This window comes from Dendropsophus ebraccatus, chromosome 2 (assembly GCF_027789765.1).
Source record: "Dendropsophus ebraccatus isolate aDenEbr1 chromosome 2, aDenEbr1.pat, whole genome shotgun sequence".
NCBI classification, from domain to species: Eukaryota; Metazoa; Chordata; class Amphibia; order Anura; family Hylidae; genus Dendropsophus; species Dendropsophus ebraccatus.
Window position 1 is genome coordinate 157,621,897 of NC_091455.1, and position 142,032 is coordinate 157,763,928.

A 142,032-nucleotide genomic window follows, 5' to 3' on the forward strand; every position below is an offset into this window, starting at 1 on the left:
GACTCCCTTTCACCAGGCTGGGCTGCCCTGCTCTGTTTTGTTTCTGTCCATAAAATGTCTGACATGGAGGAGCATGTGACCATGCCCCGCCCCCCTGTGTCCTCCATAGACATATACAGGCTAGGTGGTGGACACTGGGGGGCGGAGGATGGTCACATGCTCCTCCATGTCAGCAATCTTATGGACCAAAACACCACAGAGCAGGGCAGCTCAGCCTGGAGGAGGAGAGTCTTATTTAAGCTTTATAAGGTACACTGGGAGCTGCTGTCAGTATATACAGTGAGTACAGTTACTAATACTGTACACTGAAATATTTTACTATAAAGTGGCCAACCCCTTTAACAATAACCCTCTCATATCTATCCTTCAGCCAACCACATATCCACTGAACTATCCAGGGATTAAGTTAAATTTTGTATTGTATTGTAGTAGTCCTAAGAAGGGCTTTTGAGGTCTTGCCTTCCTACAATCAGTCAAAATCTTCACTGTTCCTACTTCAAGATCTTTCCCTCACTAGGTTCAAGATGGCATCTGATAATGAACAGCAGGAGCTGAGTTCTTATAGTTGGACGTCACATGAGTAAGCTAGCCATTGCGTGTAGACGCTGTTCTCGCAATGCCTGCATGCTCCTAGGGCTTGTCACACCCTCCCTGCATAGTTACTGGCTAGAAAAAAGCTCCAAGCATGGTGGGAGGAGAAACAAATTTTTACTGTATTTTCGCTTGGATACTCAATTGAAAATGAATATTTTGAATAGTGTAATATTCTATTAAATAGCTACTCGATAAAGTACTACTCTCTCATCTTTATTTATAATCTGCTTTGCCTCTTTCTGTCTAATTCTATATGTCTCTGTGTCAGCTACATTTCCAGTCTCTTTATAGGCTTCTTTTTTCCGTTACAATAGCTATAACATCTCTAGTAAATCATAGTGATTTCTTCATATGGAGACACAGAGGGGCCTAACTAATATATGAGAGCACAGAGATTTAACTACTAAATGGGGGCACAGAGAGGTCTAACCACTGTATAGGGACAAAGAGAGGCCAAACAAATATATCGGGAGACAGAGGGGCCTAACTGCTCTATGGGGGCATAAAGAGGCTTAAATACTATAGAGGAGCCCGGGGGGGGGGGAGGGGGGGGTCTAAAAACTATATGGGGGGCATAGAGGGGCCCTAATCAGTATGTGAAGGTACAGAGGGGCCTTGGGGGGGGGCAGAGGTGATTGACTAATATATGTGGTGCTCCAGAGGGGCCTTTATACTATATGGCATCACAGAGGGGACCTAACTACTATATGTGGGCACAGGGTTTTATTTTATTTGGTAACCCATAGGACTATATCAAGGCACAGAGAGGATGTACTTTTTATATGTTCTGGAGCAAGGAACCTAAAATGTTTCAGATTCTGAAGAGAAAAGTTGTAGCCTGCAGCAGAAAGAAAAGAAAAAGAGAAGATGCCAATGTCCCCTTGTCTTTTGAGGGGGTTTTACCTGGAACATCTTTCCCCCATATTTTTTGTAGGGGCTATTTATATATTTAAATAAATTAGTTATATCTCCCCTAAAACATCTCTTCTTGAGACTAAACAAATTTAATTCTTTTAATCTATCCTCATAACTAAGATGCTTCATGCCCCTTATTAGTTCAGTTGCCCAGATGAGGCCGCACCAAAGCTTTATAAAGCTGTCATATTATATCCCTGTCCCGTGAGTCCATGCCTGTTTTAAAGACAATATCCTGCTGGCCTTTGAAGCCGCTGACTCACATTGTGTACTGTTCTGCAGTCTATTATCTACGAGTACACCCAGATCCTTCTCTACCAGCGAACCTGCCAGTGTAGCTCCCCCTAGGATGTGCAGGTTACTAGTATCTAGGTGCATAACTTTACATTTATCCACATTAAACCTCATTTGCCTGAGTCAGCCTGTAACATCTGCACATCTTCCATAGACTGTACTGTACTACAGAACTTGGTGTCATCTGCAAAGATAGAAACATTGCTGTTAGTTCCATCCTCAATGTCATTAATAAACAAGTTAAACAAACCTCAGAGTAGGATTCATTGATCACCACTCTCTGGGTACGATTGTTAAGCCAGTTTTCAATGCAGTTACAGACTGAACCTTCTAAACCCATAGACCTCAATTTACTGTACTACAACTCCCAGCATATCCTGAGGGCTGCAGACTATCAGTAAATGCTGGGAGTTGTAGTGCCTGCAGCTGTTTTAGTTGGGTCCTAGGTGCATTATACACTGGATGCTTTGTGGCATATAAGAATACATAGATCTGTGGGGCTCAGTGTAGGGAAGTCACCATACTGTCACACTGTTACCATTTTATCACCATACAGTCACACAGTTATCACATTATCACCATACTGTCACACAGTTGCCACATTATCAGCATACTGTCACACTTTTCTGTGGACTGGACCAGGTAGCTCCCAGCATTAGGATTAATTGTGATTCCACTAATGTACTGTAGTGACCGGGGGGCTGTGTCAGTACATTAGAGCAAACCATACACTGACCCATTTAGACACCAATGGTACACAGGCTCTGCACACTATATAAGTGATTACAGTGCAGTTACTAATGACCAAGTGATGCTATATCTATATAAAAAGACAGATATTACCAATAATACCAGTATATAGGAAGGAAATATTATCACCATACATATTTCTGACCAAATCCTGTATACTAAAATCAATAAAACACATTACCAGATAACAAGTAACAAATAATACCACCACATACTGACTAACACCACCGCTGCTACTGACTAGCACCACCACATACTGACTAACACCACCACAGATACTGAATAAAAGCCTCTGTACAAAGATCACTATCACCTCATCCAGTCATATAGAGGTAGACCCAGCTCAACACAGGTTCTGTACACCATATATATTACAGTGCAGTTATATCAAGTGACTCACAGGGGATGTCTTCTCTGATCAGAGTTCTTCCCTTTTCATTTTCTTCTCCATCTTCCCTGGGCCATTATGAGAACTTCTCAGAGCCATAAATCCACAGAATCAGGCTCCTCACTCTGGCACCATCCTCATCTCTCTACGAACTGCACATCTGTAATGGCACCTTTACACTCTCATTTAGTGGGTAGGCTAATTCTACAGTATGTGATCCCCCTTATAGTATATGCCCCCCTCTGTGTAGCTTCCTTTTAGTTGGCCCCTCTGTGTATTCCCTCTTATAGATGGCTCCCCATGTTATTCCCCTTATAGATAGCCCCTCTGTGTATTCTCCCTTATAGATGGAACCTTATGTTGTCCCCCTTATAGATGCCCCTTGTTGTCCCCCTATTGATGCCCCTATTAGCCCCCTATAAATGCCCCCTGTTAGCCCCCTTATAGATGCCCCCCTGTTATCACCCTTATAGATGCCCCCCCGTTATCCCCCAATAGATGCCCCCCGTTATCCCCCCTATAGATGGCCCCCCTGTTATCACCCTTATAGTTGCCCCCCCCTGCTATCCACCTATAGATGCCCCTAGAGATGACCCCCTGTTGTCCCCCTATAGATGGTCCCCCTGTTATCACCCTATAGATGGCCCCTGTTAGCCCTCCAGTAATTGTTTTTAGATGCATGAACTGTAGCATGAACTATAACAGTGGGGGAATAGATATTTTTCTTCCCTACATTATGCTGAGTAGTTATGTTTATATAACTTTATTTTATACTTAGATTTCCACCACCCTGTGGAAACTTTTGTAGCTGGCCTATGTTGCTGGAACTAGGTCACTTGCACCTACAGGTATTTATATTATTTACACAGCCATATCTCCACTTATATGCTTTGTTCATGTCTGTCATACGTACTGTATACTTTCAGTCACTTGACCTGATTTTTAACTAATGTGGGCATCGTTACCTTACAAATATAATACACATGATATTTGACGATCAACTAATGTTGGGTTTTCTTTAAGCCACATATCCTCTATCATTGCATTATTCATTACACCCATCTGATATTATCCATAGGCTTAATTACTATTATAGATGTCAATAGTATATAGACAAAATTTATATTTGTACGTTCCCTATGACTCTTTCATGTATTTATGTTTGTATACTCACCTCTTTGTGTAGACATGCATATACTACCAGTAGTCCATATGTATATGTTTTTATTCTCACCATGTTTCATGTTGACACTAACTTTGTACTATGTAAATAACACACGATTTATGTTTATCTGTCATTTAGAGCCATGATTAAGGACAAGTTCGTCCTAAACATGTCGGCCTTTTTAAATGAATCAACCTATAACGAATTGTTGATTTTATGAGAGCCGGAGACTTTCCTCTCTCTGCAATACATATGTATACTGCCCCAAGGTCCAGGGTAACCTTTTAGTCTATCGTGCTCCACCCAGGCAATTAGCTGAAGGAGATTCTTACACATATATTTAACAAGGTGTGCTGACCCATTACTGACTTTCTTCTATCACCCTTATAGATGGCCCCCTGTTATCACCCTTATAGATGCCCCCCCTGTTATGCCCCTATAGATGGCCCCCTGTTATCCCCCTATAGATTGCCCCCCTGTTATCCCCCTACAGATGGCCCCCCTGTTATCCCCCTATGGATGACACCCTGTTATCCCCCTATAGAGGCCTCCCTGTTATCACCCTTATAGATGCCCCCCCTGTTATCCCCCTATAGATGCCCCCTGTTATCCCCCTATAGATGCCTCCCCTGTTTTCCCCCTATAGATGGCCCCCTGTTGTCCCCCTATAGATGGCCCCCCTGTTGTCCCCCTATAGATGCCCCCCCTGTTGTCCTCTATATATGGCCCCCTGTTGTCCCCATATAGATGGCCCCCTGTTGTCCCCCTATAGATGGCCCCCCTAAAGATGCCCCCTCTTATCCCCCTATAGATGCCCCCCTGCTTTCCCCCTATAGATGGCCCCCTGTTGTCCCCCTATAGATGGCCCCCCTGTTGTCCCCCTATTAATGGCCCCCCTGTTGTCCCCCTATAAATGGCCCCTCTGCTGTCCCCCTATAAATGGCCCCTGTTATCCCCCTATAGATGCCCCCCTGCTTTCCCCCTATAGATGGCCTCTGTTATGCCCCTATAGATGCCCCCCCCTGTTATCCCCCTATAGATGCCCCCCCTGTTATGCCCCTATAGATGGCCCTCCTGTTGTCCCCCTATAGATGCCCCCCCCCTGTTGTCCCCCTATAGATGGCCCCCCTGTTATCACCCTTATAGATGCCCCCCCTGTTATCCCCCTATAGATGGCCCCCCTGTTATCCCCCTATAGATGCCCCCCTGTTATCCCCCTATAGATGCCCCCTGTTATGCCCCTAGAGATGCCCCCCCCTGTTATCCCCCTATAGATGGCCCCCCCTGTTATCCCCCTATAGATGGCCCCCCTGTTATCCCCCTATAGATGGCCTTCCTGTTGTCCCCCTATAGATGGCAACCCTGTTATCACCCTATAGATGCCCCCCTGCTTTCCCCCTATAGATGGCCCCTGTTATGCCCCTATAGATGCCCCCCCAGTTATCCCCCTATAGATGCCCCCCCTGTTATCCTCCTATAGATGCCCCCCCTGTTGTCCCCCTATAGATGGCCCCCCTGTTTTCACCCTTATAGATGCCCCCCCTGTTATCCCCCTATAGATGGCCCCCCTTTTATCACCCTTATAGATGCCCCCCCTGTTATCCCCCTATAGATGCCCCCTGTTATGCCCCTAGAGATGGCCCCCCTGTTATCCCCCTATAGATGGCCCCCCTGTTATCCCCCTATAGATGGCCCCCCTGTTATCCCCCTATAGATGGCCCCCCTGTTATCCCCCTATAGATGGCCTTCCTGTTGTCCCCCTATAGATGGCAACCCTGTTATCACCCTATAGAGGGCCCCCCTGTTATCACCCTATAGATGTCCACTGTTAGCCCTCTTATAGATGGCCCCTGTGCACAGCAGATAAAAAGGAAAAAAAAACAACTCACCTACCAACTCGCTCCCCCGTCGGCTGTCTTTTGCTCTTCTTTTCCGACTGCTGCACTGCTCCCTTGGGCACTCCCGGGCAGCACACACATCATGGAGCTCACTGTGCTCCGGGGCTGGTACTTCCGGGAAAGGGAGCGTCTCTAACACGTGCTCCCTTTGGAAGTCCCAGCCGACGCATACTGAGCTGCATGATGTGTGCGCCGCCTGGACACCCCCAAAGGAGTGGAGCACAGCGCTTGCGGGGGCCGGGGGCCAGGGGAGGGGAGCAGTGCGGCAAGGGCGGGCCCGAGGCAGCACAATATAACTGTCAGGGGCCCTACCAGTGTGCCGCATCAGCATGGGGGGCTGAGGCCTACCGGAGGATCCTCCGGTCCTCCGGTGACCCAGTCCGAAGCTGGTCCTACATGCTCTGACCTTGTTTTTTTTTTTTTTTTTTTATTAATATATTTGAAGAATGTTTTGGGGGTTCTTTTGCTATCCATGGCCACCTGCCTTTCATTGTGAATTTTTGCTGCTTTTATTAAATTTTTACAGGTATTATTGACCTCTTTGTAATGTTTAAAGGGAACCAATGTCCCTTTTCTCACCTCTATGTTCTGTCCCCTCTCTAACTTATCAGCCACTATATTACATACTACATTGTTTGATTTGTCCTCCCTCCTCATCCCTAGTTTAAAAACCCTTCCATGGGGGGGCGTGGCCTAGCGATGGCGGAGTGAGGACGCAGAGCAGCAGTGCTCCCGCCGCGAGGCTCCGTTAAACCGCTCCATCCCTCCTGCAATCCGTTCTTCTGGTGGCCACATGAGTAGGAACAGGCGGCAGACACAGTCAGGCACCCGGTGTCTCCGACAGAGCAGTCTGGACGCATATATCCAGGCTGGAGCGCGGCCGCGGGATCCCCCGCCGGAAGTGAGGGGCAGTCGGGCAGATAAACCGGAGGCTCCCCGGGGCAAGCACAAGGGCCCAAAGTCACCTGGAAGTGGTGAGGAGACAGTGGCGACCTCCAGGACTGAATCGGTGGGGGTGAGTGGTGGGGAGACGCTTTCAGCAGCATCCCTGGCGGTGGAGACAGCAGCAGCACCCTATCTGTGGAGGCGGCGCCATTTTCTCCAGAGCACATGGCGTCCCCCTCACACTCACCTCAGGGCAGCCACACAGCACTAGGGACTGCACAAGCCCACACTCAGTCCCCCTCTCAGGCATCCTCACCCTGGGACTGGCAGGAGCACATGAAATTGTTGCCCACGAGGCAGGAGATGGAGCATTTTGTGCAGCGTCTTGAAAACTCCTATAAACAAGAGCTTACATCCATCAGAGCATCTATTCAAACAACAGACACTAAGGTGGAGGATTTAGCTGCAGACCATGCTGCTGTTTCAGTGTAACTAGAGGAAACTGTGACCCGTGTGGATGCGCATGATTATCATATTGCTCAGCTGTACCGCCTGCACGATGACAACGAAAATAGAAGCAGACGTAACAATATACGGGTGCGAGGCCTGCCGGAGGCAACTGAAACAGTGGACTTAATCCCTACCCTGGGGTGTTTAGCTCTATCCTGAAACGTCCTGTATCCAGGGAATTGGAAATCGACAGAGCCCATAGAGCTTTGGGTACGGTTAGCTCTGATCCTAACAGACCGCGTGATGTCATATGTCGGTTACATTATTATTCAATAAAAGAGGAGATCATGCGGAAAGCTAGGGGGGAAGGATCCATTGACTTTGATGGTGCTTCACTAACTTTGCTACAGGATCTTTTAAGGCATACCCTGTCTCAGCGCCGCGCGCTGCGCCCCGTGCTGGAGTTGCTGCGCGACCGCGAGATTCCCTACATGTGGGGGTTCCTCTTCCAGTTGGTGGTCAGACATGGGGGCAGGCGCCACACACTCAAGGATCCTGTGGGTGTGCCTCATTTCCTCCAGGCCCTCGGACTACCTGAAGTGAACTTACCAGGGTGGTCACTGGTCCCGGCTGTACCGGATGCAGGATATGCAAACCTGCCGCCATCCGACAACATGGGAGCCGAAGGCTGAGAAAGACATGCCTCAAATGGTTTTTCTCACTGTCGAGTTATATGCTTACAGCTGCTGAGTTTGTTCCACTCTCTTGTTTTAGCTGTATCTCATACGCGACATCTACTTTCTCTTTTGTGTCCTCTGGCTGCAAGCTATTAGTACTGGGTGCTTGGCGTTTAGCCTCTCTATAGCCAGTGTCTTCTATTTTATGTGGTTTTTACATGTAATCGTTTTCTTTATCTCTGGTGGGATGGATATGGTGTTCAGTTTACTCATCAATGTTTACCTCGCGGCGGGAGCCGCTTCTGTTAGAGCTAGTCAGGTTCCACCTATAGGTTAGTGCATTGTGAGCTGGTTGGAAATTATCTCTCTATTTTTGTAGAGCCTAGGTCTCTACAGTTACAGGGCCTCTTCTTTGAGCCCTTGTTTCTATGGTGTTTTGTTCGTATTTGTTTTTTGGTGTCCTTGTCTGTCTGTGTGTCCCCCTCTTTTCCCCTGTGTTCCCATTTTCCCCTTTGGTTTTTGGATTTAATATTGGCATGGCTCCGGTGTCACTCAAGGTGGCTTCGTTTAATGTACGCGGCTTTAACGAGCCTGTGAAACGGTCTCACATAACGTATGCTATGCATAAACAACGTGTTCAAATTCTCCTTTTACAGGAGACTCATTTCCGTGCGGACCATGTACCTCGGCTGCAAAATCGGCACTTCACCTACTGGCTACACAGCACCAATCCTGAGGCGAAGTCTAAGGGGGTATCCATAGCCATCCACAGATCACTTCAGCATGACCTTCTGGATACATTCGTGGACAATAATGGTCGGTATGCTTTTGCTAAAATTCGAATAGCCTCTACTTTATACACGTTGGGCTCCATTTATCTCCCTAATGCAAACCAGGGCAGGGTTCTCAGCGATATTCTTTTAGAGGCAGACACATTCTTGGAGGGCACATTGATCCTGGGGGGCGATTGTAACCTGACTCTAGACCCACTTTTGGATACCTCGGCGGGGAGGTCGGTCGTCCCTAAATCGGTTGTAACCTCGGTGAAAAACACCCTCTGTACCTATAGATTAGTAGATGTGTGGAGGATTCTGCATCCGACAGACAGAGACTACTCTTATTACTCCCCTGCCCATGATTCTCACAGCCGGATGGACATGCTGTTTCTTTCTCATAATGCACTGGTTCACTCGCCAAGTGCCTCCATAGGCACAGCACTCTGGTCGGATCACTGTCCCGTCTTTCTTTCTATAGCTATACCGGGCGGAGTTCCTACTGAATGGACGTGGCGACTCAATGAATCACTATTGAAGGATTTGGTCTGTAGGTCAAAGATAGAGAAAGCTATATCAGAGTTTTTAAGTGTTCATGAGCATGACTCTACTCCCCTTCCTCTGCAGTGGTGTAACGCCTGGAGTAGTGGATCCACTGGACCGTCACTAGCGATGGCACTAACCTCACCGGGGAGCGGAGTCTAAGGGGCCGCTGGTTTTCACCAGAGCCCGCCGCAAGGCGGGATGGACTTGCTGCTGCAGGCGACCCCCAGGTCGCTACCCCTGGCTTGGTTGCTAGTGACGGCAGGCGAGGCGTGGCAGGAGCAGTAGGCAGGAGATGGTGCTGGCAGAGGTCTGTAGGCATAACCGCAGGTGACAGGCTGAACACAGGAGCAATAGTGTAACAGAGGACCAGGAACCAGGAACGAGGACTAGGGACCAGGTAGCGGACAGGAATCAGGAACAAGGACTAGGGACCAGGTAGCGGACAGGAATCAGGAACAAGGACTAGGGACCAGGTAGCGGACAGGAATCAGGAACAACAGGGAGCTGGGCCAAACGCTATGGGAAGCATGTAGAGGCTCTAACACCTGAAAGGGGGCAGGGCTGGAACTTATAGGGGAGTGATTGACATACAGGCCAATTAGGAGCGCACTGCCCCTTTAAATCTGAGACAGCCGGCGCGCGCGCGCCCTAGGAAGCGGGGACGCGCGCGCCGGCCGGCACAGTGGCGGACAGGAGCGCGGCGAGGTGAGGCGCCCCCCGGGGCCGAAGCAACAGCAGCGCCGGGTCCCTGCCTATAGACACCGGCTGCTGCAGATGCGGGAGAGAGGGTGCGGTGGCGGTCCGGAGCACGGGACGCCTCCATGGCCCTAACAGTACACCCCCCTTTGGCCTCCCCCTCTTTCTGGTCAGCAAGAATTCCTTGATGAGATCCCGATCCAGGATATTAGATTCGGGTTCCCAGGATCTCTCCTCAGGACCAAAACCTCTCCAGTCCACTAGGAAGAAACGTCTTCCTCTGACAGTTTTCATCGCTAGGATGTCTTCAACAATGTATACGTCATCAGAGACGGCTTGATGGCTCCTGCGCCCACAGAAGATGCATCGACTTCAAGAGAAAACGGCTTGGAGACATCTGGACGGACTAGAGCAGGAGCAGAGGCAAAGGCAGACTTTAGGCTATTGAAGGCTTGTTCGGCCTCTGGAGGCCAACGTCTGGGATCCGCCTTCTTCTTGGTGAGAGCCACTATGGGTGCGACCAGGGTAGAGAAGTGAGGGAGGAACTGCCGATAGTAGTTGGCAAATCCAAGGAAACGTTGGATAGCTCTAAGTCCCACAGGACGTGGCCACTGGAGTACAGCTGAGAGCTTGGCTTGGTCCATCTGTAGGCCCTGGTCGGAGACAATGTATCCAAGAAACGGCAGGCTGCGCTGATGGAAAACGCACTTCTCCAGCTTGGCATACAAATGGTTGGCCCGTAGTCTTCGTAGAACCTGCTGTATATAGGACACGTGGGTCTGCTGGTCGTGGGAGAAGACCAGGATGTCGTCAAGATAGACAATGATGCAGACATAGAGGAGATCACGGAATATATCATTCACAAATTCCTGGAAGACCGCTGGGGCGTTGCATAGGCCGAATGGCATGACCAGATATTCGTAGTGCCCATCTCTAGTGTTGAAAGCGGTCTTCCATTCGTCTCCTTCACGAATACGGATCAAGTTATACGCTCCCCTGAGATCCTAGCTCCACAGAGACGGTCGAATAGTTCGGGGATTAGAGGAAGAGGATAGCGGTTCTTAACAGTCACCTTATTCAAGCCCCGGTAGTCTATGCATGGGCAGAGGGAACCGTCCTTCTGCACAAAGAAAAATCCAGCGCCAGCGGGATACGTGGATTTACGGATGAAGCCCTTCTGTAAGTTCTCCCGGATGTAGGAGGACATGGCTTCAGTCTCGGGCACAGATAGAGGGTATACTCGACCACGTGGAGGAGAAGTTCCTGGAAGAAGGTCTATAGGGCAATCATAGGGCCGATGAGGTGGTAGAGAGTCCGCCTCCTTGGCCGAGAAGACATCAACAAAGTCTTGGTATTCCTCCGGTAATCCAGATAGAGGCTTGGAGTAAGCAGGTGACCTCGTAGAGCACTTGGGTTGAGGAGACCTCAGACATCGATTTGGACAGTCCTGACCCCAGCTGAGAACCTCCCCAGTTCTTCAGTCCAGCTTAGGGGTATGTAATTGCAGCCAAGGAAGACCCAGCAGGATGTTGGAAGAGGAATGGCGCAAGACGTAGAAGGAGATCCTCTCTTGATGTAAGGCGCCCACCTGGAGGACTAGGGGTGCAGTCTGGCAGTGCACAGCTTCGGTAAGAATCTCGCCCGTGACCAAAGAGATAGACCGGGGTTGGGCTAGCTGGATCAGGGTGGGTGTCTGGAGGGTGTCTGGATGGAGACTGGCATAGTCAACCTTGGAGAGGTGGCATTCACACCTAGGGAGGCCTCTTCCACCGGACCTAGGTGCGAGCGTTTCCCGGACGCTGAGGACGTTGGGGGCATCTCTGCTGATAGTGATCAGCGCCACCGCAATAGAGGCAGAGATTCAGCTCCAGTCGACGGGCCCTCTCATCAGTCGTCAGGCGAGCTCGTTCCACCTGCATAGGAACTTCTGGAGACGACTGGGGCATAGGAGCAACGGGATTCTGGAACACCGGTGCCAGCCGTGGATGGCGACGGGGCAGACTCAGACGCCGTTCTTGCCGGACCTCCTCCTCTCTCTCGGAAAACCTGGTGTAGACTCTGGTAGCCAGTAGAATGAGTTCGTTCAAGGAGGTAGGAAGGTCTCGGGCAGCGAGCACATCTTTCACTCGACTGGACAGGCCTTTTTAAAGGTGACAATTAGGGCGGCCTCATTCCAGTCCAGTTCTGCGGCCAGAGTGCAGAACTGGATGGCGTAATCACCAACGGAGGATGTTCCTTGAGATAGATTGAGGAGAGCACTCTCCGCCGAAGACGCACGAGCAGGTTCCTCAAAGACAGAGCGGAACTCAGCCAGGAAGATTCAGAGATTAGCAGCAACAGGGTCATCACGGTCCCACAGCGGTGTGGCCCAAGCCAGAGCTCTACCTTCCAATAGGCTGATGATGAAAGCCACTTTAGAGCGCTCGGTGGCAAACTGACTGCTTAGAAGTTCAATATGCATAGTGCATTGGGTCAGGAATCCTCTGCACAACTTGGGGTCACCTCCATATTTACTTGGGAGAGCCAGTCGTAGTTTAGAAGAGGCTGCAGGAGGTGATGACTGCTGAGCTGTGGTATGCTGCTGTACGGCTGCAGTCAGTTGTTGGATCAGCTGTGACTGTTGCTGGATCTGTTGAGCCTGTAGGGTGACCACTCGGGCTACTTCACGGATATCAGGCACCTCGCCGGGATCCATGGTTGGAGCCTACTGTAACGCCTGGAGTAGTGGATCCACTGGACCGTCACTAGCGATGGCACTAACCTCACCGGGGAGCGGAGTCTAAGGGGCCGCTGGTTTTCACCAGAGCCCGCCACAAGGCGGGATGGACTTGCTGCTGCAGGCGACCCCCAGGTCGCTACCCCTGGCTTGGTTGCTAGTGACGGCAGGCGAGGCGTGGCAGGAGCAGTAGGCAGGAGATGGTGCTGGCAGAGGTCTGTAGGCATAACCGCAGGTGACAGGCTGAACACAGGAGCAATAGTGTAACAGAGGACCAGGAACCAGGAACGAGGACTAGGGACCAGGTAGCGGACAGGAATCAGGAACAAGGACTAGGGACCAGGTAGCGGACAGGAATCAGGAACAAGGACTAGGGACCAGGTAGCGGACAGGAATCAGGAACAACAGGGAGCTGGGCCAAACGCTATGGGAAGCATGTAAAGGCTCCAACACCTGGAAGGGGGCAGGGCTGGAACTTATAGGGGAGTGATTGACATACAGGCCAATTAGGAGGGCACTGCCCCTTTAAATCTGAGACAGCCGGAGCGCGCGCGCCGTAGGAGGCGGGGACGCGCGCCGGCCGGCACAGCGATGGACAGAAGCGCGGTGAGGTGAGGCGCCCCCCGGGGCCGAAGCAACAGCATCGCCGGGTCCCTGCCTATGGACACCGGCTGCTGCAGATGCGGGAGAGAGGGTGCGGCGGCGGTCCGGAGCACGGGGCGCCGCTGTGGCCCTAACAAGTGGGAGGCCCTGAAATGCGTAGTGAGGGGCATCTGTATCCAACAGGGCTCCCGGCTGAAAAAGGAGCGTGCGGCTAAAGTTAGGGTGCTGCTCCGTGACCTTGACAACTTGTCTAAACAACACAAACGAACGTCAGATCCCCTACTGCTGCCACAACTGACAGACATTAGGACACAACTTAAAGCATGCATCACCACTATTGATAACTCTCAGAGGAGTAGGTTTAAAGGCTATCTTTATGCAAACGCTAACAAATGTGGTAGAGCCCTGGCCCGATATCTCCACCCACGTACGGCCACGACGTATATCCCTTTCCTTAGAGATCACGCGGGTGCGCAAGTTCACGATCCCCGGCTGATTGCCGCTGAATTTAGAACCTACTACAGCTCCCTGTATGCCCTGGTTGGGCGCTACTCTGATCTCCCTGCTCATACTTTGGAGGGGAAAATACAGGACTACGTCGAGGCCACGGCTCTGCCGGTAGTGGATCAAGAGGCTAAGGACGACTTAGTTATGCCTTTTAGTGAGGGGGAGTTGGGGGCGGCTATAACGGCATTGAAAAATGGGAAGAGCCCGGGCCCGGACGGGTATACGGCGGTGTTTTTTAAAGTGTTTAAGGAGCGGTTGCTCCCCTTCGTGACTAAGGTATTTAATTCCATCTCAGCGACTAAGGGGTTCCCAAAGCAGGCCCTGGAGGCCCATATTGTGGTCTTACCAAAGCCGGGGAAGGATCCATCTCGGTGTAGTAGCTACAGACCTATTTCTCTTATCAACTGTGACATCAAGTTATACTCAAAGGTCCTAGCTACTAGGCTGAACATGATTATCCCCCAGGTCATCAATTACGACCAAGTGGGTTTTGTTCGGGGGAGGGAGGGGCGGGATAACACCCTGCGTACTATTACGTTGCTAGCCCATGCGACTACTACCTCCATCAGGTCTTGCCTCTTATCTGTCGATGCGGAGAAGGCCTTCAACAGGGTCCGTTGGCAGTTTTTGATCGCATCCCTGACTCAGCTTGGTCTCGGATCTGACTTTATCACAAGAGTTATGGGCCTGTACTCTTCTCCTTCGGCTAGGGTCAGGACAAACGGATCCCTGTTGGAGGCCTTCCCGATAAAAAACGGTACGAGGCAGGGGTGCCCCTTGTCGCCCTTGCTCTACATCATCACGATGGAACACCTTGCCATTGCGCTACGCAATAATCCTGACGTGACAGGCATAGAGTTTAGGGGAGAACATCATAAACTGGCGCTCTACGCAGACGATTTGCTCCTATATGTTACACGCCCGCACACAACTCTCCCCACAGTACTGAAAGAGTTTGAGCAATTTGGCGGTCTCAGCAACTTTAAAGTGAACCTTTCCAAAACGGAGGGCCTTAACATTTTACTGACTCCTCATGAACTCTCTCTGCTGCAGGAGAATTTTTCTTTTAAGTGGCAGAAAGAGAGTATTACTTACTTGGGAATCCAGATCCCTTCAAGCTTGGAGTTGCTGTTTCCGCTGAACTATCTCCCACTGCAGAGGAAGACTTTGAGCATGCTCCAATCCTACCACCGTACCTTTCTCTCTTGGTTTGGTCGGATGAACGTCCTTAAAATGGATGTGTTGCCGCGCTTTCTTTATGTCTTTCAGACAGTACCGATCCATGTTCCGGCTACCTACTTTAAACAGCTTCAACGTGCCTTTGTCAGATATGTATGGGGTAATGCTAGGGCTAGGCTGAGCGTCAAACTTCTCACTAAGCATAAATCTCAGGGTGGGACGGGGCTGCCGGACCTTCGCCTGTATCATGCTGCGGCTGTCATGTCCAGAATAGTAGATTGGTCCCATCACTTAGCCACAAAACGATGGGTGACTCTCGAGGAGGCTTTAGCGCCCCTGACTTTGGCCACTGCGCCCTGGCTCCTAAAGGTGGATCGGGACTCTGTTCAGAGCTGGCCGTATTTGGCCAAGCATACCTTTTGTGTGTGTAACCTTTGGGTGACCAGGCATGAACTCTCCCATCGCCCGGGATTGATGACTCCTTTGTTCGTTAACCCGGCTTTTGGGCCAGGTATGGCACATTCTTCATTTCTGGTTTGGCGGGCGAGCGACTCTCCTAGGTTACACCATGTCTTGATATCCTCGAAGATTCCAACTTTGCCTGAACTGCAGGCGCAGTGTCCTGATAGAACCCTGTCCTGGTTTGCTGACAATCAGCTTTGCTCCTTTCTCCAAGCCTCCGCTGTGGGTGTTCCTACGAGCCCGGAACTCACGGAGCTAGATAACTGGATTCTTTCCTCGGGAGATGAGTCGGGCACATTGTCCAGATTGTATGCTCTACTTCTTACCCTGAGCAATACTGACATACCGTCCTTTTTCTCCGCGTGGGAAGGGGACCTTCGCGTCACCTTTACTCCGGAAGATGAATTGAAAATGTGTTCCTTTTCACACGGTCTGTCCCTCGACTCACACTCCAAGGAAAAGAATAATAAAATTCTATCTCGTTGGTATCGGTGTCCGACCTTGTTGCATCGTATGTATCCAGAAGTGTCTGATAGGTGCTGGAGATGTCACACTGGAGAGGGTTCCCTCCTCCACATTTGGTGGGAGTGTCCCCTGCTTCAACGCTTTTGGTAAGGTGTCTTTGCCATCTATGAGAAATATGCAGGTAAAATGATTCCGCACACCCCGCAGATTGCTCTCCTCTCCCTATTACCTGGCACTCTAGCCTCCCAAAAAAAGAGCATGCTCCGACACATATTGGCTGCAGCCAAGACTGTCATTCCACGCCACTGGAAAATGGTGGTGGTTCCTACCCTGTCTGAGTGGCAAAAAGAGCTGTGGGCCATACAGAGAGCGGAGGAACTGGTAGCCGAGGTGCAGGACCGCGTGGAACAAATGTCTAAAATCTGGACCCCGTGGATTCTCTTTGAGAGCTCACCTGATTTCCTCTCCTTCCTGTCTTAGGGGCACTGTTATATTCCATGCGTCTTGTGACAACATAGGTCTCTTATCTTTGCCGTGCTTTTCCTTCTATATGAACATTGTTTAGCCATGACTGTTTGCCTTTGTGCTATTCCCTGTGTCTTTTGTTTGCGTTAGTCTTGCTTGTTCACCCTTTCTTTGCAAATAAGTTGTCATATATTTGCTGTGTAACATCTATTGGTTTCCTGCTATGAGTATGCGTATCTGTGTTCTCATTGTAGTTCGAGTGTCTCATCTGGGGCTGTTGAGCTATGCATTCGTGGCGGGAGGGTCTTTATCCAGCTATTGGTTTTTGGCACGGATTTTTTGAACTTGCGCTGGACTTGGTGCTCGTGTTATTCTACAAGGCTCTCCGTGGGACTTTTGGGCCCTTAATGTCATTGTACACCTTAAGCACTATGATAATGTTTCTGTTGATATGTCTGTAACCCCTATTTCAAAAATTCTTTAATAAAATAAGAGTTAAAATAAAAACCCTTCCACCCTTTCTAGGATTCTCTCCCCCAGCACAGGACCCCCTTCCAATTAGGTGCAATTTATATGTGGGAAAACAGATTGTACATATACACACACACGGGAGGGGTTGAGTGGTAGTTGCTTTTCTATAGTTCCCCTTAGGGTGCGTTTACACAGAAAGATTTATCTGACAGATTTTGGAAGCCAAAACCAGGAATAGATTTAAAAAGATGATAGATCCCAGTCTTTTCTTTATGAACTGATCCCTGTTTATAGTCTGCTCCTGGTTTTGGCTTCAAAGATCTGTCAGATAAATCTGTCTGTGTAAACGCACCATTAGGCTCCAGAATGGCAGGGAATAAGTTAGTGACTTCTGAAGCATTTTTCCAGCATAAACCATTAACAGTAAAAGTGGGTAGATAAGAAGGTATATCCCCTAAAATAGATCGGTAGCTTGTCAACTATGTGGGTATTTTCCTCATGTTCCCCAGCAGGCAGGTACTCCCCCCATTATGTAGGTATGTTCCCCAGTTACTGTAAATGTACCTACCACATCTGCTGGAAGTCCACTCAAAGCATCCACTACTCATTCAGTAAAATAGTATATTCTCATGTTGCTACTGATCTTTGCCTCAACTAACCTCAGGTTGTGTCCCCTTGTTCTTATGTTCAGTTTTTTATTTTTTAAAAATTTCCCTCCTAAACCTCATTTAGTCCCTTAAAGTGACTGTACCACCAGGCTCAGGCAGAAGCACTGGAGGCGGGCCGACCCACCCTTAGTGGGTAGAAACCCCAGCCCCCCCCCCCCCAAGACGTGACTCCATTAGAATAAATGGAACTGTCAGGATGGTATCTTTGAGGAGCGTTATGCGCCCCTCGGCTCATGCTGTGCTGCCGAAAAGGCGCTGAAATTCTTGTATTCTGTTTGTGTTTTTGTTTGCAGTGTGTGAACACTGGTTTATTTGCTCACTTTTGTTGGGAGACACACCCAAATTCACCTGCTGAGTTCTGTCTGGCCATGTCAGGGTTAACCTGTGTTATGGTTCTGCTGTGACTGACAGATCATCCTGCCAGTGGATCTGTTTTGTTCTCAGGTGTCTGTGCTTGGAGATCAGGGGGATGGTCCAATTATGTTCTGGATCAGAACCCTGGCCTCCTATATAACTACCTCAGTCTGGGATATCATTGCTGGTTATTGGCTTAGTCTCTGCCTGCTTGTGGATTCTGTTTCTTTGCATCTCCTGACTACTGCATTGTATCTCTGACCTCCCTTGCTTGCTGCCTGTCCCTGATCATATTGCCTGTTTAATGATTACGCCTTTGGATCCTGATTTTGTACTTTTGCTGCCCGACTGTTGTGACCCGGATTGTGGACTATTCTTCATTGTGTTTGTCTGTCTGTTTTGTATTTGTGTTCCACCTAGCCAGTGCAGGGACTGCCGCCAGTTGCTCGCCGCCATCTTAGGGCGGATTGTGGCAAATAGATAGAGGACAGTGGGCGGGGCTAAGCTTAGGGCTCACTGTCTTGTATTGTCCTGCTGTCCGGTTCCTAACAGGAACCCTATCATAGAGGGGCGAGGGTTTCCTCCCACTAAGGGTGGGTCGGTGGGTTAGTATAGTGTAAATACTACATGTCCTGTGTTCCTCTTTACCTGGGCTAGTTTTCCATAGAATTTTGGTCTCAACATACAATAGTTTCAACATACAATGGTTGCCCTGGAACCAAGTAATATTGTATGTTGAGGGACCACTGTATTTAAAGTAACTACTACTTTGTTGTAGCGGCCTTTGTGCTGCCTGGTTGCAGAACCTCCTTCACTAATACAATAGAATAGGGTTGCGTTGTCACCCACAATCTGCTGGGACCATGACCCTGCAAGATGCATGGATTTTTTTTGCACCTGTCTGTGTGTCACAACATGACCCCATTAGAATGTCCACCATTTTTGCAGCTCATCTTTGGACCCGCTCTAGTTCATTGATATCTTTTTGTAGGTGATATGTCTAGAACTGGACGCACATGATGTGGTCTCGTTAGAGCTCTATACACTTCTTCTTTTTCCTACCAGTGCAGTGCGTCACCCCATTTGTTCTCCTGATCAATGGGGGTGTCAGCACTTAAACCTTTATCAAAACTTTTTACATCAGGTATTAAAAAAAAGTCCAGCACAGCATCCATAGGTTTGTGCAAAAAGTGTTAAGCTTTTATTGCATCACCAGGCAACATTTAGATTATAAATGGTCTTTATCAAACATTTATGGTGAAAACTTGCTGCTCATTAAAATCTTGACACTTTTTGCACAAACCTATGGATACTGTTGGACTTCTTTGTATCTGATGTTTACAACCAGTACCTGGGATTACTAGTCAACTGTCGTGCATCCCTCCTCACTTCCTGGTACCATGACTTCCCACTTTTAGAACCTATATCTTACCTATATGTACTCTGTTATGTCCCTAAGACACGTCAAAAGTTTTTTTTTCTATTATGACAGGTATGCTTTAAAGCGGCTCTGTACCCACAATCTGACCAACTCAAACCGCTTGTACCTTCAGATAGTTGCTTTTTATCCAGGATCGGTCCTGTAGTCGGTTTGGCAGGTGATGCAGTTAATGTCCTAAAAAAACTACTTTTAAACTGGCAGCCCCGTGCCCTATGGGAGTGGCCTAGATTGTGTATGCATTAGGCTGGCACGACCTCTCTGTCCCTCCTCCCCGCCCTCCTCATCATTAGGAATGCTCCAGGCAGATTGCCTCCTATTCCCCACCTGTTTAGCCCGGCACATGGGTTGGATCGTTAAGCACCTGTGCAAATGTTCAGCATGGAGAAAATGTTCCATGGGCATTCCTAATGATAAAGAGGGTGGGGAGGAGGGACGGAGGGGTGGTGCAAAGTTAGGGCACAGATATTCTAAGCCCCGCCCGTAGGGTATGGGGCTGTAAGTTTAAAAGTTGTTTTTTAGCACAATAACTGCATCACCTGCCGAACTGACCGCAGGACAGATCTTGGATTAAAAGCAGCTATCCGAAGGTACAAGTGGTTTGGGGGGGTCAGATTGTTGGTCGCTTTAAAGAGGATGTACCATCAGGTACATCCTCTTTAATATAATCCACGGTGCTGCGGTCCGTTCCTGTGTATGGCGCCATTCTATCCACGGGTACTGGCCAGAGCTGAAGCACAGGAGGCAGGCCGGCCCGCCTCCAATGGGAGGAATCCCCCGCCCCTCTATGACGCCGCTCCATTAGAATCAATGGAGCCGCGTCATAGAGGGGAGGGAATTCCCTCCCACTGGGGGCGGGCCAGCCTGCCTCCTGTGCTTCTGCTTCGGCCTGGTACCCGTGGATAGAACAGCGCTGTACACAGGAAAAGGGCCGTGGTTCAAAAAACGCACCGCAGCACCGGCTTCCTCGTGTTGGCGCTGTTCGATCTGTGGGTCATATTAAAGAGGATGTACCTGATGGTACATCCTCTTTAAGAAATAAGATTTTCAACAGTTAAACACTGTCAGATCAAGAAGAGTTTAATACCAGTGCAAATTGATATAGAGAGAAGGGCATGAAGGAATTATAAAGCGAGGATAGTTCAGGTAAGAGAGAAATGAATTTACCTTGCATCAATTATAATATGTATTTGTAAACAAAATATCAAATCTGCTTTTCTAACATGCATACGTCATTAAAAGAAAAACATACCAGGATAAGGAGGCAAGTTTTCTAAATGAATGTATTTGCAAAAATGTTTAACTTGGCATGCCCTACAAGTTTTGGTATATTAATTGAGATAGGAATACCCCTTTAATATTTATTTTTGCATGTCAATGCATGTGTAACCCATAACCATTGCAGTGTCTTGAATCTCCAGGAGACTTCTTTGAGTGGCTGCAGACTTGACTTTTAAAGGGGTGGTCCCATCTTGAGAAGGATAGGAAATAACTAGCTGATCACAGCGGTTTGACTTTTGGAACCTTCTGGAGATCTTGCTGCTCTATATTAATGGGAGATTGGGGTCACTGTTCTCAATATTATTATATTATAATATATAAAAAAAATTGTTATGTATAATTTAAAGAATGACCATGCAAAATCATATAATAGCAATCTATACAAAACATATTACGCAATATTAAATTTACATTACAATACATGTATACAAATGAGAGCATTGCTAATTATATGGCTAAAAAAACAGTTATATATCAGCAGAAAAAAGAATTATCATAATGTGAAACAATAAAATTTCTCACCTGCTAGTTTAGAATGATTATGTTTCTGCTTTGCAGGACCTAACATCAACAGATGCACATCTCCCATTTAAATCTCTTTTAAAATGTGCTCTGATGTCAACACGCTAAGCTGGATTCAGAATCTTCTCAGAAATGATGATCGGATTAAGGAGCTGGATGTCTCCAAATGTCTTTTTCTCCATTCAAGGCAGATGCTAAGGACCTGTTACATGTTATTTTTACATTTACCCTATAAAAAGTATTTACATTAAAATTTTTACCTAAAAGAAATGTGGACCTAACTGAAGTTATTTTTTGGAAACTTACATACTTTAATACAACGCTGCCATATTTTGCATCATAGTTCCTTCCTGAATGTGAGTATGATTATTTTGTCCTTGACTTTTAATTTTTAGTTTGCTTTAATTTGTCATTTTCTTTTAATAATCACTGTATGTCCAACAGGCTTTTTTCATGGCAAGTAAGATATATATATATTTTTTTTTATCTAATTTGTCTGTTATTTCTAACGCCGTTTTACAAAGTTTGCAAATGCCTTTGTGACGTACTTTGAACTTCTGTATGTTTTGTATGTTTCTTAGAGTTTGTGACACTAGTATTTTTATTGTATGGATCTTATTGAGGTAATAAAAGATGAATGAGCACCAGTTCACATCACATTTTCAGATCCTTTTAGAAGTGTTCTTTTTTTGTTGGGGGGACAAACTTACCAACAAAAAAGCATAAGCATACATCACGACACAAAAAAAAAATAAATCATGTGGGTTCTTTATTTCTGTCCTGTTTGAGAACAGGAGCTAGATGGATTTTTGTATAATATAAGTCAATGGCAACAGGAAGCAATTGAATAGGATAGGTACTTTTTTTTTTTTTACTGGACATTTCCACAAGTTGCAAAAACATGATGTGCATAAAATGGCTCAGAACATAACTATTTAATGTTAAAAAGGATTAAAATATTTTTGATTAACTGATAGTGATTTTTTATCTTATTAAGATAAATGGTTCTTATATCTGGGACACAGAATATAGAGGGGGAAGCAAAGACAGGAAAACGAAAGTCCGAAGTGCCTACAATTGAAGAAGAGAATAATTCCATTGACCTAGTAAAGGAAAAGAGTGACCTGGAGAACGAAAATGGTAATGAAGAACAAGATGCTCTTACATGGCAGGGTAAAGGTTACCCCTTACCACAACTTCTTGCAGTTGTTCCCACGTTGGATCATAGTGGTTCCTCATTCTATTCTAAATCAAATGCAGATGAAGAATATGAAGAATATGATGAATTTGCTGATGTTCGCAGTATTGCTTCAGATGACTCCTTCTATCCACCAGATATTGAGACTCATGGCTATTGGCAACGCGGTGAAGTAGATGAAGATGGAGATCTGTTTGAACATGAAGATAGTGATAGCGATAGTTATAATAGTTTGGAAAGCCTGGCAAGCCCTGAACCACTTACTCTATTTAAAGCATGCAGTAGCAATAATGTTATTATTTTAAAAGCTCTTATGCGCCAAGGCTTGACAAAGGAAGAAGTTGGGGAGACAGACAGAAACAACAGGGTGAGTCCAATCCCATATATTTCTATATGAATATGTACTCTATTTTTGATGTGAAACACAGATGACACACAGGATGATTGTTAAGCTTATACCATATTGGGCACATATTTTAAAAGGTAAAAAGATCCTGCGCAGCTGTTGTTCTAATGGCGTCTGGGTCCTTACTAGATGCAGTGCCTGGTGACAAGTTGCAATGCCTGTTCAGCCAGGGAAAATTCATGGTAATTCACCACGGCAAAATCGACACTTGTTATATGTGATTTTTTTTTTCTTTAGATTTTGCTATGTATTTACTGTGGATTTCATCTGTATAAAGAGAAGAGGTGAAACCTGTGGTTAAAATATATCTTTTATATATCTTATATATTTTTTATCTGCCATTGCTCTTACTCTCCCCATCTTATACTGTCTATATCATAGCTTTCTTTTATTGAGAGAAAAAAAGGAAATTGTTGAGCAACTACAAACTGGATTCTGCAGAATCGACATTAAGGCTATGTTCACACTATGTACAAACAGCGGCCATATTTCATAACAGCAAACAACGGCCATTATTTTTTAAACAACGGCCATTGTTATGAAATATGGCAGTTGTTTTTACATAGTGTCAACATAGCCTAAGAGTTAAAGGTAGTTACTGGTGTTTTTTTTGTTTTTTTTTCATTTAAGACAATAGCAAATCTACAAGATAATTTTTTATTAACTTGAAAATCAGAATTATGTCTGGGAGAGAAAATGAACTGGGATTTGTCGGTATTTCAGACAAAAATCAGACGCATGTCTGTCTTAGACAGATTGATAAATGTAGGCCAGTGTGGCCCTGAGCCGACCTCTAGCTTTTCCAGGGGCATTATAAGGTTCTTAAAAGATCAAAGGCACAAGTATAAAGCCCTAACCTCACTCTTAAAAGATGTATACACATATATTACTATAGAATAAGGCCACTATGCAAAACTAGATATAAGCTCCCCATTATTTTTTAAATGTGCTATAGAAAAACACATATTACCATTGCTATCACTGTACAAGATAATAATACTGCCACACATTAACCACTACCATTACCGCTATGATGATAATCAGTCAATACAATTAATACAGTCAGTTAAATGCAATAAATCCCAATCAAGAGATAGCAGCCCCAAACTCAGAACTGGATAAACAGCTGGGTCCTGAGCATCTAGAGGACATGCCACAAGTCTAGAGAACATGACTTTTAAGCCCTTTATTAATATACGGTCCATGATTGTGGGTGGCGCACTGTGTCATTTGTGAGCTTGGGGTGTCGGCAGAGATGGCGGAAAGAAGCTGTGGTGTAGAGGGCCGCCGCCGGCCTGGAGAAGGGTGCTGGGAGCAGTTCCAGGACGGGTGGAGGAGTTGGATCCACTGGGGGAAGAGGGAGCCAGCGACTGCAAGGTGAGTGGTGCGGGGGCGGCGGTGCAGGACATTCTCGTCATTATGATGGGAATCCCCGCTCTGTGTTCCCGGCAGCCGTGGGCTCCTGCTTCTCTCAGATGTGGGGAACACCCAATTAAGATGCGAAAATTCCCCACGGATGTTCCTTACACACGTTTAGAGCAAACCCTGCTCTTTTACGGTAAATACTGGTGCAAGATACATCTCTACATACTGATAGTCTTTACACTCTGTGTGGCGTGTGCTCTGCATCTGACCTGCATCTGTAAATACCAATGAAAGAAATTGACATTGTTCACTATTTTCATACAGCTTGGTTCTCGAACTGCTCAGTTCTGGAACAGCCTTCCAGCTGCAGCAGATCAGGACAGGTAAATATACTGTGTCCCCTGCAGCAGCATTCATTTGTACTTTATGGTGGTATACAACCCTGAGGGTATACAGGGCAACCAGTGCGTGATATGATGACAGTGTACCGGGCACACAGCATGTGATATGGCAGTATACCAGGCACACAGCAGGTAATATTATGGCAGTATACAGTGTACCAGACATACGGCCGAAGATTTTATGGCAGTATATAGTATACAAAAGTTTGGCAGGTTCACGTAATCGAAACAAACTGCACTAATATAGCCAAACAATTGCAGCTACAATGGTGGGACATAGGGTCTCGTTAACAATGAAAATGGGGGGAAGGTATGGTGGAGATCGTAGCAGAGGTTGCCAAACGGTAAATGCATCAACCAACCACACAGTTTTAATGTCCCATTTATTTCAATGGGAGAAGCAGCAAAATATAACTTTTAAAACCGCACTTAAAATGAAGTGACATGCATGTTTCTGCTTGTTCCAGACATGAAAAAATGCTTTTGCAGCAAAAACACACCAAAAAGTGTGGTTTTTAATACCCATGTGAACAAACCCTGCAGGAAGCAGTAAGTAGTGGTAACAGTCGTTTAGTGACCTCAAAGGGCCAAAGACAGACAGGCGTAAGGTGTAGACCCTACTTGTAACAGGTTTCACCCCACAGGGTCAAGGGCAGAAAGTCGAAGGTGGTGGCCCAGTAGGACTTTGAACAGTCAGTCGATGGTGGAAGAATTAGCAGAAGCAGCACTCTCTTCGACCCAGTAGTGCCTAGAACTAGAGATGAGTGAATCACTCATCTAAACAAAGCAAAGGGCTTTGTTTGATTAGCGCTCCGCTCATCAAGCCAACTGCTTTTCAGCGCTGCTCCGATCCCTTCCACTTCTCCCAGGATCCCAGGAAAAGCTGGATCCAATTCTGGAAAACTTCACCCAGTTTCCCAGGATTGGATCCAGCTTTTTCCCAGCACCTGGGGTGGAGCGGCGCTGAAAGGAAGTTGTCTTTATGAGCGGAGCGCTGAAAAAGCGAAGCGATTAGCTTCGTTTAAATAAGCGATTTGCTCATCTCTACCGAGAACAGTGGTTGAAGCAGTAGCACCAGTAGCACTTAACTGGAACCAGTAGGGCCTAGAATATCCATTAGATGGTAGAAGCAGCAGCACTCTCTTTGATCCAGTAGGGTCTAAAACATGCTGCTGACAGTGGAAACAGTAGAAGCACTTAATTCAAACCTCTGCACCATCCAAACAAAGAAAGAAAGCTATAAAGAAAAATATGCACACACATAAAAACCTGGTTTTAAATATGAAGTAATGGCAGTGTTTCAGCTGAACAGGACATTAAACTCCCAAATAACAGCTAGTCAAGTAGGGTATGGTTAAATAGACAGGTAAACCCACCCATCCACCTGTTTAGTTCTCTGGCAGAGTTAACTTTGTCTTTGCCTTGGTCATGAGATGACAGATAGGTCTCCTACCAGTCATCTTAAATGGTTTTTACGTTACTGTGACTGGAGATTAGGGGTCTGGGCCAATACAGTTCTGATCCAGACCCTTGGTCTCCCATAAAGCATCTTCAGTGTCTGCACTTGATGCTGGGTAATTTCATTTCTCTGATCCGTGCTAAGTGTTCCTTATCTCTTTCTTTGCCTTGTATTTCTGACCCTCTGCTTTGTATTTTGACCATACTTTTTATCTGCCTGCACTGACCTAGCTGCCTGACTTCTGACTACTCTTTTGCCCACTGATTTTGTACCTTTGTTGCCCGGCTGTTGTGATTACTGTCTGTGTCCTATCTGTGTGTGCTGAACGACTGGTCCCTGACATCAGGTGACTGACTTGGCCTTTCAAGAATATTCCACTTCTTTACGTTAATCAATTCCTGTGTGCTCAAATCCAGTCAAACTGATTGGTCAGCATTTCATAATACAGATGGACAAAGACCCAAAACAAAGTCCATTTATGTTTTGGGTCTTTGTCCATCTGTATTATGAAACACCAACCAATCAATCAGTTTGACTAGATTTGTGCACACACAGTATTTCTCTGAATAGCTCAGAATTCATCCGGCTTCTTCTGTCCATATCATCAGTAAACACTGGTGACCCAGTGCCCAAGCCATCACACTACCTCTTCCATGTTTTACAGATAATGTGGTATGCTGTGGATAATGAGCTGTACCACACCTTCACCATACTATTTTCATTCCATCATTCTGGTAGAGGTTGATTTTGATTTCATTTCTTTAAGGAAAGTTCTTCCAGAACCGTGCTGGCTTTTTAGATTTTTTTTTTTTGCAAAGTCCAATTTGTCCAATTTTCTTTTTTATTTATGAGGCTTATGAGTGGCATGCTGTGAACCCTCTGTATTTACTTTCATGCAGTCTTCTATTTATGGTAGATTTGGATATTGATACGCCTATACTCAGAACTGTTGTTTTTCGTGGGCGTCCTGGTCTTTATGGATTGATGAGTTCACCAGTGCTTTCTTTCTTTCTTTCTCAGGATGTACCAAACTGTAGATTTTGCCACTCCTAATTTTGTAGTAATTCCTTGGATGGGTTTTTTCTGTTTTCACAGCTTAAGGATGGCTTATTTCACCTGCATGGACAGCTCATTTGACCACGTTTTCTTCACAGCAAAATCTTCCAAATGCAGCACCACACCTCAAATCAACTCCCTGCCTTTTATCTGCTTAATTGACATAGCAAAGGAATTGCCCATAACTAAAATAAGACTGGACGCATATTTTTCCTTGGAAATTTTACTTAGACAGTTTCACATGCGTGATTGGTGACTTGTGATTTACTTGTTAACATCAGGCATGAGGGCCTTAAAATGGTCAGCGACCACCTTATCTCTGTCAATAAATGTATTGTCCCTATTACTCATTTTAGCACTGCTGCTGTTAGCACTGGATGATGGAAAGGGCAGTAAGACAAATACACACAGACAGTGAGCCCTGGCTGTTCCTGGCAACTGTCCCTGCCTACTTGCCACGGACAGCCCTAGGTGGCTGTGGAAATCCACATAGGCGGTCCCTGTTCTGTAACAAGTAAAAACACAAAACAAGGACAGACAAACAAACAATAATTCGAGGTCAACAGTCGAGGTCAGCAATGGCGGGCAGCAAAGGTACAAAATCGTCAAGCAAAGGAAGGGTAAAAAAAATCAAGGCAGACAGCAGATAGGGAAGTCAAAGAACGTGCAAAAGGGTGAAGAGAACTAGAAGTCACAGCAAGAATACGCTTTAGCCTAGCAGGAACACTAATAGCCAGCACTGTCTGCTGGGCTTACACACTATTTATGGAGGATAAGGAACTCAGTCGAGCAGCTGATTGGAACAGCTCCTGATCCTCCACACAGCACATGCACAGCAGCAGGTTAACCCTAAAGCTTCCGAGGCATAATAGGAAAGATGTCTGGGGCTGAACAAACCAAAAAAAGACCTGTGTTCAGACAGGGTTCTGGAACTGCACAAAAACACCAACTCAGCGTCTTCTCGGGTGCACAGCCCGAACCGGGGAGCGCCAGTGCACAGTCCTGACAGCTGCAGTTATTCTTCTTTTTCTTCCTGTCTGAATAAAACCTTCTTCAGATATATAAATGACAGGAAGAAGAAGAAGAAATGCAGCATTACATAAACAAGTAATAGGAACAATACTGGACTTTAACAAAGCCTTTAATACAGTTCCCTATAAAGAGCTGATGAAGAAGTTAGAAAAAAAATTGATAGTTCAGTGGATATAGATATGATAGGACGCTCCTAGCTTGAGAATGAGCTATGAAGCCTGAAACAGTCTGTCGCTTTTGGAGACAATCCCTCAACCTGTACTCCTCTCCCTGCTATTTTTTATGACTCGGAATAAAAGCAATGAGCTTCTATAGAATTTGTGGGTGCCGGAACTTGTTTCTTTGTTGTACATGTATATTCCTGGATTTTCTGTATTCCTAACTCCTCACATTGCCATGCTGTAGTCTCAATGACTGTCTGACACCATTACCATCACACCTTTTGCAGGAGAGTGCTAACCAGCTCTATCTCACTTCACCTATAGATAGAGGGTTGTTGTTAATGGAGTATATTCTGAGCAGAAACTGGTTACAAGTGGTGTGCCACCAAGGTCTGTTCTGGGTCCTATTCTATTCAATATATTTGTAAGAGACATAGGAAAAGGTTTGATGGTAAGGTTTGTCTGTTTGCTGATTACACAAAAGTGTGCAATAGGGTCAATATTCCTGTAGGTGTCAGTAGTATGGAAAATGATTTAGCTTTACTAGATATGTGGTACAAGAATGGAAACTGCAGTTCAATGTGTCCAAATGTAAAATAATGCACTTGGGGAAGAGGAATCCTCTATCATATTGGTTCTGTGTTGGCAAAGACTTCAAAAGAGAAGGATTTAGGGGTAATGATTTCTGACAGCCTTAAAATGAGTCACCGGTGCAACCAGGCAGTGGGGAAAGCAAATTGTATGCTGGGCTGGGAAAATGTCTGTGGGCAGGAGCATGGGGCAGAGCTAAGGCTCGCACCATCCGCTGACCTCGGAGCATGACCTGACCTGGTAGAGATCCTGCTGCTGGCTGTTGCGGAATCCCATGCAAGGGAACCGGCGAGGAGAAGCTGTGGAGGCGAAAGGAAGCCGGAGTGGTGTGTAGAACAGTAAGGCGACTTCTGAGGAACAGTGCCAGGTCGGAGTGAGGATACGGACAATAGAGTGACACGACCTGGGAGAGCAGGTAAAGCGACTCAGTGTGACCAGTGAGAGGGGCACCTGAGGACGCAATAGCTATTGGTAAACGGCAGGCAGATTTTGAAGTGAAAGAGCCCAGTTGCTGGTGAGAGGGGCATTGGGCTCGGCAGAGACGTGAAGCATTACTGCCAGGTGGCTATTAATATGGTGCTGGCTCCCATGCTAGGTCTTTCACTGCGTTAAGTTGAACTTTGTGGTTTTCTTTGTACTGGCACTCCTGATCCTCCAGGCATTTGCTACGAGAAACACACTGAGTAATTACCAGCAACAGACTTTGTGCAAGATTAACACTAACTGCGCTTATTTATAATCATTTGACTATACTAACATCGAATGTGGATGACTGGGAGCAGGGCCGCCATTAGGGCAGTACTGGCAGTACTGGTGTATGGGGCCCGGCCTATGGAGGGGCCCGTGCTGCCTCCCACACACTTAAGTTTGTGAAAAGCCTGGTTTACACAGAGTTCAGGGGGAGGGGACAGCTCCCGCTGATGCAAGGGGCCCCCTCTACTTAACTCAAACCATGGGGCCCCCCTCCTCCCTGCACTCTGTGGACCGGGCTGCAGAACTCCCCCACGGACCGGGCTCCGTCCTCAGCAGCTCCCTGGCTCTGACACAGTGACTTCCGGCCTGTGTGCTCTCCCAGGAGACAGGAAGATTCAGGGGGGCCCCTCTCCTCTCTCCTGCCTCCCTCTCCCTCTCAGCTGTGACGTCTTTTCCCTGGTGTATACAGCTCTGCAGTCGGGTGCAGAGGGGGAGGGGCTGCAGACTGGGCTGGGAGCAGAGACTTCACTAGTGACCCCCCTGGAGCGTCTTGCATAGTAAGTGTGTGTGTGTGTGTGTGTGTGTGTGTGACCATATATCTGTGTAATCTGCATGTGTGTGCTTCTGTATCCATGTGTGTCTGTGTGCTAGTAGAGGTATATATGTAATCTGCATGTGTGCATCTGCCACTATGTGTGCTGTCTGTGTATATGCATCTATATGTGTCTGTGTAGAGGTATATATGGAATCTGCATGTGTGTGTCTGTATCTATGCTGTGTGTCTGTGTAGAGGTATATATGGGATCTGCATGTGTGTGTGTCTGCATCTATATGTGTCTGTGTAGAGGTGTATATATATATATATATATATATATATATATATATATGCAATCTGCATGTGTGTATCTGCATCTATGCTATGTGTCTGTGTAGAGGTATATATGGAATCTGCATGTCTGTGTATATGCATCTATATGTGTCTGTGTAGAGGTATATATGGGATCTGCATGTGTGTGTCTGTGTGTGTTTGTGTCCGTGTAGTTTCTCTATGTTGGCATATTTGTGTATCCTGTAATCTGCCTATCTGTGTGTGTATACATGTATTGGGGATCTATATATGTAATCTTCCTGGGTTTGTATCTATGTGATGTGTTTGTGCATACTTGTGTATAGGGCTGGGCGATTAATTCGCTCAGAATGTTAGAATCGTTTTGATTTTTTGTGAAAATCATAAATTCGATTTTCACAAAAAATCATTGAGGGCGGGACAGCGAGCGGCCGAGCAGCGAGAGAAGAGGGGCGGGTGGCCGAGCAGTCCAGAGATGGGCAGTGTGGGGCTGGCGGGCGCTGCCGTGAATGGGGTGGAGGCCATGGCAGGTGGATAAGGTCAGGAGATCCAAAGAGGAGAGAGACTGAGAGCAGGGCGCCCTCTGCCGCCTGACACCCCGCTGTCCCCGCACACTGACTGACTTCCCGCGCTTTTATTATAGCGGGGACAGGATTACTCATCTCTTCCTGCTATGATAGAGGAGAATGGCCGCCAGAAGTGCTGGGGAAGTGTCACCACACCAGCTCACACATGACTGGCCAGCTACTGCCAAACTACAGCTCCCAGCATGCCCTGACAGCCTGTGTATAACTACTCCCAACATGCCCTGACAGCCTATGTATAACTAATACACAGGCTGTCAGGGCATGCTGGGGGTAGTAGTTATACATAGGCTGTCAGGGCATGCTGGGGGTAGAACTATTACTGCCAGCATGCCCTGAAAGCCTGTGTATAACTACTCCCAACATGCCTTGACAGCCTGTGTATAACTACTACCCCCAACATGCCCTGACAGCCTGTGCATAACTACTCCCAACATGCCCTGACAGCCTGTGTATAACTACTACCCCCAGCATGCCCTGACAGCCTGTGCATAACTACTCCCAACATGCCCTGACAGCCTGTGTATAACTACTACCCCCAGCATGCCCTGACAGCCTGTGTATACTACCCCCAGCATGCCCTGACAGCCTGTGTATACTACCGCCAGCATGCCCTGACAGCCTGTGTATAATACCCCCTGCATGCCCTGACAGCCTGTGTATAATACCCCCAGCATGCCCTGACAGCCTGTGTATACCACCCCCAGCATGCCCTGACAGCCTGTGTATAACTACTACCCCCAGCATGCCCTGACAGCCTGTGTATACTACCCCCAGCATGCCCTGACAGCCTGTGTATACTACCCCCAGCATGCCCTGACAGCCTGTGTATAATACCCCCAGCATGCCCTGACAGCCTGTGTATACTACCCCCAGCATGCCCTGACAGCCTGTGTATAACTACTACCCCCAGCATGCCCTGACAGCCTGTGTATACTACCCCCAGCATGCCCTGACAGCCTGTGTATACTACCCCAGGCATGCCCTGACAGCCTGTGTATAATACCCCCAGCATGCCCTGACAGCCTGTGTAACTATTACTCCCAGCATGCCCTGACAGCCTGTGTATACTACCCCCAGCCAGGGGCGCCGCAATCATGAGGCGACCTGAGTCGTCTGCCTCAGGCGGCGCCACCAGCTGTCTTCATGGGGGCGGCATTCAGTGGCAGATTATAATATGAGCGGTTCGGGCGGCCGCCCACATTATAATCCGCCACTGATCGTACCATGTACCGGAGTCCCCCCGCGCCCGGACAGCATCTGTAATGAGATGCTGTGAGCAGGGGAGACTTTATTCATAAGCGCCGCGCTGTAATGAATCAGCCGCGCGGTGCTGTTACTACAGCGCGGGGCTTATGAATACAGTCTCCCCCGCTCCCAGCATCTCATTACAGATGCTGTCCGGGCGCGGGGGGACTCCGGTAAATGCATTCCACGTCCGTGATCCGTCAGGATCACAGAACGTGGGAATGCAGCCTTAGTCCCCCGGCTGATGTGCGGCTGCCGGAGGTGTCCCATCCTGTCTCCGGCAGCGCGCGCATCAGAGAGATCCCCGTGCGCCGGAAGTCACAGCCACAGGCACACGGGGAGCTCTCTGATGCGCGCGCTGCCGGGGACGGGACACCCCGGGCAGCCGCACATCAGCCGGGACCAGACCAGAGAGGCTCGACGGGGGAACGGAGGGCAGGTGAGTTGTGTGCTGTTTTTTGTTTTTGTTTTATCTGCTGTGCAGGGGGGGGGAGAGGGGGACCATCTATAAGGGAGGGGGGAAAGAGGGGGACGTTCTATAAGGTAGGGGGGGAGGACCATCTATAAGGTAGGGGGAGAGGGAAGAGGGGGACCATCTATAGGGGGGGGAAAGAGGGGGACCATCTATAAGGGGGGGACCATCTATAAGGGAGGGGGGAAAGAGGGGGACCATCTATAAGGGAGGGGCGGGAGGGGGACTGTCTATAAGGGGGGGGGAGAGGGGGACCATCTATAAGGGGGGGGAAGAGGGGGACCATCTATAAGGGAGGGGGAAAGAGGGGGACCATCTATAAGGGGGCATCTATAAGGGGGGGGGAAGAGGGGGACCATCTATAAGGGGGGGGGGGAGAGGGGGACCATCTATAAGGGGGGGGAGAGGGGGACCATCTATAAGGGGGGGGAGAGAGGGAAGAGGGGGACCATCTATAAGGGGGGGAGAGGGGGACCATCTATAAGGGGGGGGGAAGAGGGGGACCATCTATAAGGGGGGGGGAGAGGGGGACCATCTATAAGGGGGGGGGGAAGAGGGGGACCATCTATAAGGGGGGGGGAGAGGGGGACCATCTATAAGGGGGGGGGAGAGGGGGACCATCTATAAGGGGGGGAGAGAGGGAAGAGGAGGACCATCTATAAGGGGGGGGAGAGGGGGACCATCTATAAGGGGGGGAGAGAGGGAAGAGGGGGACCATCTATAAGGGGGGGGGAAGAGGGGGACCATCTATAAGGGAGGGGAAAGAGGGGGACCATCTATAAGGGAGGGGGGAGAGGGGGACCATCTATAAGGTAGGGGGGGAAGAGGGGGACCATCTATAAGGGAGGGGAAAGAGGGGGACCATCTATAAGGGAGGGGGGAGAGGGGGACCATCTATAAGGTAGGGGGGGAAGAGGGGGACCATCTATAAGGGGGGACCATCTATAAGGGAGGGGGAGAGGGAAGAGGGGGACCATCTATAGGGGGGGGAAGGGGACCATCTATAAGGGAGGGGGGAAAGAGGGGGACCATCTATAAGGGGGGGCCATCTATAAGGGAGGGGGGAAAGAGGGCGACCATCTATAAGGGGGGGACCAACTATAAGGGAGGGGCGGGAGGGGGACTGTCTATAAGGGGGGGGGAAGAGGGGGACCATCTATAAGGGGGGGGAAGAGGGGGACCATCTATAAGGGAGGGGGAAAGAGGGGGACCATCTATAAGGGGGCATCTATAAGGGAGGGGGAAAGAGGGGGACCATCTATAAGGGGGCATCTATAAGGGAGGGGGGAGAGGGGGACCATCTATAAGGGAGAGGGGACCATCTATAAGGGGGGGGGAAGAGGGGGACCATCTATAAGGGGGGGGGAGAGGGGGGACCATCTATAAGGGGGGGAGAGAGGGAAGAGGGGGACCATCTATAAGGGGGGGGAGAGGGGGACCATCTATAAGGGGGGGGGGAGAGAGGGAAGAGGGGGACCATCTATAAGGGGGGGGAGAGAGGGAAGAGGGGGACCATCTATAAGGGGGGGGGGGAAGAGGGGGACCATCTATAAGGGAGGGGAAAGAGGGGGACCATCTATAAGGGAGGGGGGAGAGGGGGACCATCTATAAGGGGGGGAAGAGGGGGACCATCTATAAGGGGGGAAGAGGGGGACCATCTCCTAAAAGATCAGCACCCTCCTCTCCTGACATCCTCTGTGCTGCTGTGACCTCTCCTAAAAGATCAGCACCCTCCTCTCCTGACATCCTCTGTGCTGCTGGGACTTCTCCTATAGGATTAGCACCCTCCTCTCCTGACATCCTCTGTGCTGCTGGGACCTCTCCTATAGGATTAGCACCCTCATCTCCTGACATCCTCTGTGCTGCTGGGACCTCTCCTATAGGATTAGCCCCCTCCTCTCCTGACATCCTCTGTGCTGCTGGGACCTCTCCTATAGGATTAGCCCCCTCCTCTCCTGACATCCTCTGTGCAGAAAGGGACCAAACATTATGTTTATTGGGGACAGCAGTGGGGGGGGGGGCAGTAGTGGATTATAATGTGGGCGGATTGACGGGGGGGGGGGGGGGGCGTCATTCTATAGTTCGCCTTGGGCAGCAGAGAGGCTAGAATCACCCCTGCCCCCAGCATGCCCTGACAGCCTGTGTATAATACCCCCAGCATGCCCTGACAGCCTGTGTATACTACCCCCAGCATGCCCTGACAGCCTGTGTATACTACCCCCAGCATGCCCTGACAGCCTGTGTATACTACCCCCAGCATGCCCTGACAGCCTGTGTATACTACCCCCAGCATGCCCTGACAGCCTGTGTATAATACCCCCAGCATGCCCTGACAGCCTGTGTATACTACCCCCAGCATGCCCTGACAGCCTGTGTATACTACCCCCAGCATGCCCTGACAGCCTGTCAGTCACCCCCAGTTCCCCTAGGTCACCCCCAGTCTTCCCCAGTCACAGGGGGATCGAGAATTTATTTTGAGATTTTATTTTTTGGCCATATCGCCCCGCCCTTCTTGTGTATATCTGCCTATTTGTACAGTATGGGTTTGCACATCTATTATATATTTATGTCGTGTGTATTTCTGTGTGGTAGTACAATATATGTCCTGTGTGTAGTGTGTGGATATGTAGCACATGTATATACATTGATGGATTATACTGTAATATGGGTGGTATAGGCGGCAATCCAGGACTCTCAGGGGGCCCATAGCTGCTCACACTCAGGGGCGGTCTTGGCATTTCTGGGGCCCCAAGCGAAGTTATGTCTGGGGCCCCCCCCCCTTGACACGCATTCCAAAACAATAGACCGCTGTGTGTTGCCCCCAGTAGTATATAGACCTCTCTGTGAAGCCCCTGTAGTCTATAACCTTGTGTGTTCCCCCTGTTATATAGCCCCCCTGTGTGCTCCCCCCATTTATATAGACCCCCGATGTGCGCTCCCCCAGTTAAACAGACCCCTGTATGCTCCCCCTCCCATATAGTATATAACACAATAAAACAAACACTTATACTCACCTGGGTCCGGGCGTCTCCTCTTCTCTTCACTCTTGTGGCCGCAGGAAGGGTTTTCCCTGCGGTCACAAAAGGCCGCACTCCCCTTGTCCTGGCGCCGATGCTCCAGTGATGTCACTGGAGCGCCGGCACCACAAGGACAAAGCTGCCACTTCCTGCAGCCACAAGAGTGAAGAGAAGAGGAGACGCCCGGACCCAGGTGAGTATAAGTGTTTGTTTTATTGTGTTATATACTATATGGGAGGGGGAGCACACAGGGGTCTGTTGAACTGGGGAAGCGCACAAGAGTGACTGACAGGAAGGGAGCCAATGTCTCCGCCCTGTCAGTGCTGCTGCATGTAACTATGAGCGCTCATTACGAGTGCTCATAGTTACAGTTCAGATGGCAGCAGCGAGCGGGGCAGCGGCCCTGTCCAGCGGTCTTGAGCACAAGAGCGGGGCGTGGGGGCCCCCCTGGATGTTGGGGGCCCCAAGCGATCGCTTGGTGTGCTTGGTGCCAAAGACCGCCACTGCTCACACTCTCCATATTGTGTTGCAGCCCCCACTCTGCATGCCCCAGATTCCCAGACAGTCGCTGTGTTCCAGTGGCAGGTGACTTCACACGTACAGTATTTCAGCAGATTTCATGCTGCAACTTCCGCAGCAAAATCCGCTGCAATACTGTCATTTCCTATGAATCTACATTCTTGCAGCAGATTTTTCATTCCCTGTGACAATGTAGCCCCTGCCACTTAATCCACCAGCTGCCGGGCTAATATGTCACCTGGCTGCGCTCCCATCTGCTTCTCTGGGTCCTTGGCATCCTGCTCAGCCACTGTGCGATGTCCCGCCGCAGCCACTGATTGGACGTCAGGGAGCCAGGAGCCAGAGAAGCAGGCAGGAGTGCGGCAGTGGTGGGTTAAGTGAGCAGGGGCTACATTTCCGCAGCGAATTATCTAAAGCCATAGGAATAACACTACAGAGCATCACAGCTGTGGAACTCACAGTGTGAAATCCCCTGTGATACTGTATATATGAAGTTTGTATAAGTGTATAATGCTGGAAAAGTGCAAAGCCCAAGATTTTTGTCTGGCAGATTCTGCGGAGACGAGGCCGATAAAAAGAGAGAAGGAAAGTGAACGACTCCAAACGAAGAAGACGTCACCTGTGAGTCACTGGATGTAGCTACACTGTAGTGACTATATGGGAATAATGTTGGTCTTTATATTGTGTTTTGTATAATAAGCAGTATGATAGTGCTATCCAGTCATTTGGGTGTGGGAATTTGTGGTCATGGTGTTGCTGTAGGATTTTCTGGTCATTTTATTCAGTATTGATATATGGCAGCATTATTCAGTCAATTGGGGTGATCGTATATGAATATATGATGTGTCAGTATTATTTGTGGAAAAATGACATTTTCAGCCATTCTTGCATAAACCAATAGTTATTTTTAAGGCTGAAAACATGGCCTAACTGACTTGTAATTTAGCACATATTATGGTCTTTAAATAGCCAAACGTATGTCCTGAGTTTACGTTTTTTTGGATTATTGCATTTGGTAATGTGGGGGCCCAGACAAGTTGGCAGTATGGGGCCCTGGAATTCCTGATGGCGGCCCTGACTGGGAGATATTAATGAGACATTAAGCGTCGCAGGAAGTGTAATTTTGATGGTAACTCCGGGACTTCAACAGAAATGATAGTACTGTTGGTGACGCTTCTCTCCTAAATAATATAGAGATTTAAAATCTTGTAGGAAGTGGGAATTTTGTTACTAACTACTAACAACACTGCGGGGGAAGCTCTAGTTCACACTTACATAGACATTTAACAACTGTATGTGAAAAGCATTACTGTGACCTTGTGCTTTCTCCTGTTGTGCCTTTTCCCTTTTTTAGGGGGAAGTGCTAGGGATCGTTCTAATAAAAAGCATTATTCTCCCCAAGTTGCTATATTTATTCAGTGCTGCCCCAATCTGGATTGAAAATAACTATTTTAAAAGATTAAGGGGGGCATTGAATGCGATAATTTGGGGTAGGAAACATGTGAGAATGAAACTGGAAGGGTTATGTGAATTAAAGGAGTACCTTATCTGTATAAATATTTTGTAGCTGCACAAGGTATTTGTTTTTTAACCCCTTAGGGACCAAGCCTATTTGGGCCTTAATGACCAGACTCATTTTTCAAAATGTGACCTGTCTCACTTTATGCGCTTTTAGCTCAGTGATGCATTAACGTATGCTAGCGATTCTGAGAATGTTTTTTTTGTCACATATGGCACTTTATGTTAGTGGCAAAATTTGGTCACTATCTTGTGTTTTTGTGAAAAACATAAAAATATCATGAAAAATTTGCACTTTACAAACTTTGAAATTCTCTGCTTGTAAAAAAAGAAAGTCGTATGACATAAAAAAGTTACTAGGTCACATAACCAATATGTCCTCTTTATTCTGGCTTCTTTTTGTAAACATATTTTACTTTTCTTGGGTGTTACGGGGCTTAGAAATGTATCAGCAAATTATCAAGTTTTTATGAAATTTCCAAGATTTTAAGATGATTTAGGAGTGACCCCATTTTGGAAACTAGACACCTTAAAGAATTAATCTAGGGGTATAATGAACATTTTAACCCTACAGGGGATGGAGGAAAGTATTCACAATTAGGCCGGAAAAAAATGGAAAATAGAAATTTTCAAATAATATGTTTGTTCAGATTAAAGTATCTCATTTTCACAAGCAACAGGTGAGAAAAAGCACCCCAAAATTTGTAACGCAGGTTCTCCTGAGTACAATGGTACCCATATGTGGGCGTAAATTACTGTATGGGCACACAGCGGGGCTCAGAAGGGAAGGAGCGCCAATTAGCATTTTCAGTGCAGATTTTGCTGTACAAGTTTTCAGGCGCCAGGTGCGTTTGCAGTGTCCCTGTAGTGCCAGTGAAGTGAAACCCCCCAAAATTCACCCCATTTTGGAAAGTACACCCCTCAAAGAATACATCTTGGTGAGCGGTGAGCATTTTGACCCCACAGGTATTAGAGGAAAGTATTCAAAATTAGACAGTAAAAATGAAAAACTTTAATTTTTCCAATAATATGTTTGTTTAGTTTGAAACTTCTCAATTTCACAAGGAACAGGAGAGAAAAGGCACCGCAAAATCTGTGACGCAGGTTCTCCCGAGTACAATGGTACCCCATATGTGGGCATAAACCACTGTATGGGCACACAGCAGGGCTCAGAAGGAAAGGAGCGTCATTTTGCTGGAGCAAAACCGCAGCTAGTATCGGTTATTAGAATAGCGCAGTTGCTAAATTTTTTTTATTTTAAATGAGATTACAGGTAATCTGGGGTAGTGACGGGCAATTTAGGAGTGTTTACTTGCTATCTGGGGTGGTGACGGGCAATCTGGGGGTGTTTATGGGCAATCTGGGGGGGTTTATGGGCTATCTAGGAGTGTTTACTGGCTATCTAGGGGTGTTTACTGGCTATCTGGGGGGGTAATGGACGATCTGGGGGTGTTTACTGGCTATCTAGGGGTGTTTACTGGCTGTCTGGGGTGGTAACGGACAATCTGGGGGTGTTTACTGGCTATCTGGGGAGGGTCACAGGCAAACTGGGGTGGTGATGGGCAATCTTGGGGAGAAATGACAGGCAATCTGGGGTGGTTATGAGCAATCTGGGGTGGTTACGGGCAATCTGGGGTGCTTACGGGCAACCTGGGGCAATCTGTAGTGGTTATGGGCAGCCTGTGGCAATCTGGGGTGGTTACGGGTAATCTGAGCGGTTAAAGGTAAACTGGAGTGGTTATGAATAATTTGGGGTGGTTACAGGTAATCTGGGGTGGTTAAAGGTAGTCCGAGGTGGTTACAGGTAATCCGGGGTGGTTACAGGTAATCTGGGGTGGTTACAGGTAATCTGGGGTGGTTACAGGTAATGCGGGGTGGTTACAGGTAATCCGGGGCACTTGACTTTTTATCCCATCACCAATGATTTACGGGGACAGGGGATAAAAATTGCCGGCAGCATTTGGAACAAGGGATCAGTGGTATATAGTATATACCGCTGATCACTTGTACCAGGAACACATCAGCTAGTCCCCGATCATTGCCCCATGCTCTCCGCCACCTCTGGTGGTGGAGAGAATGAGAGTTTGATCTTTTTTTAAGGCTACAAACACACTTGCTGTATCCACAGCGAGACTCGTGCCTTGTGTACTCAATGGCAGACAAACTCGCAGCACGGATGTACATCTCTGCTGCGAGTTTGTCTGCTGCCCGCCCCGTTAACCCCCTGGCCACCGGAGACTGTACGTCACCTGATCCTGGCTTCCTTCAGCTTGCTTCGGGGCTCCCGACGTCATCACGGCCCGCTCAACCAATCAGTGCGCTGCGGCGGGGCAGCACACTGATTGGCCGAGCGGGACGGGAATCAGCGAAGGAAGTCCAAGTCGGGATCAGGTGACGTATAGTCTCCGGCGGCCGGGGGTTAACGGGGCGGGCTGCGGATATGCTCGCTGCGGATACGGCAAGTGTGTTTGTACCCTAACAAATTAATCACTGTGAACACTAAGGTTATTCCGGGGGGGGGGGGCACATGTATTCATCTTCTCTCACTGAGAGGAGATGAAAGCATGCAGTGCCCGTTACCAGTGCCCGCCATTATACTGGTAATAACGGCGATCATCGGTGCGGGGACTGGCCGGGACTGACCCCACACTCTGCCCCAACCCCTTAGCGACCTCCGATAGCTGAGAGGAGGGGGCTGCGGGCATTACCGGCGCCGCTGCACTATTCTGCACCATTGCCATAAAGAGCTGATGGCAGCAGAATAGAGCCCATTAGCAATCGCCGTAAAAATCCGTATCGGCAGTCACTAATAGCATAATTCATGTATTCTCTGGGTCACTACAGTTACGGCGATACCACGTTTGTATAGGTTTTTTTAACTATTACCACTTTGGCGCAATAGAAACTATTTTCCTAGCAAAAACCCACAAAAACTGTCGCCACATTGCAAGATCCATAGAGTTCTTATCTTTTGTGCGACAGAGCTGGTTTTGGGCTTATTTTTTTGCGGGAAGATCTGTTGTTTCTATTGATACCAAGTTTTATATGTATATGACTTTTGATCTCTTTTATGACGTATTTTCTAAAGTGGATTCATAAAATACAGCTATTCTGGTACTTTTTAAAAAAAAAATGTTAACAGCATGTGTCATGCGCTATAATTATTGATATTGTTTTATAGATTGGGTCGTTACGGACGTAACGATACCAAATATGTATAGGATTTGTGTTTTTGATCAGTTTTATGTAATGTTTTATAGTGTATGGGGAATGTATTGCTTTTTTATTATGGGGAGGGGGGCTGGGGGGGATTGTGATTGGTGCACTTTTTTTTACTTTTACACTAATGTACATTACTATACACTAGTGTAACACTTGAATCACTTATACAATACACTGTACTGCTTCTGCAGTACAGTGTATTGTATCATGTGACCATCCTGCTGACAGGCAATAGCCACAGCCACCCCTGTCAGCAGGATAGCATATCAATGGTAAGCCCGGGGGCCTTCATTAGGCCCCCGGAGTTACCATGGAGACATTAGGGGACCGGACGGCACCGCGGGACGTCGCGATCACGTGAGTATGACCGCGACGCCGACCGGGACCCACCGGAACCCGTTAGATGGCGCTGTCATGCTTTGACAGCGGCATTTAACGGGTTAAACGGCCCGGAGCGGAGAATTAGTGGAGGAAAAATTAGAAGTTGGGAAGAACTAAGAGGAGACTTTCATTTACATAAGGGAGATTGGTTTGACTATATTAGATTGAAAAGTGCACTTGGTATGACAATAAAAAAAATGAAGGAATTTTCTCAGCTCCAAATAAATTTATTGAAAGAATCAGAACACAGACTATTGATAAAAAAGGGTTAACAATAATGTATTATAATTTAAGGCAAGATCAGGAATATGGTAAGAAAAGTAAAAGAAAATGGGAGGAAGATATAGGATGGATTGAGGAAAATCAATGGGATAATATACTGAAGAATATGAAGATGGTATCAGTGTCAATGGACTTTCAAATAATACAATTCCAAATCCTTCATCGTCTATACTATACTCCAAGTTTCCTGTATAGGATAAAGAAAAGGGACACTGATGAGTGTCCCAAATGTGGTCAAAAGGGAGCTGGATTTATGCATATGTTGTGGGGGATGTGCAGAGTTAAGAAAACTTTGGCTCCAGGTCCATGATAATATTTTATGAAAAACAAGAGTGGTAGTGGAACTGGAGCCAAAGATAAGTATAATGGGAGATACCTCGGAAGTTAAAGCAAATAGAATAACACGACAAAAAATAATTAGGATGCTGTTTTATGCTAGATTACTTATTGTAAGAGGATGGATGGCTCCTGGTGTTCCAAATATTAGAGAATGGGAAAGATGTGTGGAAAAATACGAGAAATATTATAGGAGATAGTTTGGGTGTGAATCACTCCCTTGGCAGGAAGGTGGGAGGGGGGGGGGGGGGGGTGGAGGGAAATGTAATTTGTTGGGTATTGGAATTGGATGATGTAATGGGGAAAGGATTTTGTATTGATGTTTTTGTTTTTGTTATTGTTAAAATAATTATAATTAAAAAAAATTGTATGCTGGGCTGTATAGCTAGAGGTATAACCAGTAGGAAGAGGGAGATTGTGATCCCGCTGTATAGAACTCTAGTAAGACCACATGTGAAATACTGTGTCTAGTTCTGGAGACCTCAACCAAAAAAAAAAAAAATAGTGATTAAATAGAATGGGTCCAAAGACAGGCTACAAAAATGGCAGAGCGTATCAGACATAAAACATAACAGGAAAGACTGAAGGATTTGAAGCTGTATAGTGTGGAGGAAAAAAGGGAAAGGGGAGACAAACCTTTTAAATATGTTAAAGAGTTAAATAAGGTTCAAGAGGGAAGTGGGGACACAGTCAAAGATTAGTTGGGGAAAAGATCAGAAGCAACATGAGAAAATATTACTTTACTGAAAGAGTAGTAGATGCTCGTAACAAAATTCCAGCAGATATGGTTGATAAATCTACAACAGAATATAAACATGCTTGAAATAATATATATATATTTATTTATATAAATATCATAAGATAATTAGAAAGTAAATACTAAAAGGGCAGACTAGATGGACAAAGTGTTTTTTTTCTGCAGACAGTCTTCTATGTTTCCTGAGAATGGCTGAAATTCAACTTTCGGTGTGCAGGCACGTTATAACGTGCACCAGGGTCAGTGAGTGCCTCTCCTCCCCACTGTCCTTGGTATACTGCCAGGGTGAGCTGGGGTCCTACTTATCAAACCACCTCTTTCTCCATTTCTTCCTGCTACTCACAGTCAGAGAAGCCACCCGGTTGTGTCTAAAAAAGGCTGGGTGTGTGAATCCACCTGCACCACTAATTCAGCCATCAGATTGACATTGAGAGATTCACTGAGACAGCATAGGAGCTGTGTCAAATCCAGTTATGGAGAGAAACAACTGCCATCTTTGTTACAGGACTTTGGCAAGAGGGACCCCCTCGTTCAGTAACTGCTATCAGCCAGCCATTTAAAGGAGACCTGGGTCAGTAAGCGTGCATGCCTAACATTTTGGGACAGATATTGGGCCTGTAGATAGTGTAGTTGGGGTCTGGGCAGGGCCGTATTTGCCACTAGGCACCCGTGGTTCGGTGCCTAGGGCGGCGCAGGGAACAAAATATTTTAGTGTTTGGGGCGCCGGGGTTCAGCTTCGGGTCCGGGGCCTTCGGCTTCGGGACCCCTGCAGCCCCGCGGTGCCCGAACTTCTTTATTGCTCGGCACGATGACGTCACGTGCGCTGCAGCAGGAGAGTTCAGGACCGCGGGGCTGCAAGGGTGAGCTTCCGGCCTGTGATAGAGGCTGTCTGTGCCGGAAGAAGCTCCCCCCCGGACCCAAAGCTGCATGGGGGGGACCTGCCCAGCCTGCCTCTGCCCCCCAGCTGCTCCCTCTTCACCCCCCCAGCCTCTCTCCCTGTCCCCCAGCTTCACCCCTTGCCCCCATCTACTTCCCCTGCCTGTCCCCTCAGCTGTTCCCCTGCTCCCCCTGCCCCCCCAGCTGCTCCCCTGCACCCCCCTGCTCCCCTTTCCCCCAAGCTTTTCCCCTTCCCTCCAAGCTTCTCCCCCTCCCCCCAGCTGCTCCCCTGCCCCCAAGCTTCTTCCCTTTCCACAAAACTTCTCCCCTTCCCCCAAGCTTCTCCCTGCCCCCAGCTGCTCCCCTGCCCTCCAGCTGCTTTCCTGCCCCCCAGCTGCTCACCTGCCCCCCAGCTGCTCCCCCTGCCCCCCAGCTTCTCCCCTATCCTCCCAGCTTCTCCCCTACCCTCCAGCTGCCCCCATCTTCTCCCTGCCACCCTAGCTGCCCCCCAACTATTCCCCCTGCCCCTTTCACCCCAGCTGCTCCTCCTGCCCCCAGCTGCTCCCCCTGCCCCCAGCTGCTCCCCCTGCCCCTTTCACCCTAGCTGCTCCTCCTGCCCCCATCTACTCCCCCTGCCACCCCAGCTGCTCCCCCTGCCCCCCAGCTGTTACCCCTCCCCAACAGCTGCTCCCCCTTCCCCTGCCACCCCCAGCTGCTCCCCCTCCCCGTCACCCCAGCTGCTCCCCTGCCACCCCTAGCTGTTCCCCCCGTCACCCCAGCTTCTCCCACTGCCACCCCCAGCTGCCCTTTTGCCCCAGTCACCCCCAGCTGCCCGCCTGCAAACAAGTTGTGATCAGAGAAGTCTTCATGATGGCTGCGCCAGATGGAGAAGAAATCGAAAAGTGAGCAACGGCAATCGGAGAAGACGTCACCTGTGAGTCATTAGTAACTGCACTGTAATCACTTTTATAGTGTTCAGAGCCTGTGTACCATTGGGGTCTAAATGGGTCAGTGTATTGTATGTGGTAGTGTACTGACACGACCCCGCAGTCACTACCGTACACTAGTGCAAACTTTTAAACTAGGACCCAACTACAAGAGCTGCAGGCACTACAACTCCCAGCATATCCTGAGGGCTGCAGACTGTCAGTAAATACTGGGAGTTGTAGTGCCTGTAGCTGTTGAAGTTGGGTCCTAGGTGCATTCTACACTGGATGCTTTGTGGCATAAGAATACATAGATCTGCGGGGGCTCAGTGCAGGGAAGTGACCCCAGAACATCACTAATAGGGGATAGAACAAAAACATCTACCCCTATCCCCATTAGTGATGTTCTGGGGTCACTTACCTGCACTGAGCCCCCACAGATCTATGTATTCTGATCTCCCACAAAGCATCCAGTGTATGAGACCCAACTACAAGAGCTGCAGGCACTACAACTCCCAGAACAGTCTGCAGCCCTCAGGATATGCTGGGAGTTGTAGTGCCTGTAGCTCTTGTAGTTGGGTCCTTGGTGCATTATACACTGCATGCTTTGTGGAATATAAGAATACAGAGATCTGTGGGGGCTCAGTGTAGGGAAGTGACCCCAGAACAGCACTAATAGGGGATAGAGTGATGTTCTGGGGTCACTTCCGTACACTGAGCCCCCACAGATCTCTGTATTCTTATATGCCACAAAGCATCCAATGCATAGGACCAAACTACAACAGCTGCAGGCACTACAACTCCCAGCATGTACTGACAGTCTGCAGCCCTCATGATATGCTGGGAGTTGTAGTACAGTAGTACAATCCTCTGATAACTGCTGCTGTAGACAGATGTATTGCTGGACCTTCAGGGCTGATGGTTGTCACCCACAGATTGCAGCCACAGGGGCCTCTGCACACAGTGATTTATTACAGGGTTGTCCTCTACGAAACTACAACTCCCAGCATACCCTGAGAGCTTTATAAATGTAGGGATTTGTCACAGATACAGATGAATCCAGGAAAGGAGCGGGTCAGCATGTCGTGTCTCACTGGTTCTATATTGGTGGGCCCCAGGTGCCCCAGTCCCACACTGGACAGAAGCAGTCCCCAAACTAAGACGCCCCCGGCCTCACGTCTGTTTGATGATAACAGTGGGCATGAAGAAGAGTGGCAACCAAGTGCCAGGGGTGGGGGGCGCCTCAGCATGCAAAGTGCCTAGGGCAGCTTGACCTCTAAATACAGGCCTGGGTCCAGGGATATTGTCTGTCATAGGCCACATTGTAAGGAACATCACAGAATAATCGGGCATGTGTTTTGTTATATTGTTGTTTGTGGTTCAGGTACAGTGTCCCAGAACGCAAGGACTACTACTCCTATCGTGCTCATTTCTATCATTTAGTCCATGCTGGTTCTGGTAACTGTGCACACTGCAACTGCTGCTAGTTTTCCCCCTGATATTCCCTGGTTATGTGTATTCTCATGTATATCTTGGTATATATATATACTCCTGTGTATTATTATTACCTTGTACAGTGGTATGCAAGGCTGTGGATCACGTGCCAGTGCCCTGTAACCACGGTTCCTCCAATGGCCGACTAGCTCTGGCCAGGAGCAACCATGTGACTTCCCACTTCCTGCTGACAAGAGAGTTGAGCCCCTGCTTTCAAGCAAGGAGGTTGTGTTGCTCTGTCCTCTCCCTCAGAAGGGGAGAGAAGCGTCTCTGCAGCCTTTTCACCATAAGAAGAGTGACTGATTCTGCTGCTGCGTTCCAGTAAACGGCTGCCTGCCTATATAAGTGTTCGGAGTCATCTTCTCTCTCATCTGGGTGTCGTGCGGATATCTCTCTCATCTCTACAAGTACCCACAGCAAGTATTACTCCCAAGTTCGTCCACCCAGTAACGCTAGTTTCTTCTCATACTACTACTCCCAACATCCGGCACGTATCTCCGCAGCCCATGCAGCATCACTCCTGCACTAACTCTCCGGTCCCGGACACCCTGCCTATCGGTAGCCTGCTGTTCCCGCAAGCTCTCCTCACCTCTGCTCCCTTCCAGGCGCCTTACACCGGAACCCCTCATCATGTCCAGCGGCCATCACAGTGACTCTGACGGGTCCGGCAGTCCGCCCATGGCCCGGGCGTCACCCGCGGCTCCCGTTGCTATGGCTACCGCAGCGGTTCCGTTCTTCATTGGGCCCAACAATCTCCCCAGTTATAAAGGGGAACCCCACACGTTGGCTGCTTTCAAAGAAAAAAATTCTTGCACCCTTGAACTTGTCTCACTCTCTCCCACTCATCAGGTGCAGTTGCTGCTAGGACAACTTGAGGGTCCCGCTGCAGAGGAGGTGCGGTCGTGGCCAGCTACGGAGAAAGCTAATGTACAACAGATCCTGGCCCGGCTGAGTAAAGAATTTGAGGTACAGTCACCCACGGAGGTCCGCCTTAAGTTTTATGACCGACAACAAAGGCCAGGTGAGACCCTCAGAGACTATGCACTAGCACTCCAATCTGCCTACCGGGCCCTGAGACATCTTGATACCATAGACCCCTCAGCTGTGGAGAGTATGATCACTGACCGCTTCATAGAGGGGGTGGACTCTAGACTCATCCAGAGCCAACTGCGTATGCTAGCTGCCCAAAACCCTACAATGCCTTTCCTGGACTTCAAGACTCTGGCTCTAAGGGTGGTTGGCATTGACAATCCCTGTGTCGGCTGTACTCCGGGTTCAGATTCCCCGGACCCGGTGGGACCTATACCCTCACCTCCAGTGCCCACTATGGTTCCGCCGGTTTCCGCTATGCAAGCTGCCCAACAGTCTATCCCGGCTAGCTCACCAGCTATCCCTGCTCTCCTTACGCAAGTGGTTGACTCCCTCTGCCAAGCCCTAAGGGGGCTACAAGGGGCCTATCCAACACCTCCACCACCACAGGACCCCTGCCCTGAGTATTCAGTTCCTGATTAGCCTCCTCCACAGAGACTTAGATCCTCTGAGCGCCCCTATTGCCGCCACTGTAGGCGACATGGACACTACCGCTCTCAGTGCTATCAGTTAAACGGGCTAGGGTCCCGGGTCCGAGGGCCAACACCCAGGAGGTCGAGATCCAGGCCCGCAGGAAGCACAGTGGTTCTCAAGGTTCCTCTCACAATGCCCGCATGTGACTCTCTGGGTGGACGGAGTCCCCCTGGAGGCTCTGGTAGATACAGGTTCCCAGGTTACCACTATTCCGAGGCATGTGTTTAAAAAACATTGGGATCTGAGAACCCTAGGTCCAGTTGGGAAATACCGTCTGAAACTTATTGCTAGTAATGGTCGCCCTATTGTGCAACTAGGTTATTGGGAGCCCACTGTCTGCATAGGGAAGCAAGAGCTAGCACGTCAGGGTATCATTGTTACTGAGGCTCAGGGAGATAGTGGAACCGTGGTATTAGGCATGAATATTATCCGTCATGTATTCACTGAAGTGTTGGATGCCTTGAATGCCTCTATGTCTTGTGCTTCTCCTCAGTACAGGCAAGCCGTCCAGAAGACCATTAAAGTGCTCACCACTCAGCGGAAGTTTGCCAATCCTCGAGGAGAAATCTGCCATGTCCGCACTAGAGACGCTCGCCCGATCACCATCCCAGCTAACAGTGAGTTCCTTATCTGGTGCAGGGTTTGTCCGGGGCTCAACAATGCTGACTATGTGGCCCTTCTGGATGCTATCGAGATTGAGGGACAACCTCTTGTCAGAGCCGCTAGAAGCCTGGTGACCATCTCCAATGGTCAGGTCCCTGTCCGTCTAGTGAATCTTGGAGACTCTCCTGCTGATCTACCCAAGTTCACCACCGTGGCCATGCTATATCAACTCGATCCTGAGGACATTGTCTGTGAGGAAACTATTGCCTATCAGAGGTCCATCCGTGGCACTCAAAGAGATTCGAACAGGGCCCCTGCCCCTTGGTGGGACAAACTCCATATTGGTGATGCCAATACTCCACTTGAATATCTCCACGGCATCCTCAAGGTGGCCAAAATGTATCATGAGGCCTTCAGCAAACACTCCCTCGATTTTGGGAAGACCCAGCTGGTCCAGCATCGGATCAACACTGGGGACCACCTGCCTATTAAAGAAAAACATCGGCCTATTCCTCCCGCCAGCTATCAGCAGGTTAAACAACTGCTGCGGGAGATGAAAGATTCCAACGTTATACAGGAAAGCCAGAGTCCGTGGGCCGCCCCTATTGTCCTCGTGAGAAAAAAAGACGGCAACATCCGGTTCTGCGTGGACTATAGAAAACTGAACGCAATCACGCACAAGGATGCCTATCCCTTGCCCCGGTTCGAGGAGTCTATTGCCGCTTTGGGGTCGGCTGCCTACTTCTCCACCTTGGATCTCACGAGTGGGTACTGGCAAGTTCCCATGGCGCCCGAAGATCGGGAGAAAACGGCCTTTACTACCCCCATGGGACTCTTTGAATTCACCAGCATGCCCTTTGGCCTATGTAACGCTCCTGCTACCTTCCAGCGACTAATTTAACGATCTCGGCCATTTCAACTTCCAGAGCGTCCTGCTGTATCTAGACGATGTGATTGTCTACTCTCGCACCTATGAGGATCATGTCCGACACCTGGCTGAGGTGTTTCAGGTCCTCATTGATCACGGCCTAAAGATCAAACCCTCCAAGTGCCACCTGCTCAAACCTCAAGTGAACTATCTGGGGCATGTTGTTAGCGCCGAGGGGATACTGCCAGATCCAGAAAAGATCGCGGCTGTGGAACAGTGGGATACCCCTAGGACCGTGAAGGAGGTGAGAAGTTTCCTCGGATTTGCCGGCTATTACTGCCGCTTCATTCCCCACTTTGCACAAGTGGCCGAGCCCCTCACTGAACTGCTCCGGGGGTGCCCTCGGGAAAGTTACAATAGGCGACTCCCCGTTGAGTGGACCGATCGACAAGAGACTGCCTTCCAAACCTTAAAACGTCTGTTGACCACGCCTCCTATCCTAGCCTACCCAGACTATAACCTTCCCTTCCGGCTCTACACCGATGTCAGTTTCCAGGGCCTAGGTGCCGTGTTGTCTCAAGTTCAAGATGGTCAAGAGAGAGTTGTGGCCTATGCCAGCCGGAGTCTGCAAGGTGCTGAGAAGAATGACAATAACTACAGCTCCTTCAAGTTGGAGTTACTCGCCCTAGTGTGGGCTGTCACTGAGAAGTTCAAGGACTACCTTGCTGCCACTCCTGTTACCATCTACACGGACAACAACCCGCTAGCACATCTCAATACTGCTCGGCTAGGTGCCCTGGAACAACGGTGGGCCTCTCGGCTGGCCAATTTCAGGTTTGAGATCAAATACCGCAGTGGAAAGGCTAACGTCAATGCGGACCTCCTCTCCCGGCTACCTAGAGGTGAAGAGCCCCCGGAGGACAGCGATTGGGAAGACGTCGAAATGCCTCCCTTCTATCAAAGGTTCGCCACCGAAGGCGCCATAGAAGCAGCTAGGCCTGAAACGTCCTCTTCTCCACCGAAGGCTCTGCAGGACTTGGCCTGGTGGCAGACTGTTCAAGAGGAGTCCAGAGTCCTGGGAGAAATCTATGATTACCTCTCTACCGGTCGGGTTCCCATGCGGATCAAGAGACCCTACCCGGATGTCGAGCTGAGGCGACTCTGGAGGCAGAGAAAGAGGCTCTTCCTACAAAAGGGACTAATCTTGCGAAACTCCCTCAACCCTGTCTCTGGGGAGAGGTGCCACCAGATCCTAATTCCCCGGCGGGATGCTAAGATGGTGCTAGACGCCTACCATGACCAGTCCGGTCATTTCGGGGTCCACAAAACGGAGGCCACCATTCGACGGCGATTCTATGAGAGCCGATATCGAAAACTGGTGTGCTGAGTGCCCTGCTTGTAATATCTCCAAGGCTGGAGGAAGGGAACCAAGAGCCCCCTTACATCCCATCAGCGCCCACAGGCCGAATCAGCTTGTCGCCCTAGACCACGTGAAGTTAGCCCCCACCAGATGTGGATACACTTATGCCCTAACGATGGTCGACCACTATTCCAAGTGGGTAGTCGTGGTGCCTGTCAGAGATCTAACCGCTAAAACTACAGCCCTCACCTTCTACCGGGAGTAAGTGAAACATTACGGCTGTCCAGAGTCTCTGCTGATGGACCGGGGTCCGGACTTCGAATCACAACTGTTCCAGGAGCTGTGTGCCTACCACGAGTGTAAGAAACTCCGCACTACGGCCTATCACCCCCAAGGGAATGGCCTGTACGAAAAGATCAATCAAGTGTTTATCAACATGTTAAGGACGGCTTCAGTGGCCAAACGAGTGGAATGGCCTCATCTCTTGGACGAGCTGGTGGAAATCTAAAATAATACCACCCACTGCTCCACGGGCTACTCTCCGTTCTACTTGATGTTTGGGCGCCCAGGCCAACTCCCTCAGGACCGCTCACTCGGGATCCAAGCTCCTGACACTCTCAATCCCCTGCCCGAGACTGACTGGGTCCAAGAGCATCAAGGGAAAATTCAGGATGCTCGGGAGATTGTGGACCAAAGGATGGGAGAAGCTCATCAGCGTCAGGAAGAGGCCTATAACCGGAGAGCGACTGCTACACCCCTACGAGTGGGAGACCGAGTCTGGCTGAAAAAGTATCACCGCTCTCACAAACTCGACAGCCTATGGGAGCTTGAGCCTTATGTTATCTCTGCGATTCCCTATCCAGAGACCGATGTCTACGAGATTAAAAAAACGGGACTAGCTCCACAGACTGTGCATAGGAACCGGATAAAACTGTGTGCCAAGGAAGATTTACAAGGCCTTGCAGCACCATGCCCGGCACCTGCACCTACACCCCTTGCCACTCCGGCACCTCCAGCCAAACCTCTCTCTCTGGAAGAGATGGTCCAAACGGAACCGTTTCTCATACCCATCGGCTATGCGGGTATCCCTGTCCACGTCCCCGCTGTTCCTCCTCCTCCTCCAAGTCTACCTCCAGCGGCTCCGCCTCTGCCGTCACCTACCAGAGAAGATCGTCAACCTGCACCAGAGACACTCACTGTTAAAGAGGCCCTTCCGCTGAGACGGGCTGAGCGTTCAACCCGAGGAGTTTCACCTGTACGATACAGAGAGCAGAGCCCTTAGAGGGTTAAACTGTTTTGCTGTTCAGTATTTCTGTTTTTGTTTGGTGTGAAAAGTTATGTAACGTTCAAGGTTTGTGCCTGGTCCTCCTGACCAAGTTCCCTGTACTAACCAGCCATGAGCTGATGGACACTCACCATAACCAAACTGTTCTCTAGTGCCTGTCCCAGAGCCTTTAGCCACGGACGATAGTCTTTATTGCCTCAAAGAGACTCTCCCTAACAGACACTTAACCCATTCCTTCCTAAAGCACTTTTCTGTGAGTGTGTGATACCCAAAGTTATTATTGCACTTATTCAAGTATTGAACCTATTTCTGCTATTGTATTTCAGTATTATCAAAGTCTCTTATATTTACTCCTCTGAGCAGGCAAAAGGATGTTTAAGTAGCCTCAGAGTAGAGTGCCTCTTTTTGTAAGGAACAGTGTATTTTTCTAGTGTCAAAGTCAGATAGCTCCTCCTCTGAGTAAGAGAAGTCAGTTCATATATACCTCAGAGAAAGTCTAGATTATATAGGAGTGTATTTTCTCATCCGGTCTCATATTCTCAGTATTGTGTATATTATCTTTATAGCTGGAAAGATTTAGTTGAGCCAGTTTGTATTCAGATTTCTCTCAGGTTTCCTTAAGATTTACTTGAGCCAGTTCTCATCAAAGACCTCATTGTATATGTTGTCCTTTGTACCTCCCTTCCTGGTGTCTCTAGTGTTGGTCGCCCTGTTTTGTCTCCACACGTTAGTAACTACACATAGTAATACTCCAACATTTACACTTGTCCATACCCATTGCACCTTGGATGCCTTTTCGTGTGTTTGGCCTATAGAGTGCTTGTGTCGCATGATTGCTTGTGTGTATGAGGGATCCCAAAAGTGTATGGTTGCTTTTATTATTTTTCTCTCTCTCTCTTCCAGGTATCCAAGACATTACACAAACACGCCAAGGGAATACACAGCTCTTCACAGTTCTCCTCCAGTAGGGTAACACTTTATACAGAAAACCTACTGTCTAACTGGCTGTAACATGGAGGGTCACCCGCCAGCAGTTAAGTTGTCCTGGCTTACACGTCAGATGGTTCACGCACTAGCTACCTGGTCGCCAGAGTACGCTAGGCACCCCTAGGTGAAGTCCTGCCACTAGGGTTTCTCATTCTTTCTCCTTTTTCACCTGTGCCTTGGGCGTGGGAGACACACACCTCATCACACTCACTCTCCTCATTCATTCCTGTTGTTTGATTGTCCAGTCTATTCATGTTTGCTACCTTCTAGATTCGCCGAGGTCAGCTCAAACTTGCTAGGGAGGTATGCAGTGTCCCAGAACGCAAGGACTACTACTCCTATCGTGCTCATTTCTATCATTTAGTCCATGCTGGTTCTGGTAACTGTGCACACTGCAACTGCTGCTAGTTTTCCCCCTGATATTCCCTGGTTATGTGTATTCTCATGTATATCTTGGTGTATATATATATATACTCCTGTGTATTATTATTACCTTGTACAGTGGTATGCAAGGCTGTGGATCACGTGCCAGTGCCCTGTAACCATGGTTCCTCCAATGGCCGACTAGCTCTGGCCAGGAGCAACCATGTGACTTCCCACTTCCTGCTGACAAGAGAGTTGACCCCCTGCTTTCAAGCAAGGAGGTTGTGTTGCTCTGTCCTCTCCCTCAGAAGGGGAGAGAAGCGTCTCTGCAGCCTTTTCACCATAAGAAGAGTGACTGATTCTGCTGCTGCGTACCAGTAAACGGCTGCCTGCCTATACAAGTGTCCAGAGTCATCTTCTCTCTCATCTGGGTGTCGTGCGGATATCTCTCTCATCTCTACAAGTACCCACAGCAAGTATTACTCCCAAGTTCGTCCACCCAGTAACGCTAGTTTCTTCTCATACTACTACTCCCAACATCCGGCACGTATCTCCGTAGCCCATGCAGCATCACTCCTGCACTAACTGTCTAAGCCTGCTATATACCCGGTTGCAACCGGAGGAACTCGTTACTACAGGTTACTTCAACTTTAATAAAACCGCTGTTACTGAACCCTGGCATTGGTGTCTACTAACTGGTGCCCTGACTAGGTGCAGCGAAGAATCGCATGCCCATCATCACCCGCAGATTCCACAGACCGGCCCTACAGCTGTGCTGGTGTTAGAGTCACTTTCCTTGCTTGTGACTGTGTCCTGGGGAGCCCACCCCAGTACACAGCCTACACAGTGGTCTTGGTCCCTGTGCTGACAATGTCTGTCAGGACACTCCAGGATGTGAAGCAGCGGAAGCAAGTTGTCCATTCCTTAGTCATGTCTGCTGGTGGCGCCCTCCAATGGTATAAGCCAGGGGTCCGCAAACTACGGCCCACTGGCCACATGCGGCCCCCTGAAGCTTTTTATCCGGCCCCCGGAAGGGGCACCCCTTTCATTGGAGGTTAGTGAGAGGAGCGAATTGATACCGCTCCAGCGCCAGCAGCTGGTATCCTCCCACAGGCCAAGTGCAAGTGACAGTTACGTTGCTCATGCATGTCCTGCTGTGTGACGTCACTTGTCTCGGCCTGCCGCAGCGGGACGCGCATGAGGAGCGTATGTTCATGTTTGGCCATGTTTTTGGCCCCAAGTCGGGCTACACGCCAGGGATCAGTGAAAAAAGGATACTGACATGCAGCCCGGCTTGCGGCCAATGGCCACATGACGGCCACTTTGACTTAAAAGAGCAGGACAGAGTTCTGCTCATTTGCTGGATGTACACTGCTTTTGTGCAGGACTCAAAATGCATTCTTTTTCCAATTTCACCAATTTATATTTTCTTAAATAATATTTTGGGGGTTCTGTCATACAAGTTATGGTAGAATGAAAAGCACCATTGCAAAGTACACCTATTCCTGAAAACAACAAGTCCTTTCATGGCTTTCATGGTTCCAAAATGGCTTAGACGTGAATCCCATTTTGTTTTTTTATTTTGAAACACAGAATACACAGGGTCTCAGTGAAGATTTACTGTTCACAGGGACCTACAGGACATGAACCACAGGTCAGATTGTAGCAGCAAGATGTGGCAGCAAGGATGAGAATGCGTACAGAAGTGTCGGGTAAGAGCCCACCATCACCATTGTTTCTACTACTTAGGTTTGTGGCCTTAGGACATCTGTAACAGACTAATATTATGGTCATATATGATATATTATTCTCTTTAGTTATTAGATTTAGGTATTGTTTTGGTTGTTGTTTTTTGCCTTTTACTATCACTCACTGTCACTAGGCTTTACATATTTTTTATCTCACATTGAAAAACATTTTTCATACAAATTGACACATGAATTATAATTAAATTATGTTTTCACTGGGCACTAATTTATGGAGTTTATATTCAAGCGCCCATGAATATTGGCAACACTATATATTGTTTTTTGTTGCAAACTTACAGGTACTATGTCCTTTGCATAGTTACAGGTACTTACAGGGGTCCTTTTTCGGTACAATTCTGTTAACCCTTTGACCCCTTTTTGTTGACTAGTACTGGGGAACAGCGACCAGCATTTAGTCCTATGAGTCTGTAGAACATTGTTTATAAAAACAGTTTGGACTTGACTACTTACACTGTATATTGCCATTTTGCGAATGTTATAGTAAGCATATAATAGGGCACTACTAATATTTATGGTGTAGTTTCTGGTCATTGGTATTATACCATCATATATAGTATATCCCTCTACTCAGCACTATGGGTACTACTAAAACTAAGCACCTCTTTACTTTAGTTAGAGTGCTGTGTTGGAACTGAACACTATGGGGGTGGATTTATTAAGACCGGCATACACATACACCTGTCTTAAATTGGGCCCTGCCCCTTCTCCCCGCCTCTTAGTGAATCTGGTCAGCCGGGCACCCGAACTTACACCCAGCGTACCAAATCCACACCTGCTTCCAACAGCTGTAGATTTGCATCATGATTTACGCCTGCTTTACGCGTAATTCATGATAAATGAGGTGTGGGAGGAGGCCATGTCTCCTCTTCGCCTTGCCGCACCACCCTGAGCCCCCCTGCCCGCCCAAAGGCCGGAGGATAAGGCAGGCATTCTCCCCTGACGGACCCTTCATAAATGTCCCCCATGTGTGTATCATAACATTGCATCTGAAATAGACTATTGTTGAACACGATATACCCTTTATATTGTTATCGGAATTCTCTCATAAGCGTTCGATAAGAGAGAATATTTTACGGTTCTGTACGTGTTATATGTTTGGTTGTGTTATGTTTGGCTTTGATATATATATATCAGACATATGTGACATTATGAATGTATTGTTCTATGAATAATATTTTTTATTAAAAGGTTTGTTATATACTACATCAGTGTTGCTGCAATAATTCCAACTTTTGTATTGATATGTAGTATACTCCTTTGTATTGTGATCGCCGCATATCTTCACAGGTGCCTACTATTCCCTTTCCCACTAAACCTATAGCCAATAAGAAAGATCTTTGGTTTTTATGCAATGGGGATGTATTTTACCTAAAGCTTACAGGCAGTGTTTAACTGTCATGGTGAAATTATAGAGATCAAGCTGCTGTCTAAGTCCATGATTCGTGTGATTACGCATGCGCCAGCCATGTGGCTAGCTTGGGATCTTTTGCATGCAATTATGGGTTAACAGTGAGAGTACAGCTATGGACTTAGCGCATGCTTTGATTTAGTGATTGCGGTGCGCATGTGCATTTTTCCACACCAGACCATTATGGCGCCTAATTAATAACAAACAATCCCCAGATATATAAAGTATCCCAATGCACAATCTATATAATAAAAATCAAAGTCTGTCTGTCTGTCTGTCCGTCCATCTGTCCCAAATAGACTTCCAAACGCCTGAACCGCTTGACCCCAAATTTGGCACACAGATACATTGGGTGCCCGGGAAGGTTATTGCGAAGGTCCCGTCCCCGCTAGATGTACAGGAGAGGAGGGGGAGCGGGAAGAGCGGCGCCCCATAGAGATGAATGGGAAAATCTCCTCACTGCAAACACAGGTGATATAATTAGCTGCAGCAGACACGGCAGTTGGAGCCTTAGCAACCAATAGGATTACTGCTTTCATTTTCACAGGGAGCAATGGTGGCTAGGGAAGCTGCCTCACAACATCCACAGTAATAACTGGTAGACCCCCTACTCCATTTATACAGTACATGTATATACAGGGCACTACAGGACAGGTATACCAAACTGTGACTGGGTAACACTGCCACACCAGACCTGACCAATACCGCCATACTGTGCTGGATAACACCGCCATACCAGACCTGACCAATACCGCCATACTGTGCTGGATAACACTGTCATAACACGCCTGACCAATACCGCCACACTGTGACTGGGTTACACCTCCATACCAGACCTGACCAATACCGCCATACTGTGACTGGATAACACTGCCATACCAGACCTGACCAATACCGCCATACTGTGACTGGGTAACACTGCCACACCAGACCTTACCAATACTGCCATACTGTGACTGGGTAACACTGCCGCACCAGACCTGACCAATACCGCCACACTGTGACTGGATAACACTGCCATACCAGACCTGACCAATACCGCCATACAGGGCAGTTTCTAGGTCATTTTGACAACAGGGCGAATCTTGATGAAAGCGCCCCCCCCCCCCCTCACTCAGTTTAGCCCTGGGGAAGGTAGGGGGGCTTTTATCAAGATTTGGGTTATTAGAAAGAAGCAGTTTGTGTATTGCGGCATAGAACAGTGTTGCACCCCTGCCAAATAATGTTCCACTGAATACAAAATCATTATACAGGGACTCACAGGTGACGTCTTCTTTGATCTGATGGGTCCCTTTTCCTCTGCATCCGGCCCCGGCCTCCATGACGGTTTCTTGCAGCTACAATTCATCTCTTTAGGACCTGCCAGACAGACATCTTAGGCTCCGCACTTCCAGCAACTTCCTTCCCCTTTTCCCACTTATAAAGTCCCAAATTGTATGCTAGGAAAGCTGGTGACCTCCATTATACACTGACATAGAGGATACTGGGAAAGCTGGTGACCTCCATTATACACTGACATACAGGATGCTGGGAAAGCTGTGTGACCTCAATTATACACTGACATACAGGATGCTGGGAGAGCTGGTGACCTCCATTATACACTGACATACAGGATGCTGGGAAAGCTGGTGACCTCCATTATACACTGACATACAGGATGCTGGGAAAGCTGGTGACCTCCATTATACACTGACATACAGGATACTGGGAAAGCTGTGTGACCTCAATTATACACTGACATACAGGATACTGGGAAAGCTGGTGACCTCCATTATACACTGACATACAGGATACTGGGAAAGCTGGTGACCTCCATTATACACTGACATACAGGATACTGGGAAAGCTGGTGACCTCCATTATACACTGACATACAGGATACTGGGAAAGCTGTGTGACCTCAATTATACACTGACATACAGGATACTGGGAAAGCTGGTGACCTCCATTATACACTGACATACAGGATACTGGGAAAGCTGGTGACCTCCATTATACACTGACATACAGGATGCTGGGAAAGCTGGTGACCTCCATTATACACTGACATACAGGATACTGGGAAAGCTGTGTGACCTCAATTATACACTGACATACAGGATACTGGGAAAGCTGTGTGACCTCAATTATACACTGACATACAGGATACTGGGAAAGCTGGTGACCTCCATTATACACTGACATACAGGATACTGGGAAAGCTGGTGACCTCCATTATACACTGACATACAGGATGCTGGGAAAGCTGGGTGACCTCCATCACACTGACATACAGGATGCTGGGAAAGCTGTGTGACCTCCATTACACTGACATACAGAATGCTGGGAAAGCTGGGTGACCTCCATCACACTGACATACAGAATGCTGGGAAAGCTGGGTGACCTCCATTATACACTGACATACAGGATTCTGGGAAAGCTGGGTGACCTCCATTATACACTGACATAGAGAATGCTGGGAAAGCTGGGTGACCTGCATTATACACTGACATACAGAATGCTGGGAAAGCTGAGTGATCTCCATTATACACTGACATACAGGATGCTGGGAGAGCTGGATGACATGTAAACTTTGGCGCGAGGGGCGGGGCTTATCGCGGGGGGGGGCGGGGCTTATCGGGACATATCGGGGCTCCCTCTGTGCTGGATCCCCCACCAGATACTCACCTGTCACCCTGCTGCCTCCAGCTCCTCTTCTGGTCCCTCCGTCCTCTTCTGGCTTCCGGTGCAGGCAGCCACCTGTCATACAGAGGCCGCCTGCACAGGAAGCCGCTGTGTCTCTGCCCCGGCTGCTGTTTCCTTTAGCTGTGCCTGCTGTACGCACAGCTAAAGGTCTCTCTGGCCAGGGGATCTGGAACTTAGATTCCAGATCCCCCGGCCAGCCCTGAGGATGCTGGGTTCTGTCGGGTGCTGCAGGGCGCCCCCTAGCTGTGGGCGCCCCGTGCGGTGGCCCGGCTCGCCCGCCCCTAGAAACGGCCCTGCCGCCATACTGTGCTGGATAACACTGTCATACCAGACCTGACCAATACCGCCATACTGTGACTGGGTAACACTGCCACACCAGACCTGACCAATACCGCCATACTGTGCTGGATAACACTGTCATACCAGACCTGACCAATACCGCCATACTGTGATTGGATAACACTGCCATACCAGACCTGACCAATACCGCCATACTGTGACTGGATAACACCGCTATACCAGACCTGACCAATACCGCCATACTGTGACTGGATAACACTGCCATACCAGACCTGACCAATACCACCATACTGTGAATGGGTAACACTGCCACACCAGACCTGACCAATACTGCCATACTGTGACTGGGTAACACTGCCACACCAGACCTGACCAATACTGCCATACTGTGACTGGGTAACACTGCCGCACCAGACCTGACCAATACCGCCATACTGTGCTGGATAACACTGTCATACCAGACCTGACCAATACCGCCATACTGTGACTGGGTAACACTGCCACACTAGACCTGACCAATACCGCCATACTGTGCTGGATAACACTGTCATACCAGACCTGACCAATACCGCCATACTGTGACTGGATAACACTGCCATACCAGACCTGACCAATACCGCCATACTGTGACTGGATAACACCGACATACCAGACCTGACCAAAACCACCATACCGTGACTATACACTACAGGTATACAGGACCTCCACCAACTATATACTACAGGTATACAGGACCCCAAACTATACACTACAGGTATACAGGACCCAAAAACTATACCCTACAGGTATACAGGAACTCCACCAACTATATACTACAGGTATACAGCACCTTCACCAACTCTATACTACAGATATACAGGACCCCAAAGCTATATACTACAGGTATACAGGAACTCCACCAACTATATACTACAGGTATATAGGACCCCAAACTATACACTACAGGTATACAGGACCTCCACCAACTCTATACTACAGTTATACAGGACCTTCAAACTATGCACTACAGGTATACAGGACCCCCGAACTATATACTACAGGTATACAAGACCTCCACCAATTATACACTACAGGTATCCAGGACCCTCAAACTATAAACTACAGGTATACACGACCTCCACCAACTATACATTACAGGTATACAGCACCAACTATATACTACAGGTATACAGGACCCCCGAACTATACAGTACAGGTATACAGGACCTTCACCAACTGTACACTGCAGGTATACAGGACCTCCCTCAACTATACACTACAGGTATACAGCCCCCCCAACTACACATTACATGTATACAGGACCCCCCAACTATACACTATAGGTATGCAGCCACCCAAACTATGCACTACAGATATGTGAGACCCCTAAAAACTATACATTGTGGGTATACAGAACCCCTCCAACTATGCACTACAGGTATACACTAATTTCACTGATTAACTCAGATGAAACAATACCTTTAGCTTGGCCTCCTGGGCACCTTAGAACAAATCTAATTAACACACTGACACTTTATACCCGGGCAGCGCCGGGTACATTTTCTAGTACTACATAAAATACCAACAAACAACAACGTTATGGGGAAAAATACAACATTATGGCACTTGGGAAACATTCTTTGCCGCAGCCACGGTGGTTAGAACTAAAAAGAGGACCTCAAGGTGGATCCTGGGTAAAATACAAGTAAGTGTACATATCCATTGTTGTACATTAATCATGTATTATTATTATTTGTCACATATACATACCCACACATGAGACCTAACCTTTGACCCTCAAGAAAGTCCTTTTGCAGGGCAGAACACGTGGGGAGTTTTTTTCCCTCACCGATCTCGGATAGCAGTAACTATGGCTGGCTCTATGATTGCATGTGGTATTGTTAATGGTGGCTACCCACATGACTTAGTTGCATTAGGCACTTTATTCATACTTGTTTCCTAAGTATTTGGCAGCTACTGTTTGTCTGCCTGTTAAGTGATATTTGGTACTGTACTGCTCTCCTGTTACTAGTATGGGGGTGATGAGGGTACACTGTGTCTTATTTGTACCAGTGTTGTGAAATGATCATGTTTTAAGTGTTATCAGCCTATTGTGAGTGTTTTTCATTTGTTTTTAGTAAAGATATTTGATTTTTCATATTCATTGGGATGTGCAGCCTATACATACCTGTTTAACTTTCTTCTTGTTTGCTATGGTATATTTTCCAAACAGGCTGATTAGCACTCAATGTATGTACTCATTTGAATGCCTGCCTGTTGATTTCTTGGTGATGCCTGTAGTATGCCGCTCCTACCACTTGATGTCATTATACTGTCTGCACAGCTAAAGGAGAATCTGTATTAACATGAACCTGTCATTATAACTGTCAAAATGTAAATCAGGCGTCCCCAAACTTTTTACACAGGAGGCCAGTTCACTGTCCCTCAGAGATGAGGATGCTGCTGGAGCGAGAAGCCTAAAATGTTTGTCTGGCAGGTTCTGCAGAGACGAGTCATGGCCAGAGAAATGTTCATGATAGCTGGACCAGATGGAGAAGAAAAGGGAAAGCAAACAATTTCAACTAGCAAAAACATCACTTGTAATTCATGCTGAGACGCTCCCTGTGAGTCACTGAATGTAACTGCACTATAACCACTTTTAAGGTCAGCAGAATCTATGTACAGCTTGATCTGTCTCTATATGGTTACTGCTTAGGAAGAATATAGTGATCTTATACAGTCACTTTTTGGTGATAATGATAGTGGTCATGGTGTGACAGTATTATTTGTCTAGTGTATACTGATATTATTAGTATGGTGGTATTATCCAGTTACTGTATGGTGATAATGTTATGGTAGTGGTAGTATATGCTGATATTATTGGTAAAATCTGTCTCTATGTACTGGGTTTGGTCAGTAACAGTATGGTAGCTACATGTATGGTGATAATATTAGTTTTTTTTACTTGCATTTGGTAACTGTCTGCTATTTAGATACCCAGTGTTACCATGCATAGTAAAACTGTCTTACCTATGTTAACATTTTATATGTGTAATATATAGTTAATACGGTTGAAAAAAGATGTTATTTTGGTCTACGAACTTGTCTAGGCCTGTTTTGAAGCCCTCTGCTGTTTTTGCTGTGACCAGATCCTGGTGTAGACTGTTCCACAGATTTACTGTTCTCATGGTAAAGAAGGCTTGTCGCCTCCGGAGATTGAACAGTTTTTTTTTCTGTTGACGGAGGCAATGCCCCCTTGTCCTTTGAGGAGGTTTTACCTGGAACATCTTATCCCCGTATTTCTTGTAGGGGCCATTTATATATTTAAATAAATTAATCATATCTCCTCTTAAACATGTCTTCTCGAGACTAAACAAATTTAATTCTTCTATCCTCATAACTAAGACGCTCTATTCCCTTAATTAGTTTAGTTGCCCGTCTTTGTACCCTCTCCAGCTCTAGAACATCCTTTTTATGAATCAGGGTCCAAAACTGGACAGCATACTCCAGATGAGGCCGCACCAAAGCTTTATAAAGCGGTAATATTATATCCCTGTCCCGAGAGTCCATGCCTGTTTTTAATGCATGACAATATCCTGCTGGCCTTAGAAGCAGCTGACTGATATTGTGTGCTGTTCTGTAGTCTATTATCTACAAGTACACCCAGATCCTTCTCCATCAGCGACTCTCCCAGAGTAACTCCCCCTAGGACATATGATGCATGCGGATTATTAGTACCCAGGTGCATAACTTTACATTTATCCAGATTGAACCTCATTTGCCAAGTGGACGCCCAAACACTCAATGTGTCTAAGTCAGCTTGTAACATCTGCACATCTTCCATAGACTGTACTGTACTACAAAGCTTGGTGTCATCTGCAAAGATAAAAACATTGCTGTTAATGCCATCCTCAACATCATTAATAAACAAGCAAACAAAAGGGGGCCCAGTACTGACCCTTGGGGTACACCACTTATTACCGGGGACCATTCGGAGTAGGAATCATTGACCACCACTCTCTGAGTACGATTGTTAAGACAGTTTTCTATCCATTTACAGACTAAACTTTCCAAACCCATTGACCATGAGGGACTGTGTCAAATGCTTTTTCAAAATCCAGGTACACTATATCCACAGCCACCCCCCTATCCAGGCTTCTACTCACCGCTTCATAAAAACATATTAGGTTGGTTTGACAGCCTCTATCCTTAGTAAGAGGCTGTAGTAGCCTCTACATATTCCTGGATGTAGTCCCTTATAAGCCCCTCAAATAGTGTCCCCACACGTTAAGCTTACGGGTCTATAGTTACCTGGGAAAGTCCTAGAGTCCTTTTTGAAGACTGGCACTACATTTGCCTTACGCCAGTCCCTCGGCAAAATACCAGTAACCAAAGAATCACTGAATATTTCAAACAAGGGTAGAGAAATTACAGAACTGAGTTCCTTTAGAACTCTGGGGTGTAATCCATCAGGCCCTGGAGCTTTGGTTACATTGAGTTTATTTTATTTATCTTGGACCATATCTATAGTAAGCCAGTTCAGTACATTACACGTGTTAGCAGCACTGACCCCGCCCACCTCGGCACTGGGCCCACCCACCTCAGCTTCATCTTCTTCTTTTGTATATGCAGAGCTGGAGAACCCATTAAGTAACTCAGCTTTCTCCTGATCCCTTGTTATTAACTTCCCGTCACCATTATTTAGGGGTCTTGCATGCTCTGACCTTGGTTTTTTGCATTAATATATTCGAAGAATTTTTGGGGGTTTCTTTGGGGGTTACATTTTTACAGGTTTTGTTGATTTCTTTGTAATATTTAAAGGCTACATTTGACCCCTCTGATTTGTATTTTTTGAATGCCCGTTGTTTGTCACTTATAGCCTTTTCAACCTCGGTTGTAAGCCATGTGGGATTTGATTTTAATATTTTATATTTGTTACCTATAGAAATATATTTAGCAGTACAGTTATTTAATATGTATTTGAAGATTTCCCATTTATTAGCTGTATCAATATGTGACAGCAGCCACTTCCAGTCTATGCCGTGAAGTTCAGCCTTTAACCCATAAAAATTGGCCCTTTTAAAATTAAATGTTTTTGCCCTCCTAATATGTCTTTGTATTCTACACTTTAAGCTAAAAGTCACTATATTGTGGTCACTGTTACCCAATTTGTTAATGGACAGCGACATCCACAACCAGTTCAGCTTTGTTGGAAATAACCAGATCCAACAACGCATCACTTCTTGTAGGCTCCTCCACAAACTGGCCCAGAAAATTATCCTGCAGCAGGTTAAGAAACATATATATCTCCTATTTGCACCGGGTCCCAACTTACATCTCTGAAGACTATCTGATAAATTGGAGATAGGTAGGTAGATTTTTTTTTCTTTTCTTTGATGGGGTATTTAACATATTTTGTAGAGGTAAATCCCATAGAGTTCCGATGGTAAGAACGTCAAATAATCAATTCATTAAAAGCAGTGATATAGATAAAAACATAATGACACATAAGATGTTTCTAGAAGATCAGATCACAAAATCTCAAACACAAAAATTTGTGGGTAGGCCTTTCTCTGCGCCCCCCCCCCATTAACCCTTTCCCACACAAGGACGTAACCGTACGTCCTCGCGCGGGTGCGGCCGTTCAGAGCGGGGCCGCGCGGCAACCCCACTCTGAACCGCGGAGGTCCTGGGTGCCGCTTGTAACCCAGGACCGCCGGTATTAGCGGGCACGGTCCCATCGCCGTGCCCGCTAATACAGTAATCAGATGCAGCTGTCAAACATGACAGCTGCATCCGATTACCGGATACAGAATTTCCCTGGTGTCTAGAATTTCCCTGGACGTTGTCCGAACTATTAATTTATCCCATTCCTGATCTCGTACGGTAAACGGCGCCAGCGCAAAAAAATCCCAAAGTGCAAAATTGCGCATTTTTGGTCGCATCAAATCCAGAATAAATTTAATAAAAAGCGATCAAAAAGTCGTATATGCGCAATCAAGGTATCGATAGAAAGTAAACATCATGGCGCAAAAAATTACACCTCATACAGCTCCATAGACCAAAGGATAAAACCGCTATAAGCCTGGGAATGGAGCGATTTTAAGGAACGTATATTTGTTAACAATGGTTTGAATTTTTTACAGCCCATCAGATACAATATAAGTTACACATGTTATATATCATAGTAATCGTAACGACTTGAGGAACATGCATAAGAAGTCAGTTTTACCCCAGGGCGAATGGCGTAAAAACACATTCCCCCCAAATAAAAGAAATGCGTTTTTTTTTTCAATTTCACCACACTTTGAATTTTTTTCTGGTTTCATAGTATACTTTATGCAAAAATTCAGCCTGTCATTGCAAAGTACAATTAGTGACGCAAAAAATAAGGGCTCATGTGGGTCTGTAGGTGTAAAAATGCAAGTGCTATGGCCTTTTAAGCACAAGGAGGAAAAAACAAAAACGCAAAAACGAAAATTAGCCTGGTCCCGAAGGGGTTAAACAGTTAATGTAAACAAGTCCCTGACTGACTTTATCTGCAACTTTGTAGCTTCCTTGTAATGCTGGGAGGGTTAATCACTGTGAGTTCATTAGCAACTTGACCTCAGAATAACCCTCACAGCATTACAAAGAAGATACAATGTTGCAGATAAAGCCTGCCAGGGACCTTTTTGCATCAACTGTCTCAGAAGGGAGGGGGAGGAGGGGGAAACAGAGAGAGAGGCTTACACATAGATTTTTGTGTTTTCAGCAGAAGGCAGCAGCTGAGAACTGGGAGACTAAATAGATAATAACAAGAATGGAATGAATTGTTAGTCTCACCATGAACAGATACATATCAAAAGTTATGTTTGAGTGGTATAGTCCTTTAATCCGCTCCGAATTTGATACTGCAGATTTTAAGAATTTATAATAATGAAATCAGCAGCATCAAATCCGAAACAAATTAAGTGTGAACAGATTCTTAAAGATTACAAAAAAGCACACCTACTTTCTTGCAAAAACAGCACCACCCCTGTCCTCAGGCTGTGTGTAGCATTATAATTAGGCTTTTTTCACGTCAATGGAACTAAGCTGCAAAACCTACACTCAAACGTAGACAGGAGTGGTTCTGTTTCTGGAAGAAAGCAACCATGTTTTTCTAAACCTAGATAACCTCTGTAAAGGCAATCTATGAGGTCTCTATGAGGTACAGAGCTGCAGATCCAAACAGACAGGTGCTGGGGTGATAGAAGTGACTGGACATTTAGTGCTGCTGGTTATGAAAAGGACAATTTTAAAAGTTTACAAATTTGCAACTAAAGGTCCTGCCACTTATATCTCCCTAACATCTGTCTGGTGGGATCTGCAGCTGTGAATCTAACAGATTCCCTCTAAATGGGTTATCCAGGATTTAAAAAACATGACTGTTTTTTCCCCCCCAAAAAACCTGTGCCACTCTTCTCTTTAGTTTGGATATGGTTTTGCAGCTCAGTTCCATTGAAGTGAACAAAGCTTAACCCCTTAAAGACAGAGACAATTTTTGCACTTCAGTTTTTTCCTCCTTGTGCTTAAAAGGCCATAGCAGTTGAATTTTTTCACCTAGAACCCCAGATGAGCCCTTATTTTTTGTGTCACTAATTGTACTTTGCAATGACAGGCTGACTTTTTCATAAAAAACACTGCAAAACAAAAAAAATAAAAATAAATGTGTGGTGAAATTGAAAAAAAACCGCATTGTGTTTATTTGGTGGGTATTTGTTTTTACGCCGTTCGCCATGGGGTAAAACTAACTTGTTATATATATGTTCCTCAAGTCGTTATGATTACAATGATATGTAACATGTATAACTTTTATATTATGTGATGGCTTGTAAAAAATTGTTGTTGTTAACCATTGTTAACATAAATATGTTCCTTAAAATCGCTCCATTCCCAGGCTTATAGCGCTTTTATCCTTTGGTCTATGGGGCTGTTTTAGGTGTCATTTTGTGTTCTTTCTATCGGTACCTTGATTGCGCATATGCGACTTTTTGATCGCTTTTCATTACAATTTTTCTGGATTTGATGCGACCAAAAATGCAGAATTTTCCACTTTGGGATTTTTTGGCGCTTACGCCGTCTACTGTGCAAGATTAGGAATGAAATAAATTAATAATTTGGGTGATTACGCGCACGGCGATACCAAACATAATTATTTATTTTTATTTATAACATAGGAAAAGTGGGTTGATTTGGACTCTTATTAGGGGAGGGGGTTTTGTATCAATAATGACACGTCTAGTATAAGCACACTGATCTCTCATTGAGATCTATGCTGTAGAGTTATGCAGCATAGATCAATTAGATAGGCGCTCGATTGCTTTTGCCTGCTGCAGCCGAAAACAACTGAGTGCCGAGTTGGAATCAGCGCCATTACAGCACTGACCCCCGCCGGCAGAGGATGTGTGAATCGCTCCTCTGGGACATTGTCCCAGGGGGGCGATCCACCCACTATACCACCAGGTATGAGGGACAGCAACCAATCAGATGCAGCTGTCATTCCATAGCTTTCCATCTTTCCAATATCAATTTATTATATATTCTGCATAGTTTTGTTATCTCAACCGCAGCGTGCCCCCTTCCTCGGGACTCAACCGCTGCACCAATCCACCCCCCCCCCCCCACCACCGGGGCTCACCCAAGGCACAAGAGAGAAGGAGAAAGGAGGAGAGAAGAAGGACATGTCAGGCGGCAGCTTGAAGCACCAACAGTCGGGGTCCCCAGAGCCCCAGGAGGAAGAGGCTAACAAAGAAATGCTCCAGGAGACTATCCCTATGGGCCGGAGCTGTACGGCCATTATAATTGGAATTGTATATAAAAAGCTGCAAGATAACTATTTAAAGCGACTCTGTACCCACAATCTGACCCCCCCCCCCAAACCACTTGTACCTTCGGATAGCTGCTTTTAATCCAAGACCTGTCCTGGGGTCCGTTCGGCAGGTGATGCAGTTATTGTCATAAAAACAACTTTTAATCCTGCAGCGCTGTGTCTAACGGCCGGGGCGTACATTTGTATATGCATTAGGCTGGCACCACCTCTCCGTCCTTCTTCCCCACCCTCCTCATTATTAGGAATGATCCAGGGACATTTACTGCTGTTTGAGCATTGCACAGGTGTATTAACGATCCAGCTCATGTTCATTATACACACCGGTGGGGAATAGAAGACAATCTGCCTGGAGCATTCCTAATGATGAGGAGGGTGGGGAGGAAGGACAGAGAGTGTGTGCCAGCCTAATGCATATACAAATGTAAGCCCCGGCCGTTAGACACAGCGCTGCAGGATTAAAAGTTGTTTTCATGACAATAACTGCATCCCCTGCCGAAGGGACCCCAGGACAGATCTTGGATTAAAAGCAGCTATCTGAAGGTACAAGTGGTTGGGGGGGGGGTCAGATTGTGGGTACAGAGTCGCTTTAATATTGGGTCTGTTTACCTACCTCATATCACAACTTTATCATCTACTGTATCTATCTGTGTACCATCTCCACCTTCTATCAATATCATAAATGCATTATATAGATAGTTTTGAATTGCAATACTGCTATAGAATAAAATGAAGTTCTTAGCATACCATGTGATCTAATAATGTGGACCATCTCATCATGATATGGTGACCTCACCAGGACGGACCCTACACTATAGATTGCCTCAAATAATCACATGGTATGCATGGTATGTTGCACATCTGCTAGCCACAGGCTACAAAAGTGTTCAGAGGCATAAATAGGGCCACAGTGAAAACTCTGGGTATATAAACAAACACATATATAGAGTTAACATAGGTAAGGCAATGTTCCCACTACACTACAATGGATGTGATTACTACAGAACTTACGTAGTGCTGCCTTCTAAGGAATCCCGGCCGGAGTGTATACACATGGTATACACTCTGGCCTGAATCCCTAGTGGCGCCGCAAGAAACTGACATGTCAGTTTTCTGCGGCCGCTATTCAGTGAATAGCAGCCGCAGAAAACAGTCAGTGCACACAATGGAGCGAGCTGCTCCGGCCGCACGCTCCATTTTGTGCAGCGGGGAATTCAGATGCGAGCACGCACGAATGTGCCTGCATCTGAATTCAGTGGCAGCAAAGATCATCCAGCCGAGGAACTACTGGCGGAAGATGCCAACCGAAAGAAACGATTCTCGCAGATTTGGACTCCGTGGCTACTGTTCTGTGACATCCCAGAAATGGCGAACTGGCTTGCTACTCCCTAAATCCTTGTCACCTTTCTATAGTCTCTAAATCGTGACCTGATATTGTGAAAACCACTCAGACAACCCGCCCGCATTTTTGCTAATCAAGGTTGTTCGTCTTTGCCTCTTCTACATTTGGCCCCGCTATCATGAAAACTTCTTCGGTCGTCTTCATAAATTCTAACACACAAACATTTTAGGCTCCTTATTCAGGCATCATGCTAATTTCTATACAAAATCCTCATGTGTAATGCTTCACACAGTAACTGTGCTACTCTGTGCCCCCATATACACAATTAAACCCAGTTTGAGCCTCCAAATAGTAACCAGGCCCCTCTATGTCTCCATATATTATTAGGCCCCCTTTGTTCCCTATATAGTATTGGGCCCCCTCTGTGCTTTCATATAGTTATAGGCCTCCTGTGTTCTGCCCTCACATTAGGCCACTCTTTATGCTCCTCTATAGTAGTTAGGTTCCTCTGTGAACAATATAGCAGTTTGACCCCCTCTGTGCTCCATATAGGCATCCTCCCTAACCCCACATAGTATTAGGCCCCCTCTGTGCCTGCATATACTATAGGTCTCTAGTGCCTCCATATACTATAGACGTTTTCTATGCAGCAGTCCCAAAATAGTATATTCCCCTGCTGTGCAGCAATTCCCCTACCATATAATTCCCCACTGTGCAACAGTGGATTTGAAAAGAGGAGAAATCCAGTCTTTCCTTTATGACCTGTTCTCTGATTACAGTCTGTTCCTGGGTTTGGCTTCAAATCTTTGGCAGATAATCTGTCGTCAGATCTGTTGGTGGAATAGGGCCTTTAGATGTGCTTTCTGTCTAGCTGCCAGAGCGCCTGGCCTCCTCCTCACATAGTAGTTCGTTTGGGGCGCTCTGGCCCCTGGCCTCCCCCCTTCTGCCTCCTGCAGTGGTTTAATCCTCCTCTCCACTCTCCGTGCTTGCTGCAGGGCATCTTTGTTGCTGATTGGTGGAACAGTATGAGCTCCCCTGCTGTTCCACCAATCAGCTTAGCTGCTCTGTGAAGGGAGACTGGAGGCCACAGCAGAGAGAGGAAGCGCCCCTCCCCCGGCTGACCCGTCCTGACAGAACAGCAGCAGTGTGAGTAATGTCTCTGTGTTACCTCCATCTCTGCTCATGCCGTGATCCTGTCAGGTAGCTGGGAGTGGGCTGTGACATGGACAGCACAGCACTGAGGTGGGGGCAGCAGTCCTGTCACAGCTGGGATGGAGGAGGAGAGGGGGATGAGACCATTCTCCTGCTGTGTCTCCTTATCTGTAACTTTGATTTATTGGGGCAGGACAGGTTTAACCCTTACACTGCAGCTAATGACACAGAAATATATGGTGAAAGCAGTGAAAGAGTTAAACCTGACTTGCTGTAATAAATAAAAGTCACAGCTAAGGAGGCAGGAAAAGCCATAGGTGTGTACACTATGGGGGTCCCTAATACACAGCATACCTGTGAGTGCAGCCAGTGCCATACATCAGCAGCAGCAGCCCACCCCAAGACATATCCCATTCACTTTAATTGTAGTCAGCTAGTGACTGGTCAGGCCACTTCCCATTGATATACACAAATGTAACTGGACTGAATAGTGGGATATGCTGCACTATTGTGGCCTGTTACATGTGCGTATACCAGCAGGACGCGGTCTGACCATAGTCACCAGCTGAGGTGACCTGAACGCGGCCCAATTATGGTGGGAGGCTGATAGCTAAGATACACTGCATACATGCTGCAGCAATCTAATATATATATATATATATATATATATATATATATATATATATATATGTGTGTATTATAAAATAGCCCTTACATGTCACATAGCATTTTTCAGAAAAACTACCCATTTGTTTTCAGTGTTTTTCCTCCTTTTGTGGCCAGCAGGTGGTGTTAGGCTGTTTCCACATTTGTGTCCAAACATGGATGAAATCGCGCTTTCCTCTCCAATAGCCGTGCAATGTTGTGGGGATTATTGGCAATATTCCACGGCTCTTGCAATAGGGACGTTGTTTTCCATGTGTTTATAAATGCATTCTGAATGCAAATATGGAAACACAGCATTAGATGTACATTTTACTTGCTCAGGAGGATATCTGTAAGGGTGACTTTACACAGACAGATTTATATAACAGATTATTGAAGCCAAAGTCAGAAACAGACTATAAACAGAGAACAGGTCATTAAGGAAAGACTGAGATTTCTCCTCTTCTCAAATCCATTCCTGGCTTTGGCTTTAAAGTTTGTAATTGTGTGGGGGCTGGGAGGGTACTTGTTTGTATGGCTGGGGGGTAGTCGGGTAGTTGTGTGAATGGCTGGGGGGGGGGGGTAGGGTAGTAGTGTGTATGGCTGGGGGATAGTTTTGTGCATGGGGGGAGGGGTAGGGTAGTTCTGTGTATGGCTGGCAGGGGTAGTAGTGTGTATGGCTGGGGGATAGTTTTGTGCATGGGGGGAGGGGTAGGGTAGTTGTGTGAATAGCTGGGGGGTTAGTTGTGTGTATGGTGGAGGAGGGGGTCGAGTGATGGGTGTTCCATGTCGTCTGCAGTAGCGATGGACCGAATCTTCCGAGGTTCGGGTTCGTATGAATCCAAACGCTCGGCATCAGATTCCTGCTGTCTGCACGCTCCTTGGAGAGGGATGGATACAGCCGGAGGACCGCCTGGAAAACTGGGATACAGCCTATGGCTATGGCTGTATCCCAGTTTTCCAGGCGGTCCTCCGGCTGTATCCACCCTCTCCACGGAGCGGGCAGACAGCGGGAATCATTGCCGAGAGTTCGGGTTCGTACGAGGCTGAAGGAGCTTTATGTTACCTTAAAAGGGGGGGGGGGGGCGAAAAAAGAAAATAGAATAGAATAGAATCAGAGTCCAAGTATATGTCCGTTAAATTCACAATGTTAGTTTTTTGGAGATTACCTGGGTCATTCAATGTTTCCAGGTTACAAATTTCCTTTTGTGTCCTCTCTAACTGCCTCTTCCTCGTCTTCCTCCTTCTCCTCCTTGTGTGTTTCCTAAAGGGATAGGTTGTCTATCAGTCATTGCAGAAGCATGCCCAGGGTCATTATGTCTTTCATCAGATGCACTTGAGTCGGAGTCCGTTGTCCAGAAATCTTAAGGATTACATTTCATAGCAAAATTCTGATGTCTGGGTTTTCTTTGTTTTTTAGGGTTCCAGGAGAAAATTTTATCTTTGTCATAATCGAGTTTGTCTCTGGGAAATTTATCTCGCTTTACATTTTTTATGTCCATCTGTAGTTGGGTTAATTTTTTCTCCATTTTAGTGAATGACGTTGTTGCTTCCTCTGCACAGGTACGTAATGACGTTATATCAGGCCAGTAGAAGCGCGTGAAGCGCGAAACGGGCCGTCGCCTGTGGAATACCCCTGCTGCCACTGTTTGTACCCACGAATGTGTCGGTGATTTGCACAATAAATGGACTTGATTGCATCTATATGTGAGTGCCGCTGGTTTATCTGCAAATACTTCACATTTGATAAATCTGGGCCTTAGTGTCCCTAAAAAATTTTTTTACATTTTGGCAACTATGCATCAGGCTTGTCAAAAGTTATTATCACAGAGGGTCTCACTGCTGGAACCTGTTGTGATCAGGAGATATAGCCAGGAGTAGAGCGCAGGAGCACGATCTGCTTCCGGCCAGCCACTTTTTCCGACAATGTAGCCTCATATACTTAAATTGTCCGAATTTGCCGTTATGTATATATGGCCGGGGAATGGATGGCATGGGCATAGCTGCCACACTCTCTCCCCTCACCATATTTCCTGATCACAGTGGGTCTCAGCATCTTCAAGCTTTAACCTCTTCATGACCAAGCCCAAAATGGCCTAAATCACAGGCCAATTTTCATTTTTGCATTTTCGTTTTTTCCTCCTTGCCTTCTAGAAGCTTTAGTGCTACAATATATAATATGTTTATTTATGTATTTTTACATGTTTTATGTTAGGACTCGAACCGTGCGTTCGGCTCCTGGCATCACTGATGTGTGCGGCCAAAATATTTATAACAACCGCTCAGGCCGGTTGCTGGGGGCGCGATGACGGCGTCCATAGCAGCTGGATTGCTTCTCATGTTCTTCACCTACTCTGTTTTGCTATTTCATGTTGTAGCTGAGGCCGGGTTTCACTCCCCTGGCTGATCAATAAAGGTGTTGTGTGTGCTCACTGATTGTTGACTGACAGCTGACTCACCAGTTAGCTGTCGGTATCTGTGCAGGACCTGGAGACTTAGCTCCAATTAAGCCTGGGGCGGGGACTTCAGGCTCCATAAGCATTTGTATCATGTTCTTGCCTGCGATAGTATCTAGCTCCTAGTTTACTTGACCTAGCGGTTTCCTGCATTTATTCTCTGGTTACCTGACTTCTGCTATAAACCCTTTGAATACCCTTTTGGACACAATTTTGTACTTTGCTGCTCAGTTGGTTTTGACTCGGACTCCTGACTTTCCCTTTATTGTGTTGAGTATTGTCTTGTCTTGTTCTGTGTTCCACTTAGTGAGATCAGGGACTGCCGTTGTCCGTTGCTATTAGAGCTTCTGAGGCAAGTAGGTAGGGACAGCGGAGCTGGTGCCAGCTTCAGGACTCACCTGTTTCCCTGTCCCTATCCTAACATTTTATTTGTATAATGGGGAAGGGGGGGGGTGATTTGTATAATGGGAGTTTAACTAATATTGGGGGAGGGGCTTTGGCATATTTTTAAAACATTTTTATTTTTTACATTTTTTTAAGTCCCTTAAAGGTGGGGGCAGCAGTCCCAGCACAGTGGTAGTAGAGAAGTATAACTACTCCAGCAGTCAGGGAAAACAATTGGGGCCCCAACTATCAAACTGCAGGAGTTCCAATTGGTAAGTGACAGCAATGATTGTGGCATTTTAGAGGTAAATGACAGGCTGTGGTGCTATTGCTGCTGCCTGTCATTAATGATGAGGACCTCACCTGCTATAAAGCGATCTCAGCTCCTGAGCTTGCTTCATAGCACCGTAGCTAACAATAGAGTATTGGTATGGCATGAGACATCTAGGGGTTAAAGAGTACCTGTCATTAAAAATTACTTTTTACTTATCGTCCAGGTCCAGTCTCCTGAAGGCAGCTATTTTGTGCTTTTTGAAAAAAAGAGACTAAACACAGGAAGTGCCGGTCATCCTCGTGCTCACAGAAAAGGCAATCAAGTGATTGATGGACACCATGAGCCATGACAATCTTTACAGGCCGGGACATCATGTATTTAGTCTCTTTTTTTTTTTTTTCAATCAGCACAAGACTAAAAAGCTGCCTTCAGGGTACTGGATCTGGATACACGTATAGCTTTGTAAATTGTAAATAGTCTGTGTGTGACCAAATATTAATATATTTTATACAATATGTGAGTCTGTGCTTTTGGTAATGCAATATACAATCATACAGATGATGCAGCATAGCACACAGAAGCCTAAAAGCTGACAGAATTAGTTATCAATCATTGATCACATAGATACTTTTCTGCCTGGGTGGGGAGTGCACCTGGCTACCTACAGGGGTGAAACAACCTACTGGGGGAGGCACCTACTTATATAATGAAGGCAACTACCTACTGGGATGCACCTATCTACCTATGGGGTACCTGGCTACCTACAGGGAGCAACTATGTACTGGGGGAGGTATCTACCTACCTACCTACTAGGGGGACATATTTATTTAGAGGGGCAACTACCAACTGGCAGCACCTATCTACCAACCAGAGGGCACTTGGATACTTACTACTTCAGATCTATCTACTGGGTGGAGGTTCCTAAAAGGGGTATCCAGCTACCAAAAGTGGCATTTTTACCACTTTGGGAACTTTCGGTGGGTCAAAGGGGAAGATGATGTTGGAAAAATAAGGAGCCTAAGATGTTTGTCTTTGTTTCTGCGGACATGAGTTGTGGATGGGAGAAGTCTGAGCTGAATGAATAAAAAAAGGAAAGGGAGTGATTACAGTAAGAGATCGCTGGATGAAATTGTAAATGATCACTGATACGTTTGCAGAGCCCGTGTATCAACCACTATATGAGCACTGGATGAGGGTTTTATTGGTCCTTGATTAGGATGTTTTATTCAGTAACAGTGTGGCAGTAATGTTTACACACTCTCTTGTTATGTTATTTCATCATGGTTAAGTGGTGCTACTTGTTCCGTGTATATTATTGGTAATGTTGGTCTTGATATACTAGTTTTTGCTAAGTAACAATATGGTAGAATTATTCAGTCACTGTGTGGTGGTATGGTATAGTATAGTGTTATTTTGTGCTCCTGGGAGATGGGGAATGCCATTTGCATTATCTGCCTAGGACACCAAAATACCTTGTCCCAGCCCTGGTAATCAGTGATGGACACTAAGCTCATGCATGCAAGCTAAGAAGCTTCCATAAATAGAAAAGCTGTATACACGTCACATTTATAGCAAGGATTATGAATGAGTCTTGCATTTCTTTATTTCTACTAATCCTATTACATAGCCTAACCACTACAAGGCTGGAGACGTTTTCCCTGCTTAGCCATAAGGACTTTTAATAATGTTAAAAGGAATCTGTGATCACTTTTCTATCTAGGGGTAGCATGATGTAGTGACAGGTGTTTAACAATTTGCTACAAAAAAGACAAAAACTTTCATTTCAATATTTTATAGGGGGTATTAAAAGTTATGTTTTACCTAGTGGGGTCAACTTAGGGTGTCTTTTTGGGCTGTTGTTGATTTTTAATATTGAGCTATCCAGTAGGATTCTTTTTTTGGCATGCTTGTGTAGTTGTTCTATTGAAGTAGGGGTTTTTCCTCTGTCTTTTTAGTGCCTTAAATGTACTATAGAGGGTTTTCTCACACAAAACTTTAAGGCCAAAAGCTATCTAGCTAAAGCAATACAGGTGTTTGCTACGGATAGCCTTCCTCTTTACCAGTACAATATCCAAGCAGCATTTTGGAATATCTCAATAACTTTTAAATCCTAAATAAGTTGTGGTGGGAGATGGCTAACTTTGAGAGACACTTACACAAGAATATAGTATATAGGGGCCTACAAATACCAATTTTCCCTAATTTACAAAAGGAAGATAGTGGATTTATCCAAGGTTGGGAGAACCTACTAACAGAAAATTCTTTACCTATGATAAGATATCTTTTAGATTATGAAAAAATCCACTATAACTAGATAAAAGAACAATTGTAAAATACAGACCAAGTTGGTCCTTCCTCTTCATACAGTACATCATGTTCTGTGTAGAAATACAATACAAATGGACCCAATATGGGGACTTCTACATTGGGTCTCAATTTTGGCGCTTAAGTGATTGCAGCTATGTGTTTACTCCATTTCCAGATACACAAACTTCCCTTTCACATTCACATGTGGTACCTCCAGTTTTTTTTCCTTTTCCTTCTACACCTTATTTAGGTCCACTCAGTCAGGGAAGTATGGGAATACAGAGGGAGGAGTGATACTTTAAAGATATTTAACTTATCATCTGCCATCTTGACTCCAGAGCAGGAATCTGTACTTAAATAAGGTTTATCCTTTACAGTGGTATCTAGGTGTGATCTTCGTAATTATAGTGCTTGAAAAAGCGCTATATTGTCATCTTCTTCCTCTTTCTTCTTCTTTCTTCTTCTTCCTCCATGTACCCTAGCCGCCCTTAAAGTCTCTTTTAAAGGGACAGTACTTAAGCTGGTCTTAAAGGGACAGTATATAGGTCACTCAAAGCGTTGGCACCAAAGTCGCTCTTACAGGAACTGTACCAAAGTCGCTCTTAAAGGGAGGGTATTAAGAGTTAAAGTTTTTCTTAAAGGGAAGTCACTGTTAAAGGTGCGCTCTTTTCAAGCACTATGTATTTCCCTGGAAATGCAAATCTAGTTGGATTAAAGATTTAAACCTATTTGCAAGGAGACTCGCACTTCATAAATGGCATGTCAATAAAGACAAGAATGCAGGAACGTTTGGCTTAAAGGAGGTGCAGGATATTAGAGCTTTTGATGAACTCCTTTTAGAGAATGACCAGGGCTCCCCAGTGCCAGATACAGGTTTACGCCCGAAATCTATTTTCACACCTAGCTTGACGCAGTTCCCAAATATTGATACTTTTGTCTCCGTCGTGACAACAGATATTAATAAAATGTATACTTGTAAGGATCAAGCTTTTTCCAACTTAACTTCCTCTGAACAAGTATGCCCTGGAGAAATTCTGTAATAACGACAATCTTGTCATTAAACCATCGACAAGGGTGGAAATATTTTTTTATTGGATAAACCCTAATATGTGAAGATGGTTAAGACCCTGCTGGAGGATAAAGATACTTACCAAATCCTAGATGGTGACTAGGGATGAGCGAACCTGCCAGATTTCTGGTTCATACGAACCAGAAATCTCGGCATTTGATTCCCGCCGTGCCTAAGGAACGCCTGGAAAACTGGGATACAGCCTATGCCATAAGCTGTATCCCAGTTTTTAGTCTGTATCCACCCGCTGCATGGAGCCGGCAGACAGCGGGAGTCAGATGCCAAGATTTCTGGTTCGTACGAACCAGAAATACGGCAGGTTCGTTCATCTCTAATGGTGACTCCACCACAGCGATTGTGTTAGGCAATGATTGCCCGACTCAAGGTGCCAGTACTGGTACAGCAGATTTCTGATATCACTTTCACATCCACAAATAATCACCAGATTAGGTAAACAGCCATGTGGAGCACTTTTTCGGGGAAGATTCATTGATGATGTGTTAATTTTGTAGGATGGAGACAAATCCACGTTTAAAGATTTTTTTGAAATCTTAAATTGTAATTAACTAGGTATGTACTTCACACATGAATTTCAAGACAAAGGAATTCACTTTTTGGATTCAACCATCTCAATTGATGCCAATCTCATATTACAAAGAGACATTTATAGGAAAAGCACATCTACAAATAACTTGCTTTATTGGTCTAATTGACACCCTGAGCCACTGAGGAGAGGGATACCTATAGGACAGTTTTTAAGGGTGAGGAGAAATTGCTCAGAAGATACACAATTTGTGAGGAGTTATCCCTGTTAACTCATTAAAAAGGCCCTTAATAGGGTTATTCAGTCAAATCAAGAAGCTTTATTGGAAGATTCAAATACATCAGAACCTACAAGAAGATCAGATGCATCGGAACTTATGATGTAAATGCACAACAAGTAATGGCTATTCTATGTAGACTCTGGAAGATATTAACAGGAGTTAATGATGTAAACAATAGTGGGCCTGAGACCTAGTGTCATGTAGAAAGGGGGAAAAAAACCTTTGTGATTTGCTGATACATAGCCATTTCTAACACACCACTGGGGAGATATGGCTGCAATCAAATGTAGTTGACTCTCACCCATGTGGAGTGTGCTAATTTTGTAATTTTCTAATATTTACCTACTGTTAAAACAATTGTTTTTACTGTTTACCAATCTGGTTGATTCAAAAAATGACCAAATACGTCAGTTTATAAACTGTAGATGGAGGGGAGTGGTCTATGCAGCACATTGTGATTGCCCGAAATCTATGTGGGGAGAAGGGTGTCAAAACATCTTAGCACCATCAGAACAAAGGAAGACACTCCATTATCTAGGTATATATGTACCTACCACAATGGGAAATGTGAATTCCTAAACATAGAAACATAAGCAGTCAGATCCTCCATTCCAAACCCTGGGTATTGTCGGGCGCAGGTCCAAGATAGGCAATGTATACAAGAATGTATTTTAAAATTCATTTAAAACAACACAACACGTTTCGAAGTCGTGCCGACTTCTTTCTCAAGTGTCTAATACAGAATGCATTCTAAGGTCCATAAAAAGATGTGCACATGCTCAGAACGAGCATTAGCACAGGGGATGTTTAATTACATGCATAATAGATGAACCACCCATCAGGGGTGGATCGTAACACAAGTCAGCACAGTTACGATTAGCATATATATAAATCACAAAAAAATCTGAATATAAAAGACACCATATAAAAATACTCACGGACAGAAGATAATAATAAGTATATATTAGACTAGTATATAATAAAAATATTGTTGTTCATTTTAAAATTATATTTAAAAGAAATTATTTTATTTTTTTTATTATTTTTTAAAGTTTTTTAAAAGTTTGCCTATCTGATGTTTTCAATGGTCTCGTTTAGTCTCTGTGGGGTTAGGGTGGATAATTTGAAGATCCAGATAGATAGTAAAGTGAAAAAAAAAGACCAAAAGGTCTTTTTTTTATTATTCTTTTATTTTATCCTCAATCTAAATACAAAGTACAAAACAGAAAAATTTCCACAATATCTAAACAACCCCCCCCCCTCCTTAATTCTACCCCACCCTGCTTAGCGAGCTGGGAATAAAAATAAAAAAAACACAAACAAAATAAATAAATAAATTCATTAAGGAAAGGATACACCTCCTCCATTTCCCATTAACTCTTTCATTTTTTCCAGATCTTATTATGTTGCGCAAGCCCTTTTTTAGTTCCCTTAGCTGCAATCCCTTCATACGTTTTCACTTTATTCACTGTCCCCCTCCATTCCTCCAAGGATGGGGGGGTTCACATCCAACCACCTTCTTACTGTTACCACAGTTGCACAATTCAGAATTTTATTTAACAGGAAATTAGCTTCTCCATCTTCTATTAACCCACCCAACAGAAGTTCCACTCCAGAATGATCTCTAAGGTCCATCCCCATCTCTTGCCTCACGTACTTCTCCCCAAAAAACACATATTTCCACACATTTCCATATGAGGTGAACCTGATCTACTCCTATTTTTTGGCATTTTCGTCACGCAATGTTCTCTCCTTTCTTCCAACGCATCATCTTCTTTGGCGTATAGTATAGCCAATAAAATACCTTCAAATGGATTAACCTGTGGGAGGGACTACTAGAGACATGACTGAGGTTCCCCACTACTACCTCCCATGTCGTGTCATCTATACTCCCCAGAGCTCTTTCCCATTGCTTTCTAATCCTTGCTAACTGTGGTGTGTCCATTTGCCCTAGCAGTGTTATAAGCCTTTTTAAGAATTTTTTCTGGGTAACCTTTATTTACAAATCTATTTTGTCGGCAGAAAAAGACCACTTGGTCCATCTAGTCTGCCCTTTTAGTATTTCCAATCTTATTATCTTGTGATAGATATATGTTTATTCCAGGCAGGTTTACATTCTGTTATTGTAGATTTACCAACCACCTCTGCTGGAAGTTTGTTCCAATCATCTACTATTCTTTCAGTAAAGTAATATTTTTGCACGTTGCTTCTGATCTTTCCCCAAACTAAGCTCTCAATGTGTCCTCCCATTCTTAAGTTATTTTTTTTTCTAAAAACACTGATATCAAGCCTATTGCACACCTTTGTGTCATCAGCAAATAGACAAACCTTACCTACCAAACCTTCTACTATGTCAATTACAAACATATTAAAAAGAATAGGGCCCAGAACAGACCCTTGTGGCACACCACTTGTAACCAGTCTCTGCTCAGAAGATACATGAATAACAACAACCCTCTGATATCTATCCTTCAAGTGTCACTGTCGGTAAAAAAATTTTTTTGCAGAAATCAATAGTACAGGCGATTTTAAGAAACTTTGTAATGGGTTTATTAGCCAAAAAATAATTTTTTGGCATGAAAAAGCAGTTTGAAGCTCTCCCCCCTGTCTTCATCATTGTGTATGTAGAGGGGAGAGATGAGGCACCTAAAAAGGACAACAAAGAGTTAATTTACAGCTACATGACCAGGCTCTCTCCTCTGATGTCACCACGGACCTATCTGACCTCTGATTAGCACTCTGAATAGCTCCCCCACTGTGTAATCCTTTGTTCTCTGCTCTCTGCTGCCAACTAATCTCGCTCCTCCCCCCTCCCCTCTCCATAGCACAGGCAGGATCCGACTGATAAAAAACAGTCGAGATTTCCTGATTCTGAGCAGTGGATGACAGAAAGAAGAGGAGGTGGGGACCTGAGAAAAGGCTTTTAGATGCAGATAATGGCATATTTGCCTAATAAACCCAATTACAAAGTTTCTTAAAATCACCTGTACTATTGATTTCTGCAAATAAAAAATAAAAAATTAACGACAGTGACACTTTCAGCCAACACCAAATTCACTGAACTATCAAGGGATTAGGTCCAATTTTATCTAAACTCTTTATGGGGAACTTTATCAAATGCTTTGCTGAAGTTTTGAAGAATTTGTCAATTAAAATTAGGACCCAGGAAGGGTAACTTGGATAACCTTTTACTGTGAGAAGAGGCAAGGTGAATCCACAGATTATCAAGCGTGAGCCCACAATGCCTTAAAAGAGGGTAATCATTAATTAGGATATAACATCAATATTGGGTACTGCTTTGGACAAGTTATTTTAATAACGTTCAGTATGCCCTTCTAGTGGACATCAGACGTTTCAATCATGTCTTTCTTCATTGTCCCTTTTTTGAGTTTGTACTTAGAGTATTTTTAGTCTAGCATTGTAGCTGCAGCCTATGTGTAAGAGACCAAGTCCTGAGACGAGTGCAGAGACTAAGTTCTGTGACATGCACAGATTGAGTGGCTGTAGGCATGGAGTCTCTGGCACTCAGCAAGTATGCTGTGTAAACGTGAACCAGAGACTAAGGGGCACATTTATGAACGTCGCACCACTGGTGTATGCAATGGAGAAGGTGCAGATGTGTCCCTTCTCCCAGGAGTACGCCAGTTATATCCTCTGCTTGCCCGATTGGCAGGCAGAGGGGGTGGCAAGGTGGGGAAGAGGCGTGGCCTCCTCCCATGCCTTAATAACCATGATTTACATCCCAGAAATGTACACCTGCTCAGGAGGGCAGGCACGGGTCAGGTCAATCTCACTAACAGGCGTGCGCCTCCTAGTGGATCTGGAAGGGCAGTTGGGGGCATAAATGTCCTCGTAAGTATTCAGACATGCGTGGATGGGGCAAGTATGCTGACATTCACAGTTGGATCCGGAAGTGCAGGTGAACGCATCGGCAGGAGGCTCTGATGCTCATATATCAGTCGACGGCTATGACCCAGCAGTAATTCTTGGGCATAGGATGAGAGATAGAGCTCTTTGGAGAGGTACAGATTGATGTTTGGATGTAGGTGTAGTCCCGGCATCATATACAATCATGTCTTTTGTTTACCAACACGTCAGTTAAAACCATTACCCTATGAAAAGTATATATAGGTTGGTATTTATCTGCCATCTTAAGTGGGACTGAACGATTGGTGGTTATGCCGTTACACGATGAAGATATCAACCTATTCAATTAGGGACCCTATATGACCCCAACCAGGGCATATGAAAAGGAGCATTTACAGGGCTGCGATGTCAAAAGCCCACCTCCTAAAGACGCTCCAATGGGAGTGAAACTAGTTAAGGGGCTATGTGGGTTATGTTTTTAAGTGTACCTGTCGTTATACCTTTCAAACTCTAAGTCAACAGTAGATGTGATTATAAGCAAGTTTGCAATTTACATTCATTTTTTGTTGTTGTTGTTATCATGCTGTAAAACAAAGCTGAACTCCAGAAATCCAGGTCCAGTCTCCTGAAGGCAGTTTCTGACTTGTGCTGGTTGAAAAAAATAGACTTAACACAGGAATTCCAGCCAGTACAGAGAGTCACAGCTCAATCTGACCATCAATTACATGACTGCCTTCTCTGTAAGCGCTCAGATGGCCTGAGAAACATAGAACTGTTTGAGAAAAAAAAGAGGCAGAAACCAGAAAGGGCCGTGTTCTCCTGGATAACTAAAAATAATTCATAAATATAAATTGCAAACTTGCTTTATATCACATCTACTGTTGATTTGGATTTTTAAAGTTATAATGACAGTGACACTTTAAATATCACTTTAACAGCACTAAACAGACAGTACGTTTGAAGATAGTCAGTAGGCTGAAGTTATGTTTGGATTGGATGAATATGCCAACTTGGCGATGTATAACCATATGTACTAGTAGTGATGAGTGTACTTATAATGATGAAAAGGAGTATTAAAAGGTTTGTTTTAACTAGTGGGACCAACTTAGGGTGTCTTTTTGGGCTATTGGTGCTTTAGAGGTATTTTTTAGTATTGAGCCACCAAGTGGGATTTCATTTTTGGCACGCTTGTGTAGTTGTTCTTTCCAGTGACACACGAATTGAAGTCCAGCTTCCTGATAGGATACTGAGATGGTCTCTTTTCTATCTAGATAAGGTATCCTTTGAGGATTTTCAGCCTTTTCAGACCTTCTAAACTCCCCAGTTCAACACATGTTTGAAATGAGGCTCTGCCTACGTCCAGGCTTTAACCTCAATCTTCCTTAAAGGGGTACTCCACTAAAAACATTTACCCACATTTCTATTCCTTTCCCCAACATATACATTACTCACATAGGGATGTTTAATCTGTTATGCTGTTTTCAGCCACTTTTCTGCCCTCAGCTGCTGCCTAGGAAGTTCTGTAGTTTTTTCTATTACTGTTACATATATATAGTTACTTACTTAATACGGTTGAAAAAAGACACATGTCCATCAAGTTCAACCAAAGAGGGGATGGATACAGGGAAGGGGGAGGGGTGATAGGTTCTATACATATGCATTTATATTATTTTGGTCTAAGAACTTGTTTAGGCCTGTTTTGAAGCCCTCTACTGTTTTTGCTGTGACCAGATCCTGTGGTAGACTGTTCCACAGATTCACAGTTCTCATGGTAAAGAAGGCTTGTCGCCTCTGGAGATTGAACCTTTTTTTCTTGAGGCGGAGGCAGTGCCCTCTTGTCTTTTGAGGGGGTTTTACATGGAACATCTTTTCCCCATATTTCTTGTAGGGGCCATTTATATATTTAAATAAATGAATCATATCTCCCCTTAAACGTCTCTTCTCCAGACTAAACAAATGGGGGGCGACATAATACCATTAGGCACTGATAACTGAATATGCATGAGAAATAAATGAAATAACAGACCTGAATACTGAGAGGGGTGACACAATATACACAGTTTGCAGTGGGACTATGTTTCCAGAACAGAACTGACTATAATAAAGGTGCAGACATAAAGCCACAGAAAAATACTCTGTTCTGGGACACTGCAGCTCATAATACAGTCCAGCTATACTGGAACAGGAACACATCATAAAGATTAGATAATATCTGAAGACCCATCAGACCCATCCCTGACAGAAAATAATAAAACAACTACTCACCTAGTTAGGTGCAGTCACTCAGATTCCAGCCGGCCGGCCGTCTTCTTAGCTGCTAATGAGGTCACAGGTCTGGGACATGGCAGGAGAGGGAGAGACAGTGTCACACACAGCTCAGCTCCCTGCCCCCGCAGCTCACAGCTCCAGCCCCGCGGTATCTGCTTTCATCTTCTCTCTGGCTGCCCCTGACCTGTGACGTCACCAGCAGCAGCAGCACACAGGAGATAAGAGGCGAGAGGAGACAGACTGCAGGTACCGCGGGGCTGGAGCAGAGAGCTTCCGGGGCAGCAGCTGAGCTGTGTGTGAGGCTCACTGCTCCAGAAGCTCCCTGTATGGTACATACAGCGTCCCTGAAGCCACCTGACACTGTCAGCAGCCGCAGGAGCCGCTGACACTGTCAGATGGCTTCAGTGAGGCCATGATGGGGGTGGCGCGACACAGGGGGGCTGTTCCGGACGGCGGGACATCACCCCAATATCGGGACTGTCCCGCCGAAACCGGGACGGTTGGGAGGTATGTATATCTGTCTATTACTGACTGTTATTTGCACAACTTTGTTACCTGGGGAAGCAGAGAGCTTGTATGTGTAATTCAAAGCATACGTTTATATGTTATTCCTGCACAGACTTTCATGTCATTTTATAACAACATGTGTGTTGTAATGAGATGTGAGTGGAAGAGGTTTATAGAGGAATATATACAGAGATAGCAGGAAATGGAGAGACAGAGAAGGAGGGAGGGTGAAGTGTCCGACAAGAGAGAAAGAGAGTGAGGTGTTAGTACACACTTTACATCACCCTGTTTTCCTAGGTGCAGACACATTTTCAAATCATCCTAATTCCTGTGGCTGTAGTTCTGACTATTTTTAAGTTTGTTTTATCAGCACCTAGGAAAGTTGGGTGGTTGTTATGAAGAAGTGCCTTTTCTCACCCTCTCTGTATATTTGCATCCCTTTCTCTGTCTATTCTCTACCTATCCCCTTCACCTCACTCTCTGTCTCTCACTTCACCTTATGCCTTCTCTGTCTCTCAATTTCCTGCTTTCTCTGTATATCTCGCTCTCTTTCTGTCTCCATGTTGTTAGATCACAATTATCACAAAAGATGTGCTTTTGATTTTACTCTGATAGCTTTCCCATTGATGGATGGAGCTTTCCGTAATACAGTCTCTTTGGAACTCTTTGGAATACAACAGGTAGTCTGTTCACAGTTGCAATAATCTTAGTAGAAGAACAAATACTTTCTCACTTTTAAAGAATAGACACAGAAACCTTGGAGAATCACAGCTAGGACACTGGTAGATAAGAGAATTCCTACATCCACAGGAATTAACATACACCTAAACTATCTTGTGGGCACCACTGGACACAGAATCAGGAAAGGAGGCCCTCCTAGTGGGAAAGCTAGCCATTGGTACAACCCTTTAGGAAACCTAGCAGTTGCAGTAGAGCCTGTCAATAATACGCTTCTTATCTAGCTACTGACTTGAGTCCTGGAGTGATCATCAGTAGGAGAAGTGCTAGGAAGTGGAAAATCGCCACTGCCGGAGGATTGGAGACTTGTCGGCAAACTAGAGGTTCATACAGGTCGGGAGAATCAAATCAATAAGTAGCTTTTATTGTTGAACAGCTTAAAAGGCTAAAAGCTTCAAAGGCAACGTGTTTCAAGGTGTTTAGAGTTCTTTCTCAGGCCAAAAAAAGACGTACAGACCACTCCAGGATAGTTGCATTTAAACAAAATATAAGACAGCGCTCCATAGCGTAACTCAGACAGGGCTGAAGTGGTGAAAGTAAGCACATAGAACTCTCACCTGAGTAGGTTGTGCTGATGTAAGGCACAACTCTTACTGATAGCATGTGAATGAACCGCAGCCACTCCCGACTAATCCCCACAGGATTAGTCGGGATTAAGACACTTGATAAAGAGACCGGACCGATCTCGAAACGCATTGTGTTGCTGGCATTATTCTTTTAATAAATTTTATGATATTTTATATCTCTATTACTTCTTGGACTTGCGCCTGTTTTACCCGCCCTGGAGTGGAGGAGGATACTGAGTTGCATTTAAAGTCCTGGAGAGCGCGCCAAGCTGAAGTGCACACCTCCCAATGGACAACAGTAGTAAAACATAAAGACAATTCATGAAAACCTAATTTTTATTGCACAACAAAGGTTCATAGTATTGTAATGTTGCTAAGGTTACTGAGACATAAATAAAAGAATGTGTTTGGTAAATGTTCATTGTGTGTAAATGGTACGGAACCAGATTTTTACAAATGGAATATGTGAATGGCATTGGGTCGGATGTTTACAAGTGCAAGTACTCTAAATAGTCACATGTAATAAATACAATGTAAACCATAACATGTAATATACGCTACTGCATAGGGGATGAAGGATATGTCTGGAAGGGAATCTTAAGATATATTCACAATATGTGTATAGTAAGTAGAATAAAACTAATTGTGACAGCCAGCAGACTGTTTTAGAGATGTAACTTCACAGTCAGTGGTGAGTATCTAATTAAATTGCAGTTTGCTAACTAGATTTGCATTTCCAGGGAAATACATAGTGCTTGAAAAGAGCGCACCTTTACCAGTGACTTCCCTTTAAGAGAAACTTTAACCCTTGATACCCTCCCTTTAAGAGTGACTTTGATACTGTCCCTTAAGGAGTGACTTTGGTACCAACCCTTTAAGAGTGACCTATATACTGTCCCTTTAGGACCAGCCTAGGTACCTTTAAAAGCGACTTAGGTATCACCCTTTGAAGAACAACTTTAATGCTGTCCCTTTAAGAGTGACTTTAGTACTGTTCCTTTAAGAGTGACTTATGTACCATCCCTATAAGAGTGACTTATGTACCATCCCTTTAAAAGTGACTTTGGTAATGTCCTTTTAAGAGCTACTTTGGTACTGTGCTTATAAGAGCGACTTTTGCATCAACCCTGACACATTACTGGCTCAGCTCTGCTGTGTCATGCGGGTATCGCCTCTCAACTTCACTGGCTCAGCTCTGCTGTGTCATGCTGGTACTGGCACAGTACTGGCTCAACTCTGCAGTGTCATGCAGGTATCAGCCCTGCCACATCACTGGCTAAGCTCTGCTGTGTCGTGCAGGTATCGCTTGTGCCACGTCACTGGCTCAGCTCTGCTGTGTCATGCGGGTATCAGCCCTGCCACATCACCGGTTCACCTCTGCTGTGTCATGCGGGTATCGGCCATGCTACAACACTGGCTCTGCTCTGTTACAACATTGACTGAGCTTTTCTGTGTCATGTGGGTATCAGCTCTGCTACATCAGTGACTGACCTCTGCTACTTTACTGACTGACCTCTGCAACTTCACTGATTCATGCCTTATAATGGTAAAGATCATTGCTTGGTTACCATGACAATCTTTCTCATGTCAACTACCTTTCATCTTCTACATCTTCTATTGGCCAATAGTGGACATGTGACTGTGTGGATGTTGTGAGGCATTGACTGACAAGACCTTAGACCTTAGACCTTGGCCTATTGCCAAGGGGGTGCCTCCCAGTGGGGAGATCACCAAACCACCCTGATACGTAGCCCCTTAAGTCCCACTCGGTTGCGAGTATTGGGACATAAATAGGGAGATACCAGGGTGGCCCCTTTTATTTTAACTATTTGCATATGTGCTGTGATTGGCTGTTAGCGTTTACACTGTGGCCAATATTTCCTATGGAAAATTAGGGGTCTTTAACCCCTAGATGACCTAGAGCATACAGGTATGCCCTTGAAGTCTGTCCCCAGATGACCAAGGGCGTACCTCCAGAGCGCGCTTCATAGGAGGTGGGAGCCAGCTGCAGTGAGCAGCCCGGCCCTCACCGTTAATGACAGGCTGCAGCGTGTCATTAACCCCTTAAACGCCGCGGCGACCGCGTGGTTTAAGTGTAGGTGACAGCGGAAGTCCCCTGTCACTTAATGATCGGGACTCCGCACTGTCCGATCGGCGATCTACTCACTGAGCCTGCACAGGCAGGCTCAATGAGCAGATCGCTTATCACACTGATCAATGCTATGCCTATGGCATAGCAATGATTAGTGTATTAAATCAAACAAATGTATGTAAAAGTCCCCCAAAGGGACTTCAAATGTTTAAAAAAAAAAGTAAAAAACATTATTACACTACCCCAAAGCCCCTTCCCCAATAAAAGTTCAAATCACCCCCCTTTCCCATTACATAAATAAAATATATAAAAATAAATAAATAAACAAACATATAATATACCATAGCGTGCGTAATTGTCCAATCTATTAAAATATAACAAGCGTCATCACTAACGGCGAACGGCGTACACGAAAAGAGCGAAAAAAGTGCCAGGATTACCGATTTTTTTGTTACATTATGTATAAAAAAAAAAAAAAGTTAATAAAAAGTGATCAAAACGTCCGATCTTCATAAATATGGTATTAATAAAAATTAGAGATCATGGCGGAAAAAATGACACCACATACAGCCCCGTAGGTGAAAAAGTAAAACTGTTATAAGAGTCACAACGGGCCCATTTTATTAATAAGAGCAAAAAAAAAGGATTTCATTAAAAAATCATTTTAACATTAGAAAATCTGTGTAAACCTGCATGTGGTTGTGTTCGGACTGACCTATAGAATAATGGTATCATGTCGCTTTTACCATATAGTGCATTTCGTAGACACAGGAAACCTCCAAACGTTACCATATTGCATTCTTTTTTACGATTTCACCAATTTATATCTTCATAAATAATAATTTTGGGGTTCCATCATACATGTTATGGTAGAATGAAAGTACAACTAGTCCTGTAAAAAACAAGCCCCCACATGGCCCTGTCGATAGAAAACTAAAAGTGCTAGAGCTCTTAGAAGTGGAGGAGGAAAAAACTAAAACAGAAAAATGAAAATATGCGTAGTCCACTGGGTCATTTTGGGCCTGGTCCTCAAAGGGTTAAACGTAAGCTTCTTAAAAACAACAAATCCGTCCGAAACCAAATATATATAGTACACCCGTCACCGAAGAGGGCTTCAAAATGCACCTTGAACAGAGTCTGTGCACAAAGCGGTTCGGGCTGTATTAAGAAGGATAGCTGGGACAAGAAGAATACGGATTACAATAAAGTGCTTTTTCAAGCACTATAATTAAGTAACACTTTTATGACAGACGAATATTTTACAATACTATGAACCTTCATGAACCTGAAGCTTTTGTCTTTTTAAGATTTTAACCCCTTAAGGACAGAGCCTGAAATGGCCTTAAGGACAGAGACAAATTTTATGAATGACCTGTGTCATTTTATTCATTAATAACTTCGGGATGCTTTTACCTATCCGGACGATTCTGAGATTGTTTTCTCGTGACATATCGTACTTTACATTTCTGGTAAAATGGAGTCGATACTCATAACAAATTTTTATGAAAAACACCAAAATAACATGAAAAATTGTGAAAAAATGCATTTTTCCAACTTTGAAACCTTTTCTGCTTAAACAGAAAATGATTATGCCACAAAGATTATATATTAAATAGCATTAGCAACATGTCTACTTTATGTTGGCAGCTTTTATTAAACTATGTTTAATTTTTTTTAGACAATAGAAAGCTTAAAACATTAGCAGCAATTTTTTCAAATTTTCAGTAAAATTTCAAAATCAGATATTTTTAGGGACCTGTTCAGGTTTAGGCTATGTTCACACTAAGTATATTTCCGGCCGTAGTTTTTACGCGGCTGGAAATGTGCGGCTGAAACTACAGCCGTGGGAAAAAATAGACATGCGGCTGAAAACATACGGTCATTTACTTGGAAATCTGGTTTAACTAAAAATAACAAATAAAATCTTTAGAAAGTGATGCAAACAACTCTGTAATGCATCTGGGAAAGCAGGGAAACAGTTTACATGAATTGCTATTACCGGGGTTAGCGATCCTCTGCAGTAATGCCTCTCATGGTTAATATATTTAATTAATAAAACACATTTTCGTTGTAATAAAGTCCCTTTCGTTGTTCAATAATTAAATGTAAACGAATCCATCATTTTGCAATTAAATATACTGTTAAAATAAATAGATATATAAATAAATGTATATTTATATATATATTTATTTTTTAACAGTATATTTAATTGCAAAATGATGGATTCGTTTAAATTTAATTATTGAACAACGAAAGGGACTTTATTACAACGAAAATGTGTTTTATTAATTAAATATTAATTAGTACAGGAAGCTCCATTAAGCCGTTAATTCATATTGCCGGTAAATAGAGCATTCTTTACTAATCAACACTTTACTTTAATTAAAACATCAAATGTTTCTTCTAATTATGTTATCACAATAGCATTATTAAAAGAAACATTTTGAATTATATGTGCGCTCAGCTGATTGGCTGATCGGCTGAGCGCACATATAAAGAGCCGGTCCGCAGTACAGTGACTTCATTGTGCTGCGGACCAGCGAAGAGGACACATCGGGGTGAGTATAAAGCTCTCCCCCACCCCCTCCCCAGCACTGCACCCATCCCAGTAAGGAAGGGGGTCACTTAACCCCTTCCTTGCTGGGATGGGTGCAGTCTGACATCAGTCTGGCCCCCAAGGGGTTAAGGGGGATGCAATGCATCCTCCCTTAACCCCTTGAAGGCCAGACTGTAAGCAGCGATCTGTAAAGATGCTTCATACTGTAAGGAGCACAACATCGCTCACAATGATGGGTGTTGTGCTCCTGTTTGTGTGTTTTTTGTGTGTTTCTCCCTTTTTGTTTTACAGATATCGGTATCCTGGGGATTACGTTGGATTCCATGGACTACGTCGATGACCAGCGGTTGTTTGGTGTTTTTTTTAATAAAATGGTCAATGAGGGGTGTGGGGGTGTTTTTATTTGAATAAAAAAAATGTTTTCACTTGTGTCTTGTCTTTATTTCTTTACTTTATAGACTTAGTAGTGGAAGCCGTTTAATAGACGGAATCCATTACTAAGTCGGGGCCTAGTGTTAGCCGGTATAAAATGGCTAACCCTAACCCCCCATTATTACCCCAGTACCCAATGACACCAGGGGTACTGGGAATAGCCGGGTGCCAGTGGTTCCGGAGTGTCAAAATTGGCGCTCCTGGACTGGGGCGGCAGCAGGCTGGTAAGATTTAGGCTGGGGAGGGCCTAAACCAATGGCTCTTCCCACCCTGGTGTTACCAGGCTGCTGTTGCTTGGTTTTTAACCCGGCTGGTTATAAAAATAGGCGGGACCCTATGCATTTAAAAAAAAAAAATTATAATAATAATTAAAAAAAAACGCATAGGGTCTCCCCCTAACACTTAGTAATGGATTCCATCTATTAGACGGCTTCCACTACTAAGTCTATAAAGTAAAAAAATAAAGACAAGACACAAGTGAAAATTTTTTTTTATTCAAATAAAAACACCCCCATACCCCTCGTTGACCATTTTATAAAAAAAAAAAAAAAAAAAAACACCAAACAACCGCTGGGCATCGACGTAGTCCACCGAATCAGACGTAATCCACAGGATACTGATATCTGAAAAACAAAAAGGGAGAAACACACAAAAAAACACAAACAGGAGCACAACACCCATCATTGTGAGCGGCGTTGTGCACCTTACAGTATGCAGCATCTTTACAGATCGCTGCTTACAGTCTGGCCCCCAAGGGGTTAAGGGAGGATGTATGGCATCCCTCTTAACCCCTTGGGGGCCAGACTGATGTCAGACTGCACCCATCCCAGCAAGGAAGGGGTTAAGTGACCCCCCTTCCTTACTGGGATGGGTGCAGTGCTGGGGAGGGGGTGGGGAGAGCTTTATACTCACCCCGATGTGTCCTCTTCGCTGGTCCGCAGCACAATGAAGTCACTGTACTGCGGACCGGCTCTTTATATGTGCGCTCAGCCGATCAGCCAATCAGCTGAGCGCACATATAATTCAAAATGTTTCTTCTAATAATGCTATTGTGATAACATAATTAGAAGAAACATTTGATGTTTTAATTAAAGTAAAGTGTTGATTAGTACAGAATGCTCTATTTACCGGGAATATGAATTAACGGCTTAATGGAGCTTCCTTTACTAATTAATATTTAATTAATAAAACACATTTTTGTTGTAATAAAATCTGTTTCGTTGTTCAATAATTTAATTCTAACGAATCCATCATTGTGCAATTAAATATACTGTCAAAAAATAAATATATATATATATAAATATGCATTTATTTATATATATATTTATTTTAAGGCTGGGTTCACACTTTCAGTCAGTATGTGTATATTTCAGTCAGTATATTTCAGTCAGTATTGGAACCAAAACCAGGAGTGGATTAAAAACACAGAAAGGATCTGTTCACACAATGTTGAAATTAAGTGGATGGCCGCCATTTAATGGCAAATATTTGCTGCTATTTTAGAACAACGGCTGTTATATTGAAATAATGGCAGTTATTTACTGTTATATGGCGGCCATCCACTCAATTTCACCATTGTGTGAATAGATCCTTTCTGTGTTTTTAATCCACTCCTGGTTTTGGTTGCAATACTGACTGAAATATACTGACTGAAATATACGTAGTGTAAACCCAGCCGAACAGTATATTTAATTGCACAATGATGGATTCGTTAGAATTTAAGTATTGAACAACAAAAGTGACTTTATTACAAAGAAAATGTGTTCTATTAATTTAATATATTAAATTTATATATATATTTAATATATTAGAGGCATCGGCATTCAGCATTATTGCCGGCTATTTTTGAAGTACTCCGTACGGACCGCCTGTCAATCCACGGCCGTGAATTTGCACAGTTCCAGCCGCAAACAATGGTCTTGTTCATTTTTTACGGGTTCGTTTACGATCTGGCCGTAGGCTCATACATAGTGTGCACTGTGCAGCCGTATATCGTATACTTTCCAGCGTACGCATGAATCGGAAAAATACGGCCGATGATTTACAGCCCGCAGTACAGCCGCACAGATACATAGTTTGAACATAGCCTAAAAGTGTATTTGAGGGGACTGTATGTTAGAAAGCCCCACAAAGCACCCCATTTCAGAAACTGCACCCCCCAATCTCTGCAAAAGCACATCCAGAAAGTTTTTTAACCCTTTAGGGGAGTCACAGAAATAAAAGCTAAGTGTGTAAGAAATTTGAAAATTTTAATTTTCTGTGCAGAGATTTTATTGTAATCCAATATTTTTCATAATTATAAACCTATTACCAGAGAAATGCACCCCAATAATTATTGCCCCGTTTCTGCAGTTTATAGAAATACCCCATATGTGGCCCTATTGCGCTATTTGATGCAACCACAAGCCTCAGATATAAGGGAGCGCCTAGTGAATTTCAATGCCTCCGTTATATTTGGTCATTTTTGACCGTACCACTTAAGGTTGGCAGAAGCTCTGGGGTGCCAAAACCTAAAAAACACCCCTAAAGGGACACCATTTAGAAAACTACACTCCTAAAGGAATGTAACAAGGCGAGCAGTGAGCATCTGGACCCCACAGGTGCTTCACGGATTTTCAGAACAATGTGGTGTAAAAAAGGAAAAATTCTATTTTTTACACTAAAATGTTGTTCTAGCCTTCATTTTTCATTTTTACAAGGGGATAAAAGAAAAAACAAAAAACACCAAACGTGTAGCGCAGTTTCTCCCGAGTATAGAAATACCCCACATGAGGACATAAAGTGCCAAGCGGGCGCAGGACGAGCCTCCAAAGGGAAGGAACGCCAATTGGCCTTTGGAAACTGAATTTCACTGGAATGGATTTCTAGGGTCATGTCGCATTTACAGAGCCCTTGTGCTGCCAAAACACTGGAAACCCCCCACAAGTGACCCCATTCTGGAAACTACACCCCTCAAGGAATCTATCAAGGGGTGCAGTGAGCATATGGACCCCACTGGTGACAGGCACAAATGTGGAACAATGTGACGTGAAAGGGAAAAGTTTCATTTTTTCACTTTCACGGCACAAATGTGGCCATCATCAAGGGGTCCATATGCTCACTGCACCCCTTGTTAGATTCCTTGAGGAATGTAGTTTCCAGAATGGGGTCACTTGTGGGGGGTTTCCAGTGTTTTGGCAGCACGAGGGCTCTGTAAATGCGACATGGCGTTCATCATCCAAATGGTGCTCCTTCCCTTCGGAGGCGCTTTATGTCCACATGTGGGGTATTTACGGACTCAGGGGGAATTGCTCTACACATTTTGTGTGTTTTTTTCTTTTTTAACCTCTTGTGAAAATTAAAAATTTAAGACTAAACCAACATTATAGTGTAAAAAATGTAATATTTAATTTTCACGCCACATTGTTCCACATTTGTGCCCGTCACCAGTGGGGTCCATATGCTCACTACACCCCTTGTTACATTCCCTGAGGGGTGTAGTTTCCATAATGGGGTCACTTGTGGGGAAGTTCAACTGTCTTGGCAACACAGGGGCCTTTTAAATGCAACAAGGCCCTCGAAATCCATTCCAGCCAAATCCAGCCTCCAAAAACCAAATGGCGCTCCTTCCCTTTGAAGGCTTACCCTGCACCCACTTGGCGCTTTATGTCCACATGTTGGGTATTTTCGTACTCAGGGGAAATTGCTCTACACATTTTGTGTTTTTTTTAATCTTTTAACCCCTTGTGAAAATGAAAAAATCAAGACAAAATCAATGATTTAGTGTAAAAATTAAAAAATTTTTACACTAAATGTTGGTCTAGCCTTGATTTTTTCCATTTCCACAAGGGGTTAAAAAAGACAATGAACACAAAACGTGTAGGGTAATTTCCCCCAAGTACGAAAATACCCCACATGTAGACATAATGTGCCATATGGGCACAGGGCAAGCAACCAAAGGGACAGAGCGCCATTTAGAGGCTGGAATGGAGGATGGAGGCCATGTCGCAATTACAAAGCTCCTGTGCTGCCAGGACAGTAGAAACCCCCCACAAGTGACCCCATTCTGGAAACTACACCCCATAAGGAATCCAACAAGGGGTACAGTGAGCATATGGACCCCACTGGTGACGGGTACATATGTGGAACATATGCCGTGAAAATTAAAAATACAATTTATTCATTTTCACGCCACAGATGTGCCCGTCACCAGGGGGCCATATCCCCACTGCCCCCCTTGTTAGATTCCTTATGGGGTGTAGTTTCCAGAATGGGGTCACTTGTGGGGGGTTTCTACTGTCCTGGCCGCACAGAGGCTTTGTAATTGCATCATGGCCTCCTCTAATGGGAATGGCGGCCATACATATTTAGCTGGGGAAAAGGGACCATTCTAATTTATTTGGGGGTATTAGGCCAATTATTAGTTTATAAGGTTGAAAATGACAGGTGTCCATCAAATTTAACCTGTGTTGATCCAGAGGAAGGTAAAAAACCCTCGTAAGGCAGATGACAGTAGCCTCATCACAGGGAAAAAATTCCTTCCCGACTCCATAATGGCAATCAGAATAATCCCCGGATCAACGTGACCCCTGAAATAGGAATAAGGGACAGAATTTAGAAAATGTAGAACTCCAATGACGTGTGGTGCGCCTTGAAGCGATCCAGTATGCAGAGGCCGGGGTGATCAGGACAGGTGTCACACTGGAAAATGGTGTCCTTCCTAATCCCCCTGTTACGCCACACTCTGCGCTTCTTCTGGGGTCTCCTGTTTTCCAGTGTAAGGGACGTCACCTGGAAAATGTTGTCCTGGTGCGATACGGGGTCCTTTATATCCAGAAACGCTGGGTCCGCTCCATGGCTGCTAAATATTAGGGCTTTATTACGGCTTCTGATATTTTCGGATTGTGCCGCAAGCGACAGTAGCTCTGGCAGCGAGGGACCGGAAGAGGGGGGGCTGGTATAAAAGTTATCCCCGTACAGGTGGTAACCTTTACCCAGCAGTGGGAAGATCAGTTCCCGAATGATCTCCCCACTAACTCGGAGGATGGGGGGGGGCATCTGGGGGCTGGATTCGTGTGTCCGTTCCTTCATACACTGTAAGGGTACATGCACACTGCGGAATGGCGAAGGATAACCCTTTGTGCATTCCGCAGCTGGCACCCGCTGGCAGACTGATGGAGGCGCGCGTCTCCGCTCGTGTCACACTCCATTCTATGCACGGGCGGATTCTGCCCTCTGTCCAAAGAGTGAACGTGTTCATTCTTTGGACAGACGACGGAATCCGCCTGTGCATAGAATGGAGTCTATGACACGGGTGGAGACACGCGCCTGCATCAGTCCGCCGGCGGACATTCCGCAGTGTGCACGTACCCGGGAGGTCGGTTCAGACGTTGTAACTGTGCGGCTGTATTTTTTATGCGGCTGTAAATGTGCGGGTGAAACTCCGGCCGTGGGAAAAAATAGACATGCGGCTCAAAACATACGGTCATTTACTTGGAAATCTGGTTCAACTAAAAATAAGAAATAAAATGTTAAGAAAGTGATGCAAACACCTCTGGATGCATCTGGGAAAGCAGGGAACACAGTTTACATGAATTGCTATTACCGGGGTTTGCGATCCTCTGCACTATAGCCGATGTCTCTCATGGTTAATATATTGAATTAATAAAACACATTTTCTTTCTAATAAAGTCCCTTTTATTGTTCAATAATTAAATGTAAACGATTCCATCATTTAGCAATTAAATATACTGTTAAAATAAATATATATATAAATAAATGTATATTTATATATATATTAATTTTTTGACAGTATATTTAATTGCACAATGATGGATTCGTTAGAATTAAATTATTGAACAAAGAAACTGTATTTATTTCAACGAAAATGTGTTTTGTTAATTAAATATTAATTAGTACAGGAAGCTCCATAAGCCGTTAATTCATATTCCCAGCAATAGAGCTTTCTGTACTAATCATCACTTTACTTTAATTAAAACATCAAATGTTTCTTCTAATTATGTTATGACAATAGCATTATTAGAAGAAACATTTAGAATTATATGTGCGCTCAGCTGATTGGCTGTTCGGCTGAGCGCACATATAATGAGCCGGTCCGCAGTACAGTGACTTCATTGTGCTGCGGACCAGCGAAGAGACAACATCGGGGTGAGTATAGAGCTCTCCCCACACCCTCCCCAGCACTGCACCCCTCCCAGCAAGGAAGGGGGGTCACTTAACCCCTTCCTTGCTGGGATGGGTGCAGTCTGACATCAGTCTGGCCCCCAGGGGGTTAAGGGGGATGCCATACATCCTCCCTTAACCCCTTGGGGGTCAGACTGTAAGCAGCGATCTGTAAAGATGCTGCATACTGTAAGGAGCACAACACCGCTCACAATGATGGGTGTTGTGCTCCTGTTTGTGTGTTTTTTGTGTGTTTCTCCCTTTTTGTTTTTCAGATATCGGTATCCTGGGGATTACGTCGGATTCCATGGACTACGTCGATGACCAGCGGTTGTTGTTTTAATTTTTTAAATAAAATGGTCAACGAGGGGTGTGGGGGTGTTTTTATTTGAATAAAAAAATTTTTTAACTTGTGTGTTGTCTTTATTTCTTTACTTTATAAACTTAGTAGTGGAAGCCGTCTAATAGACGGAATCCATTACTAAGTTGGGGCCTAGTGTTAGCCGGTATAAAATGGCTAACACTAACCCCCTATTATTACCCCAGTACCCAATGCCACCAGGGGTACTGGGAAGAGCCGGGTGCCAGTGGTCCCGGAGCATCAAAATTGGCGCTCCTGGACCGGGCGGCAGCAGGCTGGTAAGATTTAGGCTGGGGAGGGCCTAAACCAATGGCTCTTCCCACCCTGGTGTTACCAGGCTGCTGTCGTTTGGTTTTTAACCCGGCTGGTTATAAAAATAGGGGGGACCCTATGTGTTTTTTTTTTTTTTAAATAAATAAATAATTAAAAAAAAACGCATAGGGTCCCCCCTATTTTTATAACCAGCCGGGTTAAAAACCAAACGACAGCAGCCTGGTAACACCAGGGTGGGAAGAGCCATTGGTTTAGGCCCTCCCCAGCCTAAATCTTACCAGCCTGCTGCCGCCCGGTCCAGGAGCGCCAATTTTGACGCTCCGGGACCACTGGCACCCGGCTCTTCCCAGTACCCCTGGTGGCATTGGGTACTGGGGTAATAATAGGGGGTTAGTGTTAGCCATTTTATACCGGCTAACACTAGGCCCCAACTTAGTAATGGATTCCGTCTATTAGACGGCTTCCACTACTAAGTCTATAAAGTAAAGAAATAAAGACAACACACAAGTTAAAAAAAATTTTTATTCAAATAAAAACACCCCCACACCCCTCGTTGACCATTTTAATAAAAAAATTAAAACAACAACCGCTGGTCATCGACGTAGTCCATGGAATCCGACGTAATCCCCAGGATACCGATATCTGAAAAACAAAAAGGGAGAAACACACAAAAGAAACACAAACAGGAGCACAACACCTATCATTGTGAGCGGTGTTGTGCTCCTTACAGTATGCAGCATCTTTACAGATCGCTGCTTACAGTCTGACCCCCAAGGGGTTAAGGGAGGATGTATTGCATCCCCCTTAACCCCCTGGGGGCCAGACTGATGTCAGACTGCACCCATCCCAGCAAGGAAGGGGTTAAGTGACCCCCCTTCCTTGCTGGGAGGGGTGCAGTGCTGGGGAGGGGGTGGGGAGAGCTCTATACTCACCCCGATGTGTCCTCTTCGCTGGTCCGCAGCACAATGAAGTCACTGTACTGCGGACCGGCTCATTATATGTGCGCTCAGCCGAACAGCCAATCAGCTGAGCGCACATATAATTCTAAATGTTTCTTCTAATAATGCTATTGTGATAACATAATTAGAAGAAACATTTGATGTTTTCATTAAAGTAAAGTGATGATTAGTACAGAAAGCTCTATTGCTGGGAATATGAATTAACGTCTTATGGAGCTTCTTGTACTAATTAATATTTAATTAACAAAACACATTTTCGGTGAAATAAATACAGTTTCTTTGTTCAATAATTTAATTCTAACGAATCCATCATTGTGCAATTAAATATACTGTCAAAAAATTAATATATATATAAATATACATTTATTTATATATCTATTTATTTTAACAGTATATTTAATTGCAAAATGATGGATTCGTTAGAAATAATTTATTGAACAACGAAAGTGTCTTGATTACAAAGAAAATGTGATTTATTAATTTAATATATTAACTATTAGAGGCATCGGCATTCGGCATCATTGCCGGCTATTTTTGAAGTACTCCGTACGGACCGCCTGTCAATCCTCGGCCGCATCTCCAGCCGCAAACAATGGTCTTGTTCATTTTTTACGGGTCCGTTTACGATAGGGCCGTAGATTCAGACATAGTGTGCACTGTGCAGCCGCATATCCTATACTTCCAAGCATACATACGAACCACCAAAAATACCGCCGCACAATTACAGCTGCAAATACAGCCGCACAGTTACAGCGTCTGAACCTAGCCTAAATCTGTAAGAGTACCCTGAGGTACTCTCACAGAGTTTGGAGAATTTCACGCCATACCGTGATCTCTTATTGGGACGGTACTGGCGGAAAAGACATGTCGGGGGGGCAGCGTACACTATGCTACCCCCAGACACGTCACTGGATGGTGAGGATGAATGGAGGAACGAAGTTTCCCCCTATTCATCCTCACTGGCTGTTTCAGTGTCGGAGGCAATAATAACGTATGCGTCCAACGCCAAAAACACCCTGGGGGCCATTTTATACGGGGACTAGTATATGGGGTATGTAAATGTGTAATGGTGTAGTGTAAAACTTTATTTCATGTAGTGTGGTGTAATGTAGTGGTTTTTACATGTTTTTTTTTTTTTTTTAAAGTAAGAAAAAATATACCTACGCCAAGAAAGGAGCTGATGATAAGTGCCGCACTTATGTGCGGCACTTATCAGCAGACAGTGGCGGTAGGATATAGGGGGGAAAAAAACGCCCCTACGCCAAAAAGGAGGAGTTGCTGATCAGCGGCGCAGTTATGTGCGATGCTGATCAGCACTCAGCGGCGTTAGGGGGCAAAAAAAGGAAAAAAAAATTGGGAAAAAAAAATAAATCTTCACTGATCAGCTGCTAGGGGGCAGTAGGGCGAAGCTGCCGGAGATTGCTGAACCCGAAGACCTGAGTGTTTCCTGAAGATTTCTGACGCTGGACGACAGAACCCATAAGTGACCCGACGAAGACACGAGGACGCCACGGACCGCCGATCGTCGCTCCGGATGCCGGGATCAGGTGAGTATGGTGCACCTACACCACACACCTGTTCTGCACCCCTCAGCTACCTAGCTGAGGGGTGCAGAACCCGGCAACACTGTTTTTTTACAGTATGATCGCTGTGATGGGCCGGCCGGTACTGGGTGAACACACAGCGATCGGGGAAACATCGGGCGTAAGTATACGCCCGTTTGCGTTAAGCCCACCCTGCGGGAGCGTATACTTACGCCCGATGTCGTTAAGGGGTTAAACAATAAAAGAATCTTATTTATTTGATTCTGATGACCTGTTTGAACTAAATATTTATACAAGTGAAAATGTTGTGATATTAGTGAGTGCTTTTTTCATCATACTACTACCCCCGTCCTCCTAATCTGATTAACCCATGGTGCGCCTATTGTTTCCATTTTAGCTCTCTACCTGGAGTGATCATCAGGAACTTTGAAGATGCCACAAAGAGTAGATAGGGTTAGTCCCGTCTCATTACGAGGTGCTCTAGCCAGAAATAGAATAAATAAAATAAAATAAAGAATGGTCCTGCAAATGGGTCCTGGCCTTTATAGTATGTGCTCCCTCTATAATACTCTGGAAGTCTACCCCAACTAGTTCTAACCCCAATATATATACTGCTGCTTTAGGGAGGATCTAAGTAGGCAGGGGAACTAAGCAAACCATCTAGGATAGGTTGGAGACCTCTGAGGAAGCTAACTTAGGGATTGGTTACAGTAGAAATCACCAGACAGTGAAAATGGCATATAATTAATACAGAAATCAGTTAACCCTTAATACAGTTTTTCCTTCAGCTATGCAATAGTAGACAGGTAACACAGTCAGTGGCGGATTAAATGTACCCTGGGCCTCGGGCTGTCCACCCAACCTGCCCCCCCCCCAGTCAATTCGCCCACATTATAATCTGCTACTGTGCCCCCCCCCCACTGTCCCCAATAAACACTGCCTGCTGACCCTCCCTGCTGACCCCAATAAAAAACATAATGTTTGGTCCCTTGCTGCTACCCCCAGTAAGCATTGCCCACCCCACCTCCACTGCCCCCAATAAACATATTGCCACCTCACCTGGTCCCCTAATGTTGCCCCAAGGTCACAGCAGCACAGAGGATGTCAGGAGAGAAGGGTGCTGATCTTATAGGAGAGGTCACAGCAGCACAGAGGATGTCAGGAGAGGAGGGTGCTGATCTTATAGGAGAGGTCCGAGCAGCACAGAGGATGTCAGGAGAAGAGGGTGCTGATCTATAGGGGAGGTCACAGCAGCACAGAGGATGTCAGGAGAGGAGGGTGCTAATCCTATAGGAGATGGTCCCCCTTTATAGATGGCCCCCTTCTTTCCCCCCTTATAGATGGCCCCCTCTTTCCCCCCTTATAGATGGTCCCCCTCTTTCCCCCTTTATAGATGGTCCCCCTCCTTCCCCCTTTATACATGGTCCCCCTCTTTCCCCCTTTATACATGGTCCCCTTCTTTCCCCCACTATAGATCGTCCCCCTCTTTCCCCCTCTATAGATGGTCCCCCTCTTTCCCCCTCTATAGATGGTCCCCCTCTTTCCCCCTTTATAGATGGTCCCCCTCTTTCCCCCTTATAGATGGTCCCCCTCTTCCCCCCCTTATAGATGGTCCCCCTCTTCCCCCCCTTATAGATGGTCCCCCTCTTTCCCCCCTTATAGATGGTCCCCCTCTTTCCCCCTCTATAGATGGTCCCCCTCTTTCCCCCTTTATAGATGGTCCCCCTCTTTCCCCCTTATAGATGGTCCCCCTCTTTCCCCCCTTATAGATGGTCCCCCTCTTTCCCCCTTTATAGATGGTCCCCCTCTTTCCCCCATTATAGATGGTCCCCCTCTTTCCCCCTCCATAGATGGTCCCCCTCTTTCCCCCTTTATAGATGGTCCCCCTCTTTCCCCCTTTATAGATGGTCCCCCTCTTTCCCCCTTATAGATGGTCCCCCTCTTTCCCCCCTTATAGATGGTCCCCCTCTTTCCCCCTTTATAGATGATCCCCCTCTTTCCCCCTCTATAGATGGTCCCCCTCTTTCCCCCTTTATAGATGGTCTCCCTCTTTCCCCCTTTATAGATGGTCCCCCTCTTTCCCCCTTTATAGATGGTTCCCCTCTTTCCCCCTTTATAGATGGCCCACCTCTTTCCCCCTTTATAGATGGTCCCCCCTCTCCCCCCTCCCTTATAGATGGTCCCCCTCTTTCCCCCCTTTATAGATGGTCCCCCTCTTTCCCCCTTTATAGATGGTCCCCCTCTTTCCTCCCTTTATAGATGGTCCCCCTCTCCCCCCTCCCTTTATAGATGGTCCCCCTCTCCCCCCTCCCTTTATAGATGGTCCCCCTCTCCCCCCCTCCCTTATAGATGGTCCCCCTCTCCCCCCTCCCTTTATAGATGGTCCCCCTCTTTCCCCCCTTTATAGATGGTCCCCCTCTTTCCCCTCTTTATAGATGGTCCCCCCAGTCAGTAAATAACACAAAAATAACAAAATACAACTCACCTACCCTGCGTTCCCCCGTTGATCCTCTCTCCTTCTGCAGTCTCCAGCTGATGCGCGGCTGCCGGGGGTGTCCCGTCCTCTCCCCGGCAGCGCGCGCATCACTCAGCTCCGAGTGCCGCCTGGGCCCTGACTTCCGGTACACAGAGCGTCTCTAAAGTGCGCTCCCAGTACCGGAAGTCAGGGCCCCAGGCGGCACTAGGAGCTGTGTGATGCGCGCGCTGCCGGGGAGAGGACGGGACACCCCTGGCAGCCGCGCATCAGCCGGAGACTCTTGTGACCACAAGCGAAACACTGCTTGCGATCACAAGAGTGTATTATAATGCGGGCGGCGTGGCATGGGCCCCCCGGAGCCTCGGGCCCCGGGCGGCCGCTCAAACCGCCCACATTATAATCCGCCACTGAACACAGTGACACCTATTGGCAGGAGCAGCATACTACAACCTTCAGTCTCAGAGCATACATACACTTAGTACTGACCTATACATGCTATACAGAAGCAATGGACACCCTCTCTGGGACACTGCACTACTATTGCAGGAAGATAAAATCTTTCCCATTGGTACTGCTGTTTAGGAATAAAGGAAAGGAATGAATTTTCAATGACATGTTGCCAGTAGTGGATTATAATAGGGGCGTTTCGGGCGGCAGCCTGGGGCCCTGAGCTCCTGGGGGGCCCATGACCACCCAAAAAGACTTATACTTTCAGTGGTGTACTGTCTCCTGGCTACACTTCCGCCATGATTTGCAAAAAAAATCACAGTTTTTTATGGCAATTTCACAAAATTGCACAAATTAGGACATCATGACATTATCTATACTGTACTATGAAAGCAAGGCTAGTGCCGTCATAGTAACAGTGGGGTGGGGGGGCCCAGGCTTGGTGAACAGCCCGGGGCCTATGGTAAAGTTAATCCGCCCCTGCATGTTGCACTTCATCACTGCTTTTTTTGTATCTGTGTGGCCCAATTTGATGTAGTTTGGTGTGCAATACTTTCCAAGGAAATTCTCATTAACATACCAGCTAGGCCGCCAGTTAGGCGGGCGCTCCGGCAGACAGACTGCACTAAGAAATTTCTATTCATAAGTTAAGTGTGCTGTTTGTCTGCCGGAGCACCGCCCCAGCTGGCTGAGAGTGATGCGCCCTGTGCAACTGCACAGATCGCACACCCCTAAAGCCAGCATTGCCTAGATGGCAACCTCAGTAGCATACTGCTTTGGCTGCTGCTGGTTGCTAAAGTACCTGTTAGAGATCTTTGTGCCTTCCCCTCTCCTGGCCTCCGTCAGGCTCTGTAATTAACTGTGACTTCACACAAAAAAAGTGAAAGTAATAATGAAAAAATGTTTTAAAAAAATGACAACCAATCATCAGAGCTTCCCATAGCGCACAGTGAAGCGAGCGACCGGAGCCGCTCGCTTCACTGTGTGAACTGACAGGGCTTTCTGCAGCCGGAATTCACTGAATTCCGGCTGCAGAAAACTGACATATCAGTTATTTGCGGCCCCATATGGGATCCCGGCCGGAGTGTATACGATGTGTATACGCTCCAGCCGGGATTCCATTGAAAGTACGCCACCACGCCAAAAGTACGGCCGTTGTTGCCATTGGAACATAGCCTAAAACTTTTTTAAACTAACCCTCCGAAGTCCTTCGCAAAAAAAAAAGCCACCATACAGTCACGTTAAAGGACAAGTGCAGCACTAAATAAAATAAAAAAGCCCATCTCTGTTTGAATTTTCATCTGTTTGTGAACCCTTGGGCTGATGTGTCAAAAGTTATTGGTTATTACTTAAAGGGGTAGTGCGGCGCCTAACAATTATTCACTAAATAACACACATTACAAAGTTATACAACTTTGTAATGTATGTTATGTTAGTGAATCGCCCCTTCCCCGTGTTTCCCCCCACCCACACCAGACCCGGAAGTGTAGTGCTCTATACATACCTGCTTCTTGCCGACCCCCGTCCGCCATCTTGTGCCAATGACGTCATCTTCGGACAGACGGCAGAACCGCTCCGACCGTCCCTAGTGCCGGCCGGCCAGTGTGACGATATTCCCCCTCTCTGTGACACGCTTCCATTACAATTAAAAGGGCAGCATCACCAAGGGGAGGAGATATCGTCACACTGGGGGGGTGCTGGGCCCGCCTTAAGTGCATAGAGCCCAGCTGGTGCATATACCTGATGGTAGATTTGCTTTGACAGAAACTTTGTAAGCAGATTTTACAGCCTCTGCAGGCAGCATCCAGATATGTCTAGGTGTGGCCAGTCTGTAATAATCCCACTAAAGTTCTGCAACTTCAATGAAATGCAAGAACTCATGCCTTTGCTGGCCTGTAAATAACATAACAGCATATACAGTATACTATAAATATATCTTATATGTAAAACTCAAAAAAACACTCAAACAGAAGATTTCAGAAAAAAGGTATGTGATAGGAAAATTTCAAGGTGATTTTCGGGATCGGCAGCTTAAATTACATAAGAAAAAAAAAAGTTTTCAGGAAGCAAATCTTTGTTATCATGTGTTATCAGTAAAAAGAAAAAAAATAACAATAATAACACATTCACTTTAAAGCGACTCTGTGCCCACAATCTCGCCCCCCCCCCCCCCCAAACCACTTGTACCATCTGATGTGCTTTTAATCCAAGATCTGTCCTGGGGTCCATTCGGCAGGTGATGCAGTTTTTGGCGGTGCAGGCCTAGGGCACAGACACTCTAGGCTGCACCAATTTGACACAGGGCTGCAAGTTTAAAAGTTGTTTTTTTAGGACAATAACTGCATCACCTGCCGAACAGACCCCAGAACAGATCTTAGATTAAAAGCAGCTATCTGAAGGTACAAGCGGTTGGGGGGGCAGATTGTGGGTACAGAGTCTCTTTATTCTATAACAGAACAGCTGTTATTGAGGAAATCAGACCCTCCATATTAAATAGTCATTAAGTATGTTTGATGTCTATTTAGGCTATGTTCACACGTATATTTTACAACGGCCGTGATTATTACGAGAATATATGTTACATAGCTGTCTATGGAATCCCGGCCGGAGCGTATACACGTAGTACGCAAAGAACTGACATGTCAGTGCACACTATGGAGTACTGCAGTACCGGCCGGGATGACTTTTACAGAGACCGGACGTTCCGTGACCCGCCCGGTCTCATATGCAGTGTGCACATGGCCTTAGACTGTAATGATGGTGTATAGGGTATCATTAGTGAATTGGACTTTAACATTGTTCTTATTCTACTTATTCTACAGACTGGACTTCTTGTTGCATGTTATCAAGGTTATGTGGATATTGTTATAGCTCTGTCACAATGTCCTCATATTGATGTGAACTGGCAAGACAATGATGGGAACACCGCTCTTATAACAGCTTCACAAGCAGGTGATCATTTTTTATTTATTACTAACTTGAATCTTAATTCATAATCTCCCTTGAACCTGATGTTTAACATGTTGAATCTAGCTGGAACCAAAATATGTTATCTTCTCAATTTCCACTGATTCCAACTGATCGAATTTCTATTGCTCATATTGTGTTTCTCAAACCTTTCTAAGCCTATTATACCTTAATCATGAAAAGTTAATCCAAGTACCAAAGCTATGCTCCCAGGGGCCTGGTGCAAGAGGTCAACTTGCGCCCCAACAAAAGTGCCAATTATTTTTTAACTTTTTTATTGAAAAAATTGGGGGTGATTTTAGTTTTCACTATGGGTTGTATTTATTTATATTTTTAATTTTTTATACCCTTTTTTTAGTTGATTGCTCATACAGATCAGTGCAGTACATTTGAGCTGCATTGATTGATTAGTTTGTGACTCTATTGGTACAGCCTGCTGCTGCCTTGCCAAGCATGTTGTAATTGATTAACACAGGAATCACATCACAACATGCTTGTCATGGTAGCAAGAGCCTAGGGAAGCCTACCAGGCCTGCCACGATTTTGTAACAACGGTTCTGAAGTGCTGCCGCAACTGAATTTATGCTGTGGAAAGGGCCAAAAGCAAACTGCTTCATTCAATGCGCAATTCCCGTGCTGATACAACATATGGTTGCTGAGCTGTAATAAGTCAGAATAGCCACTACATAGTGAAAAAAGCCATTTGCTTCTGGACACATTCACAGTGCAGATTCACCTGCAACAGCCCTGCAGAGCAGCTGATCAGTGGGTTTTTGGCATCATGATCACATACTAATAGCAATGGGGACATTTGTATTTATGTACATGTAACATTTTTTACTACTTTACTCTAAGGGTGGTATTACACGGAACGATTATCGTTCGAAAAATCGTTAAATCGTTCGGATTTGAACGATAATCATTTTGTGTAATAGCAGGCAACGATTAAACGACCAACGAGAAATCGTTGATCGTTTAATAGGATCCAGACTTATTTTTATCGTTTGATCGTTCGCTCATCGTTCGCACATCGTTCGGTGGAATAAGAATTCACAGCTGAAACGTACGCAATAGCGACGACTAAACGACCGCAAGAACGATCATAAATAACGATCATCGTTATGTCACAGGACCAAACCCAAGGGGCCCCCAAAAATGCATCAGGCACCACAGGTGGAGAAAGCTGCCACCAAACGACACAAGTGTGAACAACAGCTGAACAAGCTTTCGTGTTAACCATGGGTGCGATGTGCAGCCATTTCTGTCTTTTTGGCTTGTGCAAGGCCTTCTAGTGGGCCCGGTCATCATGGCGACTGCTGTGACTGCTGTAGTATTATATGTAGTAGTATATATATGTACAAGCATAAATTTTAACACATCTCTACTAATGGGGTACTAAGGTATCAACATTTTTATTTAATTAAAACAATTACCCCAAGATATATAACTTACCAATGGTGCATTTGGCTTTGGCTCCAAAGATCTGTCAGATAAATCTCTCTGTGTAAATGCACCATAATATAGTATTATCACTAAATGTACTGGCTTCATTGTGCTTTTGCTTCACCCTGGACAGGAAATGGACAGGAAGTACATGCTACAAAATAAATTGCTTCCTGCTCTCTGGATCCTCTCCCTTTTTTTAGAGAGAACGCATCATCCTCTGATGTCACAGGAGACTTGGATGGATCTTGTGTCTGAGCGCTAGTCCACCACTTAGTGATGTCACCGTCTCTTACCTGCCTATCCAGCAAACATGATCGCTTAGGAAGAGTGAGGTGTGTTTACAGCATTTAATGTCTTGTGCCAAGAGTTGCCAAGACAGAAGAGCAGACAGGAAATCTCGTAATGATCATTATTTGTGACCATCAATACTACGAGACAGTCACCTTTCTCTGCTATGATCCCATAGTGGTAACATAGCCTTAGGGTATGTGCACACCACAGATTTCGAACGGAGAACTTCGAGCAGATCCCAATGTGCGACTCAGTTGAAACTCCGCCCATCCCATAAAAAAGTCCAGGCAAAGCTATTTTTGAACAAGTGGCGGGGAATGGGAGAATAAAAATAATAACATGCTTTTATCTCCCCAGCTCCAGCGCTGGTGGACGCATACTGGTGGAGCGGTCCCGGGTGCCTGTTAGAATGTGAAGATATTGAGGGAGGGATTTATCAACACAGCATACCTGTACATCAAACAGATGGAGGCAGCCAGCTCACCTGGGTAGTGCACGACCAGAGGACCTTCAAATACTAAGTACACGAATATGTAAAAACTTGTGGAAGTCAGCACTTGGTAGTAGAAGTCCATTTATTGATAATCCTTATTAAAAATCATAGTAACAAAGTCCATAGAAAAAACATTTCTGCCCATTCTAATGCACTCGCCTACAGGGAGACTGCGAACTGTGTGCCTGGGATGGCACAAGTCTGCTTGTGTTACCTGGAGAGTGTTACCCGCAGTGGACTTCCTGTAGTTAGTGGTGTTAATCTTGTTAGTATGGGCAGACAATTTAATATCCAGAAAGGCGATTTCACTTTTTTGCCACTCATAGGTAAAACGCAAAGCAAACTGTTGCTGCAGTAGGACATAAATTTGTGGATTGTACAAAACGAAAAAATGAAAGATAGGCTAAGGGAACACATTTATTTAGCTACACATACTAATGTCAGAAATGCCTTTAATGTTTGAAAAACCTTTTTCCTCCTTTCATGCAGGAGATGTGTCTGCATTAACAGTTACTGGCATAGATAGATAGAAGACAAAAGTTGCTTAATCGGGAAGGGTATTGGATACTCATATTAGCCACATCTTTTCCTAATGGCTTAAATCATAGACTGGACCTTTTACTTAATTACTTAATTTATATTTTTATACTATAATAGTTTTTGTAATTGCAATTGTATTTTATGTTTTTTTTTTTTATGATTTGTATATATGTAAGTAAGTGTCTGTCTACCTAAACGGGCAATTAGTCGACAGGTGAGGGGAAGAGGGGAGGTCTTTATTCCCACATATATTTCCTGTTCAGACTATGTACACACTATCTATGATTAAGGGCTGGTAAGGCCAGAAATGAGTGTTTATTCTATGGACTTTGTTACCATGATTTTTAATAAGGATTATCAATAAATGGACTTTTACTAGCAAGTGTTGACTTCCACAAGTTTTCCATATACCTGTACATCAGTCTTACATAAATTCCTGTCCCCATGCCCCATGCCTGATATACTAAAAAGAGCAAGCCTCTCAGTAAATCCGGTGGCTGACACACAGCAGGCACAGAAATCCATGCCTGCTTCAAAGCAAACATAAACTTCTGCCAGGCGTAAACTATGATCAAACAGGAGCGGGAGGAGAGTATATCACCTCCCTACCTATCCAAAAAAAAGGCACAGATTTTTTTGCAAACTTTTTTTTAATAAATTCCCCTCCTTGTGTTTGAACAGTAAGGCCCAAATTGGTTTGGTTAATGATTGTGCATACACACTGGAAAACCCCGCGGACCCCACCCTTTAGAGAATCGGTTGATGTATTTGAAAATTATATGGATGACGGAATTGATGTTGAATATTCTCATTTGAAGACAAATGCTTTAAGTCCTGGCAACCCTGGCTTATGTAGAAGGGATCCAGCTGATTCTGTTTATTGCTTCATTCTAATAACATAAAATAATGGTAATGCCCCAAATAGCTTCCTCTCTTGTTCCTAAACATTTTTTCTTCTTTTTTTTCTTCCTCTTCCTCGCCCCAGTTGAGTCCTACTTTCCTTTGCCTCTATCCCATGATCCCCCTGAGCTTCTTGTGTTGATCTTCACTAAAATAATTTCTTGCATATTTGAATTTTTACTGTTTCCCAGGGAGAGAAATCTCTGTTGTATACTGTTCATTTCTCTGTTCTAAGAAAAAAGTTATTAAATCATAAATTTAAAATTCCAATGAAATAATTCTAAGGTACTAACACATTAGATGATTAATAAACATAGTTGCAAGAAAAAGGAAATGAACCTTTTTGGGCTATCTGGATTTCTGCATTGATTACTAATTAAAAGAGGGCCCGCATTTTATTAGAAATAAATGAAGAAAATCCAGGTAATTCCTAAATTATTTGTTACTTTGTCATTCACGATAGCAGAGCTAGAGGTACAAGTCACCAGCCCTACACAGTTAACAGGGTTGTCTCCATTCACTGTGGGCACTGAACAGCTAATTGTCACAGGTGCTGGGTGTCTGCACCCAGCCGATCAGTGACAGATGAGCTATCCTGTTACGTTACATTACCATTGTATTTTGACTGGAAAACCTCTTTAAATTGGTTATCCAGGTAGGGAAGGTTTTTATATAGTGTTGCAAGTATATAGAAAATAAAGAAAGCACCGGGGGCTGACATAGCTCATTGTCTCTGGCACTGCCCAGTTATACAAACCTTTTGGAAAACAGTGGAGAGATTCGCGGGGTCACACCTTGTATCTTTTGTACCCTATGAGGCCCTGTGGGGGATTTTTGGCTGGATAGATCAAGTTAAATATAACTGTGACTGGGGAGCGAGTAAGCTCCTACATCTTTTGGCTGCAGCGGCACGCAAAGCCATTTTACAAGTTTGGAAGTCCCCACACCCTCCCTCTCGTAGATTATTCTTGGATAAACTACTATTTCTGTTTAGAATGGATTGGATGGAGGCATCCATCCTCAAAGAACGTAGGGTGGAAAAATTCTTTAAAGTTTGGGAAACTTTCATTCCTACATTGCCTCTCTGAATTCAGGACAAAATTAGACATACCTTCCAAAACACAACGTGGTATCTTACCAGACAACTAGCAGACGACCCACCGATCTAATACAATTTCGTGGGACCGCACTGGAAATCTAGCCACTTTCAAGGGCATCTTCAGGAGCATGCGGAGATCCACGGGCATTCCCCTCCCCCCCCCCCCCTTCTTCCCTTGTCTTTCCTAATACCTTAATGTTATTGTATTACCAAGCTTCAGCAATCGCAAAAGACTTTTCCATGTTGAACTTACCCGATGCAATTGCTGATATTCATAGTATTCTGTTCGTGTATCACCTATGTGCCTTCTTATGCTTCTTACATACCTGTCTACATGTAAGTTCTGGTTATGCTGAAGTCTTGAATAAAAAACTATTTAAAGAGAAAATAAAGAAGCTATGCTTACCTCTCTGCACTCCCCCGGTGTCCTCCTCTGGGTCCCTAAGTCCCCCACTGAATGATCCTGACTCCACCTCTGAAATGTACTGATCTCAGTGGTGACAACTTGCTTAGCCAATCACTGAATTGGGACAGCACCTCGGCCAGTGATTGGATGAGTGGCCGCGGAATTGCGCCGTGTTTGCTCAGTGTGAACCAGCCCTAAGGGCAGCAATTCTGCTGTGATAGGCAGAATGAAATAAAATTAGGGTGACGTAGGGAGACATTTTAGTTCTGACATCAAAGTCATATATTTCAAGATAGTCACCTGACAATTCTGTGCAATTCTCTACATATACATCCTTGTCTATTGATGGTATTCGGCAGAAACTCTCTATGTTTTATTTTCACTGAGGTTATATTTTATGACATTACATAATTAAATATTTGGGATTGGTTTGCACAATTATTTTTTCTATATTTTTGCAATAATATATAAAATCTTTTCACTTGCTGGGTAACCCCTCTAATTGTTCCAACAGTGCAACATAAAATAATTGTAAGTGTAATAAGTGTAGTTTGATAATATACATAATGTAATTTTGTTTACAAGACATATGTAACACAGCAATTTAGACTATAATTACTATTTGCTACAAAAAAGCAGTCTGACAATTTGTTTTTGTTTGTTATTTAGAGGGGTATCCGGTTAGGTAAAATATATGTTAAATCATCCCTCCTTCTGGAGACTAACAATTCCACTGCATACATGTCATTACCTTTCCTGTCCCTCTCTCATTTCTGAGCTGATTTATCTGCTGAAGACACAAAAAACTATGTGAGTCTTTCTCTATGCCCCCCCCCCCCCCGGTCCCTTCTTTTGCTACAAAGTTGCAGACAGGGAAAGGGTTTAAATCATCCGTCTCAGGGAGGGGCAGGAAGGGGTTAAAAGGATAGATAGACTGAACAACTCAGATGCTGTTTTCTATGTCTTTAGCAGGATCAGAAATGAGGAAAGGAGGCAAAAAAGGTAATGACCACAAGGGGGATGATTGAACAAATATTTTACCTAACCAGAAAACCCCTTTAACTCCATATTTTTGCATCTTAAAGAGAACTAATCAGCACATTTGTGCTGACTGAGCCCCCAAAACAGCTACATGCACCTCGCATGCACCTTTCATAAAATACCAATGTTGCTCAAAAACACGCCATGGAGGTTTGTTTGTTTTTTTTAGCATTTAAGGCTGTGTGAAACCAGCCTTTCATTCTGTTATCAACATAGTAATTAAATGTTGTTTCAGTTTATATAATAGTTATATAGATGCCATTCCCTGAATGCCTATATTTAACGTTTCAGGACATATAACAATCACAAACTATTTGCTGAATTATTATTCTGACCTGGACCTTGAGAAGAGAAATATTCATGGATTTACAGCATTAATGAAAGCATCAATTCAAGGCAGAACAGACTGTGTTCGAGCTTTAATGTTAGCTGGTAAGTGTATTTGTGCTTTAATGCTATTGCGGTGAATATATATTTGTAAGGCTGCATTTGTAAGGATGTATCAACATCGCCACAGCACTGTAATGACAGAGCCGTGGCGATTCAAAGAGTTCCCCCGCTGCCGTCATGATGTTGCAACATCATGCAGTCCGGGAAAACATTCCAGGCCTTGCATTTAATGTCCATGTCGTCCGCGTTTCATGGACAGAACACAGGACGTGTAAATGCAGCCTAAGTGTACTTGCTATACTTTCTGATGATTCAATTTACAGTCTTGGTCCGTTTTTGTAGGAATTGCTCTACTTTCTGTTGAAAAAATCACTTTGATTAAATTGCTGGACAACCTAAAAATACTTTTGTTACCATGTTTTGTTTTCTTGGCTACCCAATGTACAGCAAACTTTGAGGTAGCCATTTATTCTAAGGATGCATCTAACTTCTTTTCCCTGCATATTCCATAAATGTTAGATCTGATTCATATCTGAAGAATTTGGAGGCCAAGTCATGACTTTAACTTCATGTCATACTCTTCAAATAATTTGGTATTTGGTAACCTAAACAACAAGCTGTTAACAAGAGGAGGGAAAGAGTGTGCATATAAGGAGGAGGAGGGGGAGGCAGATTTGCTAAATGGATGTACCAACAGTTGCAACATTTTTATGATTTTTGGCAGTTTGCACCATTCAAACAAGGGGGCGTGGGGGGCAACTGTGAATCTGCTGAAGTCTATGCCAGATATGAACTGACATAGATTCCTGTGAGGGCACACCAAGAGCACTGATACATTGGAATTTATGTAAAGATGTGTGCCTCTAAATAAATCCAGCATGTTCATATACTGCCTGTGGATTAGGGAATCTGTCAGTTCCCAGTACTTACCTGAAGTGCTGACAGTGTGATTTAGTTGGCAGTCCCCTTGTTAGCACGGTATTTTTTGGTAATTTGTCCGTAAAGTCAAAGAGGAATTATGCCTCAGCATTTGTGCCACACTCTGGCACGCCACTCCTTCCTCCTCCCTCTCCTTTATGAATAATCAGTGCTGCCTCACCTCTTGCTCTCTCAGCTGTCAGCCAGTGTCTTTGATTGCAGATCAGTCCTCTGTAAGCAGTAAAACACTTATGCTGTGTTTACACAGAACGATAATTCGCCCAATCGAACGATTAACGATTTCGAAATAACAATGTGTTTTTTATATCGGTTAGCATTTAGACAGATCGATATATTGTTTGGAAAAATTGTTATTGCGTTTTAAGATCACTTAAGCCTATCTCACACATAGGGTGAATAGGTGAACGACCAACGACGATTTGAGAACATGTTAAAACATCAAAATGAATGATTTCCCGCTCGTCGCTTGATCGTTTGCTGTGTGTACACAAGCTGATTCAAAAATCTGTCAGATAAATCTCTCTGTGTAAAGGCACCCTTAGATATAGTTGAATCCCTAATGGTGTGTTTAGACAGAGAGATTTATCTGACAGAATTTTGAAGCCAAAGCAAGGAATGAATTTTAAAAGAGGAGAAATCTCAGTCTTTCCTTTGTGACCTGTTTACTTTTTATAGTTTGTTCCTGGCTCTGGCTTAAACAATCTGTCAGATAAATCTCTCTGTCTAAACACACCAAAATGGTGCATTTACACGGACAGATTTATCTGACAGGTTCTTGAAACCAAAGCCAGGAATGGATCTGAAAAGAGGAGAAATCAGTCTTTTCTTTATGACCTGTTCTCTGTTTATAGTCTGTTCCTGGTTTTGGCTTCAGAAATCTGTCAGATAAATCTGTCTGTGTAAACGCACCATTAGCCCAAATGTGTTGGAGCTGTAGTCTAGGGGAGACCTGTCTAGAGCCCACCAGATGTTCATTCTTTGGTTAAATTAATTTTTTAATACAATGATGAGAAGAAAAATAAATAAATATATAGTTATATGTTATATGTTATATATATATATATTATAGTTATGTACAGCCAGGGACCGCACGTATTAGCCGCCACAAATGATGACCGCACCCAGCTAATTATCCAGTTAGATGCACCTGTCAAAGCTGACAGCTGCATCTAAATAGCTGTTATAGCACCATCCCTGGTGTCTAGTGGGTAAGATCGCCTTATTCCCCCCCTCCCCCCGCGGAGGAGCGAACCTTTCTTCCTACCTGACCGGGCCTCAGAGTCTGAATGGCGCTGATCCCGGCTCGGTAATAGACTGTTTCCAGCTCCAGCAGCAATCTTTTACTGATCTCATGGATCAGTGTATTATAAATATACTACACTGATCTCTATAAGAGATCAGGGTAGTAATAATAAAAGTCCCCCAGGGGGGACTAAAAGTTAAAGTAGGAGAAATTTTTTTTTTAATCAATAAAAAATCCCCTCCCCTAATTAAAGTCTGAACATATAAAAAAAATGACACCTCACACAGCCCCATAGACTTTTATAAAAATAAATGCGTTATAAGGATGGTAATAGAGCAATCTGAAGAACTTTTCTTTTTTTTAAAAGAATTGTTCAGCTGAGGAATAGGAGATAATCTGCCTGGAGCATTCCTAATGATGAGGAGGGCGGGGAGGAGGGACATAGACATTCTAAGCCCCGGCCGTTGGGCACACGGCTGCCAGTTTAAAAGTTGTTCTTTAGGACAATAACTGCATCACCTGCTGAACGGACCCCAGGACAGATTTTGGATTTAAAGCAGCTATCTGAAGGTACAAACGGTTTGAAAGGGGTCAGATTGTGGGTACAGAGTGGCTTTAAGGAGAAGAAGCAAGTTTGATTAATGTATATATCTGCAAAAATATTTAACTTGATGAGCTCTGCAAATTCATACTATATTATTTGAGATTAGAGAAGAGCGAATTTATGGTAATAACAAAGCAAAGCTCACTGAACTTACTTACCCGAGCTTGAACTCTCCCCTCTCCAATCTTATTTTGTAGCATAATCAGTCCATAACAAAGAAACTCGCTATGTCCACCAATTTGTGTGCTGTACCCAATGAATAGTCTGTGCATTGCTGTATTTCTATGGACAATCATAGTAATTGCTTTCCTAAATTATCTCATAGCTTTTTCCTTCCTGTGCCAGATGATTCAGTCTTGTCAGTGATCTTGCCTTCTTAGCTTAACTATTAATAAATTGCATCTTGTATTAGTAATGGGAAATCTAGTTAAGGTTCTGACTCTGGGATACTGACAAGAAGTCACTAGAAACAGATCGGTTCTATTGCACAGAGTGCCTTCAAGTGATATTGTCCCCCCTTTCTATATAAGTTCTCAGCACCATTCTTAAGCTTACATTCTGGATTTCATATCTTACTGTTTAAAGGATATCTTTGTGGTCTCTTCCCTCAAAAATCCATGTCATTGTTGGTGGACAGTGCCGTAGAGGCTTAATGGTTGTGGTGCCCCATATTTCCGCCCACAACAACACTGTAGGTTCCGCCCCTCCGTGACATCATTGCTGCTCCCTGCTTGGATGAGATATTATTTTGGTAAAATTATCACATTTCATTAGTTACTATTTTTGTGAATGCAATCACTTACAGCAAGCTCAGGCTGAAATTACACTTTTCAGTTTTTTGGAAAACTTTCACTGCAGTTTTTGTGCCAAAACCATAAGTAGATTAAAATGGGATGGAAAGTATAGAGTGAGGACTTGTACTTCTCTTTCCTATTGTATCCTATTTGGGTTTAGGCACAAAACCTGCAGAGGCAGTTTTCCAAAAAACTGCTGTGTGTGTTTCCAGCCTCATAGTACTCATTGAAATCTGAGTATTTTAAATGTACCTGTCGTTTGAAAAACTTTTGCCATGACATACAGACATGTCAAAAGTTTTATTAGGTGTGGGTCTGACCCGTACCGATCATGAGAACGATCGGTAAAACCAGAACCGGACTGGGCAGAAATGTTAGCAGCTCCTACTATTTTATGAGTATATAAATACACACTTGTGAGCTGTGTGTCTTGTTTCTAATGTACAGTATTTAGTAGGGTGTGTGTATATGTGTGTATGTATCCATTTGAACAGTACAAGCGGTATGTTAGTGCGGGTATGTTAGTGACACATGTCGTATGTAGCGGGCATGTTAGTGGCGCATGTGATATGTAGCAGGTATGTTAGTGGCACATGTTTTATGTAGCGGATTTCTTAGTGGCACATGCAGTATGCAGTGGGTATGTTAGTGTCACATTTCCTGGTACAATGTTATCACTTTTTGTTATACATTTTTCATGTCTATTATGTTTATTATTTTTCTTCAAAATTCAGCATGCTGTGGGTATCATATGTTCTATGTGTTTATTTACTATTGATATGCCTATAGGGGGGGGCATGCAAGCTGCATTTTTTTTTGCGGGGGGGGGACATTAACACACCCCAAAAAATGGTTAAAAAAATAAAAAACCATTAAAGGGATACCTCACACTTAAAAACTTTTTGATATAATGCAGTCCTTTTATAAAACATAATAGACAACTTATTCCTACTTCTCCACACTCCCTCAGTGCCCCCTTGAGGTGTCTCTGGGTCCCCTGCTGAATACTGCTGCCACTACTTCCAAGATGAACTCATCTCAGCAGTAACAGCCTGCTCATGCAATCACTGGTCACAGCGCTAACTTGTCTCAGTTAGTGATTGGATGATCAGGCTGTCAATGCTGCAATGTGTTCATCCTGGAAGTAGTGGCGGCAGCATTCAGCAGGGGACCCAGAGACACCAAGGGAACTGGGGTAGTATGGAGAAGTAGGAATAAGATGTTTATTGTGTGTATGCCTTCATGGTTGGATAGTATTCAGTGAAAGATAACAGGAAAATATATTTAATTAATTATATATGTATTATACCTGGTATTATTTTATTTCTTATAATGTCTTATTAAAGATATGTCTAATGAAAAAAACTTTTTTTAGGTGCTGACATTCAAGCAGTGGATCCGAATCGTGGCTTCACCGCCAGAGAATGGGCAAGATTTACAGGGAGATATGATACAGCCTATCTTATGCAGAGACTGATAGACAAACCATCTCCAGAACAGTTTAGTAATCAATTCCAAATGGAATGGCCTAAAATGAAAGAACTCCTTGCCAAGGCTGCAGAACCAAAATCATGTGCACAGAAAATTTCAGAATGTTTTAAATCAGCATTTACTTTTAATTATTTTAATGACCCTGAGGAGGATGGTGTGCTTGATCACATGGTAAAAATCACAACAAGCATCAACAGTCCATTTGTTGCAATTAGTTGCAGAACAGTGTGCCCTGATAGTCCACCATGTGTTGGGAAACGTAGGTACTCCGTGCAGGAGATTCTCAGAAAACAGAGAGCAAATGAAAGCAGAGTTTTAGACAAAAATCGCACAAAGTCTTATGAAAAACTTTTCAATAATGCAACAGTTACTGTAATTTCCAAGAAAAAGGATAGAAGAGCTAGTCTACAACCACATTCATCACAAAGAACTGATGTGAAGGCTACAAGAAGAACAAGTCTTTTACCATTAAATCTACTAAGAAGAAGCAGCGTGAGACCAGGGTACATAATACCAAAAGTTCGCATCACCAAGGCTCCCACACCAACATACTATCCTGAGAAAATGAAAAGAAGTAGCTCTGCCAAGGACAAAACCTACTTAGAGATCCCAAAATGGCGCTACAAGGAGATAAAAGAAGAGAGAAAGAAAGCAGAAGAAGAGGCTCTCAGAAAACTTAAAGAAGCTGAAAAGGAGAAACAAAAAAAGATTGTTAAAAAAAGAAGTTTTACTTAATATTTGCATTTTTATCAAACCAAACTTAAAAAAAATAATACAGGTGTATTATGTATTGAAGGTGTATTAATGAATGCAATGGTGAAAACGTAGATTAGATTTTGTTAAAATAAATATAAACATGAAAAAATTGCTGTATTTACACTGTAAAATATTGGCTATAACTTTTTAATATAATGAATAATAAAATATTAAAATGATAACATGCAGTATTGTTACATATATAAAACTATGTGCTTACTGCAGAAACAACCTAGATAAACAACAATCAGATAAATGCAACAAATTTTTATTTTCATAAATTTCCTTAAAGGGAATCCGTCAGCTCCCGGGCACTACCTAAGGTGCTGACAGTGTGCTGTAGCTGGCAGCCCCCCAGTAAGCATGGTGCCTTTTTGGTAATTTTCTGTGCAGCGGATTATGTACAATCTTATGTCTCCTACTTTCACAGAGCAGTTGTTTGTGCCACACTAGTCATGCATCCTCCTCCCTCTTCATGAATAATCAATGCTGCCCGGCCTCCTGCTCGCTCAGCTGTCAAATTGCAGATCAGTCCTCTGTAGGAAGGTTATGTCTGAAAGAATCTTTCCTCTGTAATGTGTCGGAGCTGTGGTCTAGGGGTAACTTACCTGCCTAGAAACCTAGAGTCAGTTCATTCTCTGGTTCGAATCCCCTCGTGGAAATTAAATAAATGTCTTTTTTTTTCCTCAAATTGTATCGTTTTTAAGGCTATGTTCACACACACAGTATTTTTGCTCAGTATTTTGGTCAGTATTTTGCAACCAAAACCAGAAGTGGATTGGAAACACTGAAAGGCTATGTTCACACACTGTTTAAATTGAGTGGATAGCTGTCATTTAATGGCAAATAATTACTGTTTTGTTTTTTGTTTTTTTTAAAAACAACGTCCGATATTTGCCATTAAATGACGGCCATCTGCTCAATTTCAACAGTTATGAGAACATAGCCTTTCTGTGTTCTCAATCCACTACTGGTTTTGGTTGCAAAATACTGACCAAAATACTGAGCAAAATACTGTGTGTGAACATAGCCTTAAAATGATACAATAATGAGAAAAAAAAAAGACATCTATTTAATTTCCATCAGGTGATTTGAACCAGAGAATGAACTGCTGGCAGGTCCCTAGACAGATGATTTACCCCTAGACCACAGCTCCAACACATTAGGGAAGAGAGATTCTTTCAAACATAACCTTCCTACAGAGGACTAATCTGCAATCAGCTGACAGCTGAGCGAGCAGGAGGCCGGGCAGCATTGATTATTCATGAAGAGGGAGGAGGATGCATGACAAGTGTGGCACGTACAACTGCTCTTTGACATAAGATTGTACATAATCCGCTGCACGGAAAATTACCAAAAAGGCACCATGCTCACTGGGGGGCTGCCAGCTACAGCACACTGTCAGCACCTTAGGTAGTGCCCGGGAGCTGACAGATTCCCTTTAAGAAATCTGGAATGTGAAAATTTTACTAGTGTCACAAAAGCATAATATAAGTGCATTTTCCCCATCTTAGTGATCTATCATGCTGTCCATTCACTGTTGTTATAACGTTCAAAATCTAAATCAGCAGTAGATGTGATATGAAGCAAGTTTGCAATTTACATTCATTATTATTTTTTAGTTATCATGGAAAACACAGCACTTCCTTTCTGTACTCTTTTTTTTTTTTTTTTTTTCAAAGAGTCTAAACGCAGGAAGTCCTGTGTATCCCAGGCCATCTGTGCACTCACAGAGAAGGCAGTCATGTGATTGATGGACACATTGAGCCAAGATTCTCTGTACTGGCCGTGACTTCCTGTGTTTAGTCTGCTTTTTTTTTCAACCAGCACAAGACTAAAAATCTGTCTTCAGGAGACTGGACCCGGATTTCTGGTAAGTTCAGCTTTGTTTCAGAGCAAGAAAACTGGATGAAAATTGCAAGCTTTATTTCACATCTTCTGTTGATTTAGATTTTGAAAGTTATAACAACAGTGACACTTTAAGCTCTTATACAGATGAATAGAGAACAGCATCACCAAATTTTGAAGTGATACTGTCATATGTATGTCATACTGTATGTATATGTATATGTCCTCTGCGTTATTATTTAGCCAAAATATGTGCTTTTACCTACCAAGGAGAGGTAGGTCAAGCATGTCACCGAGAAGAAAGAGTGGGCAAAAAGGCAAAATAAGGACAAAGGACACTTAAAGGCATTTGGCCATATATTTTCATATCAGAAGAGATCGCACAAGTGGAGGTTTGCTTGTGCTGTTGAACCGGGAGTAGTAGGTGCTGAACAGAAGGATAACCTGTTAATGGTTCCATAATGGACTTGATGAAGAAGAGACACCCTCAGAACATGCCTGAATAAATTGACATTTTATTGTACTACAACTTGCATGATTGTTGAAGCATCAAGAGGTTATCCTGCCGTTCAGCACATACTACTCCCAGCACATGTGAACCTCTACTTATGCAATCTCTTTTGGCATTCCAAACTGGTAATAAGGCTCTGTAAAAGAGCAGCAGATGGCTACGTTTACTCCCCCTATGTGATTGGCGACGCCATGCTAGTAGCACAATCGCCTAAGGTGAGCAGCTATGAGCTACCCGATCCGGCTAAAATTAAGAGCATGGTCATGAAGGAAGGGGGGACTGTCAACTCTATTTTAGGCTCAGAACTGCAAACAAGGGCAGGAAGTTAAACTGTGGCTGTTGTTAAAAAATGTTTTGCAGAAATCAATAGTACAGGCGATTTTAAGAAACTTTGTAATTGGGTTTATTAGCCAAAAAAAGAATTTTTATCATGAAAAAGCAGTTTTAAGCCCCCCCCCCCCCACCCCCTCTTAATGGTTTTCCTATGGAGAGAAGAAAATGAGGCACCAAAACAGGACAACAAAGAGTTAATTTACAGCAACATCACTGGCTCTCTCCTCTGACAGTCACCACTGACCTCTCTGAATGGAAAAGAGTAGTGGTCGGCACTTCCAAGAGTAAAAAAGTTTCTTTATTTCATCGCTTTAAAATCCATGTCACAATCCATGTACCCATCATAAGTATCCAAAAACCTTCACGGTTCAGGAGCTTCCAAAAATGATGGGTACATCCTTTCCTGCAGGACTTAATCATAGACTAGACCTGTTATTAAACTATTGATTTGCAATGTATTTTATTTATGTTTGATTTAAATTTTACATTTTGATATAACCACATTTGCTATATGCAGTCAGCAAAAAACCTGTATTAGTCAGCTAATTAGCTTGCATGTGTGTGTGGGGGAGGTTCCAGGGCTCTGGCCCTCTACTTAAGTAACATGTTTGTCTTATGCACGCTATCTATGACTAAGGGCTGAGTGCCAGAAACGAGTCAGATCGTGCCTTGTATATCTGTTGGAATTGTGACAAGGATTTTAAAGGGATGAAATAAAGAAACTTTTTTACTCTTGGAAGTGCCGACCACTACTCTTTTCCATTGTTTGCTGCTGTTGAGGAGTTGGATTCCTCTAGGTCGTAGCACCAGCCAGGTGAGCTGAATGAACTTTTCTTGTACTGACCTCTCTAACCTCTGAATAGCACTCTGAATAGCTCCCCCGCTGTGTAATCCTTTGTTGTATGCTCTCTGCTGACAACTAATCTCGCTCCTCCCTCCTCCTCCCTCCCCTCTCCATAGCTCAGACAGGATTTGACTGATAAAAAAACAGCCGTGATTTCCTGATTCTGAGCAGTGGATGACAGAAAGGAGAGGAGGGAGGGACCTGGAAAAAGGCTTTTTAAATGCAGATAATAGCATATTTGCCTAATAAACTCAATTACAAAGTTTCTTAAAATCGCCTGGACTATTGATTTCTGCAAAAAAAAAAAAAGGTTAAACAAATGACACCTGATTCTTAGCTGATGTCTGTTGGCAAAGTTATAAAAAAATGTTTTTCTTCTGAGCTGTTGCATGCATATCTTTTCCCTTCCCACCCCTCCCTGGCCTGCATTATTAATGTAGAAGATGTAGTGCTGATGTAACCCAAGTCCTGTGCATCAGCCATATAGGGCAGAGAGGGGGTGCATTGATTAGCATTTCATAGCTGAGTTTGACTATTGAGCTTAAAGGGGTTGTCCAGTGAAAATCATTTTCTTTCAAATCAACTCGTGTCAGAAAGTTTTATAGATTTGTAATTTACTTCTATTAAAAATTTCAAGTCTTCCCATACTTATTAGCTGCTGTATGTCCTGCAGGAAATGTTGTTTTATTTTCAGTTTGACACTGCTCTCTGCTGACATCTCTGGCTGAGACAGGAACTCTGTCTCTGTTTTCTATGAATCTCCATAGAAAACCTCTCCTGCTCTGGACAGTTCCGGTTTCATCCAGAGATGTCAGCAGAGAGCACTGTCAGACTGAAAATAAAACAACATTTCCTGCATGACATATAGTAGCTTATAAGTATGGAAAGACTTGAGATTTTTAATAGAAGTAAATTATGAATCTATATAACTTTTTGACACCATTTGATTTGAAATAAAAACTTTTTCGCTGCACAACCCCTTTAAAGTGTTACTGTTGTTTGGGAAAACTTTGGACATGTCACAGAGAAATGTCAAAACTTTTGATCGCTCTGGGTCTGAGTGGCCTGCAGCAGGCCAAAGCAATCTATGACCAATGTAATCGATCTTTGCTGTGTATATACACAGCATTGATCTCTATGAGAGATCAGTGCTGTGTATATATAAGTCCCCCAGGGGCACTTCTAGTTCATGTAAAAAAAAAAAGTAAAAAAGTGTTTTTATTAATAAAAAAATCCTCTCCCCTAATAAAAGTTCAAATCACCACCCTTTTCCTATTTTATAAATATAAATTAATAAATAAACAAATAAATAAACATATTTGGTATCGCTGCGCACGTAATTGCCCGAACTATTAGATTATCCCATTCCTGATCTCGCACGGTAAACGGCGTCAGCGCCCAAAAATTTCAAAGTGCAATATTGCGCATTTTTGGTCGCATCAAATCCAGAAAAAATGTAATAAAAAGTGATCAAAAAGTCATATATGCGCAATCAAGGTACCGATAGAAAGAACACATCATGGCGCAAAAAATGACACCTCACACAGCCCCATAGACCAAAGGATAAAAGCGCTATAAGCCTGTGAATAGAGCGATTTTAAGGAACATATATTTGTTAACAATAGTTCGAATTTTTTAAAAGCCATTAAATAATATAAAAGTTATACATGTTACATATCGTTGTAATTGTAACAACTTGAGGAACATGAATAACAAGTCAGTTTTACCATAGGGCGAGCAGTGTAAATGCAAAACTCCCCGAAATCAAAACAAATTCCTTTTTTTTTCCAATTTGAAAGCACAAATGATTTTTTTCCGGTTTCGCAGCATATTTTATGGAAAAATAATGCCTGTCATTGCAAAGTACAATTGGTTTCGCAAAAAATAAGCGCTCATATAAGTCTTTAGGTGAAAATATGCAAGCGCTATGGCCTTTTAAACATAAAATGGAAAAAGCAAAAGCGCAAAAACCTGACCTTTGACCTTAAGGGGTTAATCTGACCCAGGGATAGATCGGTGCCGTCACAGGGTGAGCTGAAGCACAGGAGGCAGGCTGGTCCACCCCCAGTGGGAGGGAATTCCCTCCCCTCTATGACACGGCTTCATAAGAATCAATGGAGCAGCGTCATACAGGGGCAGGCGATTCCGCCCACCGGGGGCGGGCCATCCTGCCTCCTGTGCTTCAGCTCCGGCTCGGGACCCGTAGATAGAACGGCTCCGTACACGGGAACTGGGGCGCGGTTCAAAAAACGGACCACGGCACCAGCTTCCCCGTGGCGGTACCGATTTATCCCTCGGTCAGATTAAAGAGGATGTACCTGTTTTGTCCTTAATGCCCGCCACCTGTCTCTCTTTATGTAGTGATAACTCTGTGATGCTTTTTAACTATCACGGTTATTCTGAGACAGTTTTTTGTGACATATTACTTTGTGGTATACTTTAGTTGATACAGTCAGTAGTTTTTTTGTAAAAATCACATTTGCGCAAAAATTTTAAAAATTTAAATTTCTTTTACACAGCAAATACTAACTGAGAAATACCACTCAGTATTTATTCCCCTTGTTTCAGTGTTTCAAGAAATCCCCCATATGTGGCCGCAGTGCTTTACCTTACTCAACAACAGGCCGCAGACATGACAGAGACCTGGTGAATTTCAGGGCCTTTTTTTATTTCACGTTTTTTTAGCCATTTTACCATGTCACAGAGGCCTTGGGGTGCCAAAATATTAGTGTGAGACAAGTTGGCGTTTCCATCGGTACCATTCGGGGGAACATATGAGAGCCTAATCATTTTTTATTAAATTCATGAGGTGGTATGAATACTAAGGTTTTTACCATTTTTTGTACGCTGTTTGCTATACGTTACATATGACATGTTATCGTTATTCGTCACGTCGGTACGATAACAGTGATATCCATTTTATATTGCTTTTGTTATAGTGTATGGCATTTATACTCAGGGCCGTATTATTAGCTGCTGCTGCCCTAGGCACTAGACCTTAGACGCCCCATCTTGGGGAGGCGTGATTTTGGCCACATGCATTTCTCTACATGTAGGAACATTGAATCACATTTTTCATGGTTTTAAACGACTTAAAACATAAACAAATTTCCACATTGAATCAATGATTAGAGCATACTGTGACTGGATACCAGGCCTGAACAATTCCACCATACACCCCCACCCCCTCGAAAAGACACCAGATTTACTAGCAAGTCTGAACTGGGGGTGGGAGACTAAAAAAAAAAAAAGTTGTTTACTTCTTACTGCTCCCTTGTGCTGCCCTCCTTCAAGGTGCTGCCCTAGGCACTGGACCACGGGTGCCTAGTGGTAAATACGGCTGTTTATACTATAAAAACTGTTTGTGTCTTGCATATTTTAAGAGCAGCAATATTTTTATTTTTTCGACAATGGAGTTATGTGAGGACTTTTTATTTGTGGCATAAGCTGACGTTTTTAGTGGTACACCTTTTGGGTACATGTGACATTTTAATAGCTTTTATCTATATTTTTTAGGAGGTGGGATAAACAAAAAAAAATAATTTTGATTAGTTTTTTATAAAAAAAAAATTTGCGCCGTTAATCGGGCGGGATAATTAATGTAACGGGTTAATAGATGGGGTCATTACGGACGTGGCGATACCAAATATATGTATCTCATGTATAGGGGATCATTTATAAAGGGGGATGGGGAATGTGTATATTTATTTATTTATTTATTTGTGTATGTATGTATGTGTTTGTGTTTCACTTTCACTTTACAGGTACCTCTATAATACATTACAGCACATGATTAGTACTGTAATGTATTATAGAGAATGAATGAGCTGTCAGAAGCTGACAGCTCATTCATTTCATTAGGTCCCTGCCTCAGTGCAGGGGCCTAATCACTGTCATCCATAGCAGCCCAGACGCAGGGGGTGAAGGGGGGGGGAGGGTCGGAGGGAGCGCATCTCTCTCCGGCTGCTCCATAGACACAAGTGTCCATGGGGTTAACTGCCTGGGCGGGGGGGGGGGGGGGGGGGGGGGGGGGAACTCCCCCTCCCTCCGGGCGGAGGCAGCAGGAGAAGGCTGTGTGACACAGCCTCCTTCCGCTTCCCAAGGGGGAAGGCAGGGAGAGAATGACGTTCAGGGAATGTCATTTTGCGGGAAGTACCTGCATCCCATGACGTTCCCGGAACGTCATATTGCGGGGTTAAAGAGGTAGTTCAGCAAAAAAAACTAATCAACTGGTGCTACAAATTGACAGATTTGTAATTTACTTCTATTAAAAAATCTCAAGTCTTCCAGTACTTATCAGTCATACAGTCCTGCAGGAAGTGGCATTTTTTCCAGTCTGGAGAGCAGGAGAGGTTTTCTATGAGGATTTGCTACTGTTCTTGACAATAACTGTCACGGACAGAGGTGGCATCAGAAAGCATTGTGTCAGAGTGGAAAAAAATACACCACTTTTTACAGGACATGCAGCAGCTAATTAGTACTTGAAGATGTGAGATTTTTCTTACTAGAAGTAAATTACACTCTCAGGGATGGGACGCAAAAACTTACTACAGACTTAAATTGTCCCCTCAGTCCTATACACCCTTCAGATGCTTTCTATAGAATTCACCCGTTCTCACAGAACTGGAGGAAACTGTTCTCATCTTTTCTTTGGTCACAAAGAAAACCGAGGCTACCTTATCGCATTATGATATAGAACAAGAGACATGGCGGTCTGGGGTTACCGGACATAAAATCCAGCTATAAAGCAGTACAGTTGGAGCGATGGGTGGATATGACCGCAGGGAAAAGTCTATTAGTAGGTCCTGAATTGGAACTATCGCAAATCGGCCCGAGAGGCCTTGGTATGCTTTGGCTGCCTCGTAAGACAGATGGTGCTCAGCTGGCCAACCCAATCCTGAAAGGCATGCTTAAAGGACAACTCCCGCGCTAATTAAAAAAAACAAAATCAATCATAAACATAGTTTTCACACTTACCATCGCTCCTGAGTCTGTCTCTGTTTGAATCTCCCGCTGCTTGCAGGTCCCTGAAACTACATTTGCTGTATTCATTTCTTCTTTACTTCCTGGTTTGGGCTTTCCCATGATGCACTTTGTCTACTGTGATGTCTGTGCCCAACCACCCCACCCCTTCCCCAACAAACACACACACAGACAGGCAGCAGTGACAGAGGAAAGAGCAATTGACTCATTCACTGCCTGAGCTCCGGGAGAGATAAGTGCTTATCTGCAGGGAGGAAAGAGGAGATAACAGGATTCATTTGATCACTGATTGTACTGGGCATGGAGAGAGGGGGAGGAGGAGGGTCCCTGTAACTGCTGGGGAAAGAGAAGATTCATTCACTGACTCTGTGGAACTGTTAGATGGCTTACAGCTTGCTCAGCTAATCAGAGCTAAGCAAGCTGAGTCATCTGACAAGGGAGGCTGGCCTATCAGGGCTTATACCAGCCTCACATTTGATGACATCATTGTCACAAAATGGCTGCCACAGAGCAGCCTGGTGACCACAGTCATCAGCTATGAATGAGTTTACTTCACTTCCTGGTTGAGGGTTGGGGGGGGGGGATATGGAAGGGGGCAGAGAGGTGATTGAAGCATATTACAAAGTTATACAAAGTTATGAAGCAATACCCCCCCACTCCTCCTATTTGTGTCCGTCCTCGTCCTTTTATGTCGTCAACAAACCCCCCCCCCCCCCGACTGAGTCCCGTTCCAGCTAATTGTTCAAACCTATTGTTTAAGCTTTCCTACTTTCCGCAGCCTTTTATACTATTTGCAATGACTGGTTTCTGTTAACTGTTTTATAAAACCAAATAAAGAATTGTTAAAAAGATAAGTAAATTACAATTCCGTGCCACTTTCTGACACCAGTTGATTTGAAAGAAAAATGTTTTTGCTGAACTGCCCCTTTGACTTGACATTTACTGTTTATTATTGTTATTGTCTTACTGCGGCTCTATTGCAGGAGGATAATCTTTTAGAGATGTAAATATCTATACTTTGGTAACCATTACGTCATCATTACTTCTAGCTACCAAAATATTCATCATAGTGTATCTGCCATCTAACACAGTTATCATTGTACGTTTTTATTTTAGATAGATAATTGAGTCCCTGCTAGAAAAACCCCTGGCTTACACGGCCATTAAAGATGAGCGAATTGCTCATCTAAACGAAGCAAAGTACTTCGTTTGATCAGCTATCCGCTCATCAAGCCCACTGTCTTTCAGCTCTGTTCCTCTCCCTGCCACTCCAGGATGCAGGGAAAAGCTGGATACAATCCTAGGAAACTTCTCCCAGTTTCCCAACATTGGATCCAGCTTTTCTCTATCACACAGGGTAGAGCTGCAGGGAGAATTTAGATGAGGGATTCGCTCATTTCTAATAGCCACATTTATTATTGGATTTAGACTTTTTATCAACCAGAACCAACAAAGGCATAAAGAGGTGTGGCCTAAATGCTCCCCTAAAAAGTGCCATATTTTGATGGCCAATTCTGCTTAGAAATAAGCCAAACTAAACTAGCCAAGACAGATATTCCAGATTTTTTCAATCAGAACCAGCCACATTGATAAAACTGGTATATTTGAAGACTGTCCCTATAAAGGTCCTCATACACTTTATACTTATGTCGGCAAGGTGTTAAAGAGCTAGTTCACAAAAAAAATTTAATCAACTGGTGCAAGAGTTTTTATTTTATTTACTGCTATTAAAAAGTCTTACGTTTTTAGTACTTATCAGCTAGTGTATGTAATGCAGAAAGAGTCCAGTCTGGAGAGCAGGAGAGGTTTTTTATGGGGATTTGGTACTGATCTCGACAGTTCCTGACATGGACAGAGGTTTCAACAGAGAGCACTGTGTCAGACTGAAAAGAATACACTTCTTCCTGCAGGACATACAGCAGCCGATAAATACTGAAAAACCTGATTTTTTTTAGTACAAGTCCAGCACATATGTCTTCAGAGATTCAACTATAACTTAGTGTTTCTTTCAGACATAAACTGCCTACAGAGGACTGATCTGCAATCAGAGACACTGGGTGACAGCTGAGTGAGCAGGAGGCCGGGCAGCATTGATTTATTCATAAAAAAGAGGAAGGAGGAAAGGAGTGGTGAGGTGTGGCACAAACAACACTTTGACACTTCATTACAGTAGCATTGTGCAGAAAAAAGACAAATAAAATAAGCAAAAATTGCAACAGAAAGAATGATTGCCACAAAAAATAAATAAATAAAGAGAATCCCAAAATGTTTTTCACCTATATAAATAAGAGGCCTAAAAATGAAAATGTTGGTCACTCTACCTAAGAGTTTGCAGAAATTAAGTACTGTTGTATACAGACCCTTAGCTATATAATAAAAATGAATCTCTCTCTGTCCCTCAAGGCCCTATTCCACCAACAGATCTGACAACAGATTATCTGCCAAAGATTTGACGCCAAACCCAGGAACAGACTATAATAAGAGATCAGGTCATAAAGGAAAGACTGGATTTCTCCTCTTTTCAAATCGATTCTTGGGTTTGGCTTCAAATCTTTGGCAGATAATCTGTTGTCAGATCTGTTGGTGGAATAGGGCCTTTAGTTTGTCCTCTATAGACTTCCGAACGCCTGAACTGTTTGACCCCAAATTTGTCACGCAGATACATTGGGGTGCCTGGTAAGGTTAGAGTGAAGGTCCCATCCTTCAGAGATGTACAGGAGAGGAATGGGGAAGACTGCCCTATAGAAAAAGGTAGTATCTTCTTGAGATCAGAGTTTACTTCACAAAGATGATGTTAGTGTCTGAGCACACACTACTCCTCACACACACACACACACACACACACACACACACACAATGATGGGGAAGGAATACATCTAATTAACACAATGACATACCTGGTAGGCGCCGGGTACATTCTCTAGTTACTAATATTTAAAGAGCCTATAGTGACAGGGATTGTTCCACAAGACTGGTACATAACTAACGTGGTGCTAGTAGTCATAAAGGATCTAAAAATGATCCTGGAAACTATAGACCTTTAAGTCTAACATCTATTGTGGGTAAAGTGTTTGAAGAGATGCCATATCTGCCAGTATCTTAATGAAAATAATCTTATAACGCAGCACCAGCATGGGTTTACGAGGAATTGGTCCTGTCAGACTAATCTGATCAGCTACTATGGGGAGTTCAGCTATAAACTTGACCTGGGGGAGGCTGTGGACGTCGTGTATTTGGACTTTTCAAAGGCATTCAATACTGTGCAGCATGAAATGTTGGTCTATAAAATGAAGATGCTGGGACTAGAATAAAATATATGTAAATGGGTAAGTAATTGGCTGGTGAAACAGAGGGTGGTCACTGATGGAACATACTGTCTGTGCAATCCTCGCCCTAAACTGTTCATTAATTACCTCTATATATTGTGGACTCTGGGTGGCATCATGTGTGACCCTGGTCATTTGTGAGTCCATTCTAAGTGAGCCATTTAAGTGTGAAAGCAGTGATACCAGAATTGAAACCAGAAGTAAACCTAAGGTAACACTCCTCTATATTCTCATCTCTGCTCCCTCTCTTAGCTCACAATGTTAATTTTAGCTTTCACCTTTGCTTCCATTATGCTCAAACTCTGCTCTAACCCTCCACTTCCCACATCAAGCAACAACCTTTTTATTTCTTCTGCTCTTTTACCCACTGTTCTGATCCCTCCTGTTATCCTCTTTCCATACACTAAAACTTTTACCTTTAAATGCTCTCAATGTCCGCGCCCCCTCACCTACTCACACCTACCTCTTCTGTCTCTGCTGCTTCTCACTGCTGGAGACATCTCACCAAACCCTGTCCCTCCCCACCAGATCTTATCTACCCTATTGCCCTCCTTTCGTCCACCTTCCTCTACATCACATCGCCCCTCTTACACCATACTCATCCATCCGGACTCCCCTCCCCCTCTCCATTTCTCTGCTGCACTCTGGAACGCACACTCTGCGTGCAATAAACCCACATTCATATATGATCTTTTTCTTTACCACAACCTCTTCTTCTTAGGCTTAACTGAGACATGACTGTCCCCCACTGACACTGCTCCCCCTGCTTTCCTATGGTGGGCTCCAGTTTACACACACCCTTCTCCCTGGAAATAAAAAGGGTGGTGGCTTTGGCCTGCTGTTAATGGACAACTGCTCCTTTACCCCTGCTCTTCCTGTCCTCACCTCCTTTAAAGTACACTCTATATGTATCTATTCCCCCTCTAGGCTCCAAGTGGCCGTCATCTACCGACCACAAGGCTCCGCAACCACCTTCCTTGACCAATTCAACACTTAGCTATTGCATTTCCTCTCAACAAATATTTCCACCATCATCATGGGCGACTTCAACATCCCCATCGACTCATTCAAATCAGCTACCTCTAAACTCCTATCACTAGCCTCCTCCTTCGGCCTTACACAATGGTCTTCGATGGCCACTGACAAAAAGGGCCACACACTGGACCTTATCTTCTCCTGCCTCTGCCCCATATCTGACCTCACCAGCACACCTCTCAACATCTCCGACCACAACCTCCTAACATTCTCTTCTCTCTTCTCCTCAACTGCCCCCCCCCCAAGTCTAGAACCTCGCCCACCCTCGCAGGTACCCTAGAATCCTTAACATCCAAACACTCTCTGACTCCCTTGTGCCACTCTCCACCATATACTCTCTGAATGACACTGACACAGCCGCAACCGTCTACAATTCCACAATTACCTCAGCCCTTGACTCTGTTGCCCCTCTGAAAAAAAAGAGAACACGTCACATCAAAAGACAGCCCTGGCACACCCACCTAACCAAACAACTAAGGCAAGCAACCAGAGCTGCTGAGCGGGGCTGAAAGAAGACCCACTGAGAGGAACACTTCCAGACATACAGGCAAGCACTCCTTGACTTCAAATCTGCCCTCACCTCTGGTAAACAGAATAACTTTACTTCCCTCATATCTTCCTTATCCCACAACCCTAGGCAACTGTTTAACACCTTCAACTCCCTTCTCCGCCCCCCACTGCCACCCTCATATCTCTTATCTCTGCTGAGGACTTTGCCTCATTCTTCAAGCAGAAAATTGATGACATCAGAGTAAGCTTCACCTTACAGTCCCCTCAGCCCCCCCCCTCATGTCCATCCAGTGCTCCTCTCCACCTTCACTGAAGAACATCTCTTCAAACTACTCTCCACATCACACATCACCACCTGCGTGCTTGACCCAAATCCCATCCCACCTTATCCTTAAAGGGGTAGTGCGGCGGTAAGCAATTATTCACTAAATAACACACATTACAAAGTTATACAACTTTGTAATGTATATTATGTTAGTGAATGTCCCCCTTCCCCGTGTTTCCCCCCACCCACGCCACCCCCGGAAGTGTAGTGCTCTATACTCACCTGATTCGAGTCGACCCCCGTCCGCCATCTTGAAACAATGATATCATCTTCGGGCGGCCGGCCGAACCGCTCCGACCGTCCCTCGTGCTGGCCGCCCTCTGCCGCGTCATCAGCTGCTCAGCCGCGATTACATCATTGTTTCAAGATGGCGGACGGGGGTCGACACGAATCAGGTGAGTATAGAGCACTACACTTCCGTGGGTGGCGTGGGTGGGGGTAAACACGGTGAAGGGGGCCATTCCCTAACATAACATACATTACAAAGTTGTATAACTTTGTAATGTGTGATATTTAGTAAATAATTGCTTACCGCCGCACTACCCCTTTAACTTCTCCTCAGTGCTTGTCCCAGCATTAACCCATCTCTTCAATCTATCACTAACTTCTGGTGTCTTCCCATCTCCATACAAAAATGCAACCATCACATCCATCCCTGCAATACGGCTTCCGCCCCCACCACTCCACAGAAACTGCCTTAACCAAAGTGGCCAATGACCTGCTAACTCCCAAAGACTTACGCCAATACTCTGTGCTCCTTTTCCTTGACCTATCTTCTGCCTTCGACACAGTTGACCATACTCTCCTCTTACAAATTCTTTCATCCCTTGGCGTCACTTGCTCAGCCCTCTCCTGGATCTCCTCTTACCTCTCCAGCCGCACTTTCAGTGTCTCCCACTCCCACACCACCTCATCTCCTCGCCTCCTCACTGTTGGTGTTCCCCAAAGCTCTGTACTTGGTCCTCTTCTCCATGTATACCTCTGGCCTGGGACAAGTCATAGAATCCCAAGGCTTCAGGTACCACCTCTATGCCGATGACACCCAGATCTACCTCTCTGGTCTGGATGTTACCTCTTTGCTATCTAGGATTTCAGAGTGTGTATCGGCCATATCTTCTTTTCCTCCCGCTTTCTAAAACTCAACATGGGCAAAACAGAACTAATCATCTTTCCCCCATCTCGCTCCACCCCGCTGTCTAATCTGTCAATCACTATCAATGGCTGCATTCTGTCCGCCTTCACCTCAAAAACATTTTCAAAATCTGCTCTGTTCTCACCCGACTCCATAAAACTGCTGGTACATGCTCTCATTATCTCCCGCTTGGACTACTGTAACATCCTCCTCTCTAGCCTTCCATCTAACTCCCTTGCTCCCCTCCAGTCTATCCTTAACTCTGCTGCCCGACGAATACACCTTTTCCCTCGCTTTGCCTCTGCCTCCCCCTCTGCCAATCCCTTCACTGGCTCCCTATTACCCAATGTATTCGTTTTAAACTGTTGACCATGACGTACAAGGCCATCCACAACCTGTCCCCTCTGTACATCTCTGACCTGATATCCCGCTACCGTCCCTCACGCAACCTTCGATCCTCTCGTGACTTCCTTCTGCGCTCCCCCCTTGTTCGCACCTTACACAAATGCCTCCAAGACTTTGCTTGAGCCTTCCCCATACTCTGAAACTCACTACTCCGACACATTTGGCTCTCATCCACCATCAAGTCCTTCAAAAGTAACCTGAAAACCCATCTCTTCAAACTAGGCTACAACCTACAATAATTCTGTATCACACTTTACTGGCTGTGCTTTACCTCCTGTTTCTCTCCCCATACCTTAGATTGTAAGCCCTCGCGGGCAGGGTCCTCTTTCCACATGTACCAGTCTGCCATTTGCCTTCATGTAATGTGTTTTTGATCTTGTATACTTCATGTTCCTGGGCTTCTCCTGCCCTCTGCTTGCTTTCTGGCACTGGGGCTATAGTAGGGGCTTCAAAGTGGTCTCTGAGCTGGCAGGCTGCTCAGTCAATCATTGTCCGAGACCGCCAGGAAGCAAGCAAAGGGCATGAGAAAACCGGGAGTGTGAGAGGTAAAGTACTAACAGTCTAAATCATTATCCATCGGCTGCGTATCGCTATAACACGTAGCAATGTGCGGTCGGCAGACAATGATTTTGATGTCAGACCTAAAGACTCGATCAGTCGATGATCGTTGTCATCGGCTGAACATTGTCTCTATTACATTAAGTGATAACTCTGTGTAATGGTGCATTTACACAGCGAGATTTATCTGACAGATCTTTGAAGCCAAAGCCAGGAACAGACAAACAGGAAACGGGTCAAAAGGAAAGACTGGAATCTCCCATTTTTTGCAAATTCCTGGCTTTGGCTTCAAAAATATGTCAGATAAATCTCTTTGTGTAAAAGCACCATAAAAGGCCCTTACTAGTGTGGTACCGCAGGACTTGGTATTGGGTCCACCTCTTTGTAATATGTTAATTAAGGACCTTGTAGAGGGGCTACAGAAAAGAACCTTCATTTTTGCAGATCACAAAACTGGATAATCACCATAAAGGAGGATAATAGAATATATACAGAGGGATTTGGAGAAGCTGAAGGCTTGGGCAGATAAATGGCAAATGAAGTTTAATGTGGATAAATGTAAGGTTATGCACTTGGGTCATAGAAATAAGTACAGTTATATGCTAAATAATAAAACCCTTGGTAAACCTGCTTCCAAAAAGGCCTGGGTCCAGGTGGACAGTAAATTTATCTTTAGTGATCAGTGCAGGGTAGCGGCTGTTAAGACTAATAAAATCATGGGATGCATCAAAAGAGTCTAATGACACTCAGATAGAAGATTCCTTCTCCCCAAGTGTATTATATTAGAAACATTGAACTGCAGTTTCCAATGTTTCAACTACTTATATAATAAAGCTAAATCCTTTTCCATATTACAGACACCTCTTGGGATATTAATCCTATTGCACACGTTTGTGTCATCAGCCATACTTTCTCCTATGTCACTTAAAAACACAATAAAAAGAATACACACGGTTGAAGGGATTATCCGGATAACAAAAACAATATTTTAAATGATCCCCTTTCCCAATACCACCATACGTCTAATATACATGTATAATCTATCTTGCACCCTTTTTTCATTTTTTTCTCATACTTACACACTTTGGATGTCTAAAATCATGTTTTCTGTGTCAACTCTGACAACACGCTTCCCCCCTCCCTTTGTGGACACAGGACATGTGATCTCTTCAGTGGGGGCCGGGTTAGCTGTCTATTGACTTGTACCTGTTCACTGCTAGTGAAAGTGCTGCTTCCATAGACTTACATGTGTCCCTGAGCCTAAATTTTTGTAATATGAAAAGAGTCAGTGAATGTAGGCACATGTACCTGTCTTTGTGTCACAGCTCTGTATATTGTAAGTGTTATGGATGTTCTTAGAGTCTCGATGGAACCAGAATTTTTTCATTCACAGTCAGCAAGCAGAGATCTAAACCTACACTACACCCCTCAGCTCCCATTAAACAGATGCCCGTTATGCAGCACATAGCTACACCATGCGCGCGTCAACTCTGTTACATTATTTAACGTAGTTATATTTCTTTTTCATAATTTTTGTATATTTTAGGGGATGTATACCCCTTCCAGGGGAAGTTTAAATGAAACATACAAAAATTAGAATGAAAAACGTTTAATAGCTTTCTGCAAAACACATTTGCAATTGCCAGCAATTCCGTCGGACTTCTAATGTGTTATGCAGAAAGCTATTACATTTTTTTGTTCTAATTTTTGTAAATCATCCCTGAAGGGAAGAACGATTAACATTGATTTTAGTGTCAGCACCAAACAAACAATGACCGATTTCTTGTTGGTCGTTTTATCGGTGCCTTCATTTACATAAAATGATTATCGTTTAAATTTGAACAATATAACAATAATTGTCCTGTGTAACAGGGCCCTAACCTAAGCTTTTACCATACTGGGGCTTAATCCCTGAGCTTTTATTTACATATTAACCCCTTAGGGACCAAGCCTGTTTGGGCCTTAATGACCAGGCTCATTTTTCAAAATCTGACCTGTCTCACTTTATGCGCTTATAGCTCAGTGATGTTTTAACGTATGCTAGCGATTCTGAGATTGTTTTTTCGTAACATATGGTACTTTATGTTAGTGGCAAAATTAGGTCACTGTCTTGTGTGTTATTTTGTGAAAAACATCAAAATATAATGAAAAATGTGAAAATTTTGCACTTTACGAACTTTGAAATTCTTTGCTTCTAAAAAAAAAAGGCACATGACAAAAATTAGTTAGTAAGTCACATTATCAATATGTCCTCTTTATTCTGGCTTCATTTCGTAAACATATTTTACTTTTTTAGGGTGTTACGGGACTTAGAAATGTGTCAGCATATTATCAAATTTTCATGAAATTTCCAAAACTGATTTTTTTAGGGACCAGTTCTTTTTTTAAGTTGATTTAGGAGGCTTTTATACTGGAAACCCCCATAAGTGACCCCATTTTGAGAACTAGACACCTTAAAGAATTAATCTAGTGGTATAATAAGCATTTTAACCCTACAGGGGCTGGAGGAAAGTATTCACAATTAGGCCGGAAAAATTTTCCAATAATATATTTGTTAAGATTAAAGTATCTCATTTTCATAATAAACATGAGAGAAAATTCACCCCAAATTTTATAACGCAGGTTCTCTTGAGTACAATGGTACCCCATATGTGGGCGTAAACCACTGTATGGTCACACAGCGGGGCTCAGAAGGGAAGGAGCGCCTATTAGCATTTCCAGTTCAGATTTTGCTGAAGAAGTTTCTGAGCGCCAGGAGCCCCTGTAGTGTCAGCAGAATAGAACCCCCCCCAAAAGTCACCCCATTTTGGAAAGTACACCCCTCAAAGAATACATCTTGGGGTGTGGTGACCATTTTGACCCCACAGGTATTAGAGGAAAGTATTCAAAAGAAGACAGTAAAAATGAAAAAATAGAATTTTTCCAATAATATGTTTGTTTAGTTTGAAATTTCTCAATTTAACGAGGAACCGGTGGAGAAAACTCACCCCAATATATGTAACGCAGGTTCTCCTAAATAGAACCGTACCCCATACATGGGTATTAACCACTGTGTGGGCACACAGCGGGCCTCGGAAGGAAGGGAGCTCCAATTAGCATTTTCAGTGCATGATTTTTCTGAAGAAGTTTATGAGCGCCAGGTGCGTTTGCAGAGCCCCTGTAGTGTCAGCAGAATAGAACCCCCCAAAAGTCACCCCATTTTGGAAAGTGCACCCCTCAAATAATTCATCTTGGGGTTTGGTGACCATTTTGACCCCACAGGTATTGGAGGAAAGTATTCAAAAGAAGACAGTAAAAATGAAAAAATGTAATTTTTCCAATAACATGTTAGTTTAGTTTGAAATTTCTCAATTTCACGAGGAACAGGGGAGAAAACTCACCCCAATATATGTAACGCAGATACTCCTGAGTAGAACGGTACCCCATTTGTGGGCATAAACCACTGTGTGGGCACACAGCGGGCCTCAGAAGGAAGGGAGCGCCAATAAGCATTTTCAGTGCATGATTTTCCTGAAGAAGTTTCTGAGCGCCAGGTGCGTTAGCAGAGCCCCTGTAATGTCTACAGAATAGAACCCCCCCCCCCCCAAAAAAAAAGTCACCCCATTTTGGAAAGTACACCCCTCAAGGAATTCATCTTGGGGTGTGGTGAGCATTTTGACCCCACAGTTATTGGAGGAAAGTATTCAAAACTAGACTGTGAAAATGAAAAAAAAATTATTTTTCCAATAACATGTTTGTTTAGTTTGAAATTTCTCAATTTCACTAGGAAAAGGGGAGAGAAAGCACCCCAAAATTTGTAACGGAGGTTCTCCTGAGTACAATGGTACCCCATATGTGGGCATAAACCACTGTATGGGCACACAGCAGGGCTCAGAAGAGAAGGAGTGTCATTTTAGTTACAGGCAATATGTGGGTGTTTACTGGTTATCTGGGGTGGTAATGGACAATCTCGGGGTGTTTACTGGCTATCTGAGGTGGCAACAGGTAATCTGGTGGGGTTATGGGCAATCTGGGGTGGTTACGAGCAGTCTGTGCCAATCTGGGGTGGTTAAGGTCAATCTGGGGTGGTCACGGGCAATCTGGGGTGGTTACGGGCAATCTGGGGGTGTTTACTGGCTGTATGGGGTGGTTATGGGCAATCTTAGGGTGTTTACTGGCTATATGGGGTGGTTATGGGCAATCTTGGGGTGTTTACTGGCTATCTAAGGGTGGTTACTGGCTATCTGGGGTGGTGATGGGCAATCTGGGGGTGTTCACTAGCTATCTGGGGTGGCGACGGGCAATCTAGTGGTGTTCACTGACTATCTGGGTTTGCAACGGACAATCTGGGGTGGTGACGGGAAATCTGGGGTGGTGACGGGCAATTTGGGGTGGTTGCGAGCAATCTGGGGTGGTTGCGAGAAATCTGGGGTGGTTACAGGCAATTTGGGGTAGTTACAGGCAGTCTGTGGCAATCTGGGGTGGTTACGGGCTGTCTGGAATGGTTATGGGCTATCTGGGGGGGATACGGGACATCTGGGGAGATTACGGGCAATCTGGGGAGATTACGGACAATCTGGGGTAGTGACAGGCAATCTGGGATGGTGACGGGCAATCTGGGGTGGTTATGGACTGTCTGGGATGGTTATGGGCTGTCTGGGATGGTTATGGGCTATCTGGGGTGCATATGGGCAATCTGGGGAGATTACGGACAATCTGGGGTGGTTACAGGCAATCTAGGGTGGTTACAGGCAATCTGGGGTGGTTACGGGCAATCTTTGGTGGTGACAGGCAATCTCGGGTGGTTACAGGTAATCTTGGGTGGTTACGGGTAATCCAGGGCACTTGACTTTGGTGACAGCCGTAAAAAAGTGCCGGCACCATTTGAAACAAGCGATCAGTGGTATATAGTATATACCGCTGATCATTTGTACTGGGACCACACCGGGTGGTCACCGATCATTGCCCCATGCTCTCTGCCACCTCCGGTGGTGGAGAGAATGTAGCTTTGATTATTTTTAGGAATCTATCACTGTGAACAGAGTCTGTTCACAGAGATGGCGGCGGCCATCTTGGATCAGATGGCCGCCCTTGGAGGGGAGGGTCAGTGACCAGGTCACTAGGGTTAATTCTGGGGACAGGGGGGGACATGTTCTCATCTCCTCTCATTGTGGATTCATGGTGAGAAGAGATGAAAGCGTTCAGCTGTGCTGGCAATGTCAGTTACCGGTGGCCGCCGTTATACTGATAATAACGGCGATCACCGGTGAAGGGACTTGCTGGGACTGACCCCACACTCTGCCCCAACCCCTCAGTTACCTCCGGTAGTTGAGAGGAGGGGGCTGCGGGCATTACCGGCGCCGCTGCACTATTCTGCACCATCGCCATAAAGAGCTGATGGCAGCAGAATAGAGCCCATTAGTTATCGCCATAAAAATCCGTATCGGCGGTCACTAATAACATAATACATGTATTCTCTGGGTCACTACGGTTACGGCGATACCACATTTGTGTAGGTTTTTTTAACTATTACCGCTTTGGCGGAATAGAAACTATCTTCCTAGCAAAAACCCACAAAAACTGTCGCCGCATTGCAAGATCCATAGCGTTCTTATCTTTTGCGCGACAGAGCTGGTTTTGGGCTTACTTTTTGCGGGAAGATCTGTAGTTTCTATTGATACCAAGTTTTATATGTATATGACTTTTTGATCTCTTTTATGACGTATTTTCTAAAGTGGATTGATAAAATAAAGCTATTCTGGTACTTTTTTTTTTTTTTTTTTTTTTACAGAGTGTGTCGTGCGATATAATTATTGATATAGTTTTATAGATTGGGTCGTTACGGACGTGGCGATACTAAATATGTATAGGATTTGTGTTTTTGATCACTTTTATGTCATGTTTTATTGGGTATAGGGAATGTAATGCATCTTTATTATTGGGGGGGGGCTGGGTTGTGTTTTTTTTTTACTTTTACACTAGTGTATATTAATGTACACTAGTGTTAAATACTTAGATCACTGATACAATACACTGCAGTACCTGATGTACTGCAGTGTATTGTATCATGCCTCATGCTGACAGGCAATAGCCACGGCCACTCCTGTCAGCATGAGGCATCTCCATGGTGACCCCGGGGACCTTCATTAGGACCCCGGGATCACCATGGAGACATCGGAGGACCGGATGGCGCCGCGGGACATCGCGATCAAGTAAGTGACCCACGGCGCCGTCCGGGATCCACCGATACCCGTTAGATGCCGCTGTCATGGTTTGACAGCGGCATTTAACGGGTTAAACTGCCCGGAGCGGAGAATCCTCCGCTCCGGGCAGTTACAGGAGGGTGTCAGCGGTCACACTGACTGCTGATCCCACGTGTTGCTGCCGCCGCCGGGCGGTAATTTATTCCGATACGCCCGCCGTTAAAAGGCGTACACATCGGAATAAAGCCCATTAGTGGCCGCCGTGAATATGCATGCGGCGGTCACTAAGGGGTTAAAGGAGTTGTCCAGAAAAAATATTTTTCTTTCAAATCAACTGGTGTCAGAAAGTTATATAGATTTGTAATTTACTTCTATTATTCGCCTTATTAGCTCCTATATGTCATGCAGGAAATGTTTTATTTTCAGTCTGACACAGTGCTCTCTGCTGACATCTTTGGCTGAGACAAAAACTCAGTCTCGGTTTTCTATAAAACCCCACAAAAAACCTCTCTTTCTCTGTACAGTTCCTGTCTCGGCCAGAGATGTCAGCAGAGAGCACAGTGCCAGACTAAAAATAAAAAACATTTCCTGCAGGGCATATAGTAGCTAATAAGTGTTGGAAGACTTAAAAATTTTTAATAGAAGTAAATTACAAGTCTATATAATTTTCTGACACCAATTGATTTAAAATGAAAAGATTTTCGCTGGAAACACAAGAGTCCAATAAAGGAAAAGTCCAGCCATTTGCACAATCTCAGAGCTGGAAGGGGTAAACATAACAATCAATCATTGCTTACCTCTCAACATGCCTGCGATGCGCCAGGTGACAGGCTCTGGGATCCCCGCCAAAAGGCATTTCCCCCCTGAGTTCTGATGACACGACTCAACCAATCAGTAACTTAGCCCAGCCCACA

General features: G+C 44.8%; 1 protein-coding gene and 1 long non-coding RNA gene across 6 annotated transcripts; one reads left to right on the forward strand and one right to left on the reverse strand.

Annotated features, from left to right (window-relative positions):
- Nucleotides 1-20,679: 20,679 nt before the first annotated feature.
- Nucleotides 20,680-46,642, reverse strand: LOC138784718 (uncharacterized). 5 transcript variants are annotated; one of them, XR_011361918.1, is made up of 4 exons: nucleotides 46,593-46,642; nucleotides 22,893-23,033; nucleotides 22,354-22,550; nucleotides 20,680-20,903 (listed from the first exon to the last, which is right to left on the reverse strand). It is a non-coding gene; the product is annotated as an uncharacterized lncRNA (long non-coding RNA). The 5 variants fall into 5 exon arrangements; XR_011361917.1 differs by lacking the exon at nucleotides 46,593-46,642 and adding an exon at nucleotides 46,078-46,129; XR_011361919.1 differs by lacking the exon at nucleotides 46,593-46,642 and adding an exon at nucleotides 26,347-26,433.
- ANKRD33B (ankyrin repeat domain 33B) lies at nucleotides 29,215-119,133 on the forward strand. Its single transcript, XM_069960379.1, has 5 exons — nucleotides 29,215-29,246; nucleotides 101,201-101,256; nucleotides 106,549-106,678; nucleotides 113,201-113,341; nucleotides 118,255-119,133. Exons 2-5 carry the CDS (start codon nucleotides 101,236-101,238, stop codon nucleotides 119,103-119,105), a joined length of 1,143 nt encoding a protein of 380 aa, XP_069816480.1. The 5' UTR covers nucleotides 29,215-29,246; nucleotides 101,201-101,235; the 3' UTR covers nucleotides 119,106-119,133.
- The last annotated feature ends 22,899 nt before the right edge of the window (nucleotides 119,134-142,032 follow it).

Bases quoted from the DNA above. Each gene is read 5' to 3' on its own strand.
- ANKRD33B (XM_069960379.1), top strand. From the start codon at position 101,236: ATGCCACAAAGAGTAGATAGG. The intron at 106,679-113,200 runs GTGATCATTTTT...TTAACGTTTCAG, and splicing joins TATAACAGCTTCACAAGCAG to GACATATAACAATCACAAAC. The intron at 113,342-118,254 runs GTAAGTGTATTT...AACTTTTTTTAG, and splicing joins TCGAGCTTTAATGTTAGCTG to GTGCTGACATTCAAGCAGTG.